Here is a 116,094-nt window from a genome sequence, read left to right as displayed (position 1 = left end):
TGGTGAAAGGTATAGAAAAGCGAAGCAAGAGGCGAAGAAAGCTGTGAGAGAAGCTAAGTTAGCGGCTTATGACGATATGTATAAGCGACTAGATACCAAAGAAGGAGAGTTGGATATCTATAAACTAGCTAGAGCAAGGGAAAAGAAGACAAAGGACCTAAACCAAGTGAGGTGCATCAAGGATGAGGATGGAAAGGTTCTTGCTACAGAGAACGCGGTTAAAGACAGATAGAAAGGTTATTTTCATAATCTTTTCAATGAAGGACATGAAAGGAGTGCTTCTTTAGGGGAGTTGAGTAACTCAGAAGAGTGTAGAAACTACTCTTTTTATCGTAGAATCCGGAAGGAAGAAGTGGTTGTAGCTTTGAAGAAGATGAAGCATAGAAAAGCAGTAGGCCCAGACGATATACCAATCGAAGTGTGGAAAGTTTTGGGAGAGACAGGTATAACATGGCTCACTGACCTTTTCAATAAGATTTTGAAAACGAAGAAGATGCCAAATGAGTGGCGAACGAGCACTTTGGTGCCTATCTACAAGAATAAGGGCGATGTACAAAATTGCATGAACTATAGGGGTATTAAGCTAATGAGTCATACAATGAAGCTCTGGGAGAGAGTCATTGAGCATAGATTGAGGCAAGAGACACGGGTTTCGGACAACCAATTTGGGTTCATGCCAGGGCGCTCAACCATGGAGGCAATCTATCTCTTACGAATATTGATGGAAAGATATAGAGATGGAAAAAAGGATTTACACATGGTCTTTATAGATTTGGAAAAAGCGTATGATAGGGTCCCAAGAGACATTCTTTGGAGGATTTTAGAGAAGAAATGAGTACGAGTAGCATATATCCAAGCTATACAGGATATGTATGAAGGAGCAAAGACTGCCGTAAGAACTCATGAAGGACAAACCGAAAGCTTTCCCATAACTGTAGGATTACATCAAGACTCATCCTTAAGTCCTTACCTTTTTGCGTTGGTAATGGATGAGTTAACAGGACATATTCAAGATGATATTCCTTGGTGTATGATTTTCGCAGACGATATAGTGTTGATAGATGAAACTCAGGAAGGGGTAAATGCAAAGCTTAACCTTTGGAAAGAAGTGTTGGAATCTAAAGGTCTTCGCCTAAGCCGATCAAAGACAGAATATATGGAGTGCAAGTTCAGTGCAAATGGAGGCCAAAACGAGTTAGGGGTGAGGATCGAAGATCAAGAAATACCAAAGAGCGATCGTTTTCGTTACCTAGGATCTATCTTGCAAAAGAACGGAGAATTAGATGGAGATCTCAACCATAGAATACAAGCTGGATGGATGAAGTGGAAGAGTGCATCTGGCGTGTTGTGTGACCGTCGTATGCCACTGAAGCTCAAGGGAAAATTTTATAGGACGGCAATAAGGCCGGCGATGCTGTATGGCACAGAATGTTGGGCGGTGAAGCATCAACACGTACACAAAATGGGTGTATCGAAGATGAGGATGCTTCGTTGGATGTGTGGGCACACGAGAAAGGATAAGATTAGGAATAAGGATATCCGGGGTAAAGTAGGAGTAGCCGAAATTGAAGGAAAGATGAGAGAAAATCGGTTACGGTGGTTTGGACATGTGCAAAGAAGGCCTACTGACGCTCCGATTAGAAGATGCGACTATGGGACAGAGGTTCAGGGCCGAATGGGTAGAGGAAGACCTAGGAAAACTTTGGAAGAGACCCTAAGAAAAGACTTATAGTACTTGGATCTAACGGAGGACATGACACAGGACAGAACACAATGGCGTTCTAAGATTCATATAGCCGATCCCACTCAGTGACTTGGATTTTCCAAGTCTCCAACCGAGAAGTTTTCCTCACTCGGGAAATTAAGGGAACACTACCTCAACCTACATGCTCCACTCACAAAGCTTCAACATACAAGCTTTAACAAAAGAAAATTCAAAGAACTTAGCGAAGAATGCTTTGGTGTATTTAACACAATACGTTGAAATGAAGGAAAGCTTATTTATTGATATCCCCGATAAGTTACAATTATGTACATATACTTGAGTCAAAATAAACAAACAAGAGGGAACCTTCACAAAGGTTTCTTAGGAGAAGTCTCAGCAGTCGGTAGAGCCCCAGAAAGAGAAGGCACCGGAGGGGGATCATTCGGAGCCTCAGTACTGGACAGAACCCTAGAAGGAGGAGGCATCAGAGGTTGATCATTTGGAGCTTCATTACGCGGTACAGCCCTAGAAGACGAAGGCAATAAATGCCTTTGGAACAAACCCATAAATCTCTGATGATCAAGTAAAACCTGACCATCAGATTCCTTCATCTGGTCAAGCTTCATCTTCATGTTTGTAACATAGTCATGTGCGAGCCGGTGCAACTGTTTATTCTCATGCTTGAGCCCTCTAATCTCCTATTTGAGACTCATCACTTCAGCCGCCAATGATTCAACTTGGCGGGTTCGAGTAAATAGGCGTTGGGCCATATTAGACACAGAACCTGCAAACTGAACACTGAGAGCCAGAGAATCCTTAACAGCCAACTCATCAGACGTTTGGAAAGTAGTCTGTTATCTTTGGGAGTGAAAAGGTTCCTGGCCACTACCGCAGCAGTCATATCATTCTTCATCACGGAATCCCCAACGATAAGAGGACCAGTAGGGGAGACGAATGATGGGCGCCATATGTTGTCTGGAGAAGGCGGGGCTGCCTTTTCAACAAGGTTCAAGTCAAAACGACGGTCGGAGGGGCCAGACATTTTCAAAGGTGTTGAAGAGAGAAGAGGTCGGACAAATCAAGATCTTAGAAGTGCAAGAATGAAGCTTCTACTGGTGGATATTCAAGTGTGCTTTGGAACTTAATGTCAGCCCCTATAAAAATCTGCACTCGACGAAGCTTCAGAAATCGAAGAGGCGCCTGCTTAGAAATCGAAGAGGCGTTTGCTTTCTCAAAAACTGGGCTGCTTAGAGACCACGAGGGTTGATCTCAGAAATCGAAGAGGCGTTTGCTTTCTCAAAAGCTGGGCTGCTCAAAGACCACGAAGGCCGATCTCAGAAATCGAAGAGGCTTGCTTTCTCAAAAGCTGGGCTGCTCAGAGACCACGAGAGCCGATCTCAGAAATCGAAGAGGCACCTACTTTTCCAGCCTTGTCAGCACCTGTCACATGCACACTCAGCTTTGCGAAAATTATGGGCATTCTGTCGAAGATTTCTGGCGAAGTAGAAATGACACGCCCCGACCCTGATATTCCCCGAATACCAGGACCGACACGTGCTGGCCGACACCCGGGGGTGACGAAAGCCATTAATTGATACAAAAGCTAAGAATAAGAAATAAATACAGGTTATGAATTTAAAAACAATGAATTAACAATTTAGGAACGTGTTCAGAGCATATAACTAAACCTAGTCACTAACAAGAACTAAGATAAGATTGAATGAACAAATGAGTGGGTCCTACCCCGAGAGGACTCGAAGATGCCGCTGCGGAAGTACCTTGATGCCGGGGTTATGTGCCTTCATCCTAAGTCCTGAATGGGGGCGCAAAACAAGGGTGAGTGGACCAAGTTTATATACATACATAGTACGAAAACAGTTACGAACATACTAACCCCCACAGTTTAATAATGAAAACTACTAGAATAATAAGTGATAAGCTTTTCAGAAAACTTTAGCATGCCATAAAACAATTCATATATCCATCTGCAAATCAATCTCAGAAAATCATATCAGAAATTATCTCAGCAATCATGTCAGGAAGCATAACACAAGTTGTGCTGCTAGTGAGTGCACTGAATAACAATACTCCCGGCCCAATGCCTGCACCTCAGTCTCTGTGCCCGTAGCCAGAGATATCTCCCTCCCGGCCCAATGCCTGTCTCCGTGTCCCTCAGCCTTTCGCTAGGGATTATTTCTCCCGGCCTCAATGCCAACACCAGATCCTCGCCCCAGGCGGCATAGTGTTCACTAGGTACGCACAAAACATAATTCATCTCTAAAATACAACTTCGTAGCATAATTTCATCGATCCTCAAATCAAATAATTCTGGAAGGCATGCTATTAAATTATGCAATTCTATCAATAAAACATGCAATTTTCGAAGGTGGTCCACTCACAAATACTCCGTCAAAAGTTGCGCCACTAGCGAAGACAGAAACGTTGCGATGATTGCCCCTAAGTACAAGAACGTACAGTTAATCAAACTACCCAACAATATAATTCTAGGAAATGGAAATGGGCCTTGGATTTGGATAGGTTAGGATCAAGAGGTGGTTTGGGCTTGAGCCCAACCCATACTTATCAACACACACACACATGCAAAGCATGCACTGCTCACACACACTCACAGTTGGCATACACACACACGGACACACACACACACACTTGTACACACACACACCTACGAACTCGTCGGAGTTCGTCGTCGGAACCGGGTTTTTGGCATAGAGAAAAGGTAAGGTCAAAACCCTCGATTTTGACCTTAAAACCAACACAAATTTTCTATCAATAAAACATGCAATTTTCGAAGGTGGTCCACTCACAAATACTCCGTCAAAAGCTGCGCCACTAGCGAAGACAGAAACGTTGCGATGATTGCCCCTAAGTACAAGAACGTACAGTTAATCAAACTACCCAACAATATAATTCTAGGAAATGGAAATGGGCCTTGGATTTGGATAGGTTAGGATCAAGAGGTGGTTTGGGCTTGAGCCCAACCCATACTTATCAACACACACACACATGCAAAGCATGCACTGCTCACACACACTCACAGTTGGCATACACACACACGGACACACACACACACTTGTACACACACACACCTACGAACTCGTCGGAGTTCGTCGTCGGAACCGGGTTTTTGGCATAGAGAAAAGGTAAGGTCAAAACCCTCGATTTTGACCTTAAAACCAACACAAATAACATGATTAACCCCAGAAATTTGAAAAAGGAACACAATCTTTACCTGGGTTGGAGTTTTAGAGCTTTGAAGCTCTCGGCTTCAATGACAGAAAAACCCACGGTGCTCAGATGGCGCATGCAAAGGTACCATTGAGTTCGTTAGGTCTCAAGGATTCCAAATATATGGTTTTTGGGGTTTGATTTGTGAAGGAAGTGAGGTGAAAGTTAGAGAGAATCTCTCGGAGCTTAGAGAGTGTGAGAGTTTTTTAGAGTTAGAGAGAGAAGAAACAGAAAAAGAGAGAGGTTCTGAGATGTGTTTCGGGAAGAGAGGGAAGAAGGGAGAGATCTGAGAGCTGCCACATGGCAGTCTAAGAGAGACAACATTTCTAGATCAAAGGTTAGGATTAAAAGAGAATAAGGGACTAAATTGATAGATAACAAATATGTTCTAGGGGAAAAATAGAAATAAGATGAAAAATGGGGGTGGGGTTTAACAATCTACCCCCTTAAAGAAAATTTCGTCCTCGAAATTTAAAATCACTTACTAAACTGAAATACTCGAAAATAGGAAGAAGAAAAATATATAAATATGTACGTAACGAAGAAATCAAGTCAGAGCGGTTGCACAAAAGGGAAAATGTCATCCCGTCGCGATCGGGTTACAATGATTCCATCTTTCGTGCCTCCATGCCCATACTTTCTTTCTCCATCAGTGTACAAGTAGAAACATACTTTATAAAGATATAAAGTTGAAGACAAAGAATAGCTTAAGGTTAAAAGCAAGTACTCAAAATACGATAACGTCAAAATGGACAAGTACTAACATGTAGATCAAAAACTCGTGTTGAACTTAAAACTGAAAACAGAAATACTTTCCCCAAAACATTTGTAACTTCGAAAATAAATAACTAATAACGGAAGTTAAAATATTTATACTGAAAATCCAAAATCGGAAATGAAAGTGGGTCTTGCCCAAGAATTCGAAATGTCACGTACTCCGAGAATAGATGTGTCTTTGGGTCGAGCCCCAAGACTAACAAATCCGCAACAACTATCGTAGACGGGTCTTCTTGCCCACTTGCTTAATGAACCCAACAAATAAGCTATCGATATCACAGTCTGCAGCCCGTAATATCGACCTCACATTTGTTGTCTCGATAAGCAAGTAGTAATTTCCTAAGGATGAATAATTTCACACGTCATAAATTCGATCCTCCCGAATATCAGTTCACAATATTCCTTTGTCAGCCAATGTTGCCTGTGAAAAACTCTCATACCATGTCGTAAAAAGTGCCAAACACCATACCGAACAAAACAGAAATTGTAGTCGTAACACTCTATCCAGCACCAAGCATCAAATTCACTTCAGTTCTTCCAAATGTGACTAACTATTCCAGTGTTTTGCCAACAACGAACCCATTTGAAAACTATACCTTGTTTGTCATTTTTAGTTGTTACTTGTTTGATTTCTTTTGGTATGGATTTTTGGTAACCAAGATACATTTTCATTGATTTTTGTAGAAAAGGAACATTTAAGCAGAAAATTACAATAGGGAGCCTTCACAAAGGCTGCTTAGGAAAAGTCTCAGTATTTGGCGGAGCCTCAGCAGTCGGCGGAGCCCCAGAAGGAGGAGGCAGCGGAGGTTGATCATTTGGAGCTTCAGTATGCGGTACAGCCCCAAAAGACGAAGGCAAATGCTGTTGGAACAAACCCACGAACCTCTGATGATCAAGTAAGATCTGACCATCAGATTCCTGCATCTGGTCAATTTTCCTTTTCATGTTTGTGGCATAGTTGTGTGCGAGCTTGTGCAGCTGTTTATTCTCATGCTTGAGCCCTCTAATCTCCTGTTTGAGACTAATCACTTCTGCCGCCAACGATTCAACTTGACGGGTTCGAGCAAATAGGCGTTGGGCCATGTTGGACACTGAACCCGCACACTGCACACTAAGAGCCAGAGACTCCTTAACAGCCAACTCATCAGACCGTCTGGCAAGTAGTCTGTTATCTTTGGGAGTGACAAGGTTCCTGGCCACCACCGCAGCTGTCATATCATTCTTCATCACCGAATCCCCAACGGTAAGAGGACCAGTAGGGGATATGAAGGATGGGCGCCATATGTTGTCTGGAGAAGGCGGAGCTGCCTCTTCACCAAGGTTCAAGTCAAATCGACGGTCGGAAGGGCCAGACATTTTCAGAGGTGTTAAAGAAAGAAGAGGTCGGACAAGTCAAGATCGTAGAAGTGCAAGAAGGGAGTTTTTTTTTTTTTACAGGCAGAAATTCAAGTGTACTTTGAACGTCCTGCGTACCTCTATAAAAAAAAACACGCGATGGGATTTCAGAGATCGAAGAGGCGAGCTCAGAAATCGAAGAGGCCAACTCAAAAAATCAAAGAAGCGCTAACTTTCTCAAAAGCTGGGTTTGCTTAGAAACCACGGCCAATCTTCTTTTTCAGAGATCGAAGAGGCGCCAGCTTTTCTCAAAAGTTGGGCTTGCTCACAAACCACCGATTCCAGATATCGAAGCGCCGATTCCAACCATCTGTCTCTCTCAGCCTCGTCAGCTTTGAGGAAATCACGGGCAATCTGTCGACAATTTCTGTTGAAGTAGAAAACACGTGAAGTTTACTGTACAATCATCCAACGGTTGCCGACAGGAATGAAAGAACAGTACCGGTCATTATTTCCTATAAATGTCGACCTTCACCCTCCATGGCAAGGCAGACATACATAACATTCCGTCATCTCTGAGAATGAATTCCCATCGAACCCTCTCGAGTCACTCAGTGTTCCTCATCCCCTGGGATACCTCTGCAAACAAATCTTCAAGAGCAAAAGTATTTCATATCATGAAGGTAGAGAGCAAGAGTATCTCATATCATGCATTCTCCATGTCCTTTTCCTTGTCTTTGTTCTAACCTGCAGGACATGGAGAAATTGCTCTCGAGTACTCATCTTCCACTGCTGATGTACTTCCAAAGAAGCTGCCACATCTACTTGGAGAACAAATAAGGAATTGAGCCTGCACAATCAACTCGAGAGCAGAAGGAAAATGAAGATACAAAACTAAAAGTCACTGTTTATGATTATTTTGCAAATCATCACAGTATGGTCAACTGGTTTCTTAGCCAAAAAGGAATTAGGTCTAAGCTCAAGAATAGTTAAGAACTGATAATAAGATTGGACGAGGCCAAAAATATTTCGAAATTCATAATACTTTGTGAGAGCCATTTCAAAATTTAGAAATTAAACATAGAACCTTTGAATCAACAAAATGGCGAAGAAGAAAGATACAGAGAAACCTGCATATGCTTGCAGTGACACGATTGGCTACCTTAAAGTGATGCTCTTGAGTAAACCAAAGCTCAATACGTCCAGAGAAGTTCAGAGTAAAGCTCGATCTTCGTACAACGATGAATATGGTGAAGTCTCAACCATCACACTGAAAATTACAAGGCTGAACAGCTAGGTTGCAAGCAAGAGACTAAGTTCACCTTCACCGAAAAGTACGCGGACGAGGAACTAGGGTTTTATCGCCGAGTACCAGACTTGGTGAAATTCAAGGAATTTGTTTATCCAAACAAGACTGAATCTTCATTATCCAAGTGCAACTACAACAACAACAAGAATTGCAACTCATTTTGGAAATTGATGAGAATAGCGTTTGCTACCAAGGAGTTTCCCGAGAAAAGCAATTAATACAAACGAAGTCAACACTCAGAGAATTTGATGTGAAGCTAACAGTAAAAAAAATTAGGAGCTTAACTTCGTCGTTGGAGTAAGCAAAAGGGCAAAAGGGTTAACGATAGAACAATCGCCGAGTACCATTCTGAAGAGCTACACGAATTCCCTCAATAGGAATGAGTCCAAAAACGTTGATTCAAATTCCAACTGACACTTTCCAGATTCGTCACAACCAACGTTTACTTGTTTTCTCCAACGTGCATTTCGAATATTTTAAGTAGTTTCCACATAGATGTGACCTTGCCCGCCATTCCTAGGTAACGCATATCACAGAGTGACATCATCGATTTCGATTTCCATTTCGTCTTAACCAACTCGTACCACTAATCCAAAATTTTTGATGTAGAGCCGACTCTGCCCGCGATTCCTAAGGAATGCATGTTGCAGAGCGGCATCGCCATTTCAGATCTATGGCTAGTCTTAACCAGAATTCCTCAAATCGAGATTTCTAAAACACGTCGCTGAGTATCGATACGATGTTAAAAGTCGTCTAACAAAACAAAAACGTCACCGATGAGGCACAATCCCGACAAAAATTCTTGTATTTCAACCAGAAGGTGACAATTCAAACAGAGAAAGATTTGCACAACTGGGCCGAAAGACAGCAAATCCAGAAGTCGTGACATCCAAATAATGTCATGACAGACACACTACGAGAGTTAAGGATAATCCTAAGTATGCTCTGAACAAAACCACGCTCTGATACCAATCTGACACGCCCCGACCCTGATATTCCCCGAATACTAGGACCGACACGTGCTGGCCGACACCCGGGGGTGACGAAAGCCATTAATTGATACAAAAGCTAAGAATAAGAAATAAATACAGGTTATGAATTTAAAAACAATGAATTAACAATTTAGGAACGTGTTCAGAGCATATAACTAAACCTAGTCACTAACAAGAACTAAGATAAGATTGAATGAACAAATGAGTGGGTCCTACCCCGAGAGGACTCGAAGATGCCGCTGCGGAAGTACCTTGATGCCGGGGTTATGTGCCTTCATCCTAAGTCCTGAATGGGGGCGCAAAACAAGGGTGAGTGGACCAAGTTTATATACATACATAGTACGAAAACAGTTACGAACATACTAACCCCCACAGTTTAATAATGAAAACTACTAGAATAATAAGTGATAAGCTTTTCAGAAAACTTTAGCATGCCATAAAACAATTCATATATCCATCTGCAAATCAATCTCAGAAAATCATATCAGAAATTATCTCAGCAATCATGTCAGGAAGCATAACACAAGTTGTGCTGCTAGTGAGTGCACTGAATAACAATACTCCCGGCCCAATGCCTGCACCTCAGTCTCTGTGCCCGTAGCCAGAGATATCTCCCTCCCGGCCCAATGCCTGTCTCCGTGTCCCTCAGCCTTTCGCTAGGGATTATTTCTCCCGGCCTCAATGCCAACACCAGATCCTCGCCCCAGGTGGCATAGTGTTCACTAGGTACGCACAAAACATAATTCATCTCTAAAATACAACTTCGTAGCATAATTTCATCGATCCTCAAATCAAATAATTCTGGAAGGCATGCTATTAAATTATGCAATTCTATCAATAAAACATGCAATTTTCGAAGGTGGTCCACTCACAAATACTCCGTCAAAAGCTGCGCCACTAGCGAAGACAGAAACGTTGCGATGATTGCCCCTAAGTACAAGAACGTACAGTTAATCAAACTACCCAACAATATAATTCTAGGAAATGGAAATGGGCCTTGGATTTGGATAGGTTAGGATCAAGAGGTGGTTTGGGCTTGAGCCCAACCCATACTTATCAACACACACACACATGCAAAGCATGCACTGCTCACACACACTCACAGTTGGCATACACACACACGGACACACACACACACTTGTACACACACACACCTACGAACTCGTCGGAGTTCGTCGTCGGAACCGGGTTTTTGGCATAGAGAAAAGGTAAGGTCAAAACCCTCGATTTTGACCTTAAAACCAACACAAATAACATGATTAACCCCAGAAATTTGAAAAAGGAACACAATCTTTACCTGGGTTGGAGTTTTAGAGCTTTGAAGCTCTCGGCTTCAATGACAGAAAAACCCACGGTGCTCAGATGGTGCATGCAAGGGTACCATTGAGTTCGTCAGGTCTCAAGGATTCCAAATATATGGTTTTTGGGGTTTGATTTGTGAAGGAAGTGAGGTGAAAGTTAGAGAGAATCTCTCGGAGCTTAGAGAGTGTGAGAGTTTTTTAGAGTTAGAGAGAGAAGAAACAGAAAAAGAGAGAGGTTCTGAGATGTGTTTCGGGAAGAGAGGGAAGAAGGGAGAGATCTGAGAGCTGCCACATGGCAGTCTAAGAGAGACAACATTTCTAGATCAAAGGTTAGGATTAAAAGAGAATAAGGGACTAAATTGATAGATAACAAATATGTTCTAGGGGAAAAATAGAAATAAGATGAAAAATGGGGGTGGGGTTTAACAAGAAAGCACATGAATCGTACTGTTCAATCACCCACTTCCCACACGCAACAGTAGCTCATGGGTACCACAGATAACTTTGCCAAAGTTCTCTGACAAGGTTGAGACACGTGAAGATTGCAGCTCCCACTACATCGCTCTGACCAAGAAGGGTAAAAGAATAGCAAAGAAACAACACTAACAAAGTTTAGACACATAAATTTTGAAGGTCTAGCTACCATATTATTACCCACAAAGGTAAAGGAACAGTACCACTGCTGAATAATTGGAAAGTCCATGTGTGTCAACCTCTGTGCTTCGTGGCAAGGTAGACTAGCAAACATGCCCAACCTTTACTCACATTCGAGAAAACACTCCCAACAAGATTGCTTGCTCCAAAATCGAAGAGGCACCGCCCTCCGAATCTCGAGAGCCAGATTCCCAACATGATTACTTTCTCAAAAATCGAAGAGAGGTTAAAGGAACAGTACCACTGCTGGATAATTGGAAAGTCCCTGTGTGTCAACCTCTGTGCTTCGTGGCAAGGTAGACTAGCAAACATGCCCAACCTTTACTCACATTCGAGAAAAAACTCCCAACAAGATTGCTTGCTCCAAAATCGAAGAGGCACCGCCCTCCGAATCTCGAGAGCCAGACTCCCAACATGATTACTTTCTCAAAAATCGAAGAGACACCACTCTCCGAATCTCGAGAGCCAGACCCCCAGCAGGATTGCTTTCTCAAAAATCGAAGAGGCATCGTTCTCCGAATCTCGAGAGTCAGATCCCCGACAGGATTGCTTGTTCGAAAACCGAAGAGGCACCACTTTCCCAACTTCAAGAGCTGGATCTCCTTGGATAAAGCTTGTCTGTAATCTTCACACGCAACATCAGCTTTCCAGATACCACAGACCACTTTTTCAAACTGCTCTGACAGAGTTAAAACATGTGAAGCTGGCAGCTCCCACTACCGTACTATGACCAAGCAGGGTAAAGGAATAGCATTATTACTTGATGTTAGGGAGACTCCTATATGTGTCGACCTCCATCCCCAACGGACAGGCAGACATGCAAAAATGCTCAACCCTTCCTCTTATCTGAGAGGGCATTCCCAACGAAGCCTTTCGAAATATTCAGCTTTCTTTCCCCCCGATAATACCTCTGTAAACAAGCTATACTAGAGCAAGAATATCTCATATCATCAGGGTTAAAAGCAAGAGTATCCCATATCATGCTTTTTCCCTATCTTTTCCTTTGGCCTTGTTCTTACCTGCAAGACAAGGAGAAAGAGAGTAATCAGTCAACACTTGGAATCAAGCTTCCAGCCAGGAACTGACTGCCTGGAACCCCTTACCTGATTACTTACCTGGCATTGTTCTCGAGTACTCATCTTCAACATCTTATGCTTCTAGGGAAGATACCGCATCTGCTTGAGGAACAGATAGGGCAAGTGAGAAGGATACAAGGAAGCATGTGGAGACAAGCGTAACAGCACACGTGCCGATACATCCACTACTCTGTCAAAAGCAAAAGTATCCCATATCAGCAGGGTCGAACGTACACTAGATTTGATGGACTTGTTTTGACCCTCAAATTCTTTAGTCGGCTTTATACTCTGGAGGAAACCAGAAAACCCTCCAGCCCAGTTCAAGAATAAGCCTGTGAAAAGTTACTTCTTCAAAAGCAAAAGTATCCCATATCATCTCTTCTCATTTTTCTTCTCTTTATCCTTCATGCTGCCTGCAAGATAGGGAGAATGTGAACAATTAGCCGGAGCTCTGATTGCTTACCTTGTCTGTCACCTCTTTCAGCAGATCCCCTAGCTCGGCGACTTGGGGGACTCCTACTACATGGTTTGTATCGCGCTTGACCAAGCCTGAAACTACAAGTAAGCTTCAAGTGAAATTGATACATTACCTTGTGCATCTCCACCAGTTACAGATACCACCCCTGGATGAAGGAAGAGTACTTCCAGAGAAGATGCCACATCTACCTATGAGATAGATAAGGCAAGTCAAGACGATACCACACTCCGGTACTTAGAAGTTTCGTGGTTACGAGATCATTCTCCCACAATATTTTCTAATGTCATTTGTACTAAATTATTCACTTGTACTCACTAAAGGAGAGCTTGAACCTATGTACTTGTGTAAACCCTTCACAATTAATGAGAACTCCTCTATTCCGTGGACGTAACCAATCTGGGTGAACCACGTACATCTTGTGTTTGCTCTCCTATCTCTATCCATTTATATACTTATCCACACTAATGACCGGAGCAATCTAGTGAAGATCACAAAAAGTGACCGTTTTCGCCGTCGTAGGCCACTGAAGCTCAAGGGAAAATTTTATAGGACGGCAATAAGGCCAGCGATGTTGTATGGCACATAATGTTAGGCGGTGAAGCATCAACACGTACACAAAATGCGTGTAGCGGAGATGAGGATGCTTCGTGGGATGTATGGGCACACGAGAAATGATAAGATTGGGAATGAGGATATCCGAGGTAAAGTAGGAGTAGCCAAAATTGAAGGAAATATGAGAGAAAATCGGTTCCGGTGGTTTGGACATGTGCAAAGAAGGCCTACTGACGCTCCGGTTCGAAAATGTGACTACGGGATAGAGGTTCAGGGCCGAAGGGGTAGAGGAAGACCTAGGAAAACTTTGGAAGAGACCCTAAGAAAAGACTTGTACTTGGATCTAACGGAGGACATGACACAAAACCGAGCGCAATGGCGTTTTAGGATTCATATAGCCGACCCCACTTAGTGGGAAAAGGCTTTGTTGTTGTTGTTGTTGTATTGCTCTCTGCTTTTCTCTCGTGGTCTCCCTTTCCCCATTTTGAGAACCAGTAAATTCTCTAGCACCCATTTCCTAAACAAGTATAGACTCTGCTGTGTTCATCAAATTGATGCCTATGGTTGTTTCAAGTCTGATCTCTAGCATGTCTTGTAAAATTGCTAATCATGTTCTCTCCAAATTTTACCAGTTAGATTTTTTGGAATGCAGAATTTCAATGGGAATTTTTATTTGGAACTTATAATGTCATATTTCATATAGGCGTACTATGGGCTTGCACCAGGCTGTTGGTCTTTGCATGGAACATTGCCTTTCGGCAGAGCTAACAGGAGACGATGCTTGGTTCAAGACTTTTGTCAGGAGGCACCGCATGTTTACCAGGACTTGCAGGTGTCAGTCAATTGTGAGTAAATTTTCCATGTCTTAATGTTATAAATAATGGAATATGAATTGGGAATCATACTAATCTTCTGGGCCAACAAAGTTTATCATCTTTCTCTGTCAATATTTTTTTTCTTTTCGGGAAGGTTAGAGAAGGAATTACACGGACTTCTCCCTCCATCTGTGCCTAATGGAATAACAGTCGTTCCCCCTCCATATGGTGCAGATACAGCATGGTTTGGGGCCAAAACGATCAGCAATGTAAGCTCTGTCACTATCTGTATCGAAGTATTATGACTTGCAACTCGAACATACATTGACATTGCAAAACATCTTTAAAAAAAACAGGGTGTTTGAAGAACATATAGATTTCTTTGACTATATATAACCTTATGTTTTACAATTTTCATGTTGCAAGTCATCCATACACTTTTAGAGCAATATCAGATATCCGGCTTTCTCCGAGTGACTTGTGGAGTAAGTTTTACGGCAGAGTTTCACGTTTTGCTTGCTGTAATTTACCTGAAAATAATGCAGCTGAGCACCTTCCCCGGCCCTTGGTGCATGACAAAGAAGCAGTTCCGACAAGTCCAAAATCAAGCTTATGTGGTGAAAAATAATCTGGTTTGTATTGGAGCACTGCCGTAGCCTGTATGTGATATGATGTTGGATCAAACAGCACTGCCGGAGCCTGCATGTGATTCGAGCAGCGAGTTTCTTTTCAGGAACACGTTGAAATTGGAATTTTTTATTTCTACTATAATCATCCTTGAATAAGAAGAATTCGACGATGTATCTATAATCTTACGATAACTTTTATAAATAAAGCAAGTTCATATTTCACGTTGAAGGAATGGAATGTTTTGTCTGGACCACACGGTAAGATAAGAATCTGTTTAATTTCATTGTACGATAACACAAATAATTTTTTTGTTTCCCAACACATTCTTCAGGAGAACATTTCCCTTTAAAATATTTAAAGAAGAAGATAACACTTTGTTCGTTGTGATGGTTAAATTTGGAATCAAACTAACACGGCATGCTGAAAAATACAAGTCCAACATAGTGGTTTCAGCTGTTGAGTTCTAACGTGCAAGTTTCACGAGTTTGGTTCTTACAAAATATTATTACTAAAACTGTTAAACTCACACCGTTACGTAAATAATGTAACGGGAATCAAATGCAAGCACAAAAAAACTAGGGAAGGCCTAAGGATATGCTTTCATTTGTACTTGAAGTAAGAATGTATACCAAAAGCAAGTTCGAAGAAAGAAAGAATGGATGGAGTAGCATGGTGGAAAGGGATTCCGTAGACTGCAAATAAAGGAACTTGAAATTGTTATGATATAAAGCAAAAGAAAGTGCAAGTTATTCTTCCTTCAATTTTCAGTCCGGATTTGTTAGCGAGCCATCTCTCATCTCTCTACTTCCCTACTTTCATTCCATGTAAGTTTTTTACTATGAAAAATCCAAGGGCTTATTTGAAAGTGCTTTTGAAATAACCGAAAGCACTTTGATGAGAGTGTTTAACCAATTCTTATATGCCAATTGCCCAAACTGTCTTTAAACATTCTTTAAGCACTCCTTCATCACTTTCTACTACAGCAGAGCAGGTGTTTCTCCATCTTCAAGAACAACAAGTCTCCATCTTTAAGAACAACAAGTACCGTGTGAATTTTCCTTTAAAGGTATTGTGTTTTTACTCCTTATCCAAATCTGCATGTCCTAAATATGAATCTATATCTATATCTTGTCCATTTTTTAATTTGCCTCTCTGCTTACTCTTTGTGCTGGATTCTTTGGTCCATTTGTATTCTTGATGCTAAACCCTAAATCCATTAAGAATTTGAGAATTGATACAATCTTATACTTTTTTTAGAGAATTGATACAGCCCTTCATAAAAAAGAAGAAATAAATAAAATTACAGCTTAGTCCAAACCCCTATGGGATTTATTTCTTTGTGCATGTCAAGAAATTCTGCATTTCCATCATGTAATTATTATCCCACAAAGTTACAAACCATGCTTAGGACATGTCTCTGAGCTTGTCACTAGGAAAGAAACCATAATGTTCGATTCAGTAAATACTAAGAGCTTTGAAAAAATTCAGTGAAACGAGAAAACTATAATTTCTCCAACTTTTTTTCTTAACAAGTTTCACTTTTTACAGTTGGACGGTTGACATTGGTTACTTCACTTCACTCTTTCAATCTTGATATCTTCTTTCTCTTGAAGAAGCTGTTAATATACACTCTCCTAAAGAAATTATTCCTTCAATTTCAGTCCGGATTTGTTAGCGAGCCATCTCTCCTCCCTCTACTTCCATACTTCCATTCATGTAAGTGTTTTTTTGCCATGGGTAGTCTATTTTATTTTATATAATTTACAATTTGAAATAATATGGATGAATTCTTGCTTATTCAAATTTGCATGGATAATATTTAGGCTATCAGTTGCATTTTTTCTTCTAATGTTGGAAAATATCCAAAAATCGATTGACCTATATGATAATGAAAGGTCTTGTTTCAACCGCTTTTACGGGCTTATGGGAAGTACTTTTGGTATGTTTAGTGCTTATTAGTTATTATATGAGTAAAAGCATTTTGTTTGACAAAAAATGGATATACGTTAGTTGAATATAGGAAGCACTTGAAAAATCGGGGTTTCAACAACATAAAGAAGTGGGAATTGGTTGTATAGGAATCACTTATAAACACTTTTGCTAGAAGTGCGTGTATTAGAGACTTTAACGTGGAGTTTATATAAAAATAAGGGCAAAAGACTGTTTACCAACCCTTATGTTTCGTGGTTTTCAACATTTAGTACATCAAGTTTTTTTCGTCTCAGAGTCATACCTAAAGTGTAAATTTTGGGACAGTCTCATACATCCGTTAGTCAAACTATTAAGTCTGCCGTTAACAGTGACGTGGCGCCCATGTGGACAATGACTAGGCGCCACGTGTCATTCACGTGGAAATTTAAAAAAAATAAATATATATATTATAAAATAATAAATAAATAAATTTAAAAAAAAAACACTTTTTTTTTCTTCTTCTTCCTCCTTCCTTTTCCTTCTTCTTCTTCTTCCTTCTTCTTCCGCTGAATCTGGGTAGCAGATTCGTTTTTTTTTTTTTTTTTTCTTTCTTCTTCCTTCTTCCTTCTCCTTCTTCCGAATCTGCCCATTTTTTTTTCTTCTTCCTCTTTCTTCTTGTTCCTTCTTCTTCCTCCTTCTTCCTTCTTCTTCTTCTTCTTCTTCTTCTTCTTCGAATCTGCCCAGTTTTTTTTTTTCTTCTTCCTCCTTCTTCCTCCTTCCTTCTCCTTCTTCTTCTTCCTTCTTCTTCCTCCTTCTTCCTTCTCCTTCTTCTTCGAATCTGCCCAGTTTTTTTTTTTTTCCTTTCTTCTTCCTTCTTCCTTCTCATTCTTCCGAATCTGCCCATTTTGTTTTCTTCTTCTTCCTCCTTCTTCTTCTTCCTTCTCCTTCTTCTTCCTTCTTTTTCCTCCTTCTTCCTTTTCCTTCTTCTTCTTCTTCTTCTTCTTCTTCGAATCTGCCCAATTTTTTTTTTCTTCTTCCTCCTTCTTCCTCCTTCCTTCTCCTTCTTCCTCCGTCCTTCTCCTTCTTCTTCTTCCTTCTTCTTCCTCCTTCTTCCTTCTCCTTCTTCTTCGAATCTGCCCAGTTTTTTTTTTCCTTTCTTCTTCCTTCTTCCTTCTCATTCTTCTGAATCTGCCCATTTTTTTTTTCTTCTTCTTCCTCCTTCTTCTTCTTCCTTCTCCTTCTTCTTCCTTCTTTTTCCTCCTTCTTCCTTTTCCTTCTTCTTCTTCTTCTTCTTCTTCTTCGAATCTGCCCAGTTTTTTTTTTTTTCCTTCTTCCTCCTTCTTCCTCCTTCATTCTCCTTCTTCTTCTTCTTCCTTCTTCTTCCTCCTTCTTCCTTCTCCTTCTTCTTCGAATCTGCCCAGTTTTTTTTTTTTCTTCTTCCTCTTTCCTTCTCCTTCTTCTTCTTCTTCTTCGAATTTGCCCAGTTTTTTTTTTTCTTCTTCTTCTTCTTCCTCCTTCCTTCTTCTTCCTCCTTCTTCCTTCTCCTTCTTCTTCGAATCTGCCCAGTTTTTTTTTTCTTCTTCCTCTTTCCTTCTCCTTCTTCTTCTTCTTCTTCGAATCTGCCCAGTTTTTTTCTTTTTTTCTTCTTCCTCCTTCCTCCTTCTCCTTCTTCGAATCTGCCCAATTTTTTTCTTTTTTTTCTTCTTCCTCCTTCCTCCTTCTCCTTCTTCTTCTTCTTCTTCCTTCTCCTTCTTCTTCTTCTTCTTCGAATCTGCCCAGTTTTTTTCCTTTTTTTGTTCTTCTTCCTCCTTCCTTCTCCTTCTTCTTCTTCTTCCTTTTTCTTCCTCCTTCTTCCCTCTCCTTCTTCTTCTTCTTCTTCTTCTTCTTCCGAATCTGCCCAGATTCGTTTTTTTTTTTTTTATAATATATATATATATTTTTTTTTTTTTTTTAATTTCCACGTGGATGACACGTGGCGCCCAGTCATTGGCCACATGGATGCCACGTCACAGTTAACGGCTGACTTAACAGTTTGACTAACGGATGTATGAGACTGTCCCAAAATTTACACTTTAGGTATGACTCTGGGACGAAAAAAAATTGATGCACTAAATGTTGAAAACCACGAAACATGAGGGTAGTAAACAGTCTTTTACCCTAAAAATAAATAAACCAAGTGCTTATTGAAAAAGTATTTGGAAGTGCTTCTTGAAGAAGCATCTATCATGTGTTTCTTCAAAAAACACTTCTATGACTCAAAATCATTTTTTAACTCTTCTTCCAAAAACAGCCAAAAGCTCGTCATTGAAGTTTTTTTTATTGTCTCAAAACGCTTTTAACTCTTTTAGAAGCAATCACAATCCATAACATGCTCTCCTCCTATATTGAAATAAACAACCCCTATTCTTGTATGCCCGATGCCCAAACTGTCTTTATACATTCTTTAAGCTCTCTGTAATAAGTCATCACTCTACTGCAGCGGAGCATGCTTTTCTCCATCTTCAAGAACAATAAGTCTCGTGTGAATTTTCCTTTAAAGGTATTGTCTTTTTACTCCTTATCCAAATCTACGTGTCCTTAATATGAATTTGTATCTGTATTTTGTCCTTTTTTTTATTTGCCTTTTCTCTGTTTACTCTTTGCGCTGGATTCTTTGGTCCTAAATCCATTGGGAATTTGATAGTTGATACGATCTACACATTTATGGGGGAATTGATACAACCTTTCATAAAAGGGAGTTTTAACAAAAAATCTACAATACTGTTCACTTTAACGAAAACCCATATTTTTACACTAAAAAGTCAAACCAATCCATAACATGCTCTCCTCCTATATTGAAATAAACAACCCCTATTCTTGTATGCCCGATGCCCAAACTGTCTTTATACATTCTTTAAGCTCTCTGTAATAAGTCATCACTCTACTGCAGCGGAGCATGCTTTTCTCCATCTTCAAGAACAATAAGTCTCGTGTGAATTTTCCTTTAAAGGTATTGTCTTTTTACTCCTTATCCAAATCTACGTGTCCTTAATATGAATTTGTATCTGTATTTTGTCCTTTTTTTTATTTGCCTTTTCTCTGTTTACTCTTTGCGCTGGATTCTTTGGTCCTAAATCCATTGGGAATTTGATAGTTGATACGATCTACACATTTATGGGGGAATTGATACAACCTTTCATAAAAGGGAGTTTTAACAAAAAATCTACAATACTGTTCACTTTAACGAAAACCCATATTTTTACACTAAAAAGTCAAACCTGATTCTATTCACTTTACCCTTTATTTTGTCATTATCGTTAAAACTCAAAGTTTTCAAGCGATTTTCATTAGTTTTCCTTTCATAAAAAGGAAAAAAATTAAATTAAATTAAAGCTTAGTCCAAGTCCCTATAACTTAAGGGGTTAGAGCATCTTTAAATGAGATGTCAAAATTTCTACATAGATATATATAGTAAAAAATAGCAGTAAATTTTCTCCAACCAAGCTTTCAATTTCTTACGTGGCGCTGAGTCAATTGAAGGCAAATCCTTTTGTTGTCAAATTTGTCAAATTTATTAAATGATTTTTAATAGATTAATATAATATATACTAAATGTTGTGTTTTTAAGTATTTGGTTGGTTGCCTCAATTATTGGATCCCACAAAAATATAACTTTTTTTATTAAATGACATTACTATTTGACATATTGGGTGGAGCAAAATATTGTACAAAATATCAAATTGCCACATAAGCCATCAAATATCATTTCGATGTTTAAAATTTGACATCTCATTTGGAGATACTCTTAAGTGCTTGATTTAAGGGCTTGAATTAAGTCCTCATGCTGCAGTGACTCTTTTTCAAATATTAGAGTTGTTCAAAAGTGCTTGAAAGACGAGGGTAGAGGCCTTAGCAAGATGATAGCTATATCATCATCTTTGTAAGTTTCTTCGGCCTTTTGAAAATTTGCTAAGCAATTCTAGAACTTGCATACATGATCTTCAATATCACCTCCTTCTTCCAGACAAAGACCAAATAGTTCAGTCTTGAGAAACGGTTTATTAGACACGGTTTTGCCCATATAAACCTTCTCCAACTTCTTGTATTCTTCCTTAAAGTCATCTTTTCTATAACGTGGGACTTGACTGATTTCGTGAGATAAATCTCGATGAAACTCTTGGCCTTCTTGAGAATATGGGTCCACGTCGTTTCTGTCATGGTTGTAGGCTTCTCACCAAGGAGTGCATCATCCAAATCATGAGGTATCAATACATTCTTCATCATCCTTTGCCAATCCGTGAAGTCATCCTTGCCATCAAAATGCTTTAATGCAGGCCTTAAGCTTCCTAAGCCTGCTACCTTCATTCCTCTTGCCATCGTAGAACACCTTGTCACAAGCTCTTGATACCAATTATAAAATTTCAGCTACCCTCTAGATTATGTTCTTTGATGTATCCGGCAGTAGACTAAACTCAGCAAATAGAGAACAACTAGAAACACACAATATTTACACTAGTTCAGCAGAACTTTTGCCTACGTCTAGTTGTGATTTTTCTAGATACAGAAATCACGGCTTGTTTAATTAATAATAAAGTATACAATACTTCTACTTCTGGCCGCACCCTATTTGAAAGTACAGGGTGCTATTTACATGCCTATCTTCCAATTAAGTCTTTTAATCTATTTGTAATAGGAAAGCACACTTGCATTCGTATTCCATTTCTGCTTTTAGGATTCCTAATCTAATTGTACAAAAAAACTTTATTCTTTATTAATCTTTGTAAGACAATAATTTGTGCATCTTTAGCTTTTCTACTACAATCCTAAACAAAATAGGACTCTAAACTGACGAGCAAAATCCTAACAGGCTTTACAAAGTGTGTTTCAAAACATGGGTGTCCCCTGATCCTAATTCTATGTATAACGAATCATGTTTGCATAAACCATCTTGTTATGATTTCAATGGAAGTCGGTAAGGAAATGGCTGGCTCTTATTTTTGGCGAAAAAAAGTGTTACAAATTTATGTGCAAAAACAAAAGAACATCTTACTCAAACAATCTCGAGACCAATTCAATTACTATGCTCAGGACATATCTCTGAGCTTGTAACTAGGACATAAATCATAATTTTTTATTCAGTAAATACTAAAAGCTTTGAGAAAATGCGGTGAGACAACAAAACTAGAATTTCTGTAACTTTTTCTTAACGAGTTTCACTTTTTGCAGTTCGATAATTGACATTGCTCAAGCTTCCCCGTAACATTTGCTTGCTTGTTCTTGGAGTTGATACCTTCATTTCTCCTGAAGAAGCTATTAATATACACTATCCTGAAGAAGTTCTTATAAGCTATGTCATTGGGAGAGGTCTTTATTTCTGGGTTACTTCAAGTGTTACTTGAAAGGTTGACATCTTGTGAGACGCTGAGCTACTTTAGACGCCTACTTGGCGTTGGCAAAGAGCTGAACAAATGGAAGTCAATGTTGTCTACTATTCGAGAAGTGCTGAATGACGCGGAGGACAAGCAATTGACGGACCAAGCAGTGAAATTGTGGCTGGATGATCTCACAGACTTGGCCTATGATGTGGAAGACATATTGGACAAGTTTTCAACAGAGATGTTGCGACGCCAAATGAAGGATCAACATGGGGCTACCACAAACAAGGCATGGGGTTTGTTTTCAGATGTTAAATTTAGCTGTAACCTGAGCTCAAAAATAAAGAAGATTACTGATCGGCAACATGAGATATTGGAAGTAAAAAAACAGCTTGGTTTAAATGAGGGGACACCATCTACTAAAGCATGGCACGTGCCACCGAGTTCCCACCTACCAGAAGGACCTGTGATTGGAAGGGATACAGACAAGACGAAGATTATTGACTTCTTGTTAAAAGAAGCACCCAATGCCGTCAACTTTCATGTAGTTGCCATTCTCGGTATGCCTGGAGTGGGAAAGACTACACTTGCAAGACATGTTTATGATGATGACGCGACAAAAGAGTTTAACCGAAAAGTATGGGTATCTGTGTCGGATGACTTCAATCTTGAAAGAGTGACAAAGGCAATTCTTGAATCCGCCACATCTGGTCTTGCAAAGGAGTACAAGGAATTCAACCAGGTTCAAGAAAGTTTGAGTAAGGAGCTAGCAGGAAAAAAGTTTCTAATTGTTTTAGACGATGTTTGGAATACATGTGTCTATGATTTGTGGATAAAATTACAGTCCCCCTTCCGTGTTGGAGCATTAGGAAGTAAGATAATTGTGACAACACGTGATGCAAATGTTGCAAACATGATGGGATCCACTGTTTATCAATTGGATTGCATGACAAATGATCAATGTTGGGAAGTCTTTAAGCAACATTCCCGATTGGACATTACCAAAAGGCCGCAGAAGTTTGAGTTCATAAAGGAGACAATTGTTGCAAAATGTTGCGGATTGCCATTGGCTGCAAGGACTCTTGGTGGTCTTCTACGCTGTAAACAAGTAGAAGAATGGGAGGAAATCTTAAACAACAAGATGTGGAGTCTATCAGACAATAGTGGCATTCTCCCAGTATTAAAATTGAGCTATCACTATCTCCCTTCGAGTTTGAAACGGTGTTTCGCCTATTGTTCCCTACTTCCAAATGACTATGAGTTCGGGGAGAAGCAGTTGATCCTTCTGTGGATGGCAGAAGGTTTGATTCAACAAAGAGTAGAGGACAAGAAACAACTGGAAGAAGTAGGCTGTGACTATTTTCAAGAGCTATTGTCCAGGTCATTATTTCAAAAGGGAAGCAAAAGTAATGATAAGTATGTAATGCATGACCTTGTTGGTGATTTGGCGTGGTGGGCTGCAGGTGAAATATGTTTTTTATTGGAGGACAAAGGAAATGGGGACTTGCATCCAGCGGCTCGTCATATGTCTTATGTCAGTGGTACGTATGATGGGGTTAAGAAATTTGAGGCCATATCCAGAGTTAAACATTTGAGGACATTCATGCCATTTGCACAAGATTTATCTCGGTTTCCAGTAATTGAACCGAACTATCTAACTCGTAGGGTTACGTTTGATCTATTGCCAGAACTACGAATCTTACGAGTGCTTTCTTTGGATGGCTATGGAATAACTGAGCTGCCCAATTCAATTGGTAAATTGTGGAATCTACGGTATCTGGACCTTTCTTATACTGAGATAAAGAGTTTGCCTCCATCAACAACCACTCTTTGCAATCTGCAAACATTTTTATTAGAAGGTTGTTCTAAATTGAAGGCATTGCCCGCAAACATGAGTAATTTAATTAGTTTGCGGCATCTCAACAGTTCCATTCGATTGAAAGGAATGCCTCCACATCTAGGTCGATTGACGAATCTGCAATCCTTGTCATATTTTGTGGTAGGCAAAAGTAGTGATCAGTCTAAGATAAGAGAGATAGGGTCCCTATTGCATCTCCGAGGGACATTGTGGCTCTCAAGATTGGAAAATGTGGTTGATGCTGAGGATGCTAGTGGGGCCAAGTTAAGACACAAGGAGAAGCTTGATTCATTGAAGCTGGAATGGTCTGATTTGAGGGGATGGAGGGAAATGGAGTTGGGCGTGCTTGACATGTTACAACCTCCTAAAAATCTTAAAGAGCTCACCATTTTTGGTTATGGTGGATCTAATTTTTCATCATGGATTGGAGATCCTCTGTTCACTAACATGGTCCGTGTATGCTTATCCTATTGTGAAAATTGTCATATATTGCCACCGGTTGGACAGTTGCGTTGCCTTAAAGAACTTCATATCATGGGAATGACTGCTGTGAAAATCGTTGGTCCCGAATTCTATGGAAAGGGTAGCTTGCCTTTTCGAGTATTAGAGATTCTCAAGTTTTCGGAGATGGAGCACTGGGAGAAATGGCTGCCTTTGGATCGGGATAAGGGAAGTGGTGTTTTCCCTAGCCTAAAAGTGTTTTCAATCAGATACTGCCCTAAACTGGAGGGCGAGTTGCCGAAGAAACTTAATTCGTTAGCAAAGCTTCAGATTGTTGGATGCAAGGAATTGGTGGTGGAAATTGCCAATTATGAACACGCAAGTGAACTAAGCATCCATGGCTGCAAAGCGCTAGTGCATACTAGTGCAGAGGTCGACTTTAAGTTATTACAGACCATGTGGCTTTCAAATATTTTGGAGCCGCGGTTGGGAGCAAGGGGACTTATGAAAGGATTGGGCAAGATTAAGGAGTTGAAGATTACTGGTTGTGAGGAGTTGACGTCTTCACTGGAAAATGAGGATAGATGTTTCCCACACCTGATTTCTCTTGTTCGTTTGGTTATTAAGAGCAACTCTGCCCTTGTTGAAGATCTCGGAAAAGAATTGGAGGGGTTGCTGCAGGTTCCAATATTAGCTTGTAAGCTTGAATATCTGAAAATAAACCACTGTGGAAGTCTTTCGAAGCTGCCCAAGGGGTTGCGTCAGTTGTCGTCTCTTCAAGAACTTCACATAAATGACTGTACAAGTCTAGTTTCTTTTCCAGATGTTGGCCTGCCACCTTCTCTTAAAGTCTTGGAGATTCACTACTGTCCCTCTCTGACGTATATTGCAAAATATCAGATTCCCCAAAATCTGAAAAGAATAGAGATATGGGATTGTACAAGTTTGAAATCATTAGTGGAGGAGGAGAAGGAGCTCGTTATTTCTTGTTCATCTTCTTTTTCTGTCTCTCTTGAGCACTTGGAGATACATAATTGTGCATCTCTGACATCGTTATCACTGAGAGACCAGCTTTACAGGGCGCTTAAACACCTGCAAATACGGAATTGTGAAGGGCTAGAGTTAATAGCATCAGACCCGTTCTTCCACGACAATACTAATAATTGTCTTGAACATATTAGGATTGCCAGGTGTCGAAATCTGAAATCCTTACCGGAGGGCCTATGCCACCTCACCAATCTTCAAGCTTTAATTGTTAGGGACTGTGGAAGTCTTGTTTCCATCCCGAGACTGAGTTGGGAGAGAAGAGCCTCCAATCTTAGACAGATCCACATCATCAACTGCAAAAAATTGGAAGTGTTACCGGAAGACATTCGCAATCTCACGTCTCTTAAGGAATTGGAGATTGACTACTTGAAAGGTTTGACTTCATTTCCTCCCAACCTCACATCACTTGAAATTTCTAAACTCAAGAGTTGTAAGCGGCTATGGGAGTTGGAGTGCGGGTTGCACAAACTCTCCTCTCTTAGAAACTTGAGGATCAAAAGTGAAGATCCAAACGCGTTGTCATTTCCACCTGATGGGAAGGAGGAGATGCTGCTCCCCAAATCTCTCACTGAACTCACAATTCATGGCTTCCCAAATCTGATGAAACTCGGCCGAGGCATTCAATTCCTCACCTCTCTTCAAACTCTGCAACTATTTGATTGTCCAAAGCTAAAAAAACTCGACCGAGGCATTCAATTCCTCACCACTCTTCAGACTCTGCAACTATCTGGTTGTCCAAAGCTCGCATCCATTCCAGATGAGGGCCTGCCTCTTTCACTTGGGGAACTTGCGATCATAAGGTGTCCTCTACTAGAAGAGAGATGTCAACCTGGTAATGGACGATACTGGCCTAAAATATCCCACATTCCTTGCCTCTATATATAGATCATACGACGCTCTGAAGCTCCAGGTACTTTCAGTTTCAAACAACATCAAGAATTTTATGTTATTTAAATCAAAATGTCTAAAATGTGCTAAAAACATGGCATGTAATCCATATACAACTTTCATGTTGCAAGTTTTCCACACACTCTTTCAACATTAATTATCCGATCATATCGAGCTTTCTCCATGCAGTGGTTCGAGCAACCTGGTCCTTGGTGCGTGAGCGCGTGCGTGACACATGAACCAGTTCCGGCGCAAGTCCAGAATCGAGCTTATGCAGACACTATGGGTAAGTAACCTTCTGATAACATTCTCCCTCAGAGAGCAGAGAGAGGAACATGCTGATACTGGAATACATTTATCATTGTATTATTATCTATATTTATAACTGTGATCGTCCCAGATTATGTAAGAATTCTACCATGTACAAAATCTTTCAATAAAGTTTGAATATATACAGCTATCTTATATGTCACAATGATGAATGAATCGAATATTTTACAAGTCTTTCTCCAAACCTCAGTCGCAGCGGTAAATCCTCATTTCACCAGACATTGGTTCCAACTCTGTCAAGTGCTTGAACACAAGGTTCCCTCTCCTCAGGTCACCATGTGTCCGACAATTGCCAAGACGCACCCCATATTACCAAATTAGGCTTTTTCTTGCATTGACATGATGAGCTCTTCCGCCTCTTCCAGCCACCCCGCACAGCCTAGAGTTGAATATCAAAGTGCACAACAAACAAGACTAACAAAATAATAAGAATTTTATTAAATAAACGAGAATGCCGAAACTGCTACATAATCCTAAGAGGCTATATTGTGAATGAATTGTAATTCTATGAGCTATAAAGCATCATATATATAGAGAACTAACCTAACTCTAATAAGCAAGAAAACGAAACCCTAATACTAACCGGATAACCCCAAATTCAAACAACAAAATAATCCTAAATTCCAACACCCCCCGTTAAATTCATGGCGGTTCACGTCATGAGTTTGCCAACAAGCAGATGCGGATGCAAGCTTCTTTAGGCAGACAAGACAAGACAAGCTCCGTTAGGCAGACATGACAAGTCAAGTTCCGTTGGACGGACACGACAAGGCAAGCTCCGTTAGGCGAACACGACTAGGCAAGCAGGCAATCAAGCAAGCAAACGAACAATCCAAGCAAGCAAGCGAGCGAGTGAACAAGCAATTCCAGCAATCAACAAATTCTTATCACTCGAGTGGTCACAATTCCAAGCAGGCCAACCAACAATTCCTGCAGGCCAATAGCAGTTGCAAACATTTTGATGGATGTAATGGATAGTAGCGACAGGCTTGGTGACTAGGTGCATGAGCAGCAGCAATGCGCGGATGGGTTTCTCAGCAATGGTCGATGGATCAGGTGGTTCGAATTCAGTCAGATGTGGCGGCAGGTACTGACATGGTGGGTTCATGCAAGCTAGGTTCAACAGGAAGGCCTAAGGTAGAGACAAACTTGATCCGAGTTTGTGATTCTCGAGTCAGAGCTTCATCAAAACCCTCGTCAAACAAATTCTTTTTCTACTCTCTTTTCTTTATTTTTTCTACAACCTAAGCCAACGACAACTGAGAACAGAACAACAAACAAACAGACGAGACAGACAAATTGATACTAAACAAACACAGATTAAATCCCGAAGGATCAAACCTACTCTGACATCAAGTTGAATATCAGAGTGCGCAACGAACAAGATTAACAAAATAATAAGAATTTTATTAAACAAACGAGAATGCCGGAACGGCTACAGAATCTAAGAGGCTACATTGTGAATGAATTGTAATTCTACAAGCTACAAAACATCATATATATAAAGAACTAACATAACCCTAATAAGCAAAAAAATGAAACCCTAATACTAATGGGCTAACCCCAAATTCAAACAACAAAATAATCCATGTTTCCAACTCCAAGAAGGTCCATCATGCATCCATAATGTTCAATAGTCATGCGCCATTTGATAGAAGTACTCGTATCCCATTTCGACATGCCCCGCATGGGAACAAGCAGATAAAATGGCCAGAAAAATGACTTCCTCCGGATACATTCCATTCGTAACCATTTCATTGAACAGTTCGAAACATTTCTCAGCTTCGCCACGTATGGCAAAACCAGAAATCATAGCTCCCCAAGCAACTGTATCTTTCTGTGACATCTTCCAAAAGATTTCATAACCGTGTTCATGATAGTGTAGGCAAACACATCAGGATAAGATATTCTATTGAAAATCGCCAAGGCATGGTGAATTTGCGTAACTGTCACATAGAACTGGCGAAGCCTCCCGGCGTTTAGAGGGCGGTCAAAGAGGCCCGATACAACCAAGTATGCGCTTGTCTAACTTGTTGGAAATTGCTGCACATTTGAAGCAAAACCAGAGTGGTTGGCATTCTAACCACGATTTTCAGAGGGAAGGATGGCAAGTTGTTCTGACTGGGAAGAGATGGAGGAGTGAGAGAGCAATGGAGGGCAGCGGAGAGCGAAATGGGAGCCGCCTAAAGCGCGAAAACACGGTCAGTGGATGTAATGTTAATGGTTGTTGCAGATGCACAATAGAGTTATGCAATTATATAGAGTTACAGAAACAAAATTCCAAAGCAAACAGGTAATATGAAGATAATTGAATTTGTCCCCACATTACCAAATCCAGCTCATTTTAAACAGATCATTCAAAGCGTTCAAGGGAAGATGTAGGAGATAAAGCTCAAGAAATTGAAAAATTCTGCACTATATTATGGCTGTCAAGGTATTGCACAAAAGGACTTATAAATATGGCAAATTACAAATGCCACCCATGTTGATAATTAAATGGAATGAATCTTATAGCTCTAGCACTTGAGGAAAAACATGGATGAAAACCAGATGAATGAAAAAAATTGTAAATTTCTCACGTCATAAGAATATATTAATTGCCGGAAAAAATTTATAGTAACCGGAACAACACTAGGAAGCCCGCAGCGAGCATTAGCAATGGAGACGGATAGTGTATGGTATGAGCCCCATTTACATCATTGGCCACTGCAGATGGTGGTAATGCAGGGCATATCAGACCTTCTTTTCCGTCATGGCACTCATTGGCGAAAAGTCCAGGTGGGTAGTTTCCGTAGAGGTTGATGTAGCTGAACATAATTGAAGCGCATTCATTTGTCAAGTCATTAATCACATCTGCGTAAGGGCAAGCCAATTCCTTGAATGCATCACAACACTGTTTAGCAGGGTATTGGGGTCCTTTGCATTGGCTTGTGATAACCGTGTAGTTCAAAAACTCAAAGTTCACTGGGCAACCTGCAGATAACAGGAGCCAAAATTTCATCAGACCAAGTTATTTACCTCCTATTAAGATCTACCAAAAGGAAAAATGGGACCGAAAGATATTTTCTATGTGATGCAGAACCAAAAAGAGATTTGGTGTGACGACATAAGCTTCCAAGTTTGTATCAGAAAATCCAAAACCAACAACTTCCCATGATCCATCCTAAACATGCTTCTAGCCTTAGAGGTCTCTCAAAGGAACAAAACATAAGCTCCTCCTACCTATAATTCCCAAATCAATGGAAAAAGTAGAGAGGGGCAAGTAACACCATTTTCCAACTACCATACAGAATATGGGCAATCCAATTGTATGAAAGGCTTCAACGGGAAGTCAATACACACAGCACAATCAAGCTGCAGAATGTTTATGCATCGATTTCTTGGATTCAAATTGAGCCCGATCTCAGGCTCCTCTACTTTCCATTTTACAAACAATAGTGTTAGTGAGTTAAATTGTTAAATGTTAGGGGAAGGATATTGGTGGAGATCGAACTGGCACTAGGGTGCATAGGCATTATTGTTTCCGCCACTGCGGTAAAACGTCTCCAAAGCTCCTCTATTTTCTTTTTCCTATATGTCCGTGTTACAAAGTAAAGTAAATATCAATATATCACATCCTATGTAAGCAGAGATATGATGAGCCACCAAGCATTTACAAACATACATCATTCTATGAAGACTTACCCAATTTAATTACTAAATTTCGATTTGATTTTCGTCAATTAATTTCTCAAAACAAGTTCGACATGGACTTAACAAATCCAAAACTCAAAATTCCAGAAAAGATACAAGCCCAATCCATCACCCTCCATTAACAAATCATAGATCAAAAACAACACACACATTCGATACGCTTTCATCCTCCAACACAGTAAAATTGAAGCAAGAAAAATCAATCAAATCAATATTTTCCAAAAGTAGAAACAATCGCTTCTACACCTTTTAGCACTGGATTTCAATTGCTAGAGTGAAAATTATATGATACCAACAAAGAAAGAACAAATTTTTCAGAGAAGGCTGTGAAGGAAATCAAACCTTTCTTGGCCTGCAGCAAGTTCCGGCCAATAGAAGCCTGAGATTCAAAGACACCATCTGCAGCCACACACAAAGAAATCACCAAGTTCAGAGCTTTGCTGAATCTAAAGCTTATTTGAACCACAACCCAGCAAAATTACAACATATATAGAACTTCAGATGTTAAATCGGGCAGTACCTGAAATGAAAGTTGGTGAGGAAGAAGAAGCAGGAAGACCCAGAAAAAGGAAAAGGAAAACAATGGAAAAGCAGAAGCAGAAGCTCTGATTCAACACCATACTTTCTGGGTTTTTGGAGAGAACAAAAGAGAAACCAAGTCAGAGATCAAAGATCTCTCTTTCTTGTCAGTGGGGGAGCCACTTTCTTTTGGTTTTTCTCGGACTGCAGGTTCTCTCTGTTTTATTTATTCACTATATTCTTTTTCTGGGAAGGAAAAAAAAAAAGACATTGTTATTTATTTATTTACCATAGAATTTAGAAACAGTGAGTACAGCGGGTCCTTATCCTTCGTGCTCTATTTACTTCATTTCATCAATTGAGTTTAAAAGATCTTAGGTGGTTTGGGAGCGACGTTCTTAAAAAAAAAATACCTACGAAAAAAAATTGTGAGGGTTTTAGGTGTTTGGTAAACTGAAAAAAAAAAGTTTATTTTGGAAGCTGCTGTGAGAATAAGCTGAAATCAAAGGAAAAGGCTGAAGCTGCTATTTGCAGCTTTGGAAAACTGGTTTTTTTTTCAAAACACACAGAGCTACAGTGCTCCTTTAATGAAAAGACCCACTATCATACTATTTTTTTTTTCCAAAAGCACTTTTACAAAAAAATTTACCAAACACTCTGCTGATTTATTTCACAGCCGCTTATTCTCACAGCACAACCGCTTATTTTCACAGTAACTTTTTTTCAAAGCACAGCAATACAAAACCAGCCCTTAGTCTTGCTAAGGTTGTATGTGCTCTTTGGTCTAATATAGAGATTGGCCAACGAAATAGTTAGTTTAGTTGACAATCTTTAGGAAATTGAGCCATTTAAAATCGTTATAAAATATGAAAAGGGTAGGGTACATGTGCCATAGCTAAAACCAAGCATTTTTTCTTTTATTATTTTTAGCATTTAACTAGTGGTTTTTGTCTTTGTCGTTTTTTATTGTCAAATATTGATCTTTGATTTGCAATCATGTTACACTGAGATTTTCAACTAAAAGACTCTTACAATCCTTTGGCCAACAAAAAACTATACTTCTACAATTAAATGAATATCTAAAACTGATATATTTTACAATTTATCTTGTTCCTACAAAAGATGGTTAAGTTTACGTTCCCACTGCTTTAAAAACAAAAACACATTTTAATAGATATATCTTAACGTTGAAAGATGCCTAAAGTTCAAATCTCTCTCTCTCTCATCGATCTAAATTTTATGAAAAATGTATATTCTAAACAATTACATTCAATTTGAAGTAAAGGTACAATCCAATACCTCTCATCTTAACATATTCATATAAAATTCAAATCAATAATGTTATTTGGACGTATAAAATTGATGCTCTTATTGATATACGCTCGAATTGAAATCGACACTATCATTTTCTATGAAATGTTATCCATATTATAGAGTGTGAATAAATTGCAAGTTTTGTATGCTTGAATAATTTGTGTTCCTTTTTCTATAGTTGTATTTGGTACTTGGTGGGGTTTTGGATGTCACGTTGCTCACGAAAACGACCAATATGCTTTTATCTTAATAGAATTGCGCGTTAGCAGCAATCAGTTCCAACCAAAGTCCTGCTGTCACCACAAAGAATATAATGACCTAATTATGTTAATAGAATAATATGGTCCGCTTATTCCTACTGATTATCTTCCTCTAACAACTAATTATTTAACTCACTAATATTATTGTTTGTCAAAAAAAAAAGGTCTACCATAATCAATTTGTTACTATTATGAAAAGGATTTTAACCATTGCGTCTCATACCAATAATTGTTTCTATTTCAGCCCTTGACCAAGATCTTGCACATCTAAAAAAAATGCATAAATGAAAGTTCGAAATAGGGTAAAAATCCAACTTCATTAATATCAAAGATAGTACAAAAGAATGAAATAAATGAAAACAATCAAAATTCTGGATTCCTTGTACTGCAATTAGCTAGATCAATGAGCCTCAACTTCCAAACCATACAAAACCCTTTGGGACCAATCTAAATCTCTCAAATCTAAACTGCAGTTGTCTTCCCCTTGCATACTTGTGTAGTACACTTGTGTAAGCTTCTGAAACGTTTGCCAAGTCAGCAAACTATCAGAAGCAGCCTGATGACTCTTCCCAGCCACACGATCAACCCCAAGCTTGTTAGCCACTCTCTCTAATCCTCCATAAATCCCTCGAGAAACCCTAATCATGCTTTTGATGTCGTACACTTTTTTCCCAAAGTACATATCCATCGTGGACATGAAATCGTTAATGTCCGGCGGCAACCGTTTGTTAGTCAGAATCTTGATCAGGTACCCGAAATCGTAAGCGCTATGGAAAGTCACCCATGTCAACCGGGATATCTTGGAGAACAGCGAAGATTTATGCCACAGCAAGGAGAAGTCGGAAGAACGAATACCCTTTTCCTTGTTTTTCAAGAAATCGATTCCTTGCTTCTCAAGTAACTTAATCGAACTTATATTCTGAAGGTCACGGTCGATATCGAAGTCCCTGAAGTTGAACTCCCATATGTAGCAGATATTAGTGCCGAAACTGGGCAAGTTTCCGTTGTTATCGGAGAGTGTTAGACCTAACTGGATTATGTTGGTGTTGTCCACGTTGGCCTTCATGAGCTTGTATCTGGATGCCGGGGTTGGTAAGGGGGTGTGGACATCGGAATACTGGAAAACTGTGCCCGGGAATTCGGTGTCTATGGAGAGGAAAGGGTAGTAACGAATCATGGACTGAATTAGAGCAAACTCGGATTCCAAATTGTCCTGCCACACGGATCGAATCTCAACGTTCTTCATGGTCTTTGGTATTAGGGTTTTTGCTGAATTTTCTTGGAATGATGTTATGCTCTAATGAGGCCTGGCATAATGATATATATAGAGAGTAAGTTCATACTCCGAATCCAGGTGAAATTAGGAAATATGTAGTCTCTATTTCCTACTGGCCGACTTTGTTCCAAGAGAATGTAGGAATTCCTAGCCGAAAAGAAAGCAAATGTAATATAGAAAACCTTTTGCGCGTCTAAGTCCCTAAGTCCCGGATATTTTTGAAACCTAAAGTCAATTGTAATATAGGATTGGATTAGCTAATCCAATCCTATATTTGGTGATCGAAGGGACAATTAATCCTTACAAAATTGTGGGACTAATCATCCCGGTACTCCTATCCTAACTTACCTCTCCAGTCCTAAGTAATCTAATCCAATTCAATCATTGTCACCAAACATGACCTAAATGTCTTGTGATCGTATCATATGTAGCCTCAAATATCTTTTTCCCTCGTTCCTTCATTCTAAACATACTTTGTACTCAAATTCATACCTTTGCACTGAAGCCTTGGTTAAGACGAGTCTTTGATATATCCAAACATCCAAGGCTTGTTTTTCTTTTATTTGGTACGTTAAATCGAACTCTGAGCGAGTCTTAATCTTAACCCACTAATTTGAACTAATCTTAATCATCTTAACATCGAGACTTATCATATCCAAGTCAAAATCGCATTACCTTCTCATAAACATCAAATTGGCAGGATGCAAATGGTATTTCCCATGGTGTTCAAGAGAGACCTTTGGAATACTGCATGGGCTTATAAGACCCGAGGGTCTTTTTCTCATAACTAGAACATCAATCGATAAATGATTTACGGGCTGGTTTGGTATTGTTGTACTTTGAAAAAAAACTGATGTGAGAATAAGCGACTGTGAAATAAATCAGCAAAGTGTTTGGTAAATTTTTTTGTAAAAATGCTTTTGAAAAAAAAAAAAAAACAGTCTGATAGTGGGTCTTTTAATTAAAGGAGCACTGTAGCTCCATGTGCTTTGAAAAAAAAACCAGTTTTCCAAAGCTGCAAATAGCAGCTTCAGCTTTTTCCTTTGATTTCAGCTTATTCTCACAACAGCTTCCAAAATAAGCCCTTTTTTTTCAGTTTACCAAACATCTAAAACCCTCGCAGCTTTTTTTCATGGGTGCTTTTTTTTTAAGCACCTCACTCCCAAACCATCCATACAGTTCACCAAAAAAAGTGAGCTATTATTACCACTTCAAAAAGAGCATCATGCATTCAATATACAAATTTTCCGCTCATGTTTTTGTACAATGCATATGATAATTTTGGAAAATAAAGAGGGTGGTGCCATTTACACGCCTTTTACCTCCCGCACTTCTCTTGTTAATTCTTGTTCTTTAATAATCTTCAATACATTGCCAAAAAGGGATGTGTGGTTAGTATCACTCTAGAAAAAAACCCCTGATGCTGGCTAGTTTGTTCATTAAGCTCACAGCATTTGCCTGTGAATACAATTAACATGGAGGAACTCTAGTGATTTCAGTATTCCATCGTATACATTGCAATGGATCTGGTGTAGGAGTTTAGACCTTCAATTTCCTCCAAAAAACAAAAACACTCGATGCCGAATTGTACAAAATTGTACAAGATTTCATTAATTCCTTTTTTCTGTTTATCTCTGCACTTTTCTTTTTGTCTCAAAGCAGCATAAGGTTACACAGCTCCATATAGCTTTGTTTGAGAGACAATTTCAAAAACAAAAAAAAACAAAAAAAAAAAGATAAAAAGAAGGGGCCTTCCTGCATCATAATTCTTTAACCACGCATGTATAGCCTCTCCCGCTATGAGTTGTTACCTATTCAACAAAACGGTCTCTTTCGCTGCATCAAAAAGAGCCTCACCTATGTCAGATTTGGCTCAACAAAACGAAATGAACATTAGCTCATTGATTGTAGCTACCTATAACTATATGCTTTTCTACCTTCTTATTGATCATATTTCGATGATAAAAACTCCCCATAAGACTTTCCTAATAAAGGCTTATTAGTAACCCGAAAATCAAAGTCGGTTGATTTTCAGATAAATTTAACCACGGAAGTTAAGTTTTTGCATATTGACTTACATGAAATTTAGATTCCTGTAGACTCTCCAACAACCTAGCAATCTCTAGTTGCTTTACCGCTGCAGCATGCAGCACCTGTAACGCCAACATTGAAAAGAAAATATTGTTATCTGTGCAATTGAAAGATCAATAATCAAATGGCTAAAAGCATTCAAATATAGCATACCCTTTTCGTTTGCTCGAGATCATATTCAACAGACTTAATCCTTTCCAACGAGTCCATCAGCATTCGCTCCTTTTCTAAAGGAATCGAAGCAGGCTTGTTGTTAAGCTCCTCACATACTTTTTCTAATTGCTGAAGACGCTGTAAACATGGCTGGACATAGTCTTCTTGACTCACAACTTCAGGGGATGGTAAATGACTATTTGTGTTGCTTTCCACCAAATTTGATGGGTAAATGTTGTTCTGCTTTCTCCAAAATTCAAATTGTAGAATATGAGAAAATGGTATTAGTCTGACCAGGAAAGATACCAGCTTTTTTGCTGTACGAGTGAAGTCCGTCTTCTCAATTTTGTCCTTAGTTACGTCAAACCTAAGGTTAACTGAACTACCTGAAAAGACGCATGGACTTAGGAAATAATAGTCGAAATGCATAAGCAGTGGTAATACATTTTTTAGATTTATAGAAGTCAACAAAGGAATTTAGTAAATAATAACTGGAAATAAGGTTATAATAATGTGTTACCTTCTGAATTTGATGTTGCTTCAAGAGAAATATTATGATCCTGATGACGTCGTACTCCTTGATCACTTGTTCCGGCTTTCTCAACCAGAGGAAGATCATCACAGCTGTAGTAAGCATTTGGATCTGATGCCTTGACGTGTGCAAGACAGATTAATCAATATACACACCAACATATGCAGTACATCTTTTGAACCAAACAAATCGTAAAGAAAATTAATCTTAAAACTCACTTCTTCATCAACTGCATCCAAAGGAGGAAATGCAGAACTCCTTCGTCCTAGTGAAGAACAAGGATCGTCAATATCTGACCCTGATTCTACAACTGATGTATCGCTTGTTCTACCCTGATAACAAAATTTAAAAAATAATAATAAAAGAATAAATATGTGTCACCTTTTCTGAACCAGTAATACATCAAGTACTACAAATAATAGGTCTTAACTAACCTTCAGTGGATATATTTGAATATATGAGTCAAATTTCTCCTGATCACCAGACACTCTAGAAATTTGCCTCACAAATGTTGCTTCGGCAGCGTGCAGAAGCTACAAATTAGAGACGCTGGGTTAATCTTCGGTACTCACTTCAATAAAGAGATTGAAGCCTGAAACCACTATACTACTCATTAAGAAAGTAAAATGATGATAACCTTCATTATCTCAATGTCATTCCATGGACCTTTATTAGACCTAAGGCAACCTCCTTCAGCTGAACATGTACATGATCCGCCTAGGAAGTCTGGCAACTGACTGAAAAGAGATATGTTAACAGTGAGATGACGAGCACTGTCAAGTGTAGATGAAAATATTGCAGAGTATATATAAACACACACTAAACATACCATGAATCAATGACTTCCAGTAGTTTAGACAAGGATTTGGGATCCAAAACCTGGGTTTAAGATAATTATCAGCAATCAAGGCTGCAGGATAAGGATAATACGATGCCACGGGCCTAGAGCAGTATCCTTTACCTGTATCTTTGCAATAGTCTTTACATCAAGAAATTTCTGTGCAGCTGGCCAAAGCATCTTCTTAAATCCAGGACCAGCATTGACAATGTACATTCGGTGTAGTGTCTGTATATTGCAAAGATTTAGACGCGCTTTATAAAATACAACAACAACCAAGCCTTATCCCACTAAGTGGGGTCGCTGGCTTTATAAAATAAAATAAAAATATTATCCTCTAAACCAAAAATAAATGAAAGCAAAATACTGTTCAGGTGATTTGGATACCTCGGGGTAGTAATTGGTGTCTATCTTTGACATGGCAGACAAGAGATTTGCAGCAGTTCTAGTGAAATTTTTCATGCCCTGTATTTCAAATAACATTAGTTTTCTAGTTAAAAATCAGGAAATTAGTAGTGGCAGGAAAGGAAGTACCAAAAGTGAAGGAAAAGATATAAGCATACCAAGCCTTGTACATCCAGTATAGTTGTTGTTGAACATATCTGCCTCTTTGCTGCAATTGAACAAGCAGGGAATTTCTCCTGCAGAGCTCTCTCAAACTCTTGGACATGGTACTTTAAGTATCGCTCTATACTGGTGATTTGCATTAACCTACTTGGATGAGCTTTTCCCAGTCTCTCAATGTAAACGGGTCTGCCTTCTTTATCAACCCCATGGTATCCTTGAGGGTAATATTGCAATACTTCATCAAGTTCTTCAAATTCAAAATCCTTCAAATTGATTAATTTGAGAATGAGTTAGAACTAAATCAACGAAAGAAAATTTTTATTCAAAGTTTGCACTTTGAACACGCTACAACATTCCAATTGTTAGAGCACTATTACAATTCAGATAATAATGGCTTATCTCCAAAGATGATATCCCGTTTCAAGGTCTTAGATTGATTAATTTGTGCTTCCGAATTTCCTAATTGGATGATGACCTTAAATTTTCCTAGCAGACCAAAGAATTCTCTTGTCTAAAAGATAATACATCTATAGTTACATCATCAGATAAAATAATAACCCCATTACCTCCAAAATGGTGTCTGTTCCAAATTCTTTTCTCCATTTAAGCATTTCTTCCCATAACTGGAGTGTTTTTTCAATGTTAAGGTCTCTAGCTTTCAAAAATCTACATGAGAGTCAAAAAAAGATAAGATCAAGTTACTATAATCCACTACATCTGAATTGTCAACTGAATTGGCCACTATGTCAATAATATGAACAGATACATTGGAGGGATATTGACTGACCTCAACAAAGTATGGTAGTCATCATGCCTTGCTGGCAACAAGTCCATGTCAAGGAGTCTTTGACGAAACTCTTGAACAACACTCTCCTCTTTCGCATCCCGTACATCTTCTATGGAAACTGCTGGAACCCGGTAATCAATTTTCCTTTTTCCTCTTTTTTTAAGAGAATGGGTAAACTTACTTGAAGCATTTATCGCCTTCTTCTTGAGGTTGCAAATTCTTGAGCGTCGTCTCTCCTCTTCAGAATTCTCAAAATCTGATCTTCTCTCTCGGATTTCATCAAGAGCTCCAAAACCTTCAAGGCCTTCAGTGAACAGAGTAACATGCATAACCATCAGTACCACAATATGCAACCTTCATCTCGATTTCGCATTTTGTTTTTCTAATAAAACAAGCATCATGTTCCCTTCTTAACAAATTCATCTAGTATACCAGAAAGCATACCTGACATCTTAGTCCAATGCAGAGGCAAGATTTCCAGTCTTTTGGCCCTAAATCTTCAGAGGAAGGAAGCTAATCCACCGCAAACTCTTTGGCATGAATGTCCCATATTCTGTCAAAATACAAGCAACGACTTAGGATTCGAATATAAGACATAAATACATCTTCAAAGTTGAAGCAGAAGAACTGATATTGATTGACTTTATATCTACAACAGAAGGTGAAATATGACTAAATAATTTGGCTGCACACAAAACCAAAGTAACTCCTTAAAAACATCAAAGTGTAAATAAAATAAAATAAATTCCTTACAACCACAAAAATAAAAAGGAACAAAAAATTAGTAACCCAGGTAAATGTAAAGGCATATATCATATGTGCATATTTGTGAAATTCCCTTTGCGGCATTTGGTAAAAAATGAGAAAAAGAAACAACTGCATTGTATTCTGGTATTTTCCCAAGTGACTTCCTACCCCAAAACTTCATATCCTCATAAAAAGAACCTTATCACCATTCAGCCTCCCCTGAACTTCTTAACTCATTTTCCTGACAATTAAAACTTGCAAAAAAAAAAAATGTCACTTTCCAACATCTGCAGGCCAACAAAACACACCCATTTAATATTCAATACCCAATTTTTCAAATGGCAGACAGATCTGAAGCAGCTAGATTCCCCAATCAAATTACAAAAACCCCATTTTTCTCTACCTTCACCAGAATCAGATTCCAATCTCATCATCTCCAAATTTGCGACCTTTCCCAGATTTCACTATCCCTTTTCCACAAATATTAACGCACACAGAAAATAACTCACAAAAAAGCAGCCAAATTCCCCAAAACCAATATCTCTAACTACAGGTGACTAACAAAATAACTGAAAAATTAAATCCCATCAAGCAAACTCAATCAATCTCTCAGGAGCTCTCTGAAACTTATACAAATTTGTGACAACTGTGAAACCGTCACAAAAGCTATCTGATAGCAACCGAACCATCAAGCTCTCGCATTTACACCTTCTTAAACGCTCCCGAATCCCCAAAACGCATTAAACCTCACCAATGCCGATAACCCACGTCCGGATCACACGCATTCTCCCTCTCTACGTAAATTTCCCACAAAAAGATCGAAACTTTACAGGAAAAAAAATGAGGAGGAAAAAGCAAAAAAAAAAAACCTAGATTGGACGCCGCATCGCAATCCGAGAAGCTCAGGCAATAGGTTTCAGCCGCAGAGAATCTAATCCAGAAACAGAGATGGGCGGGGAGAGAGAACTGGGAGATTTTTCCGAGGAAAAAAAAAAGGGCAATTTTCTCGAGAAAATTGAAATGGAAGTCGGTAGGAGAATTTAGCACAAGGGAAAGGAAAAAAGCAACAGACAATTCTCGGAAGCGAAAGAGCTCTCTCTCCTCTTCTCTCCTTCTCCTCCTTTTTCCCCAGCTGTCCTCTCTCTCTCCTCTCTTTCTCTCTCCTCACTCTATTTATTTTTTTTTTAATTAAATTACGGCTTTTGGTTCGCTTACACCGACGTCCCCCCAGATTTGCATACGTGGCAGCCTCTGCTTTCGTTTTCAGAATTTTAGTGTTTTGTACTTTGTAAATTAATTATTTTTTTTTAATTTTAATTTAATTTTGGAGGGTGTTTACGGCAAAAAATGAATTGACGGTGGCGATTGGAGTCGGATAAAGCAAGGTGTTTTATGCGCTTTGCTCTCGTAGGGTTCGTTATAACTTTTTTTCTAGCTGTTGCTTAATCACTCACGCACCTTATTTTTATGTATTTTTAATTTTTTTTAAGTAATATTGTGGTCAAACTATGCCACTTATATTAGCTAATTGTAATTAATTTATAATTTGTTTGGAAGTGTTTTTAAAATAGCTGAAAACTCTGTTAGAGAAATGTTTTTTTTTAAGTTTTAAAAGTAGTTAAAGTGTTTCCGGTAAGAAGTACCAGCACTTTCAAGCAAGCCCCTGAACTGAGTTGTAACTTTTCATTCACTTTCCTTCCAAATATTAATCTTATGCAAGAGCTCTCTCTCCTCTTCTCTCATTCTCCTCCTTTTTCCCCAGTTGTCCTCTTCTCTCCTTCTCCTCAACTTCGTCTATGTAAGTTTATCTTACATTACCGATCCCGAGCCCGGATAAAGGAGGAGGGGGAGGGCGTCAGGTAGTCGACATCGGGCACTCCTAGGTTACATCGAATCCTTATGAAAATGAATTTAGAACGAAATCCCGAGCGCAATGGCGTTCTAGGATTCATATAATCAACCACACTTAGTGGGAAAAGATTTTGTTGTTGTTGTTATATATCTTTACGAGCAACAAGCATGATTTTTAAAACTCGTTTCATTTTTTTTCGAAGAGACGATATGTTAAGAACTCAATCAAGTTACATCAAATGTTGGAGGAGAAGATACTGAATAATAGCAGGTAGTTCCTCAAATCAAACTACTTTGTTGCCAATTGAACCTGCAAACTTAGCTAATCTATTGTCTACCCACTACAATTTCTAGGGACATACATGAAAAGTTTAGAGAGAAAGGGAGTCGCTACATATACCACATTCTCTCAATTAGATCAGCGATAGAGCAGTCGTTAATTGCGATGATTGCATGAGAAGAGTCACTTCCAACTCGTTTTATTTGTTAAATGTATAGTTTAAGGTCAAACCTAGACCAAGTACATTTGTTCCCTATCTAAACGTACATATACATTCAAAATGAACGCATCGAGTTAGTTAATTGAAGTTTTTGTCTCTTGTTTTAATAGTCTAATTGTTGGGTCAAAGTTAATCAAATTGCATTTATGTTGGATCCATGCATGCAAGTAATTGAAAAACATATACAGAAGTATAACAAATTTAACAATTTCCTAGTCAACAAAAATCGTTGCGTAATAAAAGGTCGACCAAATTAGGAAATGGATTTCCATACGACCAAAATAGTAGGTTGGTTGTTCCTATAACTTGGCACGACTTTCGTAGTCATCAGCTTTTGGCAGTTCTGCTAGCTAGATAGTACAGCCTCATCTCTTATCCAATTATATGTGTGAGTACAGCCTCATCTCTCATCCAATTATATGTGTGATAATTAAGTGATCTGTTATGTGTAATTTTTCGTGTAATGAAATATCGTAACATAATGTTATTGTTTTAAATAAATTCTAAGAATTAAACGTGTCAAACTTTGGACATAAAGCTTCATTCTCTGAGAGTGGCTTTCGGATTTTCTTACGCAACTTAGTTGGAAAGTAAAGAATGTCATAGTTCTAATGTTGTATGAACCATCAGTGAGATACCATTCTAAAATAGTTATAATTTTAATCTTGTGTGTCAAGACCAACTGGCAAAGGGACAATCTTAGGTAAATTGTATGTAGGGAGCGTAGGTATCCCAAAAGGTGACAGAGGCATGGAAAGGTTTCCTCCGACGAGATAGAGATTAGCCCTCAAGTGCAAAAGACATAAAGGGGCTTGACTACAAGACTCACATGTCGAGCAAATCATAATACGTGATTTGATAACATCACATGACAATTTTCTTAGTGCAAACAAAATCATACACTAATGAATGATGGGTGATGGGTCAATTATGTGCTGCAATCGTGTGGCTTAGAAATTCCAACCATAATCAAGGTTTAGTTCAAGTCATTCATTAATAATTCTAGGATAGTATAGGATGATGAACCGACACCTCAAAATTTTGTAGAGTTAGTTGATCATGGTGGTTAAAAATTTATTAACAACGGGAGCTACACAACAAAGACGACACTTCCACCACCAAACCCTAGCTACTGCGGTCCATATATACGCCGCCCGGTACTACATATAGTGCATGAAAGATTATATTCATTCACCAAACTATTGCAGAGAATTTACTACACCCACAGATTCTAGGGTTTCAAATTTAATTAGGTCAGTCCCCCACTACTTCCTTCATGGGTGATGGAGATTGAAGACCTCATCACAACTCACAAGTCTCTTGTGTTGGCACCACCATCACTTTAATTAATTCACTCCAAAAGTGTTGGATGTTTTAAGTAGGTGAATGTTGTGTCTATGTATGGGATGTGAAGAAAGTTTTATGTGTATCCAAAACACAAGATGATATATTATAATTTTTCATACAAATAAACAACATACTTGATATGTTTTTATTTAATGTCTCACTACTTATATTATGACATGAGTTCCTTCGTACGTACTTATGCTAACCAAGTATAAAAATAAGATAAACTACATATTGGTAATGCGTGTGATATTGGGTAGTTGCTTGATGACGATGAAAATGAAAGCAACATTAACACAAATTTTGTTATTTTTGTTAACCCACACAACACAATTTTGATGGTATAGTGTAGTTGCTTCATTTTATTAATGTGTGAGCAATCTTTGAATGTAATTGAATTTGAGAGCTTAAATTGTTGTAAAAACATTTGTCCTATTATCCTAGTCCTACCATGTTAAATAGTTTTTTTTTTTCCGTCAAACAATAACGATTTTATTATAATATTGATAATGAATACAAAAATAAAAAAATGATATTCTTAATCCAAATATACTTGAAAGTAAATAAGGCTAACTTGACCAAACTAATTATCACTAATTTAATGGATTTGAAAGCGAGACAGCTCAAAAGCACCCCCTTTTCTGACTTGGAAGATTGGGACTTTGACATGGCGGAACCTTCCGCAGAAAAACCATGCTGAATTTTTTTGATATTTTTCTTATTAGCATATGATTGGATGTTAATAATGACTCTCCCGATCACTGAAGCGTTGTAGTATCGCTGAAGCCCTATGTTCTATAATGCTGATCTAAAAATAAAAAAGTGCTAGCCAAAAAAGAAAAAAAGAAGGTGAAAATATACAAAACATTAAATGTATATAAAAAGAAATTCATAAAAACTAAAACATAATTAGTTTATCATGAACTTTTAAATCTTTGAAACGGAAGGTGTAAAACCTATATAATTAGTTAAAGGAATTTTTGTTAATGCGCGCGTGCGGTATAGATTCGTTGAAAAATGAGGAAAAGGAAAAGCTAACCAAGTTTTGAGTGAGATTCTCTTCCTTTCGTAATCATGAGATTTTTGTTTTCTTGGAAGATGTTGGCACGCCAAACTCTCCAACCCAGAATGAATGAGAGTATTGTCAGTCCTCATGGGAGAATATTTTTGCTCATCACTATAATTCTGATGTATGTTCATCATAATTAATCATTTGTCACGTGTTCATTTACCTAATATTTAATGTGAAAGTTAATTAGAATTTGGTGGAATAACATGTGTCAGATAATTAGGTGGCATACATTATAATTTATGATGTAGTGAGCAAAAATGCTCCCTCATTAGACTGAAAATAACATCATATTAGGTGGAATCGGCTGTATAAATCCTATAACGCTAATGCGCCGGTCTTGCGCCAAGTCTTCTATTATCTCAAAGTACTCCATATCTTTTTCTAAAGTCACATTACTATTTCATTAAAGAAAATAATTCAGGAGTAGGTTCAAACATAACATGTAAATCAAAGTAGTTAAAGATATTAATTTTGAGAGTTTGAATGTAATGCAAAAAAAATTAATTAAACCAAGTCCACAATTTAGATTTAATTTCTTTGAAAGAGGGAAACCTTTGGAAGTTGAACAAAAAAAAGAAAAAAGTTTGGTCACCTATTTATCTCTCTTTAAATTGTTGTTAAACTTGTTGATGATAACCTATCAAAATGTTTATTTGTTACCAAAGTTCTTTAAAATGACGGATGAAATTTAGGTGTTTCATCAATTACATACGACTAAAACTCTTTTTATACAAAGAAGACCAAAGAAAAGAGGAGATTTGTCGACTTGAAAATATGAGTCAATTAAACATGTGTTATTGTCATTTTTAAAAAGTTATTGTGCACTTCAAGCCTTTTATATTGCATGATAAAAATATACTTACTTATAAGGAGAATCTCATCAGTAGAGGTTGAAATGCCTCTATAAATTTTCTGATATCCAAAAAAGTAAACTATCGTGACAAAGCCACTAGTTAGTCCATTTTTAAATATAAAAAATCTCCTTATTACACTTTATAAGGTTGGGAATGTACATATTGTTGTAACAACTAGAAATGAATTACGTGGTTTATTCGACTTGGACTACGTCTACAAATTATTTTGATCATTTTAATTCATAATTAATGTGGTTACAAACATTAGAAGGTTAGTAGCCACATAATATAACTTAATCCAAAACAATTATAAACATTTATCAGTGTCTAGATTTTGTTGTTATTTTTATTTGGCTACAAAACATTTCACTCTTGAATGCTTTCAAAGAGGAATGTTGCATCACTATGATGTCTCGTAGTATAACATTCATTTCTTCAACATACAAAGAAGAATATATGACAAAACAAAAACCCCTTCACATATTTGGTTGGTACGAATACGATTTAGAAATTCAAATCGATTAGGTCATCGTGGCATGAGTCATCATCACAATTCACAAGTCACTAAAAACCTGGATATTGGAAAAGTGCCATATCATATATGTGCGCCACTCATTTGTATATGAGTGTATGAAAAAAAAAGAAAAAAAAAAGAGAAGAATTAGAGCATATGGATTTCATCACGTAAAATAAAATGAGACAGCAAAGTCAATCCAAAACTCAAATTAAAAATCGTTTTGTGTTTTCTTTGTCAATCCCACTGCTCTATACATACGTATTGTGTGTGTTTTCCCCTTAACAATCCACTGCACCAAGTCCTCTCTATGTTTGAGCCATTGCCTATTTGGTGAAATGAATTACACGAAATCTGTTTTATATCGACCACGTACAGATCATTTGATTACTAAATGCATGTTTAAAGGATTGTGGGATCGCAATAATAGCTGTCTAGAATTTGTTCCCCCACGATTATCCACTATTATAGCATGTGATGACCAACAAAAGTCACTTGAGGATTGTGATATTTTGAATACATGTAATATGTAAAATTAATCTATATTAAGGAAAAAGAAGGAAGGTTTGAATTCGGAATACAGCAAGCTGAAAGAGAATGATCCTAACTATTAAGACAATTCACCACTTGCTTTAATGATTATGATATTAAAAGACCATATCCTCAAGTTTCGTACCGTTAACGAAATTTAGAACAAACACACTCATAACATAAATCAAGTAAATAAACGATTAGATATGTGCGGGGGCTAAAAATTCTTAAGAATCCAATCCAATAACCACGGATCCTTACCGTTAAGATGCAATAATACTTAAGTCCATGTAACGTAAGGCCAAGTTTCACTAAAATCCTTATCGATTCAATTTTGGCAGTTTCACCACCATAGATTGCTAACAGTTAACAATTTACACTTTGCAAATATGCATAATATTGTCAACGGTAGATGCATTTAGATTTTCTTATGGTGTGCATTCCGTAGATGGTAAATTAATGTCTTTTTTTCAAACATGCATATGAAAGATTGATCCAAGTTTCTAAACAAACCTCAAATCTAGGTATACATGCACTTGGCATGAGTATTCGTTTACTTGATGTAGTGCATGAATCATGAGTAAGCCATATTCAATTAGCCATAGCCCAAAGTAAATATGAAGTTTATTTTTTGACCAAAAAAGAGTTTTTAATTTAATAATTTTATTTAACATTCTTCAAACTTGAAAGACTCAATTAATGTACCTAAATGTTAGTACCGAAATATATGCACCGAAATGTATTATATTGAATTACTGTACCTAAATGTTTGTATCGAAATGTATGTACCGAAATGTGTGTACCTAAATATATACACCGAAATGTATTATAATAAATTTAATGTACCTAAATGAAGAAGACAAAGTACATCGAAATATATTGTATAACAAAAATTACTTTATCTAAATGTTTACAACAAAATATCTTACAATATATGAAATGAAAATGAAAATTAGTACATTAAAAATTAGGAAGAAAAAGAGAAATAATTTTTTAATCAAAATGTAATTAATAAATGAGGTTATTAATGTATCATGGGACTAAAATTAGATTTTGATCTTGCTTATAATTTAATCTAAAAATCATCTTTACTAAAGATTAAAATGAAGTTTTCTATTAACAGATTACAATGTTTGCTATCTTGCAAGTAAAACGAAGGATTTATAGTTTACCACATAACATTGGTTTGGATATTAAAGAGAGTACCATTCCCATACCTGTATACAGTTCTAGTTAATTACCACAGTAAATTTGACTTTCAGGATTCTATGGGAATGGGATGGAGTCATGGGGATGGATGGAGAAGGTATGGCACTGATTGGGGGAGGGAAGAGGTGGGAACTGTGCTAATGACCAGTTACCACGGGTTTCGAACAAACAATTTGGAATTGTGGGGTTAATTCGTTGTGGGGTTAATTCGTTGCTGCTATACACTATTGACTATAGTGCTCTTGTCTCCACTCTCTCCATGCGTCGGTAGATAGCTCAGCTTCAGAAAGACAGAGAGCCCCAACGGAAACAGGTGGTGTGGCCAGTTATAGGTCACTTTCATTACCCTTCTCTCTTTCTTTAAAGATCTAAGCTGCTGGAACAGCTTTTCTATACATTATTTTTCATAAGTGAATTTGTTAGAAATGCTTTCGGTAATGTTGAAATTTTTATTAAAAATCTAGTGCTTCTTTAAGAATCATTTGACATGTATTTTTTCAGAAAACGCTTTTACAAGTTTTTTTTTTTGTGCGAATTGCAGTTATAAGCGTTTTTTGCTATCAAAAAATACTTATAGTCATTTCAAAAATAATTTCAAACATGACGTAATCTTTCAACCTGGTCCTCATGTAATGACAAGGGGATACTAGCAACATTCTCTTTTCCTTTAACGAACTTTCAATATTACTTGATGGTTAGAAATGTCTATTTTTTTTAGATCACTAACTAAAAATAAATTCTGTAAAAAAATGGAATGAATGAGAAATTCTTTAACTATTCGACTAACGTTTACAAAATTAACTGAAAAACTTGATCTAACTTTTTATTAGATATAAATAAATCATTTTGAATTTAGTTGATTATTTTTTGCATATATAATCTTTAGACAGTAACTAAGAAAGTCGACTATTCAAAGCATCAAGCTATATATTTAGTAAGATTGTAAAAAAATAATATAAGTAAAATAATACTGTCGAAAAATGAGAAGATCGGTAAAATTTCTCGAACAGCAATAATACAACGCATTCCATAAACTGCATGGTCCATGCTGAAACATAGTAGCTTAAACAAGGGAGATGTCATTGAGCTTTCCACATTACTACGCCCTGCCACTTACCGGTTAGCCCCTCTCTCTCTCTCTCTCTCTCTCTCTCTCTCTCTCTCTCTCTCTCTCTCTCTCTCTGCGTAGAAGATAGAGTACTGCCTGCAGCTGCATGCATGGCAGCATGGCTGTGTTGTCTTAAGAGGTGTCGGCATCTCGTAAATCAATACCCTCCAGACATTCCAATGTAAAAACCAACAAGAAACAGACAAGGAACAGATACCCTAATACCCTTTTCTCTCTCTCCCACCCTCTCTCTCGCGTCTCTTTCTCTCTCATCAGGATCAGGATTTCACGCATAGATATTTAATCTAGCTTCGTTCTTTCTTTTTCCAATTTCTAAACTTTGTGAAACGTCCTTGTTTTTCCCTCCCAATAAGCTCTTTTGTAATATCCCACATTCTTTTTTTCTTTTGGACTTTAGAATCTGATACCCGAAGAAAAAAGGGAACCCGTGATTCTCTGTAAATTATTCTGACACTTATTACACTAGAGACCAGAATGTAGCTGTGACCTAGCTAGCTAGTCTCTATAACCGCATTGCATAAAGACATGACCATATCTCTCCAGAAATCTCTCTTTTCCCTGGTCTCTCTCTTCTTCTTTTAGAGAGAGAGAGTAGAGAGAGAAGAAGAAGATTGAATAATGTGTGTGGCTTGGCTCCCCTGGTTTTCGCCACATCTTTAGCGGACTCCTCTCATGAGAAAATCATTTCACTTTGTTTGGCCTTCCCTCCAAATTCCATTCATTCATTATTTAATCATGAGCTCAATTGTTGAAAATGAAATCTACATTAATGAAATTAAAAAATTTACATCTGCTAGACTGCTTATAATTAATTGAGATGATCTTTATATTGTCAATTGGTATTATGATGAAACTTCAACTTTCTTCATCGTATCAAAGCAGGTTGTCACATGTGTGAAACAAAACGGTCACATGTGCTCCACGTCACTTGATGTATATTCTCAACGTGTTAGGCTTGAAAACTTGTATCACATGAATGGACGTGTTGAGAGTATATTAATCCCACATTAATGGGAGGAAGAACCTTAAATGTGCTTATACATAATTAAATTATTCCTCATATTATCAATTAGTTTTATAGTCAACCTCAACTTTCTTCGTCCATCTTATATACATTTGCTTTTGTTTTCTCATTTGTGATTTTTCTAATTAATTTTCATAGCGCACTTTGGTCAACAACTCTACAATCTTTTATACATCTTCTATGAACTCCCTTTATCAGTTAAAATTCTTTTTCAAGATCCACTTTTAACGATTAGTTTCAAAAACATTTTCATCAAATACCCTTTCAGTCATTTTAAAAATACTTTCAAACGAGCCTAAAGTAACATCTCCCAAATTCAGTCTAGTTGATTTCAAATTTTTTTTTCTTTTTCTAATAGGCATTGGAATGGATATACCATGAATAGTTGAACTCATTTGATGGAAATTATAGAATGAATACACTAGTCTTTACCATCTAACTTCTGTTTTACATTAATATCAATAAAAGTTTGTGATAATGTTTTTTCATGTTATAATAAAAAGGATCGTCCAATCTAATTTGAACTACTTCGAATTGGATGGGATATTAAGTAGGGATTGTAAAATTCGCAATTAAATTATTATCTTCAAATATATATTAAGTTTAGGACCAACAAACACTTCTAAGATTATTTTTTTATAGTAATTAAAGGCATTCGTTAACAAGACATATTTGACCGATGAACTTGATTTTACAATTTAAACTAAGTAATTGAAAATATGGAATTATTTAACAGTCAAATACATGTCGATACCAAGGATTTTTAAGTACTTAAGAAAACTTGTGGGTAAAAGTACTGTTACTCAATCTACAAAAAGAATTAATTATCTAACTGACTATAATATTTAGGGGCTTTTAGATCTAGGTCCAAAATCACAGAGTATTTTTAGGAGTGAGTCCAGTTATCTAATTATATGTATTTATTTCTTTTATACTCATTTAATGTTTTCTAAAAATATTAAAAATCGATTAAAATCTTTTAATATTATGCATTTTCCAACTCCAAAATATCTAATTAATATCTTATAACAAAAAAAAACTAATATACTAACATAAATATATCTACAAAACATTCTACCTTAACTCAAGTAGCAAATTTATGAATGTATATTATATCTATAAGCGAGATATGAAACCTAACTAAAAGGTATAAAACACAAAATATACCTACAAGCAAGACACATTAATCTGCGACAGTTTGACTATGAAAAAAATCTGTCATATAGGTAGATAAATACAATTAACTTGTAATATAGGTTTATTATAAAAATTAAAATAAAATCTATAAATAGGATAAAGCAGAGGAAGAACAAGAAATAACAAGAAATAAATAAATAAAAAGAAATAATCAAAGAGATAATTAGGGAGAAATTTGATTTTTACAATAATTTTTTTCATTGAAGAGATAATTATTGATAATAAAATAATTAAATTTAAGGAATTGGACTTATTTTAATAAATTGGATTATTCCTACTATAGACTCAAAAAAATTAAACTTATATCAAGTTTCCCCTAATATTTATAAGTATTTGATATGGTCAAATATAATTGTCGAATATCATTACAGCATATATGACCGTTAATTGATAATTATACTATTTACTCATCACTATTGTAGCAAAATTCAATTAGATAGTTCTTTTTGTAGATTGGATAACATCTTCTTTAATTATATTCCTCGAAACCTGTAAGGAAGAAGTTTGGCAGCTTATAAGTATCAAATTAGCAGTTACTTGGACATTGTGGAAGTTGCTGTATAAAATAAGCATCTCTTTACAAAAAAAAACCTTGGCACGTTCCTCTCTGTTTGGTCCTTCGTCTCTCAGAATAATACAGATTAGTTAGTAATATCCGACCTCAAAATACACACTAGAGTACAATTTACTGTAAATGAACATCCAACACGCCGACACCAAAATCTTGACCAACAGCTTTTGCTTTTTCTTACGACAAGATAACCTCTTTCAGTTGCAGGTCAATGCTACGTTATGTACATTGGATTTGGAGAAGGTTTACCGTTTTTTACTCTTGAAGAAAGTTAAATGTCAATGCCTAGTGCAATGCAATGCCAATAGGAACGTCCATTTCTTTTCAAATATATAATTTTTAACTTTTAGTTTTTAGGGAACGAAAAGATGTGTTCTGGCATTAACTGAGAAAAGAGTTCATGTGAATTGCCAAGTCACAAAAAGTTCTAATAGAGAAATCGCCATGAGTTATATTTTGTAGTGGGATAACTTGAAATGGTCGAGTATTAGAGTTATTTGGTTCGTGTCTTTTATTTGTTTATGGTGGTTCATGATTTTCTTAACTAATACAAGAATTAAAACATTATATATATTATTCGTGTTTTATAATTTGTAAATAAATGCTTGAAAAATTAGTTTTAAATTGATTTGAAAAATAGTTGATTTAGTTTCCATTCATTATCTTCGACCTTATTTTTTATTTTTCTGATTTATGACCCCTCTTATTTCAAGTAAACATGCAATTATTTTATATAAAAACCAAGAAGAGTTCAACTCTTGCTTGGCAAAGAAACCTAAGTGAGGAAACGAGCGAGCCCCTTCTCCCTCTCACACACAAAAACACACACCTCCTTTGCTCTTTAGTTAATTCGGCCCCATTTGTGTCAATGTGACGAATTTTATTAGACAAACGTACAAGTCCGAAAAACGTGACAACCCTACCCAATATTCTCTCGTTGCCCTCACCTTCATGTTTCAAATAGAAATAAGCAAAGCAACTTGTAATTTAATTGTCAGCGACAAATTAAGTACTTTATTATTGTCCATACAACATGACTCCCAACTTGCAAGTTTCGGTCATATACATAATTTTAAGTTTGAACAAAAGCAAGCATGCCCATGTGCCTACACAGAGAGCATGCCAAACAAGTACGTAGAAGCAAGTGTAAATAAACATTGTGGAAGTGCCAAAATGCATACTTTTCTTTTTTACTTTTTCTAATTGTGTTAGCGTACACACACACATACAGGGGCACACTCCTTGTTAGTTTTGTTATTTGATCTATTCAATAAATTCGATCCGATAGCCGAAAATTGAAAGTGGTACATGAGAGGTAAAAAGAAGTTTGTGAATGGTATCGCCCTATATATATTGAGCTCAATAATTTTTATAAAAAAAGGGTTATTGTCCTCGAGTCCCTTCGATCCGCTTCACTCTCCCCATTGCATATTACTACGTGCTTCTCTTTCTCCTTTTGCCTTGCATTGTTTGCATGCTCCCATATAGTAATTTATGGCTGAAAATTTCACAGCACTGGTAAAAATATGGAGAGAGCCACGTTTGTTTGCAGGGGTTGGGAGGAGACAGACACACCACAAGTAAGCAAAGGTGGAAACATTGCATAAATTAGGGCGGATGGTGCTGCCGTGCTAGTGTGTAAGGGTCCCATTTGTGGAGACATGTTTTCACAGAAACCATTAGAGGTCAACATGCATGCATTTCTGCCTTTAAGATGCTTAGGGTTTCAACTTTCAACTACCCCTTTTTGAGTTTTGGGATGTAGCTTCAATGCTACGTAGCATTCAGTTATATAGGCATTTTAGTCATTATATTTGATTTCCACAACTGTTAAATCTTTTATTTTCAATCTCAAGTTCACCAGGTCCCAATCTGTTTTTTCATTCTTAAACCTTGTTCCGTTCCGTCCCGTCTGCATACCGGTAGCTTAGTGAACAAGAAGAAAAAATAAATAATTTTATTTAAATAAAAATTTAAAAAAATATATATAATTCCCTCTCAGAGAAAAGAATACGGCCCATTTAGCAGCAGACCAAGAAGTGGAAAGGTGAAGATATAGAGGCCCAGATGGCATTTGGAAAATGCTCTCTTTCTTAAAAAGCATTTAGAAGCGCTTCTTAAACAAGCACCTTGCAGATGCTCGCCCAAAACGGCACTAAAAAGTACTTAAAACTCATAAGCACTTTTTATATTTTTTTCGCCGGACGCCATCAAAGATGCTTTCATTCTGTGCCCGTCACCCGATTCCACAACAGCCAAGTTAACGATTTTACCGACCAACCTAACAAAATGAGCAGCTCGAGACAACACGAAAGCAAAGAGCAAAAAGTCGCATATTTGGAGAAATGAGATTTTCATCAACACACATGGGGGGCGTAGAAACAAAAAAGTTCATCGAAAAACTTTTAGCCGTTCGAGAAGCAATCCCAAACAAACGTAGATACCTTCTCTTCACGATCTTGGTATGTTACATCGAATTGAAATTCAATCCGGAACCATAGACCGCTACTTTCCTCGACATAATCTCAGAATTGCACCGGATTTTAATCCGATTCTGCGACAAGCATTGCATTTAGGGATTGAGATTTTCTAATCTAACATCAGAGCAACAAAGTAGATGCAAACAAGCAAAAGCACGAAAATTACAAGTACTGGAAATAAGGATAAATTTTCCACCAAACTTTGAATTACTATACCACCACCTATTGAAAATAGCATTAGCTATGCTTAAGGAAGGCAAAACTACGTAGACCTCCTCCAGAACCAACGACACGACACGCAGACGAAACACAAGAACAAGCATCTTAAATCCCGGTTCCACTTCTTACATCTATTTATTTACTATTACCATAACATTCAAGCATGCTAGATTGATTTCCCAAAGACAAGAAGACGCCCCTAGCCCATGGCATACTTCTGGGTCCAGGATCGAGCAGTAGTCTCATACTTCTGTCGATCAGTCTTGTACATGTGCGCAATCTCAGGCACCAGAGGATCATCGGGGTTTGGATCTGTCAGCAGGGAGCAAATGGAGAGGAGGACCTGCACGAAGAAACAATCAGTTTCTATGTAGATGAGCATCAATATACAATGACACTGAAAATAAGGAAAATAAAAATGGCACGAGACAAGTTTGTTACCTTGGAAATGGTCAGGGCAGGACTCCACTGCTCCTTGAGGATGTCCAGGCAGATACTACCATTGCTATTGATGTTCGGATGGTAAACTTTTGTTCGGAAGGCAACCTGCCCAATGCACAAATAGTGAGCATGCTATGAGCGTTATTATCCCCAAATAAAAACAAAACAATACTCCGATCCAATTGCATTGAAATAAAAAAACATAACGCAATTTTTTGCTTCTCTAGTTTGTATTGTATACGAAGGGAACCGGTGAATAAAAATTTCAGGGAAGATATACCTTGGGTGGCTTGAAAGGGTAATCAGGAGGGAAGTGAATGGACACGAGAAAAACACCACCTGAAAACGGGCTTTCTGCGGGACCCATAATTGTTGCTTGCCAGTGGAACATATCATCAGCAACAGGACCTGTTGAAAAAGAAAAACTTTGTTACAAAACATACTTAAAACAGTAACACTATGTAAACATCAATAGTGGCATGATGGCAACTCTAAAGGAACCTGGTTCTTTCGCAAAACATGGTTAAAGGAGTTACATGCAACCTCCAAAAATAACCAATACATCCACCAAACCAAAAGAAGACAAGGTAATACTGGCATGATGGCAACTCTAATTAAAATAATCATACACTCAGTCCTAGGAAATACTATGGGGGAATTTGCATTTAAACAAAATGCCGAAGACAATGCATTGGATACTACAACACGCTTATCTAAAGCGAGAGCGAGCGAGTTTAAAAGTCCACTTTAACCAAATGCCCAAGATAACAATCAATGCACAAAAACAACCTTTTCATATTTATAGATAAATGAATCTCATCACATATTCATTTCAAATGTGGAGTCTCTAATATCATTCTTTGATTGTAAATAAGCTAAACTCCATGTGAATAATCAATGAGAACAATTTTTCATATAACCTCGAGGAACAAAAAAACAAGAAGAAAAAAAATGATATCTAGGAAAAGATGAATACTTACAACTAGCAACTGAAGTTCACATAGACAAAATACCAATTGACCAGAACATGTACATAACAAATGAAACATTTAAAAGTAAATGAGAGAATAGAAAAAATACCTGCACTGCAAGAAGCGGGCGGGTCTTTCTGGAGATCCTTCAGCTCCTTGTTGATCCTCTTTGAAGCCATCACAAAACTACAACAATGTGCTGCAAGGTTAAACACAATAACGGTCAAAACAAATACTCCATATAAGATACATCTGATTGCATTGCAGTGTTGCACAACCAAAAATGGAAGGCATTGAACAAACGTGAGATTCTGTGCCAACATCTATATACACCAATAAAAAGTGTAAGGGTCACGAAATCCATTCACCTGTACCATCAACACACCCACAACCAACCACCTGATACATACAAATTTAACATTCCAAGTGCCTCTTTCTCCTAAATCGAATCGGGTGCCTAAATTGATAGGAAAAAACTAATAGGATGGTCATAAAATTAAATCAACTCACAATTTCACATCGAAATCTTTATTTATCCCGGTACTATAATCAACCAACAAACCCTAGGGTTCAGAATTCTAAAACTTGAAAAACAGAGCATTTCGAAATCGAAAAAGCCAATCATTCAACCTATATACTTCGATCATTTCATTGCATGAAAAGTAAAACAAAATCACCGTTCCAAAAGGAAATTTAAACAAAATTCAAAACAAACACAACAACCAAAACGATCACTAAGAACCCAAAAAATATGAAATTTCCCATACAATCGTTCGACATATCAACAATCCGAAACAATTAAGGAGAAAAAAGCATAAGAATTCGATAATCGAAGAGGCGATAGGCTCACCGGCGATTTGGCTAGGGTTTTCTGGTTGGGTTTGAGGAGCTTCTGCTTCTAGAGAGAGAAAGAAGAGCGAGAGAAACTCTCCGAGTGAGAGCCGTAGAGCGAGTGAGAGACGCAGGAGTGGCCTTCGTTGGGGGGTTTCCCCATTATATATAGTAGGGAGATTATAGAGTGTGGGCGTTTCCATTTGAACTCGGATTTGATTGTGGCCGTGTTTCTTCCCGCCACGTAAGCTCCCGATTCGGCACCTTTTTATTTGTCGCCTATTTTCTTTTTTATTTATTGTCATCTTTTTGTTGGATTATTATTTAGGGTTATTTATTATTGAGAGTGACGAGGAATCTAGAAAAAATGAGAAGCTTTATAGATTCTGTGTTATTTTGTATTTTTTACACAATGTTATATATTGTTGATGTATAAATTGAAATTAAATTGTGAGGTGGTAGAGAGTTCATGAAACGTCTCACTTTTTATTTTTGTCACAATGTTATATATTGTTAGCATTTCTCTTTTTGTTAATTTATATAAAAACCCAACATAAATTATTCAGAAACGAAAAGAAAAACTATTTCAACACATGCTTTTTAACCATATATGCACCTTTTTCATTTTTATTTAATTTATTCAAATCAATGACTAAAATATCAATAATAGTGGACATAATAAGAGGTTACAATAATATAATACAATTTAGATGTTTAATGAGATTATCGATCATAAAGGTGGACATAGCTACGTTGAGTAGTACAAATGTGCTATTTTCTATGTATTTTAGTAAAAATTCCTTCTGTTTGGTAACTGTTTCGTTTGTTTTTTTTTATAAACAATAGGATATCTACATTAAACCACGGGGAGGAAAACTATTAACCAACTTTTCGAACAGTTTAGTAACTATTTCGTTATATTAGTTTTGTGTTAAAGATATAGAGTGCTTGTAAGACTAGTTGATAGTGTACTTTCCGCTCAGATAGATGAGAAAAATGATAAATGAAGAAGAGTGAAGAAAAGATGAAGAAGCCTTTGCAATTACCTATTATTAATACCATCTTCTTTGCAAAGAAAGCAAGAGAGATTTTTTTTAACAAACAATATTATCTATATTAAAGGGGTGGAGGAGTGAGCTAAGCATCATAATGAGTTAGCAATAATGTGGTTTAAATTCGTATTTTATGAGAATCAAACCTAAAACCTCTTACTTACAAGTGAAAAAGAATACTAATAGAATACAAAATGGCAAGATAGATTTAAACCTCAAATATGATGATGGGACATGGTTGGACTTGGACATCAGAAATGATGAAACTTTAGTGGCATAGGAATATCCCCAAAGCACGATTGGAAGTTGCTTTCACTTACGTTTATGGCTCTACAAAATTTCGAATGATAGGATGTGACAAATTTGATCATGAAATGTAATTAATATTAAAAAGTGTTCCATGAAAAATGTGTAGCTTAATTGATTAAAAGTATTTATGCATTTGAAGTTCCGTGCTTTACTCAATTCATCCTGAATATCGCATATATAAATATAAAAAATACATTCAAACGTGTGCATAGATTACACCGCTAACTAATTGTGAATGGTAAATTACGCCACTATTTAATTGTGAATGAGACTATGAGTAATAAATTAACTGGAAGTGTTTTCTTTGATAAAACAACCAGCTAGCCTCTTTAAAAAAAAAATAACGTTACATCAACCATTCATGTGAAAAGTGAATGACTAACAATGCAACAATAAATGCATGGCGGCTCACATTGAAAACTGTAAAGGCAGCCCACTTAGGAATGAGCAACAGTTATGACGGACGGGTAATCGTGATTATTTATCTGAAAGTTCTAGGATGGGTACTAGTTTAACCTAGAGGGGGTGAATCGGTTCCAATTTAAAAATCCAATTCAATTTTCAATTTAATTTTAAGTTCTCAAATTAATTCCACATTCACATCACATATAAACTATCCTACACATATGCAATTATAAAGATAAATAAAATGTGCACACAGGATGTAGGATTTAACGAGGCAAAACCCACCATTGGGAAAATCCTCGGGCTTCCAAGCCAGGACAAACACTAAGAGAAATGAGTACAGAAAGACTTACAAAACTCATCAACTAGACACACATACTAGTAGGCAGTTTTGTCTCTGCGCTTTGCTACTCGATTTCTCTTCAGCCTTCGAGTGGAAGTGGCACGACACTAACGCGGCCGTCAATCACTGTCGCCTCGAACTTTGCAGGATACTAACGCGATCATGCAGAGTGAATGTATGATGTTATGATTTTTGAAAAACAATCAATTACGAAAATCACAAGGCACATTTTCATAATTGATTTCTTGTTAAAGCACGATAAAAATCAGTGATTAAAATAAGAATTAAACTTTTGAAACCGCACACATGCAAACTGATTTTTCTCTCTCAAAATACTTGAAAACCATTCTCTGTGTCATGGGCTGCTATAAGATTTTTCTCTCAAAAATTATTTCATAGACTAATAGCAACGTACAATTAGAATATCAATACACATGCCACATTAGAACAGAGAAAACGAAAACTGGGATTATGATGCAGACTCGTGAAAAAACCTAGAGCATGAAGTAATGTCTTTCCAAAACAAATGACACAGCAACAACTTGAAATCCTTACTCATGCATATGCGGCAGCCATAAACAAAACCACAGAACCTACTTTAATGCATGATGCGCCCAAAACCCCGAACCCTATTGTGCTGCATTCGGTATTATATATGCTCTGTTTAATCCCGTGTGTGTTATGCGGCAACTCTAAAACCCTAACCTAATGCATCTATAAATAGACTGTAGTAGAAGACTTTAACTTGATTTCAAATTCCTTAAGATTGGAATGACATGTTACCAGATAAAAATTAAAACCAATAGGAATTATCAATATGCTAAAGGTGCAAATGTACAGATCAACAAGTAGTCTAGGAGCATGCGGCTAATTAAAAAGACATGGGCTTTTAATTAAGATAATGAAATCATAATTAAAATATCAAACTAATAAATATGAGAAGCCCAAACCTAAATAATCCATTTAACATAGACTTGGACTATATGAATGTATATGCATGTCAAATTTACCTGAGTGGATGTCTCTGAAACGCTTGTCATTTTGTGATCGAGAGCACGTGAGACAAACTTAGACTAAAATAGTTACAACTGAAATAAGCACTAGTCTAAGATTACAGACTCGGCGTTTTGTTTAGGAATAGCCAATTTTACCTAACAATCTCCCCCTTTGGCATTTCCTAGACAAAACCCTCAATCACAATATTACAGACAACTAATAAAATTAACGACCATGCATAACACGTCTGTAACCTGCACACACTTAAACAAGAAAACCTGTGACGTACAAAAGATATACGTTGCTAAAAATGAAAGCATTTATCTATAAAAGCAAGGAACCAAAAACAATCAGGTTTTCGAAATTCTACTTCTCCCCCTAAATATAAGCTTCCTACTTCTCCCCCTTTTTGTCTAGAAAGGTCAAAGGCCTTAGAGGTAACCATCGAGTGCAGTCAGCGGAAGATAAGTGAAACATAACAAAATGTGATGGAAAATGATTTCTTTTCTGTGGACTAGAACCTCTTTGGAAGAATAAAAGTGGGGACGAATTTAGGAGGGAAAAGAATAACAAAGTAAAGATCGAAAGAATAAACATGGAAAGAAACGTACATCTTTCATATTGTTAAGCTCCCCCTAAACAAATGCGTTAAAAAATATAATGAAATGCAGCACGCAAATGATATGATTTTTTTTTTTTTTAATTGTATTAGAAGCATATAATTGTTCCAACAAGAATGAAAGAGTGCAAAAACACATGTAGTTCTGAATCCTCATTTACAACCTAACATTGTCCCTAAAACATAACATGTATGAGTGTAGTTGCAAGTATAGCCGAAAGTTGATACTACACAAATGTAATTAAGTCTTACATGACCAACTTAACTTTAACCCTTAAGCTCACAAGATATACGCTCGAATTTTCATTCAAAGTGTTTGGGGGTAAGTGTATACGCTCAAAAGATCATTACATGAATGCTCTACCATAGGCTTGCAAATTGATCGCATCTACACACATCAAAAATTACCTTCTTTGGATCAAGTAGGTCTTTGTTAAGGGTGTAATGGGGCTTCGGGTACTCAGTTAAAGAAATGAAGGATATAGGAAACACAAAGTCTAAGAAAACTAATAGAGTAGTTTGAAATGAAACCAAGAGAGAAATACAACAACGAACGAGGTAACTTAGCACTCAATTGAACGGTTAGATTTAAGACATGAACGACATACAACCGCACAATTCATTTCAGATGATTCTTGCTCTTCATTTAGACCAACACACTTGATTTCTTATAATGCTGGCAGCTCACTTATGATTCATAGTGACTTCTTTTCCTCTTTTCTTCTTTTGCTTTTCATGTGTTGTTGGCTTTCTTCACAAAATTTTGCATCTTCAACTTTTAAATAACATTGAACTCTCTCATTTGAAAAACGTACTCTACTAGCTTCTTAGTAGGGTAGGGAATTTTTAATGTAAGAGGCTAGGTAGGGAAAATGTAGGTTTAAGAACAAAAGACTTACACATAGGCTCAAAAGGGTTAACTAGGGGAAAACATATAAGGCACTGGCATATATGGCAATGACGGTAAGTCCTAATGCCTACTATCGTCTCCAAAATATAATAATATATGATACCAAGTTTTGAGATGTCTCAAAGCAAGTTCTAGAGAAGCAAAACACATAAGATCACACACATGAAAAAAAAAAAAAGTGTATGAAAAATGCACACACTATATTTAGGCACAAAAGCTCACATGGGTGCGGGTTTTACTCAAGTTAAACATGTTCAACTTATTAACATTGATATATTATCAACAAGAGGCTATTGTCCACAACAGAGTCAAACATATCATGCTAGGGTCATGTTATCAAGTGAACAAAGCTAGAACTCATATGAAATCATACTTTTCCATTTTTCCTCATACATTTTAAAAAAAAAAATTTAAAATTTTTATTTTATAAAATTTATTTTATTTATTTTATTTTTTAACAAGAAGAAAGACAAAAAATGCAGTATTTATGTTATATGAACATGCAAGCATGCATTAATGAAAACATTTGCAAAGAGAGAGCTTAGTCAATATAAACAACTTGAAAGTGGAGATAAATTGACAAGTACACCACTTTGATTCTCTTTTCTTCTCCAAACTTGTCTTACTTTTGGAACTTCCGTACTTGGAACAGATATAATTCTTGCAATCCGATTAATCTCTTTCAAATAAGTCACAAATTGTTCCTTAAGATTTTCTTTTTTAAAGTTCCTTGAAACTTTTTCTTGAGAAGAATTTTTCTTTCTAAACTTATTGCACTTAGGCCGGATGTGACCAGGGATCCCACAAAAATGACATATAGGAATGAACTTCCTAGATTGTTTGGGTTTATTAGGATTAATTGAAGTCTTGGTAGGATTTGACACATTTGCAAGGATTGTAGATGTTTCAGAAGTAAGACCTACACCTTGATCAGCACCTACTCTCAAGCTAGGAATATCATATGCTTTGACAAATCTCGTGATGGAAGAAGAACTAATAGTCTTTTCAGACTCAAATCCTAGACCTCTTTTATCTCCAAAATTCTTTCCATAGCTAAGCATCTTGTCAATTTTTCCCGAACCTATGCTTAATTCCTGAACTTTGTTTTTCATCTCAACCAATTCATCCTCAAGAGCTTTCTTATTAGACGTGAGAGTGCTTATTGTGGTTTGAAGAATATGTATCTTCTCTAATAATGACTCTCGCAGTTTCTCTCCATTGTCCAACTGAGATTGATGCTCAACTTCAGCTTCTTTCTTTTCACTTTCTACAAGTGCAAGTTTCTTCTTCAAGTTAGAGTTATCATTCTTTACTTGCACACTGATGTCATAGAGATCAGAATATTTTCTCAAGACTTCTTCCAAGTCAGGTTCTTCAACAAATGAACCTTCTGTGTCATATCCATCAACAGTTCCTATAAACGCAATCGTATCCTTCTCAGATTCTGACGAAGATGCATCCCCTGAATCACTATCGCTCCAAGTGACCTTCATTGCCTTATTCTTCTTCTCTTTTCTCTTGATAGTGTTTGCACACTCAGAAGCAATGTGTTTATAGCCTTGACACTCATGGCACTGAACCCTATTGTTAGAACTCCTATGTTCACTAGTTCTAGATGATCTAGAGGCTTTGTTATGTGAGACATCTAGAGAACGAAAGTTTTTTGAGTTCGAACCTGAGTTGGTTCGTTGCTCACGACCCTTGGAATTTTGAGACTTGAGAAACCTTCTAATTTGCATGGTTAATTCAACCAATTCATCTTCGGACAAGTCTTCAATTGAGCCATCACTTTCTTCTTCTTTGACAGCTTTGAGAGCAATACTTTTCATCTTCTTGGAATCAGGAAGCTCTAACTCATACGTTTGCAGAGACCCAATTAATTGCTCAAGCTTGTAGGTGTTTAGATCTTTCGATTCCTCAATCGCCGTCCTCTTAGCATGAAACCTCATAGGAAGTGATCTTAAGATCTTTTTCACAATCCTATGCTCAGGAATACTGTCACCAAGATTGTGACAGCCATTGACAATTACGCTAAGCTTAGCATAAAAGTCAGAGAAACTTTCATCATCAGACATTGTGATATTTTCGAATTTTGTGATGAGATGTTGAAGTTTGGATTCTTTAACAGTTGAGTTACCCTCATGAGTAACTTCAAGAATGTCCCAAGCTTCTTTCGCCATTGTACACTTACTTATGTAATTGAATTGTTCAGGCGAAACGGCTGTGAATAAAGCATTCAAAGCCCTTTGGTTAAAAGTGCTAGAGCTACGCTCATCATTGCTCCATTCTTTCCTAGGCTTAAGCTTAGATATAGACACAGAGGACTCTCCTTTACCTTTGGTTTCTTCAATCGTCGGAGGTTCCCAACCTTCTTCAACAGCAAGCCACACCTTGTCATCTTGTGCCCACAAAAACGATTTCATTTTCGCCTTCCACGCAGCATAGTTGTCACCATCAAAATGTGGTGGATGAGAAACTGAACCCATAGTACGATTCATCCTAGACTACCCACAGATCTCACTAGATATTTTTAGTGACCTGCTCTGGTGCCAATTGAAAGTTCTAGGATGGGTACTAGTTTAACCTAGAGGGGGTGAATCGGTTCCAATTTAAAAATCCAATTCAATTTTCAATTTAATTTTCAGTTCTCAAATTAATTCCACATTCACATCACATATAAACTATCCTACACATATGCAATTATAAAGATAAATAAAATGTGCACACAGGATGTAGGATTTAACGAGGCAAAACCCACCACTGGGAAAATCCTCAGGCTTCCAAGCCAGGACAAACACTAAGAGAAATGAGTACAGAAAGACTTACAAAACTCATCAACTAGACACACATACTAGTAGGCAGTTTTGTCTCCGCGCTTTGCTACTCGATCTCTCTTCAGCCTTCGAGTGGAAGTGGCACGACACTAACGCGGCCGTCAATCACTGTCGCCTCGAACTTTGCAGGATACTAACGCGATCATGCAGAGTGAATGTATGATGTTATGATTTTTGAAAAACAATCAATTACGAAAATCACAAGGCACATTTTTATAATTGATTTCTTGTTAAAGCACGATAAAAATCAGTGATTAAAATAAGAATTAAACTTTTGAAACCGCACACATGCAAACTGATTTTTCTCTCTCAAAATACTTGAAAACCATTCTCTGTGTCATGGGCTGCTATAAGATTTTTCTCTCAAAAATTATTTCATAGACTAATAGCAACGTACAATTAGAATATCAATACACATGCCACATTAGAACAGAGAAAACGAAAACTGGGATTATGATGCAGACTCGTGAAAAAACCTAGAGCATGAAGTAATGTCTTTCCAAAACAAATGACACGCAACAACTTGAAATCCTTACTCATGCATATGCGGCAGCCATAAACAAAACCACAGAACCTACTTTAATGCATGATGCGCCCAAAACCCCGAACCCTATTGTGCTGCATTCGGTATTATATATGCTCTGTTTAATCCCGTGTGTGTTATGCGGCAACTCTAAAACCCTAACCTAATGCATCTATAAATAGACTGCAATAGAAGACTTTAACTTGATTTCAAATTCCTTAAGATTGGAATGACATGTTACCAGATAAAAATTAAAACCAATAGGAATTATCAATATGCTAAAGGTGCAAATGTACAGATCAACAAGTAGTCTAGGAGCATGCGGCTAATTAAAAAGACATGGGCTTTTAATTAAGATAATGAAATCATAATTAAAATATCAAACTAATAAATATGAGAAGCCCAAACCTAAATAATCCATTTAACATAGACTTGGACTATATGAATGTATATGCATGTCAAATTTACCTGAGTTGATGTCTCTGAAACGCTTGTCATTTTGTGATCGAGAGCACGTGAGACAAACTTAGACTAAAATAGTTACAACTGAAATAAGCACTAGTCTAAGATTACAGACTCGGCGTTTTGTTTAGGAATAGCCAATTTTACCTAACATTATCTATAACCGTTTATGCTCATACCCGCATAACCATTTACCCGTTAGGTAATTACCTAAATGGTTATACTCATACCATACCCATAACCGTTTATAAACGGTTAACTATACTCATAACTGCATACCTATTTAACCGTAACCGTTTAATACCCGTTTACCCATTTATCATTTTTAACCTGTTTATTTTTTTTACCATTACTCCATTTCACCCCTCTACATGTTTTTTAACAACTTGAAAATTAAAAAAAAATTGTCATAATTTTTTTTTTTACAATTAAACACTGTTATAGATACGTTCATCATATATTTCCATATTTTAATTTTTTAAGTCCTTATATCATTCCAATAATTGAAATAATAGTTTACGGACGATATTTTTAACTGTTACCGATGAAGGTAAATATAATATTTGCTAAGTATTATTGGGTTACAAAAATTGTTTAGAAGGCATTTCTGTCAAAGCATTTATGTCAATTTCACGGTTACCCGCAAAGAATTTAAATTAATTTGGCCAATTCCTTGATGATGAGAATCATCATTCCTGTAGTAGTGTTATTGAGAGAATGATCGATGAATTCCTTACTAATTTATTGGGTGCTAAATATTATTGGATTGAGAACATAGTTTGTGTTAGTTTTACATATATAAAATAAATGGGTAAACGGTTACCCGTTTATAACCGTGGTTAATACTCATAACCGCCCATTTAAATTTCGAGGGTAAACGGTTATACCCATAATCGTTTATTTATCTAAACGGTTACCCATAACCGTAACCGTTTAATTTAAATGAGCAGATAACCGCGGTTACCCATAACCAATGGCTATTTGCCCATCCCTAAGCCCACCTCAGATTTCCAAATTCATAAATAATCTTTTTTATAAACTACATGATTAGTAATAATCTTCATAGAATAATGGTATATTAAAATGGTTTTTAATTATTTCAGTTTTTTTGTGTTGCAATCATGTGAAAAGTCAGCGATTTTGGGATGGATGGATGAAGGACAAGAATACGTGTTGGGTAGACCACAAATGTTGGTTCAGAAGCCTGGAGCCAAAAGCCAACCCCATCTCGCTAACAAACCAAAACTTTGATCAGAAGAACTTACCCTCTTACCTTCATTCCGATTCTCTTTCTGCTTATTTGTTAAGTGCTTTTTTCTGCTTATTTGGTTTGTGCTCAATTTCTGGGTGGTTCTTCTTGATTTGCCCATCTTGCAGCTTCCGATCTTGTCCAAGTTTCAAGCTTTTTGTTTCAGTCAAAGCAGCCTGGGATTTTTCTGGTATGTCTCCTAAAGTTCGTATCTTTTTATTTGTATCTGTTGTTCTTTTTATCTGTTTTTGCAAAACAAGAGTAAAGCTGCGTACGATAGTCCTTGTCTCAAACTTATTGGTTTGGGGTCGCAGTTCTTTTATCTTTTTGATAGTTTATTGATTAAATTTGAATTTTTTGATTGATGAACTAAGAATGTGATTATTGCCAATTTACAATCTTAATGAAAAGTTGTGACATAAATCAACAATTTCAATCAAGTAGTTGTATTTTGATGTTATTTATTTCTAGGCCAGATATCTGTTCTGCTTTCATATGGAGGACTCTGCGTAAAATCTCACATCGAAAATTTGACAAAATAAACTATAATATATAAGGAATGATCCGCCACTGATGCATTTTGTGATAAAACCCCACATCTGTTGTGCCGGTAAAATACCGTGTTGATTAGTAGTGGACCGATGATCCGTCTCTCTAAAATGGGTTTTCTCACAAAAACAAGGTGTAAAGAAGAACATCCATTTATCTTTGTTGAATCTTTAAGTAGGAGGTAATTGGAATTAAGTTTAGTTACTGAGTGGAAATTGTAGATTGGCACTAAAGCTATGACATTTAGAGAGGCGATTCGTGATTTGAGGCATCACTTTGATCTACTTCGAAGTATTTTGATGCATCCGGGATGTAGTTTCACTGTGTTACTCATCTGTTTATTTCGTTTGTTTGATTGAATTGTTTATATATCGCTTCATAGTTCGCTCCATCGCTCTTGTTTGAATATCAACTGAAGTTTTTATTTACTTAACTGGCCAGGCACATTAGTTACATCCACTCCTGGATCCCGATTTGTCTTACTAATTGACAATGGGGGCTGTAGTGGGAAAGAGCGAAAATGCTAGAAGGTTTTCGATACATGAAACGAAGCTAGAGGCCAAAATGGTCGAAGCTATGCAGCGCAGAGCAGCTAAAGGAAGTATTATGAAATCATTTAACAACCTCATCTTGAAGTTTCCGAAGATTGACGAGAGCTTCAGAAATTGCAAGGCTATTTTCGAGCAATTTGGTATGGATCTTATCGAGTTCTTGTTCAATTCTGTTCTAAATTTGTACTTTTCATGTCTGTTTGATTGGTAATTTGAGTACATTTTTCTTCTCGACAGATGAGGATTCGAATGGCATGATCGATCAAGAAGAGATGAAAAAGTGTTTCTATAAACTGGAAGTCTCTTTTACAGACGAGGAGATCGATGATCTCTTCGAGGCATGCGATATTAACGAGGATATGGGAATCAAGTTCAACGAGTTCATCGTTCTTATTTGCCTCGTTCATCTTCTCAAGGATGATAACAAAGCCGTTCACACTGTATCCAAACACGCATTCCTTGGTTATCTGTATTTTCTTTAAGCTTCCTTTTTTTTTTTTTGTGTTCTTTTTCTCGTTCTCTGTGTTCCATGACTTTTGCTAGAAATTGCAATTGGGGTTGCCGGAAATGGAGGCCACATTCGAAACATTGGTAGATGCATTTGTGTTCTTGGATAAGAACAAGGATGGTTATGTCAGCAAGAGCGAGATGGTCGAGGCCATTAACGAAACTACGACAGGGGAACGTTCTTCCGGGCGAATAGCCATGAAAAGATTTGGTCAGCCTCTCTCTCTCTCTACACACACATTATACACAAACACACCATTGCAAGCATACACATTACGGCATACATACAGATAATTTGCGTCCATCTGTATGCATACAGATCATTTGTGTCCATCTGTATGCATTTGCGTGGACGTATTACCAAGTAAAACTCGTGACTTAGTGAAAACGGAAGCCTGTAATTCGGTTTGTTCGTGTCTACGATGGTGGATTCTTATGAACTAGTTCATTTAGCTAAACGGTCTGAAGTAAGACGGTAGAGAAAATCCCTTTCTAATAATCTTGTTACTTCTATTGTTGCAGAAGAAATGGACTGGGATAAAAACGGAATGGTGAACTTCAAGGAGTTTCTATTTGCGTTTACTCGATGGATCGGCATTGACGATCTTGAGGACGAGGATGAAGACTGAACTGGGGGAATAGAAAGTTAGATGACTTATAATAACTTGTGCTTCTAGCAGGAAACACTTTAAGTGCTTTTTCAGGATTCACTTGTATTTTCATTGAGGATTTGGTTTCAAAAACATTCTTGCCAGAAGCGCTTTCAGCCTTTTTAAAAGCACTTCCAAACGATAGAGCTTGTAAAATGTTACAACGAGTCCTTCGTTGAGATCACCATGTAAATATTTCACTTGATAGTGCCTGCTCGTGTGTTACAAGCAGATTCACGGTGAATTTGTACACTCATCGACTTCGAACTGCAATAAAATCTCTCAAAGTTGTCAACCATTTGACGTTTCTAGACGACTTAAACCTTTTGAAATTGCTAGACAGTAAGGTTTTTCCTTTCTCCTCGGGGCAGTTTTTGGAGGAAGGGGTCTCATGTTTTATTTATTTTTATTTTTTTTGGAGACTGGGGTCTCATGTTTTATTAGTGGTGAAGTCCACACCACATCGAAATTCAAATTGAACTATGTATTTTTCAAGTTGCACGTCATAGATTATTCTTGCAAAATATTAACCAAATCGAAAATATATGAGGCATTTAATAGAGTTCAAAAATATTGACGAATACTGTGTTATAACATTTTAATTCTGTCACGACAATTAAATGAGCAAATAATGTCGGATTGGATTGAATTTTTGCGGTCGGTTAAAATTGTTGAAGGTGAACAAAATCAATCAAAAGCCGTGGGCTAATATAACCCGGTTTTTGTGACAAAATGCGATTGTTGAGCTTTTGCAAAACAAATTTGGTAACGCGAAAGTGCCACAAAGCATTCCGCAATTCTCTGCCGTAAATCGTCGCCAAAAATACAAGAAATGTTCAGAGCTCAGAGCTATTGGTGCAAGAAGCATCAAATATATGAGAAACTACGTTTTCACAAAGCAAACGAAGAACGCTTTAAATAAATCCAAATGCAATCTGGACAGTACAACATTACTCGAATTTTCGCCTCGCTAATCGCTATTCACATGCACACCATACCATAACTTGCTCACAGAAACCCGGAGACGGTAGCAAAACTGTCATTACATGCTTATAATAGTATAAGGACAGGCTTAGAGAGCTAATGCTCCCACCAAACTTCTAATGCAACATATAAAAAGCAAACCCGTAGTAATCAGACTGTCCTTTCCTATGCGATGCGCCAACCCTTGCCCCTGACCAGTAGGTACACACACTTGATATAGAAACAAGTAGAACTGGCACACGAGGGGTGTTGCCAGTGCCCCGATGGCAGTTGGAGGATTGGCTGACACAGCAACACGTGGCGTGGAAACCTCTGTTTACTGGCAGAAACTAACAAAACAAGCTCCAAGAGCCCTCCAAGAGTGGATCTATCACCCCCTGGTCTTGGCCCTCTTCATACCAAGACTGTTGTGGAAGGGTGACACTGAACCGGACATTGGAGAACCCTCCTCACGAAGTGTGCCATTGAGCATTGCCAACTCTCGCAGCTGCTGTTTCTTGTAAAAATCCTGAGATTCGTCCTGAAAATATACAGATATCATTCCAAGAAACAGTTAAGAGATTGTATTGAAGACAAACTTTACAAGAGAGGTGATCGGGAAAACTTCTAATCAGAGAAGAGAATACATACCACAGGCCTGAGCAAATCTTCAAGTACCTCACGTGCTTGCAATAAACGAGTATCAATAATTTCAACTGGTAGTTCTGCCTCCACTAGAATATGAAGAGGTTCGTTCAGATGTTCATACCCTGGTTTTCCTCTCATCATTTCTTCCTTTAGAACAAAAATATGACAGTGGACTAACATTAGATTCACACAATGTGAACCAAAAGTAATGGAAACTGAATTTATTTACAGAATAATGTAAAAGATACTTGTTCAGAATTCCTTTGAATCCATGAATGCCAGATCAACTACAGAAATAGATGCATTCATATGTTAAAAATAAACTCATTATTACCTTAGTCGGATCCTTTATGCTACCACGTCCCCTGATCAGAACACGACATTCAGTAGTCACTTCCACCCGCTTAAGAGAGTTCCCTCTAGGGCCTAGCAACCGCCCAACAAAGTTATACTGCAACAAGGATTTGATGTCAGACAAACATAGAAAAGTACCCAGATAAATTAACAGAATTTAGTACTTCAACCATACATTAGGATATTTGTCAACTGGAATATCCACCCGGATTGTTCGCTTCACAATTAGACCAGATGAGCTACTTTGAGGACTCAGCCAGTTTTGGGTTGATGAAGACTGTAATAAACCTGACATCTGTACAGTATAATCCACAAAGGTTAAAACAACAATTTATTGTTTTTCATGATCATACGTATTCTACTCTACACATATGAGAACCATAAGGTATTGGTCTTTGAAGAACCTTCAAGATCCAAACAAATTCATAATGCATGCTTTGAACAATGTGATGAATAATTAAGTAGAAAAACAACTAAGTAGAAAAAGATTGTAGACCTTAGAATATACAATCGAAACAGAACATTGCCCGACTGTGAATGTAGAAAACAAAGCATTTCAAGGACTAAAAGTAAAATGAATACAACAAAAATAATATCATTCTACAATCACCCAGCAAATAAAGGCATGTGGTAGCTGAAATATTTCAAAACCATATCAACAAAGACCAAAAACTTGCCTTATATGGCAAGGTCAATTAACAAGCATAGCCGAAGGGTCAGTACTCAAAACAAGAAAATTTGAACATCTCCTAGAGATTGTATAAACGCCTTTCAGTACTCTGCATTTGTAGTATGAATGCATCTTTATGCCAAATGTAAAATTTGATAATATGTTATAAAATCAAATTAAGTTCGTCTTGACAAAGACAGACAGAATGAAGAGAGAACCATCTTAATTGAAGTAGGATTCCAGAAGCAAAGCTAATTAGTATTGCTTGTTGATGTTAGCTTCAGACTACCTGTCTCAAAAGTGGCAATATAAATTGCAGCACCTAAACAAATCTTAAAGGTTAGCATGAGATGTAAAGGATCGTGTCAGCAATGCTTCTAGTAAAAGTAAAATTAGACAGAAAACAATGTTATGTTAAGTTAATAAGTTAATGGTTAGTATCCGTACTTCTGATTGAAAACGTGATGCCCATCCATTCACATCAGCACCTCCATTTGAAAACATTCCTCTAGATGCCAGGGGGCTAGCAAGTTCAATCCCACTTTGACCTAAAACTGACGCATTCCCCAACAGTGTAGTTACACGCAATATTTCTGCTCCAAAAATGTCAATTTTCAAGAATAAGATGTACCAGTTAGCATTGGTTATAAGGTTAGTAGTCACCACAAAATGGAGAGACAACAAAGATTTTTTCCTGAGTCAGTTAAATCAATGCTTCCCCAAAGTAATAAAATTATTAAAAGTGTAAACTACCATTAAAGTAATGAAAAGTTAATAAAGAAAAGAAGCCTATTATTCGTAAGATAGTTATGAACACCATCACGAATCCTTAAAACTTAATTAATACAAACTACAGAAGCCGGAAACTTATACATGAGAACCCAAGTAACTAGAGGCACGAAACACCAGAAAAGAATACACGTCCACCAAACACCACCACTTGGCTGAGACGAGGTCATCAAACCACTTAAACCTGAGAAATCAATGTAAATATTACCAATCTAACAACAATAAGCAGAAACTTGGACTCCTCTGCGAGAGACGAAAAAAAAAGAGTACAATTACCTAGAAAGAAGTACTCCCAAAAGAAAAGCGAAAACTTATGGATCAAGCTATGTCCTCAGCTAGGAACTTGGTATCTAAATTTGCTAGTAATGGAATCCCAATATAAACTACGGGTCATAAATCTATACTTTAAAAAGGCTCATACCTTTTGGTTTGGACAGGTGGTCTTGTATTCTTTAGGCATCTGAAAAGGAAGGCCCCACCATAAATATCCAAAGACCATGGAACATTGTATGTATCACTTTACATAGGAGGACCAGGTTTATTTATTGTTATCCTCTAATTAATGTAAAAACACCCAAAACCTGTTATGTCAGCATTTTCCCACTGGTAAAGACAAGATATTGGTTTGTCCTCTTTTTCGGGTCTAAAAAATGAGACTTTCCTCAATCTTGAACTAAAAGACAAGGTTTGCAAGAGATACCGAGAACTAAAAGTAGAACACCAAGTCAGACTAAACAAGGCAACCTATATCCTACCTCTGTGGTATGTAAAGAACCTAGGAGCCAAAACAGATGCAATGCAATGAAAAGAATTTCTAATCGATTAACATTGTAATCGAATTGTTTTTGCTTCATATGCAAAAGCAGTTGCTTGTGATATGTGCACCACCTCAATACTTTTCAGTTGTAATAAATTTTGAGATGGAATTGGCATTCCAAACTAATCAAGCAAGTGATGTCTTCAATAACTCTATCCCAGCCATGCAATACAACATCAGCTCGAGCTAAACGATATCAGGTGACGATTCGTGCAAACCCAACTCCAACAAATTGGATTAGCGGGACCATTAACATCTCTACGACCCTAGCGCGTACCACCAAGTTAAACTAAATACAAAGTGGGTTATCAAGTGTTTCGTAAATGCTTACTTAGTTCAATCATGTTAGATTAATAGGGTATGTACCTCAACAACCTGCAAAGTTACTCAAATCGAGTGAAATGAATTGTGATTCGGGTCGATCAGTTACTGATCGCAGAGCCTCCACATTTATACATGCATATATACCAATAAAATCAGTTCTTATAGACAAAGGCAAGCTCAATTCAAAGATCGAAACTGACCTTGGTTTAGTAACCTGTTGCAATTCGGCAGCACTGGCAAAAATGGACACAGCTTGTGACGCTCGCCAAGCAGCTCAGAAAGATATCTGCAACATATATATACATATATACACATCAATAAAACGACATCGATGAGGGTTCATACAAAATCGAGAAATCAAATTACGGTTTCATACTGAAGAGGAATCGAGAAACCGTGAACAGATCTAAAGGGGCATACTTTTCTTGCTCGGCGGCGACGAGAGCGGCGGAGGAGGAGGCGGAGCGAAGGCCGGAGAGGTGAGGGGAGTGAGGTGCCGACGGTGAAGGCGAGTAAGCCATGTACCTTCCACCGCCCGATGATGACATCATTTCCATAGCGCCTCTCAGCCGTCCGATCGTCTTCTTCTTCTTCTGGTCGTCGGAGGTGACTCTCTCTGTGTAGGTCTGAGGCCGGCTGGTGGGGCGATCGCGATTCCCGACCAGACGCTCTCTCTCTCTCTCTCTCCCTCCCTGAAATCTCTTTCAGTCCAGGTCTCAGCGTCGGTGGATTTTCATTTGTACTTGAACTGATTTTTTTTACTTTTTACCGTCGCCAGTACCACTATCACTACGCAGTAACTTTCTTTCTCTTGGGAAGTAAAAAAAATAAACTTTGGATCTAATTCAATTAATTACCTAGATGTTGATTTCTTAATTTTTTTAACCTAAAAATGAGTCATGAGATAAATCGGCCGCTACTCATCCGAAAATAATTATGCTTCATTTTTATATAGGTGACAGGTTTGAATAAATCATATACTAATTCTCTTTATTTGAAAATATAGAAAAATAGAGTCGGTATTTTTTTACCATGGCAACAACTGCAATCTGAGCCCTTACAAGAATAATCCGGGGCAAAAGTCTTCCCTGAAGAGCAATTATATTTTTCTAGTAATTATTATTGAATATAAACTCATATCATGATACGTGAACTTATCAATACTAATAGTCAACGATTACTGTATTAATAAACATCTTAACAGTCAACGATTTCAAAATCGCTCACTTAAACTAATTCTATTATTATTTTCACACCACTAAAATATTGGTTAGAGTTTAAATCTTCCGTACTCAAACTCTTAACTGTCTTTTATGAATTACTTTACTTGAGTGATATTAACTTAATTATTTTTTAATTTTTTAATTAAAAAGGATAAGTTCAAAAATTAACACGTTAAATTAACTTTTGGACGCAGAAGATCCAATCCGGAAGTTGGCAATAAATGGACACTTTAGTCTCAAGACTCTCAACCATGAAAACTTGAAACCTTGAGATGGCCACGTGTAACAATTCAGACCCACATTCTATTGACATTTCAATTTTTATTTTTTATTTTTATTTTTTATTTTTATATAGGGTCCTATCAATTCCCAACAGAATCCTAATAATCTGTAAATTGTGTCTGTTCATCGTATATTAATTTTTATCAGATACTGTTTGTGTTAAAATAAAAATATTTAAAATGATTTCTGACTGCAAAATGTATGATAAACAGAGACGATTCACAAATTTCTGAGATCTTCACAAAGAGGATCCGGCGAGAATCCGGATTCAATCAATTCTATGATATTTATGTTGCGTAAGGCAAATGAGTTTCCAAATTTCTGATATTTTAATATTGTAGCTATACATGATATTCCATACAAATTATGACAAAAAAAGCAAAATTATATGCAATAATACCATCCAATAATTCATTTTTTAAAGAAAAAAAAAACAATTTCATATTTTATAAGTAGGTATGTTTAGACTAATTAACGAAGATTTTTTGGCCAAGTTCTAGTCTTAATGTGTCATTCAATTATTTTATCAAACGATCATGATTTTGATCTCCGTAGGTTGTGTCGAATTTTCGCTTTAGTTCTCATAGTTTCCGCAATTTAAGGACATTAACTTAATTCCGTCAATAACTTAAATTGCGACAATTGAAACTACAAGAGCTAAAAATAACTTCACCCAAACGACATGGACCGAAATCATAGTTTAGCCACCCTACCATGCTCATTGTCATAATATTAGAAAAACTAATGAAAATGACTTAAAAATTTAACGATAAGAACTAAATAAAGAGTAAAATGAATAGTATCATGATTGATTTTTTTGTGTAAAAATGTGGTTTTTCGTTAAAGTTAACAGTACCGTGAGCTTTTCGTTAAAGTTCCCGTAATATTTGAACTTGATCATGGATAAAAGTCAAAACAATCACCATATGAAAGAGCAATTGCAGTAACCCTAGTTCTCAAGAAAACCGAATTTAACTGACAAACTACATCTCTATGCTTTGAAATTCTAACATACGAACTAAATTAAATCTTTTCGGTTTATATTTTTCCGAAAATTCCTACTATTTGGGCTCCAATGGTGACTTGTCTATAATCCAGAACCTGTTTTTCTTCGTAATACATGGCTGCAACTTCCACATCCTGTTGTGTTTGCTGCGCCGGAATCCAGAATTCAGATACCCAGATATGCTTGTAAGAAGTTGTAGATCGGTTAGCAGCTAAAGACTACACTCTGTACGTAGGCGGATCAAGAAAAGTCTGTTGTTTAGTCTGTGTGATCACGGAAGCGGATGATTTTGTTGATGAAGGATCTCTCACGGCGGTATCTGTTGAGGAATATAGAAACAAAACACGTGATTAACATCCTCGTGCGCGAAGTAACTAGGACAGCGTGAAACGAAAATTTCAGCGTGAACGCAGGGCACAAGAACATACATAACAAACGACGACATGCAGAAGCAAGCAACACCAATGGAAAAATGAACCAAAAAGGTCGGCAAGAAATTCTCCCGGTCCAGGAATACTCTCTCAGAAATAGTAGTTGTCATTCCCGAAAACAATAGCACCTTCCATCCTGAAGGTAAACATCTGTAAAAAGAAAACGTGGAAGAATCCTGTGGAGAGAGAAGAAATCAGTACTTACAAGGATAAAAACATCAATGAAACTTGCAAGAACAAAATAAATAACAGTGTACCTGGAAATGATGCTTGATGAATATCCCCGAGTAGATGATTCTCAGAATCATGTCTTTACCATGTCAAGAAAGCAGAGACTAGAACTGATAAACTTAAATGCCGTAACACATTATGGTAATCACTCTCTGATCAACCGCGCTTATGTAACATTTATTGTAGACAAAAAGTTAGATGAACATACTTGTGTATTGTGAGTTTTATACACAGTACATAGCACATGCAGCAACCTTATGTTCTTACTCTTCTAACAAAAATATTGCAGGTGCTATTTGTAAAAGAAAAACAAGCAGTTTCTTTAATTAAAAAAACACGAAAGAAACACAACGAACCTTAAGAAAACTGCCTAAACCAAGAAAAGGATACTTAATGAATTTGCCAAAATCAAGCCGACTGCACCAGCTGAGTTTATCAGCAGGATATTCAGCACTATATGTATGAATGCGAACAGAAACGACGACAGATTTGACTGTACGAGTTGCTTCTCCTTTGCAACGGCATGTAGAAATGCTTCAGAAGTTCCTGATGCAAAATCAAAGCACAATCTAAGTTCTCACTTGATACTTTTTAGGAAGAGCAATAAGATCTTTAAGTTATCACCAGGCCACCTATGACTGATTACATAGAAAGCGAATCAAATATCTGAAAAATATCAATGATCTAAAAGGGGTGCCAGCTCCAATGAAAAACCTTATTCGATTTGTCGATGGATGTGTGCACGATTTATTGTTTTACCAGATACCACCGTTTAGTTTCTTGGAACCTAGCAGCCTTACTACAACTTAATAGACAAGTATATCACTCATGAATCTTAGGTACTCATTTACTTTAAAATAAGGGAATTCATCATCCAAAGAGAAGTAGACTTCGAGGATTTCACAACCAATGAACTTGCTCAATCTTCCACTTATGTATTTGTTACTATGATTGGTAACTGACTAAAGAATTCAGAAAGTCCCTTGAAACCGAAAATATAAAAAGCGTGAGCCAATGAATTCGCTCAATCTTCCACTTATGTATTTGTTACTTTCTTTGTTTTGGTGGTTGCTATGTAAAACAGTTGCAAGTGAAAGACCATAATATATACACCTATGTATATTGACATGCAGAGCCAGAACATCACTCACCATTCATCGCCAAAACTATTATATAAAAGCAATAATATCGAAGGGCTGATGATGCTTCCCCATCACTCCAGTTCCGACCGTATAACAATCTGATGAGAGAATAAGAATAACTCGGGCCAAACACCATGAATACAAGACCTACAGGATATCCAAGCAATGTGAGAAAATCAGAACCTCAAACGCCATAAAACACATATACAATAAAATAATAAACCTCAACCTTCCTAAAAAAATACAAAATCACTTGATCACCAGGATTATCAAACGGTCACAGAGAAATAAAACTCACAGCCGTGGAAATCCCAAGCAGAGGGGGTCCTCTAATTTACTCATTTGGCCATAAAACCAAAGAACAATGTAAGTGTTCTCAATATCTTGATCTTGTCTGTTACAACATATTGACTTTGCAAATTTTTCTTTTTTTTCCAAAGATATTTCGAAGTTGTTTGAGTCCCTTGGACTCTGTTCATTGTAAATGACATATACTAATATTTGATCTATAGGACTAAGATGCTATTACAGTTCAACTACTTATGTACTTATTTACTTGCTGGATCAAGACTATGTACATACCTATTCACAATATAATTACTTGAATAAAACAGATAGAAAGAGGAAGTGGAAACACATCGCACCTATTAACAAAACCAACTTGAGGGCCTCTGTAAGGCTACTTCCTAACCGCCTGTCTTTATCAGGGTCTTTTCCTGTTGACGAAATTAGAAGAAAATTAAAGTTTGTAAGCACTGAACCCTGTACAATGTAATTTTATTTTAAGCAGCAAGCACAATGGCAATTGACTTCAAGATAGTATAATTTTGGACTCTTAATGGAACCATGGAGAAGCACCATGGATACAAAACCAATTTGAAATGTGAACTGAATGTGGAGATCATCTGTAACTCGAATGGCTAAAAACAAAACGCAGAAAGAGGCTAACTCAAATTAAAGACAACACTGTATCCTGCATAAAAAAAATAAAAATAAACCATAAAGGAAATAGAGGAGAAAAGTAAACCTGATGCAGACCTTGCAAATGTAGCATAGGAACTTTCTTCAAAAGGAAGAAACACCATCCTGACCACTAGGCTCCCTGATATGCAATAAATTAAAAAAAAAATTAAAAATAAAAAAAGTAAATCCAAAATTAATGCCATATTTCTCTATCGAAGTAGTCTCAGAGCAAAATCAGCTCTTATTGTGATAAGTGACCATGACTAAATTTCTGGACCAGATAATTACCTAATTTATCCACAAGCCCATACACAGCTTGGTTATAATATGTCGCCCACCATAAAAGGATAAGACTTTGTCCTTCTTGAAGGATCAACTTCACAAAGGATTGAAGCGTAAACAGCTTACACATGTCTGACAGCTCCCTATCATAATCCTTCTTATTCTTTACACTGAAAACATCAAGCAATCAACTAAAGCACATTGATAATAAACACAAGATTAATTAGAAAGATTTGCTTATCGAAGTATCCTTTCTGCTAAGCCAACCGGTTGTAATTTCAATACATATGAATAAGACAAAAAATACTGACGAATGAAGAATATACAAATGATAATATTCCACTCAACTACACAAGTACACAATTTTGATGATTCAGAACTTAAATGTAATATACAACTAGCTACCATGAAAACCATTCATCGTCAACATAAGGCATTGTTGCCTAAATGCCTCCAGATAAGCCCAGGACCAACAAGAACATTCTACATAAGAGTCTTGCCAAAAATAAATAATTTGTTTTTTCTGTAGTCAAATACAACAAATACCGTGATGACCACAAGAGCCACCATATCTTATGCATTCCTATATTTCTTCATGAGAAAAATCCATTCTAAAAGAGATTGCAACCACACTTCATCTCAACAATTCTCTCCGTCTTGGTATAACCGAAAAATGCTAATTTATCATCCTACAAAAAGCAAAGTAATGTAAAGCTAGAAGTAAATACAAAATACCTGAAGGGGAAAAGAGCAGTACTTCTACATGCAGCAAAAAAGAGGAAGTAGACCCAATAACCTAGGAACAAGCACACTCCATAGGCAGTTTGTGACAATGTAAATACAATTGCTTTCTCCTGCAACCAAGCAATTGACCGTTCGTAATTAGAAGTGGAACTAATGCCATAAACCAAATAATCTATTAGTTTTATTTTGAGTTAAAGTGGATAAAATATTATAACTACCAAATAAGTAAACAACCGGTACTAAACAAATATTTCCAACCTACAAAGAGATTAACTACATGTCATAAAACAAATGGAAATGGTGAATTATATAATGGAATGCTGCTCACGTGCTCATGTCATCACATCCAGGTCCCAAGGTCGACTGATAACCACCCTTAAGTAGGCTTGATTAGAAGCATCACTTCTAACTGTACAACTCGATTCCTATATGTAATTGCTCATTTTATTATCGCCTCCCTGTTCCAGAAATTAAATCCTTACCAAGAGAGGACTTCAGTGGTTTTTCTAGCCTTATATGCTGGGCTATGGAGAAGTGCCTACATTCATTATTAATCTGTTACTATAGTATAATTACAGTTTATTTCCTCATTGTCCTTTAACATGGATAATGGGTTAATAAGTTACTACAAGATTTGTTCCATGTTCAGTAACCAATAAGATGGTTCCACTAAACCATAACCCTACTGGTTAAGGAAGCAAAGTGCATCACCACATGAAAGCAAACTACAAAAGGGAAGCAAATAAGATCAACACAACACTGCTTCACAGGTGCATATGACAAAACGAACATGTTAAGAAATAATCATGATTGCCAAAATAATTTGATTAAAGCTCTTACCATGTCAGTTTGCTTGACAATGAGAATGAACATCGTTATGCACCGGAAAAGAGTGGCAACTGTTTCAACTACTAGCCTTAATTTAAGCAAAAGCAAGTTCTGGGAAAGGATATACAAGGGTTCTGCCAAAAGTTCAAAAATACATGCAAGGCCTGCCACATGAAAATGTTGTGTCAGCGACACATTAAAATGAAAACTGAAATAAGGAATCCAATCAAGCAAGGTGAAAAGGTTTATGATTTTCATAAACAGATTTTACTTGTAAAAGTACTGAACCAATACTAATGATTCAAAAATCACAATTGGACTTGAAAACCAAACATATACCCTATTCTCAAATGCTTTGTAAATGAGTAAAATTATAAGTGAAAAATCTCCATAATTGAAGAGAAGCAACAGCAACAACATATAAATTTTTCAAACAGAAAACAAGATATAGCAATGTACCATTAATTAAGATCGCTTGTCCATATGGATTAGAAAAGCTTAAGTCTTTATTCCAGAAGACAACAGTGCACGCTGCAACAGTAAGAAGAATTCCACATGGGGGAATCAACCAAGCAAATTTCATTATCTTTGCTATATTTTCTTCTGTCGACGCACCATCACTGTAGCATAATACATAAGAATTACAGCTCCTTAGTTAGTACAAATAAATGCATTTCTATGAGAACGAAGAAAGCACCGTTTCATGTCTGCGCGCAGGCATGCTCGCCGAACTCCCTCCCGACTCAGAAACAATACACAGGTGACAAAAAGAGGAAATTGTACTCCATAAAGCTGCATCAAAAGAGAGAAAATTGTACAAAAGTAAGCTCACACTGAAACTATTTTATCGTTTCCAATCAAACAGAAACCAAACCCAATCATTACCGACAACAATAACACAACCTCCAAGCATATAAGCCTCACACTTGATTGGACTGGATTGCTAGAGTTTTGGTACAGTATGAGATTGGACTATCACACAATCCAGTTGTAGAACAAATAACAAACTAAAATCCATAAATTTTCCATGTGGACTATTCTGCACATCCGAAGCATAAGCCAAAAAGATATAGAAACATGCGAAAGTGAGCTCACAATTAGACCGCTATGGTTTCCCAATCAAATGGAAACTAAAAACCAATCATCCAATTCAGTTGTAGAGCAAATAACAACCAAAAGTATAAATCTTTCATGTGGGTTATTGCTCAATTTGATTGAAGAACAATTAACAAGCTAAAGTTTACAAATTTTCCGCGTGGGTTATCGCGAAATCCGAATCAGAAACCGAAAAGATATCAAAAGATGCAAAGTAGACAAAAATCTAATGCAAAATATTAGAAACGCAGTAAGATATGGAGAAATTTGAAGAGAGATTGTTACCGCAAAGTCCTCGACTGAGAGGTGTCTGACGATCCACGCATTGAATATGAATGGGATTCCCCTCGACAAGAATTGGGTAGCTGGTTAAATTATCAATTTACATCGATCATCTTCAACCTTGGGTTAGTGAGAGAGAGAGAGAGAGAGAGATAGAGAGAGAGGGAGATTGGGGAAGAGAGACTGACCGAGTAAGTACTTGAAGGTGCGAGAGAAGCTGCTGTCACTGAATTGTTGAGATTGGGATCCAACCGGCGAAGAATTTGACATTGATTTTTCTGGCGGTTAGGGAGAGTGAGAAAAGTTGTCGCCGTCGGCGACGCGGTGGCTCGCGGGGTTGATCAGTGGGAAGGCTTCAGTGGCTGCTGCCTGCTTGGTCCTTTTGTTTTTCTTACATGTTTGTATTTTTAATGTTCAATTTAATTTAGTTAAGTAAAACTCCCTCAAAAGTGAACCTGTCGATCACCGTCTTTCATTTCACAGACGTTAATTATCGTGTCAATATAATAAAATACTTTGTCAGGAACATAGAGTGAAGAGAGTCTATAAAGAGTTCAACTTTTAAAAGAGTCAATTAACGTTGTTTATCCTTAACAGTTGTCGTTTCAAAATACGAAATATTAATTAAGATAAAGGAAAAGCTATATGGTGACTAATTTTGGTTCCTATGGTTTAAATTTAACTTACACGTTAACTCAAAAATTGATTAGGTCCATCAATTTAATGAAGAGTAATGCTATACTTATCAATCATTGTGGAACAAAAAAATGCACAAGGTGGACAGTAAATATTACAACCATTCCCACCAATAGCGTGTAAATTGGTAATTTTTGCAATCGTCGAAATTTTAGTCAATGTTGAAGATAAAAGACGAATTAGTTCTTAACAAAACTTGTATCTTTCCAATCCCAGTGGATATTCGAATGGATATATTAGTTGGACAAAAGATGTAACAAGTAAAACTATTGAATAAAGTAAATTAAATCATGGTAAAATTTGACGTCTCGCAACACATTGTGGACAATGAGGATTGGGGTTCAAAGCCGAAAGAAGAACTTCCATTTGACACAGAAGGCGAAAACAATTTTTTTTTTTAAATTAGCGATGTTAAAATCACGTGAGGATTAAACAAAAAATATCAAAATTTTGTTTTGTTAAATAGTTTTTCACTCTCTTTTGATTGAAAAAGAAGTTTCTGTTAATATGTAGTTTAAATTTGGATAAAAAAAAAAAAGGTCGTACCCAGTGCATAAGGCTCCCGCTTTACGCAGGGTCTGGGAGAGGTGAATGTCGGGTTCAAATATCTTTACATTTAAGTTTTAAATCCTTTATTACAAGTGTTTAAATACGAATTATAATATTTTGCATAGTAAAATATATTTTGAAGAACATGAATATGATAGTTTGTCATAGTAGTAAGAGAAATAAAAGTAAAACTAACAAAAATGATTGAAATTCTTGGGGTGCCAGAAAGTCATGCGTGACTTTCTGCCACCCTCAACAATTTGAATCATTTTTGTACATTTTTCTTTTATTTCTCGTACCACTACGACAAACTATCATATTCATATTCTTCAAAATATATTTTTCTGTATGTGGAGCCCGACTCATTTTCTAAGCACTCGGGAGTCCGCCTCGTTTTGCATGTTCACAGCCTACTTCATCTTATGTGCCTAGGTTTGCCTCGTTATGCAAGTGAGGTGTCTACATCATTTTGTGTGCCATAAGCCCGCTCTTTTTGCATCCACGGAACCTGCATTGTTTGCCACATCATCATTTAACAGCCAAATTAACAAAAAACCTGACAGAGGTCTCACATTGCATCGAATTCATAAGTTGAGGAATGACATTTCAATGTTTAAAACATGATGTATGAAATTGTGGTTTGACTCAAAGTTGAAGTAGTTTTGTATAATTTGCCAAATTTTTTTATTTATTTTCCAAACACTTGTATTATAACACTTGTTGTAACCGACTGTATTCTCAACAAACTGAAAATTTTCTCAATACGTTAGAGCTCAATTGCTCTACTTACCACTCAATGCCGATGGTGTTAGGTTTTGAGAAGTCTTTGTAGAATGATGGATCATAGAACTTGATGGAGTAGGGGAGAATACGATGGACGTTGTACTTAGGTAGATGATATTGCATTTACATTTTATGAATCTTTTGATAAGGTGGTTGTTATGCAGTATGCCAAATTAAATGTATAAATTGGAGGCTAAGAAATATGTGTAGTTTTACATATCAATACTCGGTAAATATTGCTCAACAATTCCAACAAATTACAATAGCCAAAGTACAATAGCCAAAGTACAAAAGTGACTTATCCGAAATAGATTTACGATCACTCCGATGTATCTGTCCAATAATGTATTATTGAATGAGAAGTTTTATTTATTTTTTTATTTTTGAATAAACGATATTATTTACATTAAAGAATGAGATAGTGAGCTAAGTCTTATAATCAACTTTAAATGAGAAGTTTTAAATTCAAATATCATGATGACGATATCAATTTATTCATCAACATTCTTAATGTAAATGTCGCTGTATAAAAAATGAAAAAGAAAGTAAGATGGGCCTTTTTTATGTAATTGGAGGAAGGGGTGGGTTCAAAAAATCGAAAAAAAACCATAACTAACACCGAACCGAAAAAAAAAAAACCGAAAAAGGAAAAATCAAACCGAACCGAACCCTAGTGGTTCAGTTTTGGTTTTGGAAGTTCGGAAATCGAACCAAACTGAATCCCTTTACACTTTATGGATGTATGCCCATTATGTTTCTTTTGTCAAACTTTGTAGCCAAGTTCCAAACTAAGCCTTCAAGGAGCATATTTAGTTCAACTAGGGAGGATATTCCATTGGTTATAGAAGAAAGTTTTGGAAGGATTTAGAACTTGGAATAACTTCTTTATTTGTTTGCTTTTGGAATGGGTACAATTATAATTTTTCTTTGCAATTGAGATTGCTGATTGAATATGATTGGTTTATACGATCTTGTATATGTACAACTACTTTCTCACTTTCTCTATTTTCTTATTATTAGTCTACCAGTGCAAGCATCTCTTCTAAATTTCATATTAAAAATAGATTAAATTTTATAAAATAAAAAAAAATTAAAAAAATCGAAAACAAGTCGAAACCGAACAAAAAAAATAAAACCGGAAAAAAAAAAATTCAAACCAAACCAAAGCGAAATTTTGGTTTTGACAAAAAAAACGAACTGAAACTGAATCCACTGGAGGGACTGATTTCTCTACCCGCTACTAGTAACAGCGAAAGTAAACATTTCGACCTTGAAGCTCGCCAACAATGGCAGAAACGGAGGAACCCGCAATACCCTTTAAGAATCTCAGTAGCAGAGAGTACCAGGGCCACAAGAAGAAAGTGCTCTCTCTCTTCCCCTCTCTCTCTAAATTTCGTAATCCAATCGCAATCTCCACAAAACCCTAAATCTCTTGCTTCCGTTTTCAATTTGCTAAATTTGTTCGTTTCTTTGTTGATAAGGTGCATTCTGTGGCTTGGAACTGCACGGGGACGAAGCTCGCGTCGGGTTCTGTTGATCAAACTGCTAGGGTTTGGCACGTTGAGCCCCATGGACATGTAAAGCTCAGCTCTTTCCAGTTAATTTATTCAAATTTCCAATAAATTCATAGGTTTTATCTGAGTTATATTTATGTTTATGTATATCTATTTATATATGTTACAGGGTAAGGCTAAAGATATTGAATTGAAGGGGCACACAGATAGTGTGGATCAGCTGTGTTGGGACCCCAAGCATGCTGATTTAATTGCCACTGCCTCTGGGGACAAGACGGTTCGTCTTTGGGATGCTCGGAGTGAGTCATTGCTCCTTCAAGTTTTTATTTTTTCGTTTTTTAGGTACAAAGATGGGAATTTGATGTTATCTCTATGTGGGTGCTTCAGGTGGAAAATGTGCACAGCTAGCAGAACTTAGTGGGGAGAACATTAACATCACCTATAAACCTGATGGGACGCACATCGCCGTTGGTAATAGGGTAATGTTGACTTGTTCCAAACCTCCGTTCCACGGGTTTGTGCAGTTTCTGGTTCAGTAACTTCATTCTGTGGAATTCTGAGTGGTGGGTATCAGTAGCTAATAGCTATTTGTTGCTGTTCTTAAGCTGTATTTTTGCCCCTTGTTCAAATGTAGGATGATGAACTAACAATTTTGGATGTTCGGAAGTTTAAGCCAATTCACAAGCGAAAGTTCAATTATGAGGTAATTATCAAAATGGATATTTTTACCCGTTCCCCCTTCTATTTCACATTTCGTATGATGATTAGCTATTATTGTCTCATCAGCGTGAGGCTTTTCAAAAAAACTGTGATGCTTAACCTTGAGAAGTCATTCAATTTCTGTATGATCTTCATATGTAACGTTAGACTGACTTTAAGAGCATATGGTTGTAGAACACAAATCACAAAATCGGTTTGTCCACACATTTGATGTTAATCATATCTCCTCTCTTTTCATGGTGGTGTTGAAGTCGTAAAATTTATGAAATTCAGAAATTGTCAACCCAAATTCATTCTTTTTCGTTGAAAATTGGTGCTTTTTAATTTTTTTTCAAAAAAATTGACTTTACTATTCTGTATCCACATGATTATGTTTTCAATGATTTTTTGCCAGTGGAGCCACTAACTTAAGTAGTATGACTGATTCATAGTTGTGAAAACATGTGTAACTTATCTGTAAACCATTTGTGCGATCGTTCCGCCTATTGCTTCATCCTAGTACAAGGGATACCCCCTAATCCTGTTTATAGCATCTGTCTCTGTACCTTAAATACTTATTGGACAGCCTTCTAATTTTCCAGGTTAATGAAATTGCTTGGAGCACAACAAGTGAAATTTTCTTCTTGACGACTGGAAACGGTGAGAAAAACTGTCTTTAAGTAATCTCATTTCTTTCTATATGTTGGAACTTGGAATGGATATTTTATTATATATTCTTTTGCTCAGGTACGGTTGAAGTACTAGCATACCCATCTCTTAAACCAGTTGACACCCTCATGGCTCATACGGCTGGGTGTTATTGCATTGCCATCGACCCACTTGGAAGGTTTGCTACAAAGATGTATTATCTTTTAAATTATTTAAGAGAGAAAAATAACGCTTTTTGATGTCATCTGGACTATTAACTTGCTATATTAGTTGGTGCTGCCTATTTAACTCCACCATCATCGATCCAATCACTATAAAAAAGGGTTATATGCTCAATTTATTTAGTTTTAATTAGGGGTGTGCTATCCACACATCCCTTTTTACTTCTCACACACTCCTTGTTAATTTCTATCCGTTTAACTTCTTCAATTCATCCGATCCGACGGCCGAAAACCAAAAAGGTGTGAGAGAAGTAAAAAGGGGTGTGTGGATATCACACCCCTTTATTTATTTATTTTTTTGTCCAAAATATTCTCTTGGCACTGTCACAGGAAGACCTGCTTGCCTTGTACTCTTTCTAATGCTCTTTGTACCTTGACAGATATTTTGCTGTTGGGAGTGCTGATTCCTTGGTGAGCCTGTGGGATATCTCAGAGATGCTCTGTGTGAAAACATTTCCAAAACTTGAGTAAGTTCTACCATGAATATTCCCGTAGAATTCAATTGTATTTCTTCTAACCCTGCAGTTATTGGATAACTAGTTTGTCGGGTGGACTTTAATCATAAGCATATCTAGTCCTTGAACGACCTCTTTTCGTACCTTTCTCAGATCGCCTGTGAGGACAATAAGCTTCAACCACACTGGAGAGTATCTTGCATCTGCCAGTGAAGACTTATTCATTGATATAGTAAGTGCCATATGTGGCTTACCACTCCTGCCTTTTATCTTTCCAAGTACATTCTCCCTGAGGGAGGATGTCTGGTTACAAGGGCTACCATCTGTTCACTGTACAGTGACTTTGTTTTCTAGCTTAGTCCATCTTATCTTTGTTTTTTTAAATAAGATATATGTTCTGTGAAGTACTTTCTTTTGATAAATAATGTAGCTAGGTCATTCCTATGAAATCCATCTTTTGTTATGCCGACCTGAAAATAGTAGTAATGATGATATTGCTGCTGTATAAAACAGTCAAATTTGCAAACCGGCCGGACAGTACATCAAATTCCATGTAGGGCTGCCATGAACAGCGTTGAGTGGAATCCCAAATCCAATCTACTTGCATATGCTGGAGATGACAAGAACAAATACCAAACCGATGAAGGTATTGCCGTTTCCTTCTTCCGCTAAGCTCAATCATATACACAAGGCAAATTTAACTGATGCGTGGTTACGTTAATTTGTCGCAGGTGTTTTTAGGATATTTGGCTTCAAAAGTGCAACCTAAGCTTTGCGCTTCTCTTTTGGCTTGTAAATGGAGCAGTCTTGTGCATGTGTTAGTCGTGTGGTTCTGAACTTACATTACGTTCAAAAGAACGACTATGCTGACAGTTCTATTTTCAAGACGAGGCTCCGTGCGGACTTTCAAGTAAATTTATTTGATTCTAAACTTTCATATTGTTGAAAACAAGTATCGCGCGATATAGATTTACAATTTTATTCTCGATAAAAAGTGTGTAGTATGACACAATTGTATTGCTGTATTGAATGAATTATGAGAAGTTAACATTGAATTGATATATAATCACGTGTACAAAGAGAGGAGAGTGTAAGCAGTGCCCCCTTGATCTGGCTAGATTTGCGAACAGAGCCAGAAAAGGGCGTATAATTTCGTTGTTTGAGTGAGTGCAATAGGCTTCAGAAGAAGTGTAGGAGATGAAATGTCTGTTTCCGCTCTTTCATCTCGAATGAGTAGCCGAAGAGGAGTATAGTATAATTTGGTTGTGCGAATGAGTCTGGCTGGTAATCGGACCAAAGATGCTTCATCCCCCCTTCTCCTTTTGGACATTGAAGAAAGGGTGATTTTGCAGCAGCAAAACATTAGATCATCGGTGACTGGTTGACAGAAAAAGTGACCGGCTGAAGTCAATTGTGTTCAGCTCCGCTGGTTGTCTGGTTCGAAGGATCGCTTTCTACAGGCTTCCCAATTGTTGAATGAAGACTCCGATCAGGTCACTGGTGAGTGCTTGATGGAAAGAGTTGAGTAATTGCCAGGAGATTGATGGAAGAACCCATCTGAGGTCAGTTGTGTTGATCTCCGCTGGCCGGCTGGTTTGAAGGATCGCTTTCTGCCGCCTGTCTTTCCCTTTCAGCTTCTGCGACATCTTGAATGCTACCATTCTCAGCTTAGCAAACACCTCCAAGCTCACATCTTCAGAATCCGCAGAGCATGAGTTTCGAAACAGGAAACATCAAACCTGCAAAGCAAACAAGGCAGATCGTAATGAGATACTGAGAGCACCAAGTCAGTGGCTTCCATTTGATCTCAACGCTCGAGCTCTTCATCCTCTTCCCGATCTGCGGCCCCTTCGACAAATCGAAGCTCGCCCCCTTCATCCTCAGCTCTTGAATAGACCTAGTGAGAGCTCTGTTCTCGCCCTTGGCCCTCTGCAACTGGTTCCACACCTTCCAGTACCTCCAAAGATTCACCTGCACCAAAAACACAAATACAAGAGAGGTCGAGAGTGACAAAACGCTCGGTATCCACCATTTGGGACAGACGTGGTCTTCGGATTTGTTAACCGAAGACGTGAACAGGATGGTGGTGAAGAACCCGTGAAAGATCAAGAAAAAGCAGCAGAGCTGAAAGATTTCACGGCGGATGGAGTCCATTCTGGACTCCTTTCCGGCAATGCGCCTGGCGAAAAGGTCTTCTTCCCTTCGCCAGAGCTTGAGGAGCAAGAGATGGCCGGGGGATTCAGAGATTTCCATTAGTGGGTGGTGTTGGTTTGCGGAAATGATGGTCAAGGCGGACGAGAGCTTCTGCTGATGCTCTTCATCTACTGGGATTTCGACAATGTGGGCATCTTTCATTCCGGCCATTGGTACAGAAATGCTTAAAAATCGAAGCTCAAAAGATAAAAAAAAACGAAATTGCAGAAAAACAAAATGCAGAAAGTGAGTTTAACAAAGTAATTGAAATTTAGAGAGAGAAAGCTTGAGATTTTGCAGTGAGAGAGAGCGAGTAAGTGAGAGAGATGATTAGTATCGATTGCTTTTGGTGGAGGGAGATGCAGGATTCCGAGGTATTTATATTTGTTGGGAAGAGCCTGAGAGCGCTGAGGGTTTGCTGGCAACGGTAACTTTTTCTCCAAACGGTCCCATTTTCTGGCCGTTTATTTTATTCTCTCAACGGTCACATTTTCTCTGTCTCTGATGGGCTTAGATAGTAGCTTGGGTCTAATATTTTGGGCCCATGTGATTGGTAGGAATTAAGGCCCAAAAATATGTTAGGCATGCGGTCCGCCAAGGGTGGGATGAAGCCAGCCATGGCAGATCCGCCTACCGTGTGGAAAAGTCCGGTAGTGGCCGTTAGTGACGGAACCAGAATTTTGGAACAGTGGGGTCATAATTTTGGCCAAAAAAGTTTTATTAGATAATTTCGTCAAGTTCTTAGTGGGTACCTGGTGAGTTATGCCACGTTCTGTTGATTTATGTCGAATCGTGTTGAGTGAGGCAATTTATGGGACACTTGTTGCATAAGGTCGCACACAAGAAATAGTGAAGAAGACAAAACAAAGAAATAAGAAAACTACAATAACTATACATAAGGTTGCACAAAAGAAGTCATAGGTTATAGTTTAGTGTTTTTGACTCATTTTTTTTAGTTTGTTTCAGTTGTGTATATTAGGTGTATACAAATATTATATAAATATACATTGGGGCTATGAAGTTGAACCAGGATCCTCTCCTGAGCAATTTCATAGGGATCCCGCAATCTTGTTCGTTCATTGTATATTGTGCGATCAGAAATCATTTAAAATTTAAATTTTAAAATTCAAATATAAATAGTACCCAACGAAAACTGACAACACGATATAAAATGAACGGACAAGATTGTAGGATCTCTAGGGAATTGCTCAGGAGAGGATCCTAGTTCTATGAAGTTATTGCGGACATGAGCAGCCAATGACCTTATGTTGGCTTGGCTACAGTGGCAGTGGGTGATTTCTTTGGTGGGTTTAATGGGTTCACAAATGTATTGATAAATTAAATCCAGGCCGTTATTTTTATTACCTTGAGCGTGGCATGCAAGTTGGCCATTGAAATCCACCGTCCATATAGTCAGCTAAACACACTTTATGCCAATAGCATTTATGCTTGCATCATACGAACAACGGAAGAAAACATTTTTGCCCAAAACTCTTAAGCGGTACAAAAATTACTACCATATTATCCGTCATCAAATGAGTTTAAATATCAAAATTGGGTAGTAAAGTCTAGACGTTGTATTTGATTTGAGTGGTAATTTTATCATTTTATTTTTAAATTTCGTGTAACAGTTAGATCATGTCTCACTCATCATCACTCAATCGTAGTGAGCAAAAGTATTTTCAGCAAAGACTAATTGCCCCTAGAAAAACAAAACAGATGAAAACTTATTGCGCAAGCATATGTGAGATGACGTTTATACAATCCATGTCACTTCTTTTGAACACTATGAGCAAGAATATTCTCGATAAGAAAAAATTGCCCCAATAGATTAAGAGGACAAAAACTTGTTGAGCAAGCATATGCGTTACTATTACAAATCAATATCATCTCTTTTTAACTCTAGATTCCCATGAGTCTTGGGGCTTGTTAGAAAATGGTTTAGAATAACTGAAAACGTTTTTAATGAAAATGTTTTTAAATCAATATTTAGTAAAAATTCAAGTAATTCTGGAAAAACACTTATGTGCTTCCTATAAGAAGCATGTATCTGGTGTGTTTTTTTTCCAAAAAAAAAAAAAAAAAAAAAACTAAAAGTGCTTTTGATGCCAGAATCAATTTCATCAAATGCACTTTTAATCTTTTAAAAGTACTTCGAAATGAGCCGTTAATTATTTGAATCGAAATGAACCGTTCAATATGCCCAATGACCAAAATTTGAGTCATAAAATGTCTCAAAAGTCGGAGATTAGAATATTACCTTTCTTGCATCCATATACGGTCCATTATTTAATATTTTAAATATAGCTGGTTCTTTTAAAATTATTACAAAAAGGTGAATATTCTATCATATATAGTTGGAATATTGAGCAATGTAATAACTTTTTAGTGGAAAATGAACCGTTGTTAGTATTCCTTCGGAGATTTAGGTTGCCCTTTTAGAAAACACAAATCTCGTCCAAGTCTAAATCAAAATATTTGTGCGTTCGGATGGGACTTAGTGATGAGATTTAGGTACTTAGAAACTTTATAAAGCAAATGTTTTTTTTTTCCTAAAATAGTCTTCGTGATTGGTAACTCTTCACTCTAGTATTCGAAATTTAAAATCGATAGAATTAGTTTTAAATTTGTCCACTATCGATCATTTTGTTAATTTTGTTAAATAAGAAGAAGAAGACAAAAGTATCCTTAATTTTTGTCGGATCAATTTGGACCATTGTTGATTAAATTAAGGTGTTTTTATCATTTTGGTCACTGTTCATCAGAAATTTTTCACGGAATGACTAAAATGATTGACGGTGTATATTTTATTAATTTCACATCTCAAGTGATAAAGTTAGAAGTTATGCAAATTTCAACGATATAAAACTATAAAACTATGGATGGAAAATATTTACCAAAGCACGAAGTCAATAAAAGTGAACAAAAAAACCAGTCCCCGGTAGCCAGTCAGTCACTCCCCTCCTTGATCTTTCCACAAGGCAGAAAGAAAACCCCAATCCGTCTCCCTCAACTGTCTCTTCCAATTTCCCAACTTTCTTGTTCAGAAAGGCAGGCTGAACCCAAAGTCTTCGAATGCTTTCACTATAAATCCCTACAAACTCACTCCTAAATCCATTCCCTTTCTCTTCCCGATCACCAATTCACAGAGCAAATCCTGCAAACTATGCACCTCTACAATGCATGGCTGCCGCCTCCGGTTGCCGAGGAGTCGAAGAAGGAGAAGGAGTCATTCTCTTGGGTCGTCTCCTCCGTCAAGAACTCGTACAAACCAGACGATCCTGAATCAGTCTATGCCACTCTCAAATGGGTTTCTGTTATCGACCTGTGAGCTCACCCAATTCACTTTCTCAATTCACTATTTGTCCTCTCCATTTTTGTTCAATTTATTGGGTTTCTCAATATTTTGTTATTTTGGAATTGGGTTTGTGTTAAATTCTGCCATTGGAACTGGGTTTTTGTTAAATTTGCAATCCGAATTACTTGTGTTCATCATTTCAATAATATACTCGAGCTTTGGAAGCAATGAATGTGTTAGTGTTGCTGTACTTCAACCATATTGAAGTTGGATGTGTAATTTGTGATGCAGTTTCGTCAAGGCGAAAAGTGAAGTATCCTTGGAAGATGTAACTGTTCTTGTTGAATTTGGATTGGAATTGTTTTATGTATCGCAAAATAAGCTTTATGCCCAGGTAATACTTTGCATAGCTGATTTTTCCTTTAATTCATTTTTCGTTGACATGCTTGTCATCAGTATTTCTTAAATGTGGGTTCGATTTGTATTGATAGGTTAGATGGGGAAACATCCTAGTCAAACTACTCAATAAGCATCGAAAGAAGTTGTCTTTGAAATTAAAATGGCGGCCTTTGTACGAAACATTGATCCATACACATTTCACTAGGTGAGTCTTATATATTCACCTTCAAACGTACTGCCTTTTTCTTTCATTGTTAATTAATTTATTACTTGTTCTGTAGTCATAAGTAAATTTATTATAGCTGCCAAAGGGGTGCAACCTTGGCATGTAGAAAATATTTAAGATACGACCATCTTTTTCTAAACAGGACAAATTTATGTACATAAGTTCATGATTCCTTGTGAATGCAATCAAACTATGGATTTGAAAGAAAAGGTGTTCTTAAATAATGAAGCCAATGACTTGAAGGAAGATGATAACCAATCTGACTTCAAATGCTTAATTTTATGCGGTGTTTAACTTGGATATGGTTTTAATAAAGCTGTACAGTTCATGATATTGTTTCTTTTGAAATATTTGGCTTGATTACTACCTTTCTGCCATGAAACCAACTTCTCATTTAAATTGGTATAGCATAGACCGCTTTTGAAGAACTTCATATATTGATACATGTTACAGGAGTACAGGTCCAGAAGGCTGGAGATTGAGACAACGACATTTTGAGGCTACAACTTCTCTTGTTCGGTCTTGCCGGAAGTTCTTCCCACCAGGTTCTGCCTTTGAGATATGGTCCGAGTTTAGGTAAGTACTTTGAGGCCCTTTTCCCTTGTTGGACTGGGGTGCATGATCTCTAGGATGTTTGACACACTATTGACATTTCATCAGTCAAAAAGGATTAAAATACCGCATGATCCAAGTCACATTTGCGTTTATTTTTTTCAGTTTCTTTTTTGTTTATGTTTTCATTTATATAGATAGATACACACGTGTGTGCACATTCACTTTTAAATAGAACCACAGAATAGGTGATTACAATTGTTCCATTCATTCCCTCATTGTTGTTTCTATTTGTTTAATGAAACAAACTGTGCAGATCTTTATTGGAAAATCCCTGGCATAATTCATCCTTCGAGGGTTCCGGGTTTGTTAGACTGTTTCTTCCTACAAACTTGGACAACCAGGACTTCTTTTCACAGTAAGGAGCACATGTATCTCATATTCTTGTTCTTTATGGTTTTCAACATGATTATCGGGGAAGTCACCTTGTATTCTTGGTTTTACAGTGATTGGATTAAAGAGTTTTTCCACCTCTGGGACTCGATACCCAATTGCCAATTTTGGAACAGTCAATGGGCAGCTGTTATTGCTCGTGTTGTAAAGAACTACAAGTTGATTGATTGGGAGTGTTACTTGCCCGCACTTTTCACCAGATACTTAAATATGTTTGAGGTGAGTGAGTAAGCCCATCAAGGGAGCTTGAATTTGTGTAGAGTTAGGTTACTTGCATTTTCCTTGATGTTTGAATTTTGTCGCTGAACGTGATTTCTATTTTCCAAAGCTTGTTGTAATTGAAGTACAACTAAATCTTGACTGATGTATGCTATACTACTATTGATAATTATACTGTGACTTGGCTTGTAATGGTGGTAAATTTGTTAGAAGTGTATTGAATATAATAAAAGTTTCAATATTTTATCTTTTATTTTAAGGTTCCTGTGGCAAATGGAAGTGGATCATATCCATTTTCTGTGGATGTTCCAAGATACACAAGATTCTTGTTCTCCAATAAGACAGTTACCCCAGCAAAGGCCATCGCAAAGTCCATTGTGAGTATAATTTATGTGCTATGTGCAACATTTTGCATTGTAAATGATTTTTGTCCCTATATAAATGCTTCCTTGATAGTAGAGTGAGAGATATTATGACTGAAATTGCAGGTCTATTTGCTAAGGCCAGGTAGCTCAGCACAGGAGCATTTTGAAAAATTGGTCAACCTCTTAGAACAGTCTGTATACTCAAATACTCAGTTTTAATTCTCTTTTTCTCTGTTATGTTGTTTAATAGCATGTCGCTTGTTCTGAGTATTTGTTATCGAGTTTTTACTGGTGTTCATTTTTTGTAGATATTACCATCCTTCTAATGGTGGTCGCTGGACTTATGCATTAGAACGCTTTTTGCTCTATTTGGTTATTTCATTCCGGAAACGCTTACAGCATGAACAACTGTAAGAATCTGTCTACATGATATGACATATTTTCTTTGTATGCTTGGGCCTATTTTGTCCTCTTTCCACTAAATTACTCTTATTACAGGAGCATTGATAAAGATAGACATGATGAACAGTACCTAGGAAGATCAGAAAGGAATTTCTTTGTCAGGGTGGTGCTCAAGTTAATTGATCGTGGTCAATATAGCAAGAATGAACATCTTTCTGAAACAGTTGCTGCTGCAACTTCGATTTTGTCTTATGTGGAGCCTACTCTGGTCCTTCCTTTTGTCGCATCTCGCTTCCAAATGGCCTTGGAGACGGTCGGTCATATTGAGTTTTTTGTCTTTATTCTAGAACTACTGAATGCAGACAATATGTGGCTTCGAATTGAATTTTAGGGAATATTGCTGCTGGAAAAGTTTATTGGAAAAAATTTTATTTTGAATTTATTTTCTTCTTTCTGGTAAATGTTGGGAAAACTATTTCTAGAAAATGTTTTCTTGATTGTCCTTTATGAAGGCTTCTACTCAACATAGAGCCTTACAAAACATAGTGTTCCTATAACTGCATGCACTTTATAGGATACAATAGGAAATGTGTTCTCCTGTAAGTGGTGTTCTTTCATTGAATTAACTTCTCCTTTACCAACTTTTTTTGTCTAGTCAGATGACTGCCACCCACCAGTTGCAGATTGCAGTGACGTCGGTAGCATTTGTTGGGCGTTCATTGTTCCTCACGTCCCTATCAGATTCTGCAGTAAAATCAGTTGATCCTGGTAATAGTGATGAATTCATTGAGCTTTTGATGGTTTCACTATCCAATGCATTACTTGGTATGGATGCCAATGATCCTCCAAAAACCTTGGCAACAATGCAATTAATTGGCTCTATATTTTCCAATGTAAGCACACAATCCCCTAACAAACATTGATAATATGCCTGTAGGTTGTGCATATACAGTCTTACTAATTCACTTATGTTCGCAGATGTCTTCATTGGATGATAATATTCATGAGCTATCTGTCATGCCAATGATTCGGTTTTCTGAATGGTTAGATGAGTTCTTGTGTCGCCTATTTTCCTTACTCTTACACCTGGAACCAAGCAGTGTTACGTAAGTAATGACATTCAGTTGTCTGTTTCTTCACTTGTATAGTTTATTACTTATTTATAGTCAGAGTAATTGGTTAGTGCTGCTGCAGGAATGAAGGCCTACATTCATCGGCAGCGTCAGGAACTTTTCTAGTTGAGGATGGTCCTTACTACTATTGCATGCTTGAAATCTTGCTCGGGAGACTTTCACAACCTCTCTATAATCAGGTTTCTCTAGTTTTGACATAATAATCAATTTTTTTTAATGGTTAACTTTTCATCAGATAAAGGAGGAGGGGGAGGGCGTCAGGTAGTCGACAGCCGGCACTCCATGATCACGTCGAATCCTTATGAAAATGAATCCAGAACAAAATCGCGCTAAAGCTAGGGCGTCACCCGTAAGTGGCGCGCTGTGTGGCCCGAGCACAGTGATAAGTGAGCAAGGGTCGCTGTATCTCCATCGGCACCCGGATGCAGTGTTAAATGAGCAAGGGGGCCATAAAAACTTCTTTTCGAACGACTCCACTCAAAGTTGTTTGGGAGCATATGCTCCTATCAACTTTACCCGGGACACACAAAAGAAGTACTTTGATCCTATTAGACGGGGGAGGGTGAAGAAGCTAGGACAGAAGGGTAGAGTTCAAGAGAGCAAAATGCGTTTAGGAACGTGGAATATAGGAACCTTAACGGGAAAATCTATGGAAGTAGTGGAAGTTATGGTGAGGAGAAGGATAAATATTATGTGCCTACAAGAAACTAAGTGGGTTGGTAGTAAGGCAAAGGATCTAGAAAACTCAGGGTTTAAACTTTGGTATTCGGGCACAAATAGAACGAGAAACGGTGTTGGCATCATCGTGGATAAGACCTTGGTACAAGATGTTGTAGATGTCAAGAGGGTAGGAGATAGAATCATGGCAATCAAGATTGTAATAGGACAAGAACTTATCAATGTGATTAGTGCGTACGCACCTCAAGTAGGGTTGGATACGAGTTCGAAGGAGAAATTTTGGGAAGATCTTGGAGACTTGGTGCAAGGAATTGCTCAGACGGAGAAGTTATTTATAGGAGGAGATTTAAATGGACACGTGGGCAGGGAGCCAGGCAACTATGGAGGTTTTCATGGTGGCCATGGTTTTGGGGAGAGAAACGAGGATGGGGAAGCTATCTTGGATTTTGCAATGGCATATGATCTCTTCTTAGCCAACACCTTCTTTAAGAAGAGAGAAGAACATGTGATCACCTACAAGAGTGGGTTGTCAAAAACACAAATAGATTTTCTTCTAATGAGGAAAGGGGATCGTATAACTTGTAAGGATTGCAAAGTTATACCAGGAGAGAGCGTGGCTAATCAACATCGCTTGTTGGTGATGGATGTACATATCAAAAGAGTAAGACAAAAGAACAAGACTTGGAAGTGCCCAAGGACTAGATGGTGGAATCTAAAAGAAGAAAAACAAGCCATTTTCAAAGAGAAGGTAATCACCCAATGTGTGTGGGATAGAGAGGGGGAAGCTAGCCAAATGTGGGATTCTATGGCTAGTTGTATCCGAAAAGTAGCAAAAGAGGTATTAGGAGAGTCCAAGGGCTTTGCCCCACACCAAAAGGAATCTTGGTGGTGGAATGAGGAGGTACAAACAAAGGTGAAGGCTAAGAAGGAATGTTGTAAAGCCTTATACAAGGAGAGGACCGATGAAAATGGTGAAAGGTATAGAAAAGCGAAGCAAGAGGCGAAGAAAGCTGTCAGAGAAGCTAAGTTAGCGGCTTACGACGATATGTATAAACGACTAGATACCAAAGAAGGAGAGTTGGATATCTATAAACTATCTAGAGCAAGGGAAAAGAAGACAAGGGACCTAAACCAAGTGAGGTGCATCAAGGATGAGGATGGAAAGGTTCTTGCTACAGAGAACGCGGTTAAAGACAGATGGAGAGGTTATTTTCATAATCTCTTCAATGAAGGACATGAAATGAGTGCTTCTTTAGGGGAGTTGAGTAACTCAGAAGAGTGTAGAAACTACTCTTTTTATCGTCGAATCCGGAAGGAAGAAGTGGTTGTAGCTTTGAAGAAGATGAAGCATAAAAAAGCAATAGGCCCAGACGATATACCAATCGAAGTGTGGAAACTTTTGGGAGAGACAGGTATAACATGGCTCACTGACCTTTTCAATAGGATTTTGAAAACGAAGAAGATGCCAAATGAGTGGCGAACGAGCACTTTGGTGCCTATCTACAAGAATAAGGGCGACGTACAAAATTGCATGAACTATAGGGGTATTAAGCTAATGAGTCATACAATGAAGCTCTGGGAGAGAGTCATTGAGCATAGATTGAGGCAAGAGACACGGGTTTCGGACAACCAATTCGGGTTCATGCCAGGGCGCTCAACCATGGAGGCAATCTATCTCTTACGAAGATTGATGGAAAGATATAGAGATGGGAAAAAGGATTTACACATGGTCTTTATAGATTTGGAAAAAGCGTATGATAGGGTCCCAAGAGACATTCTTTGGAGGATTTTAGAGAAGAAAGGAGTACGAGTAGCATATATCCAAGCTATAAAGGATATGTATGAAGGAGCAAAGACTGCCGTAAGAACTCATGAAGGACAAACCGAAAGCTTTCCCATAACTGTAGGATTACATCAAGGCTCATCCTTAAGTCCTTACCTTTTTGCGTTGGTAATGGATGAGTTAACAGGACATATTCAAGATGATATTCCTTGGTGTATGCTTTTCGCAGACGATATAGTGTTGATAGATGAAACTCAGGAAGGGGTAAATGCAAAGCTTAACCTTTGGAGAGAAGTGTTGGAATCTAAAGGTCTTCGCCTAAGCCGATCAAAGACAGAATATATGGAGTGCAAGTTCAGTGCAAATGGAGGCCAAAACGAGTTAGGGGTGAGGATCGGAGATCAAGAAATACCAAAGAGCGACCGTTTTCGTTACCTAGGATCTATCTTGCAAAAGAACGGAGAATTAGACGGAGATCTCAACCATAGAATACAAGCTGGATGGATGAAGTGGAAGAGTGCATCCGGCGTGTTATGTGACCGCCGTATGCCACTGAAGCTCAAGGGAAAATTTTATAGGACGGCAATAAGGCCGGCGATGCTGTATGGCACAGAATGTTGGGCGGTGAAACATCAACACGTACACAAAATGGGTGTAGCGGAGATGAGGATGCTTCGTTGGATGTGTGGGCACACGAGAAAGGATAAGATTAGGAATGAGGATATCCGGGGTAAAGTAGGAGTAGCCGAAATTGAAGGAAAGATGAGAGAAAATCGGTTACGGTGGTTTGGACATGTGCAAAGAAGGCCTACTGACGCTCCGATTAGAAGATGCGACTATGGGACAGAGGTTCAGGGCCGAAGGGGTAGAGGAAGACCTAGGAAAACTTTGGAAGAGACTCTAAGAAAAGACTTAGAGTACTTGGATCTAACGAAGGACATGACACATGATCGAGCACAATGGCGTTCTAAGATTCATATAGCCGATCCCACTCAGTGACTTGGATTTTCCAAGTCTCCAACCGAGAAGTTTTCCTCACTCGGAAAATTAAGGGAACACTACCCCAACCTACATGCTCCACTCAGAAAGTTTCAACATACAAGCTTCAACAAAAGAAAATTCAAAGAACTTAGCGAAGAAGGCTTTGGTGTATCTAACACAATACGTTGAAATGAAGGAAAGCTTATTTATTGATATCCCCGATAAGCTACAAATATGTACATATACATGAGTCAAAATAAACACACAAGAGGGAGCCTTCACAAAGGTTGCTTAGGAGAAGTCTCAGCAGTCGGTAGAGCCCCAGAAAGAGAAGGCACCGGAGGGGGATCATTTGGAGCCTCAGTACTGGACAGAACCCTAGAAGGAGGAGGTATCAGAGGTTGATCATTTGGAGCTTCATTACGCGGTACAGCCCCAGAAGACGAAGGCAATAAATGCCTTTGGAACAAACCCACAAATCTCTGATGATCAAGTAAAACCTGACCATCAGTTTCCTTCATCTGGTCAAGCTTCCTCTTCATGTTTGTAGCATAGTCATGTGCGAGCCGGTGCAACTGTTTATTCTCATGCTTGAGCCCTCTAATCTCCTGTTTGAGACTCATCACTTCAGCCGCCAATGATTCAACTTGGCGGGTTCGAGCAAATAGGCGTTGGGCCATATTAGACACAGAACCTGCACACTGAACACTGAGAGCCAGCGAATCCTTAACAGCTAACTCATCAGACCGTTTGGAAAGTAGTCTGTTATCTTTGGGAGTGAGAAGGTTCCTGGCCACCACCGCAGCGGTCATATCATTCTTCATCATGGAATCCCCAACGGTAAGAGGACCAGTAGGGGAGACGAAGGATGGGCGCCATATGTTGTCTGGAGAAGGCGGGGCTGCCTCTTCAACAAGGTTCAAGTCAAAACGACGGTCGGAGGGGCCAGACATTTTCAAAGGTGTTGAAGAGAGAAGAGGTCGGACAAATCAAGATCTTAGAAGTGCAAGAATGAAGCTTCTACTGGTGGAGATTCAAGTGTGCTTTGGAACTTAATGCCAGCCCCTATAAAAATCTGCACTCGACGGAGCTTCAGAAATCGAAGAGGCGCCTGCTCAGAAATCGAAGAGGCGTTTGCTTTCTCAAAAGCTAGGCTGCTTAGAGATCACGAGGGTTGATCTCAGAAATCGAAGAGGCGTTTGCTTTCTCAAAAGTTGGGCTGCTCAAAGACCTCGAAGGCTGATCTCAGAAATCGAAGAGGCGCTCGCTTTCTCAAAAGCTGGGCTCCCTAGAGACCACGAGGGCCGATCTCAGAAATCGAAGAGGCACCTACTTTTCCAGCCTTGTCAGCACCTGTCACACGCACACTCAGCTTTGCGAAAATTATGGGCATTCTGTCGAAGACTTCTGGGGAAGTAGAAAACACATGAATCTTACTGTTCAATCACTCACTTCCCACACGCAACAATAGCTCATGGGTACCACAGATAACTTTGCCAAAGTTCTCTGCCAAAGTTGAGCACGTGAAGCTTGCAACTCCTACTACATCGCTCTGACCAAGAAGAGTAAAAGAATAGCAAAGAAACAGCACTAACAAAGTTTAGACCCATAAATTTTGAAGGTCTAGCTACCATATTATTACCCACAAGGGTAAAGGAACAGTACCACTGCTGGATAATTGGAAAGTCCTTGTGTGTCAACCTCTGTGCTTCGTGGCAAGGTAGACTAGCAAACATGCCCAACCTTTACTCACATTCGAGAAAACACTCCCAATAAGATTTCTTGCTCCAAAATCGAAGAGGCACCGTCCTCCGAATCTCGAGAGCCAGACTCTCAACATGACTACTTTCTTAAAAATCGAAGAGAGGGTAAAGGAACAGTACCATTGCTGGATAATTGGAAAGTCCCTGTGTGTCAACCTCTGTGCTTCATGGCAAGGTAGACTAGCAAACATGCCCAACCTTTACTCACATTCGAGAAAACACTCCCAACAAGATTGCTTGCTCCAAAATCGAAGAGGCACCGCCCTCCGAATCTCGAGAGCCAGACTCCCAACATGATTACTTTCTCAAAAATCGAAGAGACACTGCTCCCCGAATCTTCGAGAGCCAGACCCCCAGCATGATTGCTTTCTCAAAAATCGATGAGGCATCGTTCTCCGAATCAATCGAAGAGGCGCTCGCTTTCTCAAAAGCTGGGCTGCTCAGAGACCACGAGGGCCGATCTCAGAAATCGAAGAGGCACCTACTTTTCTAGCCTTGTCAGCACCTGTCACACGCACACTCAGCTTTGCAGAAATTATGGGCATTCTGTCGAAGACTTCTGGTGAAGTAGAAAGCACATGAATCTTACTGTTCAATCACCCACTTCCCACACGCAACAATAGCTCATGGGTACCACAGATAACTTTGCCAAAGTTCTCTGCCAAAGTTGAGCACGTGAAGCTTGCAGCTCCCACTACATCGCTCTGACCAAGAAAGGTAAAAGAATAGCAAAGAAACAGCACTAACAAAGTTTAGACACATAAATTTTGAAGTTCTAGCTACCATATTATTACCCACAAGGGTAAAGGAACAATACCACTGCTGGATAATTGGAAAGTCCCTGTTTGTCAACCTCTGTGCTTCGTGGCAAGGTAGACTAGCAAACATGCCCAACCTTTACTCACATTCGAGAAAACACTCCCAACAAGATTGCTTGCTCCAAAATCGAAGAGACACCGTCCTCCGAACCTCGAGAGCCAGACTCCCAACATGACTACTTTCTCAAAATCGGAGAGAGGGTAAAGGAACAGTACCATTGCTGGATAATTGGAAAGTCCCTGTGTGTCAACCTTTGTGCTTCGTGGCAAGGTAGACTAACAAACATGCCCAACCTTTACTCACATTCGAGACAACACTCCCAACAAGATTGCTTGCTCCAAAATCGAAGAGGCACCGCCCTCCGAATCTCGAGAGCCAGACTCCCAACATGATTACTTTCTCAAAAATCGAAGAGACACTGCTCTCCGAATCTCGAGAGCCAGACCCCCAGCATGATTGCTTTCTCAAAAATCGAAGAGGCATCGTTCTTCGAATCTCGAGAGCCAGATACCACAGACCACTTTTTCAAAGTGCTCTGACAGAGTTAAAACATGTGAAACTGGCAGCTCCCACTACCGTGCTATGACCAAGCAGGGTAAAGGAATAACATTACTACTTGTTAGGGAGACTCCTATATATGTCGACCTCCATCCCCAACAGACAGGTAGACCTGCAAAAATGCTCAACCCTTCATCATATCTGAGAGGGCACTCCCAACGAAGCCTTTCGAAATATTCAGCTTTCTTTCCCCCCGATAATACCTCTGCAAACAAGCTATACTAGAGCAAGAATATCTCATATCATCAGGGTTAAAAGCAAGAGTATCCCATATCATGCTTTTTCCCTGTCTTTTCCTTTGGCCTTGTTTTTACCTGCAAGACAAGGAGAAAGAGAGCAGTCAGCACTTGGAATCAAGCTTCCAGCCAGGAACTGACTGCCTGGAACCCCTTACCTGATTACTTACCTGGCATTGCTCTCGAGTACTCATCTTCAACATCTTATGTTTCCAGGGAAGATTCCGCATCTGCTTGAGGAATAGATAGGGCAAGTGCGAAGGATACAAGGAAGCATGTGGAGACAAGCGTAACAGCACACGTGCCGATACATCCATTACTCTGTCAAAAGCAAAAGTATCCCATATCAGCAGGGTGGAACGTACTCTAGATTTGATGGACTTGTTTTGACCCTCAAATTCTTCAGTCGGCCTTATACTCTGGAGGAAACCAGAAAACCCTCCAGCTCAGTTCAAGAATAAGCCTGTGGAAAGTTACTTCTTCAAAAGCAAAAGTATCTCATATCATCTCTTCTCATTTTTCTTCTCTTTATCCTTCATGCTGCTGCAAGATGGGGAGAAGGTGAACAATCAGTCGGAGCTCTGATTGCTTACCTTGTCTGTCACCTCTTTCAGCAGACCCCCTAGCTCGGCGACTTGGGGGACTCTTACTACATGGTTTGTATCGCGCTTGACCAAGCCTGAAACTACAAGTAAGCTTCAAGTGAAATTGATACATTACCTTGTGCATCTCCACCAGTTAAAGATACCACCCCTGGATGGAGGAAGAGTACTTCCAGAGAAGATGCCACATCTACCTATGAGACAGATAAGGCAAGTCAAGACGACACCACACTCCGATACTTAGAAGTTTCGTGATTATGAGATCATTCTCCCACAATATTTCCTAATGTCATTTGTACTAAATCATTCACTTGTACTCACTAAAGGAGAGCTTGAACCTATGTACTTGTGTAAACCCTTCACAATTAATGAGAACTCTTCTATTCCGTGGACGTAGCCAATCTGGGTGAACCACGTACATCTTGTGTTTGCTTTCCTATCTCTATCCATTTATATACTTATCCACACTAATGACCGGAGCAATCTAGCGAAGATCACAAAAAGTGACCGTTTTCGCTACCTAGGATCTATCTTGCAAGAGAACGGAGAATTAGATGGAGATCTCAACCATAGAATACGAGCTGGATGGATGAAGTGTAAGAATGCATCCGGCGTGTTGTGTGACCGTCGTAGGCCACTGAAGCTCAAGGGAAAATTTTATAGGACGGCAATAAGGCCAGCGATGTTGTATGACACAGAATGTTGGGCGGTGAAGCATCAACACGTACACAAAATGGGTGTAGCGGAGATGAGGATGCTTCGTGGGATGTGTGGGCACACGAGAAAGGATAAGATTGGGAATGAGGATATCCGAGGTAAAGTAGGAGTAGCCGAAATTGTAGGAAAGATGAGAGAAAATCGGCTCCGGTGATTTGGACATGTGCAAAGAAGGCCGAATGACGCTCCGGTTCGAAGATGTGACTACGGGACAGAGGTTCAGGGCCGAAGGGGTAGAGGAAGACCTAGGAAAACTTTGGAAGAGACTCTAAGAAAAGACTTAGAGTACTTGGATCTAACGGAGGACATGACACAAAACCGAGCGCAATGGCGTTCTAGGATTCATATAGCCGACCCCACTTAGTGGGAAAAGGCTTTGTTGTTGTTGTTGTTGTTGGTTAACTTTTCATCACGACATGTTGTAAACTCTCCTCAAATCACTGGCAGGCTTTGAAGAAGATCTCCAAGTTTGTGAAGACAAATATTCTTCCAGGGGCAATTGCAGAGGTTGGACTGCTTTGTTGCGCATGTGTTCATTCCAACCCAGAAGAAGCAGTTACTCAACTTGTCAAGCCAATTTTATTGTCTGTTATTTCTTCTTTGGAAGGAACACCAGCTACAGGATTTGGAGGTAGAGGAATATGTGGCGCTTCAGTTTCAACTAAGGTACTTTCTGTTGTGAATGGTTTAAGCTGTATGCTTCTGTGCTTCAAGGTTTTTATTATGAGTTATTTTCATTCCAGGTTAAGCCAACAATTTCTCCAGCTCTTGAAACAGCAATCGACTATCAATTAAAAGTATTATCAGTTGCCATAAGTTATGGAGGTCCTGTGCTTCTGCGCTACAAGGATGACTTCAAAGAGGCGATACTTTCTGCTTTTGAGTCCCCATCTTGGAAGGTCTTGTAACTTTGATGGCTATTGTTCCTCACGATCAGCAGTTTCTTCCTTTACATTTGTCTCAAAATGTGATGCTCTCTGGCATTGTTCAATGATCTGAATGATTTTTTTTTTGACAGGTCAATGGAGCTGGTGATCATCTTCTTCGATCTCTCCTTGGAAGCCTGGTTCTTTATTATCCTATTGATCAGTACAAGTATATTAACTTTTCTTGCTAGCTTCATTTTTCTCTGTGATTATACACTTGAAATCTGTCTGCCAAAGGAAAAAAATAAAATATATATTTTTCTTCTAGGTGTGTTTTGCATCATCCAAATGCTGCTGCATTAGAGGAATGGATCAGCATCAAAGATTATTCTAATGATAAACCATTGGCGGTCCCCAAGTGGCATATCCCAAGTGTTGAAGAAGTTGAATTTGCAAATGAACTTTTGGACCTTCATTTTCGGATGGCTTTAGATGATCTTTCAAGAATATGTGAAACTAAAATCCACTCAGATCCAGGTAATTTGTTTTATGGTGTTATTCCTTGGGAAGATATAGTAGTGAAGGGAGATATTGTTATCTGGAGTGAGATCTAGTGTATGTAGTAATCTAACTGATATGCAACGATGTATGGCATGCACATATATTTGTATGTGAGTGCCTTTTTATATGCATGGAAGTGAAGCTATATTGTCTAATACATGCCATTTTCAACCCAGGAGATGAGAAAGAGCACTTGAAAGTGACTCTTCTGCGTATAGATTCTTCATTGCAAGGTGTTTTGTCTTGCTTGCCTGACTTCGCCCCATCCTCAAGGAATGGGACTGTTGAACATCCAAATCATGCTGCTTTTCTAATAGCCGGAGCAACAGGTTCAACTGTTGGTACCACTAAATTGCGGGAAAAAGCTGCTGACATTATACATGCAGCCTGCAAGTAATGTCTACATTGGAATGTTCCTATGGATATCATCCATTTCTTCTGTGCAGATTGATTTACTGAATCTTTTTATTTTTTATTTTTTTTTATCTTTGTGCATTGTGCAGATACATACTAGAGAAGAAATCAGATGATAGCATCCTGTTGATACTCATTATTCGAATTATGGATGCTTTAGGAAACTATGGTAATCGACATTGACTCTAGACAATACTCATCCGGACCCCTTCTTTTGGGGTATGCTCTTTCTCATCATCAATTTCTTTACCTTATATGCAGGAAGTTTGGAGTATGATGAGTGGTCAAATCACCGGCAGGCATGGAAACTAGAATCTGCTGCCATTGTAGAACCTTCAGTAAACTTTATAAATTATGCTCATTCGAAGGGGAAGAGAAGGTTAGAGTTTTGCTGGATCTTATTATCCAAAAAGAATCTCCTTTTTGTCACATTGAATATTCATATCTATCTTACAATTCGACCCTGATTATGTTATTCTGTGCCAGGCCGCGGTGGGCACTCATTGACAAGGCATTTATGCACAGTACATGGAGATCATCACAATCATCTTATCATATATACCGTACTAATGGGAATTTTGGTCCACCAGACCATGTGAATCTTTTGGTGGATAATCTTCTAAATCTCTCATTGCATAGCTACGAAACTGTTCGTTTGTGAGTCTCTAATCTTCTTGACCTTAGTTTATAATGAAGCTGTAGCAAAAACACTGTTCACTCAAAATGCACATCAGGTTATCCGTATATAGTTTCTTAAGAAAATGGACCCTACTATGTCTGCATCTGTATCTGATATCAAATCAGCGTACTTATACAAGCAACAAGTATAAAAATAGAATGAAATTGATGTGATCACGTGTCAACTTTTGTCTTGGTTTCTTTGCAAGTGGAGAATAAGTATTCCCTTTTCTTTTGCTTCATTGTTATCTTGTTTTAGTTTTTACCACTTATTCAAACTAGTAAATATTACCTGACTTTTTATTCAATGATTCTTAGTGGTTTCCAATGTTGCAATTCCGCGTTACCATATCTTATTTAAATTTTTTACATGGTGTCCAGACTTGCTGGGAAATCTCTTTTAAAGATGATAAAGAGATGGCCATCTATGATTTCAAAGTGCGTCCTTTCTCTAACAGAGAACTTACGGAACCCCAAGTCACCAGAATATGCAGTGCTAGGATCATGTGCAGTCCTTGCCACACAGACAGTTCTCAAGCATTTGACAATGGTAGTCGTTCAACACAAATTGCTCCAACTGATTTTGGAAAATGAGATTTTCTGATATGTTTCTGTCATTCCAGGACCCAAAGGCGTTCTCTTCGTGTATTCTTGGAATTCTTTCAAGGTAATGCTAATTTTCATGCATGTAGCAATATCTGTTGCCAGTTGGGTTTGGCATTGCTCTTCATGAAGTTATAGACTGAATTCTGATACGTCTTTCTTCTTCTTGAAGCTCTCATCATGAATCACTGAAATCCCAGAAAGCAATCAATGAGGTAAAAGTTGATAAAGCTATTCATGTGATTTTCATGTTGTCTGAAATTATCTTTGTGCTTGTCATAAACAAAATAATTTTTGTGCTAGCAGCTTTTTGTCAAATACAACATTCACTTTGCTGGAGTATCTAGAAGCATTTTCAGGGCATCAGGCAATAATACAGAAGCACCAGATTTTGCAGATTTGGTTTCTCAGATCACTTCTATGAGTTTTGATTCTACTGGCTTGCATTGGAGGTAAGTAACTAAATATATTGTACCTTTTCTTTTAGGTCGAAAAAACTGTTTTGACTTTCTCCTATTATAATCTTTGAAGTTTCTGGTGCATCCCTTGAACACTAAAACTGAGAAAGTATACCTGAGCGGTTGGTGTCTTGTGAAGATTTCTCTTTGAAGCGAACTTTACATATCTTGAAGCTTTAAATGCGTAGGCATTGAAATCCATAAGGTTAATTGTTAAAATCTTTTTCTTTTATATTTTTCCAGGTACAATCTGATGGCTAATAGGGTTCTACTCTTGTTGGCTATGTCATCTAGGAATGACCCAACTTCCTCCTCAAAAATTTTGAGTGAAACTGCCGGTGGGTTCATGATTTTGTTTCTCATGGGTTGACCCTTTTCTTTTTTGCACTAATCTTGTTTGTCAGGTTACCTTTTTTTAGTGAAATTCTATATTCTTTATTTTTGCCTTTCCAGGTCACTTCTTAAAGAATTTAAAAAGTCAGCTTCCTCAGACAAGGATACTTGCAATTTCCGCACTAAATACACTGTTAAAAGAATCACCTTATAAACTGTCTGCTGGGGAACAGACTCTCCCCTCTGGGAATGTGCAAGGAAGTAGAAAGTCATCCCTTGAAGGAGAATTAACCCAAATATTTCAGGAAGATGGTTTTTTCAATGAGACCTTGAACAGTCTTTCTCATGTTCATATTGTTACTGATACTGAAAGCGCATCTTCCAGAGGCAATCATGGAAGTTCTTTTCAGAGCCTCGCAGACAAATCAATCACCCGATTTTATTTTGATTTTACCGCTTCATGGCCACGCACTCCTACTTGGATCTCTTTATTAGGGAGTGACACATTTTACTCAAACTTTGCGAGAATTTTCAAGCGGCTAATACAGGAATGTGGCATGCCTGTTCTATTGGCACTTAAAAGCTCATTAGAGGAGTTTGCAAATGCCAAGGAGAGGTCTAAGCAGTGTGTTGCTGCTGAAGCATTGGCTGGAATATTGCATTCTGATGTTGACGGTATTTTAGTAGCATGGGATACTTGGATTTTGACCCAGTTGCAGAATATTATCTTATCACAATCAGTAGAGTCAATACCTGAGTGGGCAGCCTGTATACGTTACGCTGTTACTGGGAAAGGGAAGCATGGAACAAGAGTTCCTCTTTTGAGGCAACCAGTATTGGATTGTTTGGCCACACCTTTACCTGGAACTGTAACCACTACTGTAGTTGCCAAGCGCTATGCTTTTCTTTCAGCTGCACTTATAGAATTATCTCCACACACAATGCCATTAACTGAAGTACAGCTCCATCATAGACTTCTGGAAGAGCTGCTTGGTAGCATGTGCCATTCATCTGCCCAAGTAAGCCTTTTCACTGTGTACATGCCTTTTACTGTTTTTATTGGGTAGTGCTATCCACACACCCATTTTTACTTTTCAATTCTCATACACCCTCTCAATTTTTGACTGTATGATTGAATGAATTGAAGAAGGTCAATGGCGAAAAATTAACAAGGGTATGGGAGGTAAAAATGGGTGTGTGAATAGCACTATCCTTTTTATTTTGCAGAACAAATGGATAAATAGATATTATGAGAGAACTTAACAGTGCTTTTCTCATAAGAAATTATTGGCTAGGTAGTCTTCAGATGCTTTCTCATAAGAAATTATTGGCTAGGTAGTCTTCAGATACTTTCTCATTATAAAAAAATTCTAGGATGGTGATACTTCAAAAGATTGATTAAATTTACTTTTAATCACTCATTCGTTTTAGAATGGCACTATCACGCGACTTCTGTTTATAAATGCATCATTCTCTCGTCTTGTCCAATTAGATACATGAGCGTAAGAGATTCTGACATTGCGATGAAGAATAGTGATCGTTGTAGGAGGTTGTATAAATACCATGTTACTCATCGACCTAAACTATTGCAAAATGATCTCTCTTGTGTGTCGTTATTGTCCTAATAACTTTTGTTTTTGATCTCGTAATATACCATCATTGTTTGAAAGAAAGAAACAACCTTTATTTTCTCTCTCTATCCCTGTTATGCATTTTCATTGGGATTTCAAACCTTTTCATTTATTTTAAATATAAGTTCTGAGGAATATTTTCTATGGGATAGGTAAGAGAAGCTTTAGGTGTTACCCTTTCAGTGGTGTGCTCTAACATCCAGCTTTATGAGTCATTTAATCATGAGCATTCACTTGAGGGGGGAAAAAGAGATGTTGCCAACAAATTTGATGGGAAAAGTTGGGTTCAGTTTCTGAAAGAGCGAGCATCTGAAGTGCTGATGAGTATTCAGAATACTTCCCAGTCTGACAGTTTGGATACCACAACAAATATTAGTTCTGAGAATGGGAATTCAAATGGTGATTCACAGGATGCTGTCAAGTGGATGGAGACGGTACTATTTGTTTACATTTTATTTGTTAGTATCTTTTTATTCTTGTAAAGTTTTGGACTGATCGATTTGTAATTTTCATATCTTGTGAAGCTTTTCCATTTTATCATCTCATCTTTGAAGTCTGGCCGAGTTTCATATCTTCTGGATGTAATTGTGGGACTTCTTTCTCCTGTTATATCCTTACAGGTATGTGAAATTGAAGTTCTCTTTTGAGGAGGGGTTTGATATTGTAATCTGTAACAATCTACTGGATGGTTCTATTGTAATGTAATGGCGCTAGACATTATCTTTATATCTGAATAATGATTTTGGTGTTTTTCTTTTTCCAAAGGAAACTTCAAGTAAAGATCTGTCAACCTTAGCGAAAGCAGCTTTTGAATTGCTGAAGTGGAGAATTTTCTGGGGACCTCATCTCCAGGAGGCTGTATCTGTGATTCTTTCTTCTGCCAATGACTCTAACTGGCGAATTAGATCTGCAACACTTACATATCTGCGAACGTTTATGTATAGGTATGATACATGTTTTACATCTCCTGTTCTGTTACGAGCCTCTGGTTTCAGTCTGCAGAACATATGATGTTGATTCTAGCATGCAGACTAATAAAGTACTATTATTATTTGTATTTTCTTAAACAACAGGCACACCTTCATCCTCTCAAGTGCGGAGAAGCAGCAAATTTGGAGAACTGTTGAAAATCTACTTTTAGACAACCAAGTTGAGGCAAGTTTCTAGTTCAAGATAATAACATAGTTCATTATTCGATGACTTAATGTTTCCTTTCGTTTGAACATTTTCTTTCGTATATAGAATGTAGATCTATAAACACACATACTTTAAAGCTTCTGATCTGGAAAGCATAGGAAAACTGAATTTAGGTGTTTCTTAAGGATGGTCATTAAACATTGATGCATTGATATTTTGAGAGTCTCTTGACTCTTTTAGGTATTAGATATTCGACGTGAGGTAGATTTTATATTTTTAACTTATAATTTATATCTCAGGTGAGAGAGCATGCTGCTGCAGTTTTAGCAGGCCTAATGAAGGGTGGGGATGAAGATCTTGCTAAAGACTTTCGCGATAAAGCTTATACCGAAGCTACTACTCTTCAGAGGAAGAGAAAGCGCAGGTACTCCCCTTGCTTTTGAAAGTTCTTTTTGGTTATACTATGTTCTTTCTTTAAAAGGATTCGAATATCTGTATTGTTTATCCATGTTCCACATTCACGCGTTCATTCATACAATTTGCTGGTCTCGCATCAAGTTTTTGTTGTTTTTATGGAAACAAAACGTCTTTATGGGTTAAAAATGATTTAGACAAGGAAATTTTCTTTGCACTGCAAAGTAGGTACCCACATTCCTGCATACACTTATACATCAGCAGTCTAAGAAGCTACTCTTGATGTGCAAATAGCATGTTAGAAGCTCTTTTGAAGTCAAATGTGCACATCATATTTTTAATATACAATACTACGCGTATTCATTGATAAATGTTATGCTGTCATACATACTTGAGGCAATTTTTTATGTATTTATGTCCACAACCGCAACTAAGCATCTCATAAATGATTTCAGAATTTATATTAATCCTGAACTCATATGCTTTCATTGTTTATAAATGCAGAACATTGAGCTCAAGCCAGTCCATAGCTTCTATTCACGGTGCTGTACTTGCTTTGGTGGCTTCCGTGTTGTCAGCCCCTTATGATATGCCCAGGTATGTCGTGTCCGATATAGGCAACTGATCTTGTAATTATTCACGGTTACTCAAACAATCGCACTAATAGGTTGGGTTTTAGCAGCGTTAACTATGACAAGCTCAAATGTATTTAAGAACACTGACCCCTTTCTTTCTTGTCAAGTATGACAAGCTCAAATTTATTCATGTTGGCATGTTGTTGTGGAGGAAGTGAGCATTTCATGACTTCTTTGATCTTAATTATCCCGGGAGATGAATGTTTGAATGTCTTATCTCATACCAATTTCCATTTTCCACTGTTTTCTCAGTTGGTTGCCGGAGCATGTCACTTTACTTGCTCGTTTTAGTGGAGAGCCATCGCCGGTGAAATCTACGGTTACAAAAGCAGTTGCAGAGTTTCGACGTACCCATGCTGATACATGGAATATTCAGAAAGATTCATTTACTGAAGAGCAACTTGAGGTGTGTGCTGGCCCGCCAATCTAAACCTTACATTCAACTTGAGGTGTGTTCGGGTTTTCTTAACTTTCTTCAATTCATATATGCAGGTTCTGGCTGATACGTCGTCTTCATCGTCGTATTTCGCATGATTCACCATGTAATTCATAGGAAAGAGAAACCATGTAGTTGTACAGCAATTGATTGAAAGTAAGCAAACATAGGGATTCGATATAAAAACGGAGTGGTGGCTGTCGACTTCGACTACCTGATGCCCTCTCTCCTCCTTTGTCCGGGCTTAGGACTGGTAGCAGTGAACAATTTTTTTTTTATAATTTCTTTTACCATAAATTCTATATAATAAGCCTTGTATTGTCATTGTTTATCACTGCCGGAGAAATTTAATTCAGTCTATAGAGACCATCGGAATCATTAAATCATCAAATTGTAAATCCGACGGGATGATATCTGAGTTGTATTATTTTTGCTCCGTTTTACAATTCCCACCCTCATATTCCTCTCCGTTTTCTTCCTCAAGCGGGAAAAGGGTTTGTGGGTGTGGGAGAAAGTTTTGATTATGACGAGAATACGGTTGGTCCATCACGTATTTTTATGTAAGTACGTATTTTTATGTAAGTCGTAGAAAATTTTAGTTTTTAAGTTATTAATTTTTTAATAGACATATCTTACCATTTGTATAATGACACGTGATGTATTATATCGTGTGTCGGTCATACCGGAAAACTAAGCTATCGCCCTCGATCTTCGTTTCCTTCTTTTCGTCAACGTCTTCAACCGCCTCTTCCTCTTTCCTTGTTTATCCCTCATGTTTGACTTCAAATCTCCTCGTCAACGGTATTCTTCTCAAATCCAGAGTGAGATTGAGTAACTGATGAACGCGGAGTGCTTAATCAAATCCACGAGACGTAGCTCTTCTTCCTTCAGGTGAAGAGTGATCTTCTTGCCCCTACTCAGAACTCACCAGTGGTGTCTCCAGCAACGGTGAATGGAGGCGCCTCCTGCCCGTGAGTACCACACTTACTGCTCATCGTTGTCATTGTGCTCAACACCGACCATATTGGCGATGAGATAAGCAGAGTAGAACCCGACAGCAAACCCAATCATGCTAGCATTTGCCCCAGCATCCAAGAAGGTTGTTCACACCTGACAATACAAATTAAGATTAAAAACCATTAAAAAAAGAAAAAAATCCCCAATCGCATTGTGTACAGGGGTTTCGGGGGAGATGCAGCTAGGGTTTGGAGAAGCAGGTCGAAGAGGAGGCCGTCATAGAAACGAAGAGGAGGATGTGAGAAGCAGCTATAAGGACTTAAGGGTCTAAAAGCACTTTCGCATGATTCATCTTCTTCATTTTCTCATATCGCATGATCCACCATGCAATTACAGTAAATTATAATTTTCCTTTACTAGCTAATATTTCTTTTACCATAAATTTATATAATGACCTTGTTGGATTATGTGGCCAAGTGGCCATATACTTTAGAATAAACAAACCAAAAGGGACAACATTATGATGTTTCTTCCTTGTTTTGGGGAAAAGAAAAGCACTTTGTCTAAAGTTTTCTTGGTCCATGGGAAGTCACGGGGTGACTTGAATGAATGACTATGTTATGATAAGGAAGTTGCTGCCCTTTAGTTTTTTAAGTGAGCAGAAAATTGGTGAGCCGAAGAGAAGAGAGGGAGAGAAAGAAGGTACTGCTGCAGTACCATTTTGAGAGAAGGAGTTGTTGTTCCTTTCATTGGATAGTTCTCACTCCATCAAAGTGTTATTGTTGTAATAGCTTTGAGCTTTGTATAGAGAAGAAATTAATCACGATATTTCTTTCTCTATTTGTTTCTTTAGAGTGTGAGAGCTATTGGGTGTATTGGGCTTTTGGGTTGTGAGATTGTCAACACTTTGTAAACTCCCATTTGGTTGATAGTGGATTATTGGGTGAACTCCTACTGCTCCGAGGACGTACTCCAGTTACACTGACTGTTGAGGAACCTCGTTAAAATCTTGGTGTCTTTAATATTTTGTTCTTGCATTTCATTTGATAAATTTCCTGTGGGTTAGCTTGAGTTGGTTCCAACGGGTTTGGTGCTATCTTAGCACAACAATTGGTATCAGAGCACTGGTTGCTCTTGGGTACTGTCTAGTTGCCAAAGATGTCAGACGGGCAAGATGAAAATCCTTTTGGAAGCAGCTCCGGGTTTGCAAGAACTACGGTGCAAAATGCAAAGTTCGAAGTGGAAAAGTTTGATGGCACAAACAACTTCGGGATGTGGCAATGTGAGGTCAAAGATGTGTTGGCTCAACAAGATCTACTTGCCGCGTTGGGAGAGAAGCCGGAAACTATGTCAAAGCCGGAATGGGAAAAATTAAATTTGTGGGCTTGCTCTTCAATTCGGTTGTGCCTTGCAAAAACTCAGAAGTATTTTGTGATGCAGGAGACATTAGCAAGTGTGTTGTGGCAAAAATTGGAAGACAAGTATATGACAAAGAGTGCAGAGAACCGGCTACACTTGAAGAAAAAGCTCTACCGCTTCCAATACAAAGAAGGTACAAAAATGATTAGACACCTTGATGCTTTTAATAAGTTGATTGCCGACTTGTTAAATTTAGATGAGGATATTAAGGATGAAGATAAGGCCTTAATATTGTTGAATTCATTGCCGGACTCTTATGAGCATTTTGTTACCACTATTATGCATGGTAAAGAAACTGTGAAATTTGAAGATGTGTCAAATGCCTTGATGAATTATGAAATGAGGCATAGAGATAAAAATCATGATAGTATCTCTGAAGCTTTATTTGTTAGAGGTAGATCATCGGAAAGGAGGTCCTCTACTAGTAGGAAAAAATCACAGTCTCGACCTAGAGGAAACTCTAAAGGTAGAAAACCTTTAGAAAGGGATGAATGTGCCTTTTGTCATAATAAGGGCCATTGGAAGAAAGATTGTCCTAAGTTGAAGACCAAAGGAAAAGAAAGTTCTGAAACTAATGTTGCTGAGGTTGAAACAGATTTTTCTGATTTTGCTTTAACCACCTCCTCATCATTTGATTGTGCTACTAAGTGGGTGTTGGATACGGGTTGTACTCATCATATGACTCCTCACAAGGATTGGTTTTCAAGCTTGAAAGAGTTTGATGGTGGCGTTGTGTTCATGGGAGATGACAATCCTTGCACAACAAAAGGGATTGGTACAGTTCGGTTGAAGTTGCATGATGGCATGGTTAAAGAGTTGACAGGTGTTCGGTATGTACCGAATTTGAAGAAAAATCTTATTTCTTTGGGTACTTTGGAATCCAAGGGTTTCAGGTTTCATTCAGATGGGCAGACATTAAAAGTTACTTATGGTGCACTTGTTGTGATGAAAGCTCCTAGATGTGGCCATTTGTATTTATTGCAGGGAAGCACTGTGACAGGTGAAGCATCTGTAGTTTCTGAAAATATGGGCACATTTGATTCAGATACTACTAGACTGTGGCATATGAGATTAGGCCATGCCGGTGAGAAAGCTCTACAAGGGCTTGTGAAAAAAGGTATTCTAAAAGGTGCCACGACTTGTAAGCTTGATTTCTGCGAGCATTGTGTCTTGGGGAAGCAAACTAGAGTGAAGTTTGGTACTGCTGTACATCAGACGAAGGGCATTCTTGATTATGTGCATTCAGATGTTTGGGGTCCTATAAAGACTCCCTCTTTGAGTGGTAGACATTGGTTCGTGACCTTTGTTGATGATTATTCAAGAAGGTCTTGGGTCTACA

The 116,094-nt window shown here is 37.7% G+C and overlaps 12 protein-coding genes and 4 long non-coding RNA genes across 18 annotated transcripts; 5 read left to right on the top strand and 11 right to left on the bottom strand.

Moving 5' to 3' along the window:
* Nucleotides 1-3,332: 3,332 nt before the first annotated feature.
* LOC114819447 (uncharacterized) lies at nucleotides 3,333-5,033 on the bottom strand. Its single transcript, XR_003766556.2, has 3 exons — nucleotides 4,956-5,033; nucleotides 4,531-4,588; nucleotides 3,333-3,518 (listed from the first exon to the last, which is right to left on the bottom strand). It is a non-coding gene; the product is annotated as an uncharacterized lncRNA (long non-coding RNA).
* A 4,416-nt stretch (nucleotides 5,034-9,449) lies between these two features.
* Nucleotides 9,450-10,724, bottom strand: LOC108173436 (uncharacterized). Of its 2 annotated transcripts, XR_003766554.2 has the most exons (3): nucleotides 10,662-10,724; nucleotides 10,237-10,294; nucleotides 9,450-9,650 (listed from the first exon to the last, which is right to left on the bottom strand). It is a non-coding gene; the product is annotated as an uncharacterized lncRNA (long non-coding RNA). The 2 variants fall into 2 exon arrangements; XR_003766553.2 differs by lacking the exon at nucleotides 10,662-10,724 and having other exon boundaries at nucleotides 10,237-10,338.
* A 3,649-nt stretch (nucleotides 10,725-14,373) lies between these two features.
* On the top strand, nucleotides 14,374-15,098 carry LOC108170267 (uncharacterized). The gene is made up of 2 exons (XR_003766558.2): nucleotides 14,374-14,509; nucleotides 14,786-15,098. It is a non-coding gene; the product is annotated as an uncharacterized lncRNA (long non-coding RNA).
* Nucleotides 15,099-15,622: 524 nt separating this feature from the next.
* Nucleotides 15,623-26,844, top strand: LOC114819824 (putative disease resistance RPP13-like protein 1). Its single transcript, XM_070807864.1, has 6 exons — nucleotides 15,623-15,694; nucleotides 15,857-15,936; nucleotides 16,419-16,586; nucleotides 19,261-19,320; nucleotides 21,987-26,391; nucleotides 26,559-26,844. The coding sequence occupies exon 5, from the start codon at nucleotides 22,110-22,112 to the stop codon at nucleotides 26,364-26,366; it is 4,257 nt and encodes a 1,418-aa protein (XP_070663965.1). The 5' UTR covers nucleotides 15,623-15,694; nucleotides 15,857-15,936; nucleotides 16,419-16,586; nucleotides 19,261-19,320; nucleotides 21,987-22,109; the 3' UTR covers nucleotides 26,367-26,391; nucleotides 26,559-26,844.
* A 2,255-nt stretch (nucleotides 26,845-29,099) lies between these two features.
* Nucleotides 29,100-31,165, bottom strand: LOC103412746 (GPI-anchored protein LLG1-like). Its single transcript, XM_008351284.4, has 3 exons — nucleotides 30,913-31,165; nucleotides 30,735-30,791; nucleotides 29,100-29,672 (listed from the first exon to the last, which is right to left on the bottom strand). Exons 1-3 carry the CDS (start codon nucleotides 31,010-31,012, stop codon nucleotides 29,311-29,313), a joined length of 519 nt encoding a protein of 172 aa, XP_008349506.2. The 5' UTR covers nucleotides 31,013-31,165; the 3' UTR covers nucleotides 29,100-29,310.
* Nucleotides 31,166-32,885: 1,720 nt separating this feature from the next.
* On the bottom strand, nucleotides 32,886-33,731 carry LOC103412881 (probable CCR4-associated factor 1 homolog 11). The gene has a single exon (XM_008351390.2). The coding sequence runs from the start codon at nucleotides 33,729-33,731 to the stop codon at nucleotides 32,886-32,888; it is 846 nt and encodes a 281-aa protein (XP_008349612.2).
* Nucleotides 33,732-35,339: 1,608 nt separating this feature from the next.
* Nucleotides 35,340-40,669, bottom strand: LOC103447228 (phosphatidylinositol/phosphatidylcholine transfer protein SFH13-like). Of its 2 annotated transcripts, none has more exons than XM_008386408.4 (15): nucleotides 40,346-40,669; nucleotides 39,174-39,282; nucleotides 38,730-39,033; nucleotides 38,509-38,608; nucleotides 37,939-38,205; nucleotides 37,763-37,840; nucleotides 37,499-37,603; nucleotides 37,367-37,416; nucleotides 37,175-37,274; nucleotides 36,972-37,070; nucleotides 36,756-36,869; nucleotides 36,526-36,655; nucleotides 36,006-36,391; nucleotides 35,840-35,914; nucleotides 35,340-35,597 (listed from the first exon to the last, which is right to left on the bottom strand). In XM_008386408.4, the coding sequence occupies exons 2-15, from the start codon at nucleotides 39,178-39,180 to the stop codon at nucleotides 35,577-35,579; spliced, it is 1,836 nt and encodes a 611-aa protein (XP_008384630.3). In that variant the 5' UTR covers nucleotides 39,181-39,282; nucleotides 40,346-40,669; the 3' UTR covers nucleotides 35,340-35,576. The 2 variants fall into 2 exon arrangements, with proteins under 2 accessions (XP_008384630.3, XP_070663964.1); XM_070807863.1 differs by having other exon boundaries at nucleotides 39,645-40,600.
* Nucleotides 40,670-53,924: 13,255 nt separating this feature from the next.
* Nucleotides 53,925-56,473, bottom strand: LOC103447227 (ubiquitin-conjugating enzyme E2-17 kDa-like). Its single transcript, XM_008386407.4, has 5 exons — nucleotides 56,237-56,473; nucleotides 55,496-55,585; nucleotides 54,696-54,823; nucleotides 54,416-54,520; nucleotides 53,925-54,317 (listed from the first exon to the last, which is right to left on the bottom strand). The coding sequence occupies exons 1-5, from the start codon at nucleotides 56,418-56,420 to the stop codon at nucleotides 54,174-54,176; spliced, it is 651 nt and encodes a 216-aa protein (XP_008384629.2). The 5' UTR covers nucleotides 56,421-56,473; the 3' UTR covers nucleotides 53,925-54,173.
* A 4,923-nt stretch (nucleotides 56,474-61,396) lies between these two features.
* LOC139189257 (intracellular protein transport protein USO1-like) lies at nucleotides 61,397-63,337 on the bottom strand. Its single transcript, XM_070807845.1, has one exon. The coding sequence runs from the start codon at nucleotides 63,335-63,337 to the stop codon at nucleotides 61,397-61,399; it is 1,941 nt and encodes a 646-aa protein (XP_070663946.1).
* A 2,725-nt stretch (nucleotides 63,338-66,062) lies between these two features.
* On the bottom strand, nucleotides 66,063-67,121 carry LOC139189269 (uncharacterized). The gene is made up of 2 exons (XR_011572977.1): nucleotides 66,903-67,121; nucleotides 66,063-66,106 (listed from the first exon to the last, which is right to left on the bottom strand). It is a non-coding gene; the product is annotated as an uncharacterized lncRNA (long non-coding RNA).
* LOC103422623 (probable calcium-binding protein CML21) lies at nucleotides 66,961-68,474 on the top strand. Its single transcript, XM_008386405.4, has 4 exons — nucleotides 66,961-67,159; nucleotides 67,257-67,459; nucleotides 67,563-67,737; nucleotides 68,049-68,474. The coding sequence occupies exons 1-4, from the start codon at nucleotides 66,961-66,963 to the stop codon at nucleotides 68,153-68,155; spliced, it is 684 nt and encodes a 227-aa protein (XP_008384627.1). The 3' UTR covers nucleotides 68,156-68,474.
* Nucleotides 68,475-69,064: 590 nt separating this feature from the next.
* Nucleotides 69,065-73,459, bottom strand: LOC103447222 (KH domain-containing protein At5g56140-like). The gene is made up of 7 exons (XM_008386400.4): nucleotides 73,162-73,459; nucleotides 72,942-73,027; nucleotides 71,259-71,404; nucleotides 70,317-70,436; nucleotides 70,122-70,238; nucleotides 69,791-69,934; nucleotides 69,065-69,680 (listed from the first exon to the last, which is right to left on the bottom strand). The coding sequence occupies exons 1-7, from the start codon at nucleotides 73,296-73,298 to the stop codon at nucleotides 69,531-69,533; spliced, it is 900 nt and encodes a 299-aa protein (XP_008384622.2). The 5' UTR covers nucleotides 73,299-73,459; the 3' UTR covers nucleotides 69,065-69,530.
* Nucleotides 73,460-75,109: 1,650 nt separating this feature from the next.
* On the bottom strand, nucleotides 75,110-81,666 carry LOC103447223 (uncharacterized). Its single transcript, XM_029088007.2, has 14 exons — nucleotides 81,439-81,666; nucleotides 81,254-81,333; nucleotides 80,571-80,665; nucleotides 80,333-80,493; nucleotides 79,886-80,037; nucleotides 79,037-79,155; nucleotides 78,308-78,471; nucleotides 78,084-78,158; nucleotides 77,701-77,772; nucleotides 77,066-77,203; nucleotides 76,305-76,460; nucleotides 75,941-75,993; nucleotides 75,681-75,859; nucleotides 75,110-75,571 (listed from the first exon to the last, which is right to left on the bottom strand). The coding sequence occupies exons 1-14, from the start codon at nucleotides 81,518-81,520 to the stop codon at nucleotides 75,511-75,513; spliced, it is 1,587 nt and encodes a 528-aa protein (XP_028943840.1). The 5' UTR covers nucleotides 81,521-81,666; the 3' UTR covers nucleotides 75,110-75,510.
* A 2,738-nt stretch (nucleotides 81,667-84,404) lies between these two features.
* Nucleotides 84,405-87,902, top strand: LOC103447224 (THO complex subunit 3). The gene is made up of 11 exons (XM_008386403.4): nucleotides 84,405-84,639; nucleotides 84,760-84,855; nucleotides 84,962-85,091; nucleotides 85,180-85,271; nucleotides 85,427-85,495; nucleotides 86,094-86,151; nucleotides 86,239-86,338; nucleotides 86,762-86,848; nucleotides 86,990-87,068; nucleotides 87,350-87,482; nucleotides 87,568-87,902. Exons 1-11 carry the CDS (start codon nucleotides 84,565-84,567, stop codon nucleotides 87,603-87,605), a joined length of 957 nt encoding a protein of 318 aa, XP_008384625.1. The 5' UTR covers nucleotides 84,405-84,564; the 3' UTR covers nucleotides 87,606-87,902.
* Nucleotides 87,903-88,371: 469 nt separating this feature from the next.
* Nucleotides 88,372-89,372, bottom strand: LOC103447225 (uncharacterized). The gene has a single exon (XM_008386404.4). It carries the CDS (start codon nucleotides 89,198-89,200, stop codon nucleotides 88,532-88,534), a length of 669 nt encoding a protein of 222 aa, XP_008384626.2. The 5' UTR covers nucleotides 89,201-89,372; the 3' UTR covers nucleotides 88,372-88,531.
* Nucleotides 89,373-91,972: 2,600 nt separating this feature from the next.
* Nucleotides 91,973-112,703, top strand: LOC103422746 (proteasome activator subunit 4-like). Its single transcript, XM_029088005.2, has 35 exons — nucleotides 91,973-92,356; nucleotides 92,619-92,721; nucleotides 92,819-92,931; nucleotides 93,406-93,528; nucleotides 93,821-93,922; nucleotides 94,011-94,176; nucleotides 94,437-94,553; nucleotides 94,665-94,732; nucleotides 94,850-94,951; nucleotides 95,040-95,256; nucleotides 95,603-95,836; nucleotides 95,922-96,049; nucleotides 96,138-96,255; nucleotides 104,661-104,879; nucleotides 104,957-105,112; nucleotides 105,232-105,308; nucleotides 105,408-105,616; nucleotides 105,817-106,033; nucleotides 106,144-106,223; nucleotides 106,316-106,433; nucleotides 106,541-106,711; nucleotides 107,114-107,282; nucleotides 107,356-107,399; nucleotides 107,508-107,550; nucleotides 107,642-107,787; nucleotides 108,037-108,131; nucleotides 108,247-109,145; nucleotides 109,910-110,191; nucleotides 110,282-110,377; nucleotides 110,523-110,701; nucleotides 110,831-110,912; nucleotides 111,194-111,318; nucleotides 111,813-111,905; nucleotides 112,196-112,349; nucleotides 112,436-112,703. Exons 1-35 carry the CDS (start codon nucleotides 92,196-92,198, stop codon nucleotides 112,475-112,477), a joined length of 5,448 nt encoding a protein of 1,815 aa, XP_028943838.1. The 5' UTR covers nucleotides 91,973-92,195; the 3' UTR covers nucleotides 112,478-112,703.
* The last annotated feature ends 3,391 nt before the right edge of the window (nucleotides 112,704-116,094 follow it).

This window comes from Malus domestica, chromosome 11, assembly GCF_042453785.1.
Source record: "Malus domestica chromosome 11, GDT2T_hap1".
Taxonomy (NCBI): Eukaryota; Viridiplantae; Streptophyta; class Magnoliopsida; order Rosales; family Rosaceae; genus Malus; species Malus domestica.
The sequence above is the reverse complement of the archived record's forward strand: the minus strand, read 5'-3'. Positions and strand labels throughout refer to the sequence as shown.

Excerpts from the sequence above, each read along its gene's own strand:
- LOC103422746 (XM_029088005.2), top strand. The coding sequence starts at position 92,196 with ATGCACCTCTACAATGCATGGCTGCCGCCTCCGGTTGCCGAGGAGTCG. Across the intron at positions 93,529-93,820 it reads GAGATATGGTCCGAGTTTAG|ATCTTTATTGGAAAATCCCT; the intron begins GTAAGTACTTTG and ends CAAACTGTGCAG. Across the intron at positions 107,551-107,641 it reads CCCAGAAAGCAATCAATGAG|CTTTTTGTCAAATACAACAT; the intron begins GTAAAAGTTGAT and ends TTGTGCTAGCAG.
- LOC103447222 (XM_008386400.4), bottom strand. The coding sequence starts at position 73,298 with ATGGAAATGATGTCATCATCGGGCGGTGGAAGGTACATGGCTTACTCG. Across the intron at positions 73,028-73,161 it reads GTCGCCGCCGAGCAAGAAAA|ATATCTTTCTGAGCTGCTTG; the intron begins GTATGCCCCTTT and ends TATATGTTGCAG. Across the intron at positions 69,935-70,121 it reads GCATAAAGGATCCGACTAAG|GAAGAAATGATGAGAGGAAA; the intron begins GTAATAATGAGT and ends TTTGTTCTAAAG.
- LOC139189257 (XM_070807845.1), bottom strand. The coding sequence starts at position 63,337 with ATGGGTTCAGTTTCTCATCCACCACATTTTGATGGTGACAACTATGCT.
- LOC103422623 (XM_008386405.4), top strand. The coding sequence starts at position 66,961 with ATGGGGGCTGTAGTGGGAAAGAGCGAAAATGCTAGAAGGTTTTCGATA. Across the intron at positions 67,160-67,256 it reads GGCTATTTTCGAGCAATTTG|ATGAGGATTCGAATGGCATG; the intron begins GTATGGATCTTA and ends TCTTCTCGACAG. Across the intron at positions 67,738-68,048 it reads AATAGCCATGAAAAGATTTG|AAGAAATGGACTGGGATAAA; the intron begins GTCAGCCTCTCT and ends CTATTGTTGCAG.
- LOC103412746 (XM_008351284.4), bottom strand. The coding sequence starts at position 31,012 with ATGGTGTTGAATCAGAGCTTCTGCTTCTGCTTTTCCATTGTTTTCCTT. Across the intron at positions 30,792-30,912 it reads CTCACCAACTTTCATTTCAG|ATGGTGTCTTTGAATCTCAG; the intron begins GTACTGCCCGAT and ends GTGTGGCTGCAG. Across the intron at positions 29,673-30,734 it reads CTTGCTGCAGGCCAAGAAAG|GTTGCCCAGTGAACTTTGAG; the intron begins GTTTGATTTCCT and ends TGTTATCTGCAG.
- LOC103412881 (XM_008351390.2), bottom strand. The coding sequence starts at position 33,731 with ATGAAGAACGTTGAGATTCGATCCGTGTGGCAGGACAATTTGGAATCC.
- LOC103447225 (XM_008386404.4), bottom strand. The coding sequence starts at position 89,200 with ATGGCCGGAATGAAAGATGCCCACATTGTCGAAATCCCAGTAGATGAA.
- LOC103447223 (XM_029088007.2), bottom strand. The coding sequence starts at position 81,520 with ATGTCAAATTCTTCGCCGGTTGGATCCCAATCTCAACAATTCAGTGAC. Across the intron at positions 78,472-79,036 it reads ACTGCTCTTTTCCCCTTCAG|TGTAAAGAATAAGAAGGATT; the intron begins GTATTTTGTATT and ends TGATGTTTTCAG. Across the intron at positions 77,204-77,700 it reads CAAGTTGGTTTTGTTAATAG|GTCTTGTATTCATGGTGTTT; the intron begins GTGCGATGTGTT and ends GATATCCTGTAG.
- LOC103447224 (XM_008386403.4), top strand. The coding sequence starts at position 84,565 with ATGGCAGAAACGGAGGAACCCGCAATACCCTTTAAGAATCTCAGTAGC. Across the intron at positions 87,069-87,349 it reads AAGACTTATTCATTGATATA|TCAAATTTGCAAACCGGCCG; the intron begins GTAAGTGCCATA and ends TGTATAAAACAG. Across the intron at positions 87,483-87,567 it reads CAAATACCAAACCGATGAAG|GTGTTTTTAGGATATTTGGC; the intron begins GTATTGCCGTTT and ends AATTTGTCGCAG.
- LOC103447228 (XM_008386408.4), bottom strand. Across the intron at positions 36,870-36,971 it reads TTCAAATATATCCACTGAAG|GGTAGAACAAGCGATACATC; the intron begins GTTAGTTAAGAC and ends TTTTGTTATCAG. Across the intron at positions 36,656-36,755 it reads TGGATGCAGTTGATGAAGAA|GCATCAGATCCAAATGCTTA; the intron begins GTGAGTTTTAAG and ends GCACACGTCAAG.
- LOC103447227 (XM_008386407.4), bottom strand. The coding sequence starts at position 56,420 with ATGGAAACGCCCACACTCTATAATCTCCCTACTATATATAATGGGGAA. Across the intron at positions 55,586-56,236 it reads AAACCCTAGCCAAATCGCCG|CACATTGTTGTAGTTTTGTG; the intron begins GTGAGCCTATCG and ends TTAACCTTGCAG. Across the intron at positions 54,318-54,415 it reads CTGCCCTGACCATTTCCAAG|GTCCTCCTCTCCATTTGCTC; the intron begins GTAACAAACTTG and ends TTCTTCGTGCAG.
- LOC114819824 (XM_070807864.1), top strand. The coding sequence starts at position 22,110 with ATGTCATTGGGAGAGGTCTTTATTTCTGGGTTACTTCAAGTGTTACTT.